The sequence below is a fragment of the Equus asinus genome, chromosome 25 (assembly GCF_041296235.1).
Source record: "Equus asinus isolate D_3611 breed Donkey chromosome 25, EquAss-T2T_v2, whole genome shotgun sequence".
Taxonomy (NCBI): domain Eukaryota; kingdom Metazoa; phylum Chordata; class Mammalia; order Perissodactyla; family Equidae; genus Equus; species Equus asinus.
In genome coordinates this window covers 4,944,358-5,088,536 of record NC_091814.1, presented here as the reverse complement: position 1 = coordinate 5,088,536, position 144,179 = coordinate 4,944,358, and positions in this window count along the sequence as shown.

The window sequence follows — 144,179 nt, the reverse complement described above, 5'->3', positions numbered from 1 at the left end:
CATGATGTTACACCAGGCACACATACCACATTGAAATGGATTAAAGCTTTGAATGGAAGACTTGAAACCGTGAAACTGCTGCCGGAAAATGCAGGCAGCTTGCTCTTTGCCATCTGGCATAGCCGCCTACTTGGAAGAAGCATGTGTGACTGGGTAAGGGCAACAAAAGAAACAAGAAACAAGCGTGACTCCATCCAACGCAGAAGCTTCTACCCGGCCAACGACTCCATCGACTCAATGCAAAGACAGCACAACTGCGACAGGATGTTTGCAGAACAGACATCGGAGAAGGGGTGAACAGCCATAAGATCCAGTGAACTCATACATCTCCACAGGAAAAAAACAATGAGCCCAACAAAACCTGGGCAAAAGATGGAAACACACATTTCTCCCAGGAAGATAGAAAGATGGCCAACAGGCTGTATGAAAACATGTTCCTCATCATTAAGTCTGAGGCCAATGCAAATCCGAAGTGCAATGAGATAGCAGCTCACAGTGGTCAGAATGGCTATAAGGGTGAAGACACGAAACAACAAGTTTCAGAGAGGAGGTGGAGAGAAGGGAAGCCTCCTGCACTGCAGGTGGGAGTTTGAGCCGATGCAGCCACTACACAAAGGAGTGAAAATTCAGAATGTTTCAGAATCCACCTAGCATATGATCCAGCTATTCCTCTGTGACGTATATATCCAAAGATCATGGAAACAGTAATGCACAGAGATCCGTGCACTGCTGTGTTCACCACAGCCTTACTCCCGATATCCAAGACTTGGAAGCCTCCCTGATGCCCATCAAGGGACGAATGGAGAAGGAAGATAGGCTATAGCCACACAGTGGCATAGCATTCAGCTGTCGGAATGGATGCAGTCCAGCCATTTGTGACCACCAGAATGGCTCCTGAGGGTACTAGAGGAACTGAAACAATCGCCGGGGTAAGGTCAAATACCACAGGATCTCACGTACAGGAGAAGAGGAAAAACGGACCAACAAACAGGTAGCATGTGACATGGGATTGGTAGTTCTCAGAGGAAAAGTAGGCGAGGGCCAGAGCGAGAAAGAGTTGATTAGGCACAAGTATCGTGAGAGCCTGTAATTAGCCTTACGGTGGTGAAGATGATGTAACCTACTCAGAAGTCTAAATCTATGAGGATGTAGATCTGAAAGCTATAGCATGTTAGAATGCAGGGTTACGGCAATCAATCCACATAAAATCAAAACTCCAAAAAGGGGTGCAGACTTACGGCCTAAAGCTTTATAGGCTGAAAGAGATCAGAGAGGATGAACTTCCAAGGATTGGTAATCACCTCAAAGTGCTTAATGATGCTACAGAAAGGTAGACCTTTGCAAAGTGATGAAGCGGAATACTAGCAAGAGAACATGTTCCGTGCTAAACTCATGAACCAATGGAAAATAATACCTTCCATGATGCTACTACTGATTCCCTTCACGAATGATTGAAGCAGGCCAACATCTTCCCAAGTTCAGGCCAAAGGTTGGTGCAGAAGTTGAATTCATTGCCGGCCCTGTGGTGCAGCAGGTAAGTGCCCAACTTCCTCTTGCGTGGCCCGGGCTTCAGGGGCTAGCATCATGGGTACAGATCAGATTTCTAGCATTAGGAAATCCCGATTTCAAGGTATGGTTGGCACAGAGATCATAAAGAAGTAGTAATTGTGAGGAGGCCTTATCAATACTCACCAGAAAAAGAACCATGAGAATATTAGAGTCTATGAACGCATCTGGTACGCTTTCCCAAATCATGAAGGAAGGAAAATACGTGACCCACCAAGGTGGAATTGTCAGACTGCCATGAGATCACACGATCATTGTGCATCACAGGATTTCCTGGGCAACGTCAACTTGGGAGGGAGTCCAGGACTTTCTCTGGGGAAAGTCCACCCATTTGGCCATATCCACAAACGATATGCGATAAAACCCAGGATAATCTTAAAGGAAAGAAACCGGTGTCTGTGGGAATGTAGTAGACCTTTGCAAGTTAGAGGACAAAGTTGAAAACCGACAACACATCCAGAACAAGGAAAACTATCCTTCCTGGAAAGGGGGAATAGTCAGGCTGGGAGGAGACGGCTCTGAAACACTGTGTGCATGGAGGTTGTCAGGACAACTTTGAATTCTGAGTGTTTATGACATTACAGTGAACGTGTCACCCCAGATGGCTGCATGTTTACAGTATCAGGATTGGCTTAGGCTGGGATACTCAAGTGAGAGATACCCAGAAACAGCTTTTCCAAACAGAAACCAGGCACAGAAACTTGAAGAGATCAAAGAGATGCTTATTCCAGGGATAAGAAAGGTATCATTGTGATGATACTTCATTCTTCCTTCGTTTTCTTCCATTCCATGCGCACTGATGCCCTTCCGTTTCCTTGTATCTTGTGGAATTTCTTTCCCCAAAGCTTTGCTACTTCTAGGTTTACATAGCTTTCACCTGTTTGGCACAGCTTATTCCTAGATACCTTGTTCTTCCTACTAGCATGCTTTTTTTTTTTTTTTTGAGGTTCAGTTTTTCTATCCTTTGCAACTTTTGATTGGTTTTATTTAGGCAGATGGTTACTGCTGTGCTCACATCGGCTGGCAATGCTGCTGCATTTGCTGAGGACGACTGGCCCAGTCTAACGTCGCTTCCCATCTGCCTGTTTCCTTTGTTGCCCATTCCTGTCACACACGCTTCTTCCAAATAGGCTGCTAAGACAGATGGCAACGAGCATGCTGCCTAGGTTTTCTCCTAGAAGTCTCACGGTTTCAAGTCTTCCATTCAAGTCTTTAATCCGTTTCGAGGTGGTGTGTGTGACTAGTGTAACATCATGCTCTACTCTCATTGTATTACATTTGGCTGTGCAGTCTTCCCAGCACCATTTCTTGTCAAGACTCTCCTTTCTCCGCTGTGTACTCTTGGTTCCCTGGTTGAAAATGTGTTGTGCATGTATGCATGTGCATATATGCGTGAGTTGACCTCTGGGCTCTCGATTCTGTTCCATGTATTTGTGTGCCTGTTTTTGGGCCCAGACTGTGCCGTTTCGGTTCCTAGCGCTTCGTCCTATATGTGGAAATCAGAAAGTGTGATACGTCCTGCTTTGTTCATTTTCTTCAGGATTCCTTTTGGTATACAGGGTCCTTTCCTTCTGGATAGAGACTTTATTATTCTCTCTTCTATTTCTGTGGGAAAGATCACTGCAACTTTGACTGGGACTGCTTGGAATCCACAGATTCCTCTATCCTCTATGGACGTTTCAAGTGTGTTAGTTCTTCCATTCCAACAGCACGGAATAGTCTTCCGTTTCGTTGTGTCTTCTGGAATTTCTTTAGCCAAAGCTTTGCTAGTATCGGGTTACAATGCTTCCACCTGTTTAGTGAAGGTTAGTCCTAGATATCTTATTATTCTAGGTGACATGCTTCTTTTTTTGAGGCTCAGTTTTTCCATTCTTTGCAACTTTTAATTGGTTCTGTTTTGGCAGAAGTTTATGGCAGTGCTCACATCTGCTGGTCGTGCTGCTGTATTTGCTGAGCAAGAGTGGCACTGTCTAACGTCACTTCCCATCTGCCTCTACACTACCTCCCAGGACTCTCCCAGGATGGCTGTACCAGCGGTGAGGAGGCTCAACCCCAAGAGCACAAATGGACGACCACGGGCTGCGGACCCAGAAGGCACGGACTTCACAGCTTCAGCAGTGGCCAGCCCCTTTCATGTTCCATTGGCAACCTGCTGTTTTGGAATGTGACTTCAATATGCTACTGGAGCCCAGCTCTGGCCCTGTGTAGATGAAGCCATGTTGTTTTCCTGGTCCACTGTGATGTCATAGGATTTCTGAGAATTGTGTCTGTGCTGTGCCAGCAAGCTTCATGGACACAAGGTTTCAGAGCCAGCTTGGAGCAGTCTCAGAACTCACCCATTCCATTTAGCCCAGGTTTGACCTTCACTGCAGGTTTTGGGGTTGTGACTTTTCTGACTTTCAAACGTTTAAGCAGAATCTGTCTAAACACGGCCGTCTTTCACTGTGGATTATTCAGTTGTGATTTCTGTTTGCCTTACAGTTTCTGGGACATATTTTCTTTTCCATAGGCTAATCATCATGGTATTGCTAAGCTATCTCCCTTCGATATGCTTATCAGTGTGTTCCCTTTTCATTCCAAGTTATAAATTTTTCATTTCTTTGATCACTATATGTTCTGTTGGCTGTTGTGCGAGTGCTTTTGTGATTGGTGGGTGTTGTCTTTGAATTTCCATCGGTCACTTGAAGGAATCTCTGCTATCCTGGCCGAGGTGACACTGAGCACTGAGAACATGTGGGCATCTTCCTTGGTTAGAGATTCTGAGATCAGAAACTCCAGGTTTGAGGTTGTCCTGGCAACCATCTTCACGGACACAATGGTTCCGCAACAAATTAGACGAATCTGATGAATTTCTCTTTCCAGGTGAGAGATCCTTCTATTTCTGGATTTGGAAAGTTCGAACTTCACCCCTGATCCTTGAATGCTCTGCTAGATTATGTCTAGATATTGGCTTACTTTCTTTCCACAGGGTTTGTTATTTGTTTGATTTACATCCTCAACTGTGGCGTGTTTATTTTTCTTTAAATATAATGATAATGTTCTAATTTTCAGCCAACATCGTTACATGTGGTGTTGAAACACATAATCAATACTCCTTCTACGGCAAGAGAAGGGGGAGAGAATCTCATTGATCCCAACTTAGGACTCTAGCCTTGGAGTGCAGCATTCACCAAGGAATGACCCCCTCTGCAAAAGGGTGCTTTTGAGCCACTTCTAGAGTCCTTCCAAACCAAGAGACATACCCCAAGCATGACAGTTGTCCATTCCTTCCAGGCTTCAAAGAGGTGTCTTGTGACACATTAGCATGTAGCCAGTGGGCACCCATGATGCCAGAGCTATGGAAAGTGAGACTTCTCATTAAAAAATGCTAGTGGCCTAGGACGGCAGCCTTGATTCTTCTCTACAATGACCTCAAGAGATCATTCTTGACTTTGGATTGTGAGTGAGGCAGAAGGACAACTTAGGTCTCATAGTTCCAGCCTCTTGTTTCAAATCAAGTTTCAAGCTTGAATCAGAAGGGCCTCCTCTTCGACGTGAGGAGATGGCAATGTTCTCCTCTCAGTGCTTGTCCCTCTATTATGGCTTCATCCCAATGATTCCTGTCTAATCCCTTGAATTAGCGTATCTTTGATCTCTTCAAGTTACTCTGCCCTGTTTCTGTGGGCAAAAGCTGTTTCTGAGTATCCCTCACTTGAATATCCTAGCCTATGCCAGTCCTCGGGCTGGAAACATGTGGCCATCTTGGGTGACATGTTCACCGTGATGTCATAAACACCCTCAGAATTCAACGTTGTCCTGAAGACCTCCATGCACACAGTTCTTCAGAACCATCTCATCCCAGTCTGATTACTCCACCTTTCCAGGTAGGATAGTTTTCGCCCTTATGTATTTCTTGTCGGTTTCTAACTTTTTCCTCAAACTTGAAAAGGTCTGCTACCTTCCCTCTAGACACTGGTTTCTTTCCTTTTGGATTAATCTGGGTTTTCTCTCTTATCTTTTGTGGATGAGGCCAAATGGGTGGACTTTCCCAAGAGAAAGTCCCGGAGGCTCTCCCAAGATGACTTTTCCCAGGCAATCCTCTGATGCGCAATGATCGTGTCATCTCCTAGCAGTCTGACAATTCCACTTTGGCAGGTCACATGTTTTCCTTCCTTCATTATTTGGGGAAGTGTTCCTGATGCGTTCATAGATTGTAATATTCCCATGGTTCTTTTTCTGGTGTGTACTCATAACATCTCTTCAAAATTTCGATTTCTTTAGGATGTCTGTCTGCACCATACCGTGAAATCTATATTTGCTAATGCTACTAATCTGATCCGCACCCGTGGTGCTAACCAATGAAGCCCTGGCCGCCCAGGCGGAACGTGGGCACATACCCAGTACACCGCAGGGCCGGCACTGAAATGGACCTTTGGATCAAACTTTTGCCTGAACTAGGGATGATGTTGGCCTGCTTTGGTTATTTGTAACGGTAATTAGTAGTAACATTGTGGAGTGTAACCTTTTCTTTTGGCTCCTGAGTTTAGCACGGAACGTGTTCTCTTGGTAATGATCTTCTTCAACTCTTTGTAATGGTCTTCCTTTCTGTAGCATCATCAAGCATTTTGAGGTGTTTACCAATCCTTGAAAGTTCATCTTCTCTAATCTCTTTCAGCCTCCAAGGCCGTAAATCTGGACCCCTACAGAACATATGGTGAATAAGGAAATACAACATTCATAACTTGGAATGGAGGAGAAAAGACTGATAAGAATATCTATGGGAGATAGCTGTGAAAGACCATGATGAATGATGTGGATTAAGGCTGCCCCAGCTCGAAAAGCCCAAGGTTACCTGGCCTACATACCAAACTACATGACCCGGTGAGTTTTTTTGTGTTTTTTTTGGTATGAATTAGAGGTGTCCCAGTGATAGAAGCCCATTTCATGCTCACCTACATGCCTATCTATATGGCCAGATTCGTATTTAATGCTATATGACCACACAATAACCAGACCCCATCTGAACTGAAATCATTTAATGACTTTTAACATCATCTTTTCTTTTTCCAGTAAAAATGTAACGTACCAATGCATTATAAAATTAGCCCTTATGTTCAACTCAGGGCAGCAGCAGGACCACTGACTGCCCATGGAACCTTTCCCCATGCAGCAGCAGCAGCAGCTCTTCACTGCCCATATGTCCTGTCCCCATGCAGCAACTATTTACTGCCCATGGGTCCAGTCGCCATGTTGTCCTGTACCATTTTATAAATAAAAGAGCACCACTTCCAGAATTTGAGAGTCCAAGAAATCTTTCTTTTGACTCTTCAGCTCACCAAGCCCATATCATATCTTGTGGCCCATATCAAAAACTTGCTTCATAGGTTTGTGAGCTCGACTTCTGGTAAGTGCCCTTTTCTTCGTTGTGCATCTCTCTTTTTCAAGGATGGATCTAAATTCACTTCTCCATCAGGAACTTTCTTGGATAGCTGCTTGAATCCAGGTTTGCTGCCCATGGCTACTCTATGGGGCAAATCATGGCATTCAGCTTGAAGAGAATCAGTACCTTAAGCCTAAGGGCGATGTAGAGTGAATTACCCCATTCCTTCCTGACTCTATCTCTAATATACAAATTTTAGGTGGGCACGGGTCGGCTACTTAAGTCCTTAGGATGTCCGGCAATCTGCAAGACTACCCTGGAAGGTTTCTTTTCCTAAGGCTGGATTGGGATACCTCCCATGGCACCTGACCATGCTCTGAACTGTGTGAATGTCTCAATCGGGACTATAGTTCAAGGAAAGTACCAAAGTCTAACCTTTGGTTGCATATGGCAAACCCTTCTTCAGAGAATGGCTCCAACATGCAATTGCGTAGAATGTCCCCCAGGTCGGTGGAAAATACTACACTATTTTTCTCCTTCCTGTTCTCTCTTAAACTTCTCCTTTTCTCTTGGGGACCATTCACCAGGCACCTATTACTGCCAGGCAGAATAGGAAAGATGTTAACCAGGCACCTGTTACTGCCAGACATACCACGGAAGGTACACAAGGGATGCAATGCTGGGGGCCACGCCCATCACCCCTTGGTATAGGAACCCCACAGTAGGAACCACATGTAGGATGCTGCCATAGGGTCAGGGGTGATCTTCAAGGTAATGGACATGTCTCTTTCATCTTTGTTAGAGTTACAATGGCCATTTTCATCTCCTTTTGAACTTTGCAACTGGGGAAACAAACGAATCTTTCAAGAATCAAGGCCTCCACCACTGGAGCCCAAACTTTGGCTTTCTGGGCCTGATCACCCCAGCGACCCTAAGTAGGGTGCCCTCTCTTGGCGGTTGACTCATTGAGTAGTTTATTCACCTACTGAGTTGGCTATGAGGGTAGGAGACTTGTGATTTATTCTGAGAACTGTCGGGCTACGGTAGTGTGCCACAGCACAGGAACTGTTGTGTGACTCTTATCTTGAGAACCCTCTGAGAGCAGCCATGAGGGTGAGGTCTGGTGTCTTCTTTTCCTTTCTCTGTTTTGCTCATCATGTCATCTGTTGTAACCAAGTCGAGGTTAAGTTCTGGCTGGACCTGACCAGAACATGGACATTCTGTAAAATGGAACAACTTGAAAACATTTTGCAAGGACCTTAACTCTCAATCCGGGTACTGGGAGCCCCGGCCTCCAGCCAGTTCCAGGTGTTTGTAGCCACTGCACCCTTCTCCAGTCCACTGCCAGTCGCACACTGGCTTTACTGCCATGGGGAATGGCATAAGCATCCCCAGAGAGTCACCACTCAGGGTCATTCCAACTAATTAGAAACACTTTCAATTGTATGGGTTATGCCCCAGAGACTCCAGCTGGGAGAAAATTTGCGAGGTTTCTCTGTGCCTTTATGGTGCAGTTGGACAGGTAGATCAACCTAGAACGTCCTTCAAGTTACAGTCCAGTTTCTGAGAAATCAAGAGCAACTGTCCTTAGAAAATCCTTGCAAGACTGGAAAGACAGCACTAGAGGCAGTTCAGATTCCACCTAGTTCCTTTATCATGAAAAGGATTATCATCCCCCCTCTCCAGGAACTACTATCTAGCCCATCACTCACTCTTAAGACTGAAAAAAACAAAGGAAGGGAAAGGAGAAATGGCCATAAATGTGCCATTGAAAGAGTCTAGCATCTCGAGGGTCTTCTCCATAAGTATTTGTAAAAAGGCTCAAAACAAAGTTTACCTTCATAACTGGTGAGCTTTATATTATTGTACCTGATTCACGGCAGTAGCTTTTAAAACAGTAGTTGTACAGTCTCTGTGTATGCGTGTCTATGTGTAGGTTATACATGTGATATTTTCAGCCTTGGGTGGTATGACCAAAATTAAGATCTCTGTTTAGTTGGCTTATAGTAAGTGTTTACATAAATGCTAAATGCAGTAGAAATTAACTCAGTGCCTTTCAAAGTTAATGTCATGTGAATTAACCTTTGGTAAATGAAAGAATGTTTAAGTTTGTTGGTCTGATTCAAAATAGTCTTGTTGTCAGGGATGTCGGTATTTGCATAGGGATGCAGGCCTTCAGCCTGGGTTTACTAGTCATATAAGTTCACGTTGTCTGCAAAATTTGTCAGCAAAGTAATAGCTTTAAATGATGACCAGTTTTGTCTAAGGCCTCATGAGGTTTCAGTAGGTAATCTGAACATAATTGATGGAAACAAATGGTTTAAATAGATAATACTCATTAAAGTGAGTACAAAAACTTTTATGGTCTGTATAGTTTGGGAAAGAAAAACAGCTTCAAAATGCTTTTTGGTAACCATCTTGAGTTTTGCCAAGTTAAGTTAAATGATAAAAATCTGAATATCTGGGTCATTTCTGGATAGGACGAAACACTGAAACATTATTAATAAACACATCTAAGTTATCTACTTTTGGCTTCTTCTTGAAGAAGCTAAAAGCGTGTGGGTGTATTAAAAACCATGCCTTGTGTTTTATTGTAAAGTGGCGTGTTTCTAAATTTATGAAGAGTTCAGAATGCTGATATAAAAGACAATTCATAATTGTTTTCCTTTTTAGTGTTTAGTAGGTCTGTTAAGGGTTAAAAGTTCTAATTAACCTACGTAACTAAAGCTACAGGAAATTACTAAGAAAAAGAGCTCTGTATTCAAGGAAGTTAAAATGTACGTTTTCAGTAAAAAAGGTATAAATAATGGAAATATTTTTGTTTGATTGGTTAAGGAAGATAAATTCGTCCTGATGTACTAGAAAGGAAAACACAAAGAATTTGGGAGAAATTCTGAAAACATAAAAGAAAGTTTTAGAAGGTTTGTGAAGAAGAAAATCTGAAAGGAGTTTTATGCCTGGTCAAGAAGACCAAAGTAAGTTCAATTAAGTGAATGAGTTTGAATGTTAATAATAAGTAGGTGCAGAAATTCAAATTTGGTTTTCTCTAAAAGGATACATTTTCTTGAACTTTTGATCTGCTCTTGATAAAGAGGTTATGAAAGCTATTCCTTTGAGTAAGTCTACCTAAGAGACAAACCTGTTTTGTGAATATAATGACTTAGGTCACTCCTAATATTATTGACTCTTTCTGTTATCACTTTGAATAGATACCTGAGCACATTTCACAGTGAGTGTTTCACATTTGAACAATCATTTGAAAAGCTTTTGATATGTTTTGACAAGATTCTCCCTCAAAGATATTCAAATCCTAAATGAAGGCTATCTTTTGACCTGGTAGACAGAAGAAAAAATTTGAGGCTTTTCAGAGGGCTCTTGAGACTTCTCAAAGACATTTGCTCTCTCTTCCTATAAGGAGGAAAACACTAAACTAATTAGACTTATTTGGTCTATTACATTGCACGGGAATCATTGTAAAATAAGTAATGATAGACTTTCTTAGGTGTTATTAGATGGGTAAATGTTATAAATATAGATGTCTTAAAATTATATAGCATTCCTAAAATTCTGATCTGTCCTCGTTATCAGTCATAAGTCCACTTATTATCTGGAAGTTTAATATGTCACAGAAGTAGCCAAGTTTCTTTGTCAATTGCCCTTTTGAGTCCTTTGTCCATTTCCAGGTAGTTGTTGTTTTACTCTGATTCTTTTTCCTCTTGCAAATATGTTTCATCTTCCGAGAAATTCCTGGAAAGGGTTCTGACAAAAAGGTTCTAAACGACAGGCTTCTGATAAACTTTCAGATTGTAAAACTGAACGGAGTAAGAAATTACAGAATTCTAACAGAAACTAAGTTCATCAATCTACTAACAGAAGTTTCAGCCCAAGAACTGATTATGCAGGGCTGTGTGAACTGATAAGGATGATTGTAATTTTTTAGGACTTCTATTTGAAATATTGTTGAGTTTTGATGTGTTGTTTTGTTTTCTCGTAATGAAGGAAAGCTTTTTCTCTTTTCTCTTATGCTAACTATGACTTACAGCCATTTGGTGAAATTATACCTTCATGAGCGAAACTGAAACATTTATCTTTTTCTCCCTACCTTATCCCTAAGGAATTGTCAAACCCTTTGTTACTGAGTATGGTCATTTCGTGGCAATATTTGCATAAGTTCCATAAGAATCTGTTCTCCTTATAACAGGACACATTGGTTATATTACCAAGGCTTTGACTGGAATGTCATATTTGTAACATACAGGCTCAGATATGACAAGACAGCATTTCAGGAACAAAGATTGGACTTTCTGGAATACAGCCACTTGGAAACATGGGCTTGGTACCTTGTTTACAGAGATTCTGGCAATCTTGCCCGGTCACTACGGAATCTTGCTTATCTGGCAGGTGCAGGGAACCTCCGAATATTTTGGGTGACCTCAAAGAGAACGCCACTCAAATGTGTAGGTACTGCAGGCCAAATCTGATGGCAAGTCCTTGGCTTGGCTTTTCTGGCCTCTAGAAGCCTTCACAGTTCAATCTGAGACTCCTCACAAAAAATTCCAGCAAAGCGGATTTTTAAAAACCTGTATAAGCAATTCCGATTCTTTCTGCTCTTATGTAAATAATTGGAGCAAGTTGTATTGAAACTACACTTTATTTGCAAACGTGTTAATCATAATTTGGCTATCTTTTGTAAAAATGAGGATGATTTAAGAGAGCAAAAATTACGCTTCTGTAGAAGCTATAGTAGCCATTCATGGATACTAGATTCTAGCTCTTTTCTTCTGCAAGATTCATCTATTACTAATCGTAATGTCTCCTTGTGGCCATCTATCTCTGACACCTCGGAGTTCCCTGGCCACAATCAAACATTTTCCTTCAATACTACTGTCCAAATACTAACTAGATTTGCCTTGTCACAGGTGTATCAAACAAAACAAGTTCCAACAGTAAAGTCCCCAACTTATCAATACACACAGGATGGACCATATCAAATTTGTGATGAATATATTTGGTTCACTCCTACTAGGGGGCAACTCAGTAAAAGGCCGCTCTCTGTTGGGAAGAAACCAACCACACCTGTGATACATGGCCTAATAGCAGCTGACCTTGGGAAAAAATCCCTTTTATATGTGTTCTTATGTCATAGCCTTAAAAAAAATACAGGTTAGTTTGGGACTGACTGGGATAGACGGCCCAGAATGCCTTGGTTAGCCACTAACGGTGCTCAGTGGATATGTGGCTCCAATTTATTACCTTGGCTGCCACCTGGATGGATTGGATGATGCACCCTAGGCTTTGTCTGCATGCAAGGTAGAACTACATTTACTATATCTCCTCCTGCTAAGCTACCCAACCTGCAACAGCACTGGACCCACTCTGTCTTCCACTGGTATGACCATCTTTCCGCAATTTTCCTTCCTCAATTAGGAATCGAAAATATCGTCTTGCACACGGAAGTCCTAAACAAATATACTATGAATGCATTAAATGATACACAACATAGCATTTCGCTGCTCAATTTAGAAGTATCCCAAGTGTGTAAGGCAGTCCTCCAAATCCAAATGGCACTGGATGTCTTGACAGCAGCACAAGGGGGCACCAGTGTCATTATAAAAACAATGTTGTGTCTATATTCCTGACTACCATCAAAATATTTCTGGCTTCCTCTCCCAGCCACCAAATTAAATCCATGTCTGACCAACCCTAACTGTAAACGACTGGTTGAACTCCTAGTCAGGACCAGGTTTCTGCAGTACTTCAAAATCTTATTCATTGGGTTAAACATACTGCTTGTATTTCTTATTATAATTTGTTGTCTCTTTCGTTGTTTGTCTTTAGCATGTCAAAAATGTTTCACCTCCTGGACCACCTCTCGTCAAAGGATTCTCTCGTCTCCAGAGGCTCTGTACAACTTGCCACCCTTGAACTCCACCGGTGAAGACTTCTGGTCCACTGAACTTCCTACCTGTACCTATGGCCCCATTTTGGGGCAGCTCTACGACCTTGTACAGCCAGAAGTAGTTACAGAAGACTGACCATCATTCATATCCCCAAAGATTTCCGGTCATAATGGGTTCAGGGGTGGTTTATGATGTGGATTAATGCTGCCCAAGCTAGAGAAGCCCAAGGTGACCTGGCCTACATGCCAAACTACATGACCTGGTGGATATATTTCTAATATGAATTGGGGCTGCCCCAGGGAGAGTAATCTCACATTGATCTGTGAAGGCCTCTAGATGCCAGAAAAGCCAAGCCAAGGACTTGCCATCAGATTTGGCCTGCAGTACCTACAGATGTGAGTTCAGTTCTCTTTGAGGTCCACCAAAATATTCGGAGGTTCCTTGCACCTGGCAGATAAGCAAGCTTCCTTACTGACCAGGCAAGATTGCCAGAATCTCTGTAAACAAGGTACCAGGCCCATGTTTCCTAGGGACTGTATTCCAGAAAGTCCAATCTTTGTTCCTGAAATGCTGTCTTGTCATAGCTGAGCCTGTATGTTTCAAATATGACATTCCAGTCAAAGCCTTGGTAGTATAACCAATGTGGCCTGTTATAAGGAGAACAGATTCTTATGGAACTTATGCAAATATTGCCACTAAATAACCATACTCAGTGACAAAGGGTTTCCAAATTCCTTAGGGATAAGGTAGGGAGAAAAAGATAAATGTTTCAGTTTTGCTCATGAAGGTCTAATTTCACCAAATGGCTGTAGGTCATTGTTAGCATAAGGGAAAAGAGAAAAAGCTTTCCTTCATTACGAGAAAACAAAACAACACATCAAAACTCAACAATATTTCAAACAGAAGTTCTAAAAAATTACAACCATCCTCATCAGTTCACACAGTCCTGTATAATCAATTCTTGAGCTGAGTTTTCTGTTAGCAGATCGATGAGCTTAGTTTCTGTTAGAATTCTGTAATTTCTTACTCCGTTCAGTTTTACAATCTGAAAGTTTATCAGAAACCTGTCATTTAGAAACTTTGTGTCAGAACCCTTTCCTGGAATTTCTGGGAAGATGAAGCATATTTACAAAAGAAAAAAGCATCAGAGTAAAACAACAACTACCTGGAAATGGACAAAGGACTCAAAAGGGCAATTGACAAAGAAACTTGGCTACTTCAGTGACATATAACACTTGCTGATAATAATTGGACTTATGACTGTTAACCAGGAAAGATCACACTCTTAGGAATGTTATATAATTTTAAGACACCTATATTAATAACATTTACCCATCTTATACCACCTAAGGAAGTCTATCATCACTTATTTCACAATGTTTCCCATGTAATTTAATAGACCAAGTATGCCTAATTAGTTTAATATCTTCCTTCTTATAGGAAGAGAGAGCAAATGTCTTCGAGAAGTCTCAGGGGCCCTCTAAAAATCCTCAGAGTAATTTTTCTTCTGCCTACCAGGTCAAAAGAAAGCCTTCATTCAGCATTTGAATATTTTTGAGGGAGAAGCTTGTCAAAACATATCAAAAGCTTTTCAAATGCTTGTTCAAGTAGAAAGCAACACTCGCTGTGAAGCAATGCTCGGGTAACTATTCAAAGTTATAACAGTCAAAAATTTTAAGAGTGACCTCAGTCATTATTTTCACAAAACAGATTTGTCTCTTACGTAGACTTACTCAAAGGAACAGCTTTTAAGACCTCTTTACCAAGAGCAGATCAAAAGTTCAAGAAAATGGGGGCTGGCCCCGTGGCCGAGTGGTTAAGTTCGCGCGCTCCGCTGCAGGCGGCCCAGTGTTTCGTTGGTTCGAATCCTGGGCGTGGACATGGCACTGCTCATCGGACCACGCTGAGGCAGCGTCCCACATGCCACAACTAGAAGAACCCACAACGAATAATACACAACTAAGTACCGGGGGGCTTTGGGGAGAAAAAGGAAAAAATAAAATCTTTAAAAAAAAAAAAGTTCAAGAAAATGTATCCTTTTAGAGAAAACCAAACTTGAATTTCTGCACCTACTTATTTTGAACTTTCAAACTCATGCACTTAATTGAACTTACTTTAGTCTACTTGACCAGGCATAAAACTCCTTTCAGAATTTCTCCTTCACAAACCTTCTACAACTTTCTTTTTTGTTTTCAGAATTTGACCCAAAGTCTTTGTTTTTTCCTTTCTAGTACATCACGACAAATTTATCTTTCTTAACCCATCAAACAAAAATATTTCCATTCTTTATACCTTTTTTACTGAAAATATCCATTTTAACCTCCTTGAATACAAAGCTCTTTTCCTTAGTAGTTTCCAGTAGGTTTAATTCCATAAGGTAATTAGAACTTTAACCCTTAACAGACCTAGTAAACACTAAAAAGGTAAACAATTATGGATTGTCTTTTATATCAGCATTCTAACCACTTCCTAAGTTTAGAAACACGCCGCTTTACAACTAAACACAAGGCATGCTTTTTAATACACCCACACGCTTTTAGCCTCTTCCATAAGAAGCCAAAAGTAGATAACTTAGATATGTTTATTAATAATGATTCAGTGTTTCATCCTATCCAAAAATGATCCAGATATTCAGATATTTATTATTTAAGTTTACTTGGCAAAATTCAAGATTGTTACCAAAAGACTTTAAAGCTGTTTTTTTCCCCCAAGTATAGAGACCATAAATGTTATTGTATTCACTTTTATGAGTTTTATGTATTTAAACCATTTGTTTCCATCAATTATGTTCAGATTACCTACGGAAACCTCATGAGGCATTAGACAAAACTGGTCATCATTTAAATATATTATTTCGCTGACAAATTTAACAGACAACGTGAACTTATATCACTAGTAAACCGAGGCTGAATGCCTGCATCCTATGCAAATACTGACAACTCTGACAACAAGACTATTTTCAATCAAACCAACAAACTTAAAGAAACTTTCATTTACCAAAGGTTAATTCACATGATGTTAACTTTGAAAGGCACTGAGTTAATTTCTACTACATTTAGAATTTATGAAAGCACTTACTTTCAGCCAACTAAACATATCTTAATTTTGGCCATACCATCCAGGGGTAAAAATATCACATGTATAACGTACACATAGACACACATACACAGAGACTGTACAACTATTGTTTTAAAAGCTACTGCCGTGAATCAGGTACAATAATATAAAGCTCACCAGTTATGAATCTAAACTTTGTTTTGAGCCTTTTTACTAATGCTTATGGAGAAGACTCTCTAGATGCTATACTTTTTGCAATGACACACTTATGGCCATTTATCCTTTCCCCTCCTTTCTTTTTTTTTTTTTTTTTGAGTCTTAAGACTGAGTGATTGGGTAGATAGTAGTTCCTGGACAGGGGGTATGATAATCCTTTTCATGATAAAGGAACTAGGTCGAAACTGAGCTGCCTCAAGAACTGTCTTTCCAGTCTTGCAAGGACTTTCTAAGGACAGTTGTTCTTGATTTCTCAGAAACTGGACTGTAACTTAAGGACGTTCTAGGTTGATCTACCTGTCCAACTGCACCATAAAGGCACAGAGAAACCTCACAAACTTTCTCCCAGCTGCAGTTTCTGTGCCATAATCCAGACAATTGAAAGTGTTTCTAATTAGTTGGAATGACCCTGAGTGGTGAGTCTCTGGGGATGCTTATGGCATTCCCCATGGCAGTAAAGCCAGTGTGCGACTGACAGTGGAGTGGAGAAGGGTGGAGTGCCTACAAAGGCCTGGAACTGACTGGGGGCCGTGGCTCCAAGTACCCGGGTTGAGAGTTTAGTCCCTTGAAAAATGTTTTCAAGTTTTTCGATTTCACAGAAGGTGCAGGTTCTGATCAGGTCCAGCCTGATCTTAACCTCGACTTGGTGACAACAGAGGAGATGATGACCAAAACAAAGAAAGGAATAGAAGACACCAGACCTCACCCTCATGGCCGCTCAGAGGGTTCTCAAGATAAGAGTCACACAACAGTTCCCGTGCTGTTGCACACTACCATAGCACGACTGTTCACAGAAAAAAATCACAGATTTCCTACCCTCATAGCCAACTCAGTAGGTGACTAAAATACTCAATGAGTCAACCGCAAACAGAGGGTACCCTACTTGGGGTCGCCAGGGTGATCAGGCCCAGAAAGCCAAAGTTGGGGCTCCCAGTGTTGGAGGACTTGACTTTTGAAAGATTTCTTTGTTTCCCGGTTGCAAAGCTCAAAAGGAGATGAAAATGGCCATTGTATCTCTAACAAAGATGAAAGAGACACGTCCATTACCTTGAAAATGCCCCCTGAACATACGGCAGCATCCCACCTGTTGTTCCTACTGTGGGGTTCCTATAGCAACGGCTGGCGGTGGTGTCTGCCAGCATTGCATCCCTTGTATACCTTCCCTCGGATGAATGGCAGTAACAGGTGCCTGGTGAACATCTTTCCTATTCTGCCTGGCAGTAATAGGTGCCTGGTGAATGGTCCCTGAGACAAAAGGAGACGTTTAAGAGAGAACATAATGGAGAAAAAGTGTGAGGAATTTTCCGCCGGTCTGAGGGACATTCTACCCAATTGCATGTTGGAGTCATTCTCTGAAGAAGGGTTTCCCTTACTCAAGGAAAGGTTAGACTTTGGTAGTTTCCTTGAACTCGATTCCCGATTGGGACATTTGCACAGTTCAGAGCCTGGTCAGGTGCCATGGGAGGTATCCCAATCCAGCCTTAGGAGAAGAAACCTTCCACCGGAGTCTTGCAGATTGCCAACCATCCTAATGACTTAAGTGGCCTCTGCATGCCCAGGTAATATTTATATATTAGAGATAGACTCAGGAAGGAATGGATTAATTCATGCTACGTCACCCTGAGGCTTAAGCTACTGATTCTCTTCATGCTGAATGCCATGATTTGCCCCATAGAGTAGCCATGGGCAACAAACATCGATTCATAGAGCTAACCAAGAAAGTTCCTGATGGAGAAGTGAGTTTAGATCCATCCTCGAAAAAGAGAGAGGCACCAGGAAGAAAGGGGCACTTACCAGAAGTCGAGCTCAAAAACTGATGAAGCAAGTTCCCCATACAGGACACAAGATATGATGCAGACTCAGCGAGCTGAAGAGTTGAAAGATTTCTTGGACTCTCAACGTCTGGTAGTGGTGCTCTTTTATTTAGAGAACGTTACAGGATAACATGGGGACAGGACCCACGGGCAGTAAAGAGTTGCTGCATGGGGACAGGATCTATGGGCAGTGTAGAGCTGCATGCATGGGGACAGGACCCATGGGCAGCGAAGAGCTGCTGCTGCTGCTGAAGGCGCAAAGGACCCATGGGCAGTCAGAGCTCCTGCTGCTGCCCTGAGTTGAGGGGAAGGGCTAATTTTATGAGTCATGGGTACATGACTTATTTTTACTGGAAAAAGAAAATATGATGTAAACGTCATTAAATGATTTCAGTGCAGATGGGGTCTGGTTATTGTGTGGTCATATAATATTAGATACTAATCTGGCCATATAGATAGACATGTAGGTGAGCATGACCTGGGCTTCTCTCACTGGGGCACCTCTAATTCATACCAAAAGAAATTCACCGGGTCATATAGTTCTGCATGTCCACCAGATAACCTTGGGCTTTTTGAGCTGGGGCAGCCTTAATCCACATCAATTGTCATAGTCTTTCTCAGCTGTCTCCCATAGATATGCTTATCAGTCCCTTCTCCTTCATTCAAGTTATTAATTTTGTATTTCTTTAGTCACCATATGTTCTCTAGGCCGACGTGTGAGTGCTTTCGTGATTTTTGGGTATTGTCTTTGAATTTCAATTGTTCACTTAAAGGAATCTTTGCTATCCTAGCCTAGGTCCAATGGAGCACTGAGAACACGAGGTCATCTTGGTTGGTTTGACATTCTGAGATCAGAATCTCCAAATTCTAGGTTGTCCTGGCAACCACCATATGGACATAATGTTTCTGAGACAAATTAGACAAATCTGATGAATTCATCCCTACAGGTAAGATATTTTTATGTCTCTTTTCTGAATTTGGGGACGCTCAAAGTGGAACCTGGATCCTTGATCATTTCAGTAGACTACGTCTGGATGCTGGTTTACTTTATTTCTGTAGGATTTGTTAGTTGTTCGACTTACATCTTCATCTCTGTCATGTTTATTTTTCGTTAAATATAAGTGTAATGTTCTCATTTTCAGTCAACTTCCTCACATATGGTGTCAAAGCACATAAGCAATACTCTTCTATGGCGAGGGATGGGGGAGAGAATTTCATTGTTGCCAAACTGAGCATTCTAGCTTTGGATACCAGCCTTCCCTTTGGATTGGTGGTTCCCAGAGGGAAATAAAAAATCCTAAAAGGCGTGCATATTTGCGGCATAAAGCTTTTGATGCTGAAAGAGATTAGAGAGATGAACTTCGAAGGATTGTGAAGCTCCTCAAAATGCTTAATGAGGCTACAGAATGGTCGACCATTGCAAATAGATTAAGATGAATACTACAAAGAGAATGTGTTCCGTGCTAAACTCATGAACCAAGGGAAAATGTTACCCTCTATGAGGTCACTACTAATTACCTTCAGGAATGATCGAAAAAGGCCAGCTTCTTCCCAAGTTCAGCGAAAGATTGCTCCAATACTCCAATTCAGGTCTGGCACTGTGGTGTAGCAAGTAAGTGCCCACGTTCCTCTTGGGCGGCCCAGGCATCACCGCCTAGCATCATGAGTGGGGATCAGATTAATAGCAATGGGAAATCCAGATTTCATGGTCTGGTCGGCACAGAGATCATAAAGAAGTAGAAATTGTGAGGAGAACTTATCAATACGCACCAGAAAAGGAACCATGAGAATATTACAATCTATGAACGTATCAGGTACACGTCCCCAAATGATGAAGGAAGGAAGACATGTGACCCGACAAGGTGGAATTGTCAGACTGCCAAGTGATCACACGAGTCAGAGGATTGCCTGGGCAAATTGAACTTGGGAGGGACTCCAGGACTTTCTCTGTGGAAAATCCACCCATTTCGCCATATCCACAAAAGATAAGAGGTAAAACCCAGGATAATCTTAAAGGAAAGAAACCGGTCTCTGGAGGGAAGGTAGTAGACCTTTCAATGTTCGAGGAGAATCTTAGAAACTGATAAGAAATGCAGAACAAGGAGAACTATCCTACCTGGAAAGATGGAGTCTTCAGACTGGTATGAGATGGCTCTCAAACACTGTGTGCATGGACGTTGTCAGGATAACTTAGAAAAATCCGAGGGTGTTTATGACATCACGGTGAACATGTCACCAAAGATGGCCGCATGTTTCCCGGGCGAGTATTTGCCTAGGCTGTGATAGTGAAGTGAGAGATACCCAGAAACAGCTTTTCCCAACAGGAACCAGGCACAGAAACTTGAAGAGATCAAAGAGACGCTGATTCAAGGGATAAGAAAGGAATCACTGGGAAGAAGCGATAATAGAGGGACAAGCGCTGAGAGGAGAACATTGTCATCTACTCAAGTAGATGGGGAGGCCGTGCTGATTCAACCTTGAAACTTGATTTGAAACAAGAGGCCGGACTTGGCACTTATCAGTCCTACATTGGCCTTCTGCCTTACTCATAATCCAAAGTCAAGAATGATCTCTTGAGGACATTGAAGAGAAGAATCGAAGCCTCCGTCCTACGCCCCTAGCATGCTTTGAAAAGAAGTCTCCCTTTCCACAGCTCTGGAGTCATGGGGGCCCACTGGGTACATGCTAATGTGTCCCAAGACATCTCTTTGAAGACTTGAAGAAATGCACGCCGATCATTCTTTGAGTATGTCTGCTGGTTTGGAAGGGCACTGGAAGTGTGCTGAAAAGCACCCTTTTCCAGAGGGCTTCGTTCCTGTGTCAAGGCTGCACCAACAGGCTAGCGTGCTCAGTTGGACTCCAATGAAATTCTCTCCCATTATCTCTTGCCGTAGAAAGAGTACTGACTCTGTGTTTTGACACCTTATGGAAGGGGGTTGGCTGAAAATTAGAACACTACCATTATATTTAAAGAAAACTACACATGCCAGAGCTGAGGATGTAAGTCAAATCAATAGAAAACCCTGTGGAAATAAAGTAAGCCAGTATCTAGACCTAATCTGGTGGAGTGCCCAAGGATCAGGGGTTAAGTTCGAAATTTCCCAAATCCAGAAAAGAGACAGAAATATCTGTTACCTGGAGAGAGGAGTTCATTAGATTTTGCAAACTTGTCTCAGAAACATACTGTCCGTGAAGGTGGTTGCCAGGACCCCCACGAATCTGGAGTTTCTGATCTCAGAATGTCAAACCAGCCAAGATGACCACGAGTTCTCAGAGCGCAGTGTCAACTCGACCAGGATAGCAAAGATTCCTACAAGTGACCTATAAAAATTCCAAGACAACACCCAACAATCACGAAAGGACTCACACTTCGGCCTACAGAACCTAAGGTGATTAAAGAAATGCAAAATTCATAACTTGGAATGAAGGAGAATGCACTGATAAGCATACCAAAGGGAGATACCTCAGAAAGACCATGACGATTGGAGTATGGAAAAGAAAATAAGGTCCTGTCAAGTGGAACGCCAACAGAAATCACAAGTGAATAATCCACAGTGATAGACGTCAGTCTTTAGACAGGTTCTGCCTGAACACTATGCAGTAGTGTTTCCGGGTTCTTTGGATCAACACGCCGCAGAGGAATAGCTGGATCATATGGGACATGGATTCTTAAACTTCTGAGGCAGTTCCACACCGCTTGGCGTAGTGGCTGCACCGTTTTGCACTCCCACCAATGGTGCAGGAGGTTTCCCTTCTCTCAACCTCCTCTATGACACTTGTTGCTTCCGTTCTGGTTCCTTATAGCCATTCTGACCACAGTGAGCTGCTGTGTCCTTGCAGTTTGCACTTGCATTGGCCTGAGACTTAATGATGGTGAACAAGTTTTCATGCCACCATTGGCCCTCTTTCGATCTTCTTGGGAGAAATCTCTGTTTCCATCTTTTGCCCAGGTTTTCATTGGCTTGCCGTTTTTATTCTTGTGGAGACGTGCGAGTTGATCGCATCTTTGGGCTTTTCACCCCTTGTCCGATGTGTGGTTTGTAAACATGCTCTCCCAGTTGTTGTGCTATCTTTGCATTCAGTCGATGGTTTCCTTCACTGGGCAAGGAGCGTCCGCATTTGACGTGGTCCCGTTGGTTTCTTGTTTACTTGGTTGCCCTTGCCCAGTAGGACTTGCTTCTTCCAAACAGGCGGCTCAGACAGATGGCAAAGAGCACTCTGCCTAGGTCTTCTGCTACAAGGTTCACGGTTTCAAGTCTTCCATTCAAGGCTTTAATGCATTTCAGGTGGTTTATGTGCCAGGTGTAACATCATGGTGTACTCTCGTTGTGTTCCATGTGGCTGTGCAGGCTTTCCAGCACCGTTTATTGTAGAGACTCTCCTTTCTCAGCTGTCTCCTCTTGGCTCCCTGGTCGAAAATGGGCTGTCCATGTACGTTTGAGTTGGGCTCTGGGTTCTTGATTCTGTTGCATGGGTCTGTGTGCCTGTTTTTCGGCCCAGACTGTGCCGTCTCGGTACCTAGTGCTTCGTCCTATATGTTGAAATCGGAAAGTGTGCCACGTCCTGCTTTTTTCATTTTCCTGAGGATTCATTTGCCTAGTCAGGGTCTCTTGTTGCTGGCTAGAAACTTTAGGATTCCCTCTTCTGTCTCTGTGGGAAACATTGCTGCAACTCTGACAGGGATTGCATGGAATCGAGAGATTCCTTTCTCTGGTATGGACGTTTCAAGTGTGTTGATGCTTCCATTCCTAGATCCTGGAATCTCCTTCTTTCTCCTTATGTCTTCTTGAATTTCTTTCCCCACACGTTTGTTATCTTTCCATTGACATGGCCTTCACCTGTTTTGCTAAGTTTCTTCCTAGAGATCTCATCCTGCTCACTGGCATGCAGTTTTTCATTTTGCCTTTTCAGCTTCAGTTTTTCTATTCTTTGCAACTTTGAATCGGTTTTCTTTTGGCAGAAGTGCATCGCTGAGCTCACATCCGCTGGCAATGCTCCTGTATTTGCTGTGGAAGTCTGGCCCTGTCTAACGTCCCTTCCCATCTGCCTCTACACGACCTCGGACGCCTGCCCCAGAATGACTGAAGCAGTGGTGAGCAGGCTCACCCGAGGGTCCACCCGGCCCACCCCAGGCCACCGACCCAGAAGGTGCGGACCACACCGCTGCACCACCGGCTGGCCCCTTTCATGTTCCATTGGCAACCTGCAGTTGAGGGCAATGGGACTTGAATATGCTACTTGAGCCCAACTCTGGCACTGTGTAGATGAGGCCAGGTTGTTTTTCGGGTCCACTGTGATGTCAGAGGATTTGTCATAATCGTGTCTCTGCTGTCCCGGCAAGCTTCATGGACACACGGTTCCATGGCCCACTTGGAGCAGCCTCATAACTCACCCTTCCCAGTTAGCCCAGCCTTGACCTTCGCTGCCGTCTTTTGGCTTGTGAATTTCTCTGACTTTCAAACGTTCAAGCAGAGTCTGTCTAAAGACTGACATCATCTTTCATTGTGGATTATCCAGGGGTGATTTCTGTTCACCTTCCATTTTCTGGGACCTTATTCTCTTTTCCATAGTGTAATCGTCATGGTATTTCTCAGCTATCCCCCTTAGACATGCTTATCAGTCCATTCCCCTTCATTCCAAGTGATTAGTTTTGCATTTCTTGAATCACCGTATGTTCTCCAGGCCGAGGTGTGAGTGCTTTCGTGACTCTTGGTGGTTGTCTTTGAATTTGCACCGGTCACTTGAAGGAGTCTTTGCTGTCCTAGCCCAGGTCAAACTAAGCACTGAGAACACGTGGTCATCTGGGTTGGTTTGACATCCTGAGGTCAGAAACTCCAAATTCGTGGTGGTCCTGGAATCCCCCTTCAAGGACACAATGTTTCCAAGACAAATTAGACAAATCTGATGAATTCCTCTCTCCAGGAAAGATATTTTCCTGTCTCTTTTCCGGATTTGGGAAGTTTCGAACTTCACCCCTGATCCTGGAAGATTCCCCTAGATTCCGTCTAGATACGGGCTTACTTTATTTCTATAGGCTGTGCCATTTGTTTGCCTTACATCCTCAGCCCTGGCCTGTTTATTTTTCTTGAAACAGAATTGTAATGTTCTGATTTTCAGCCCACTTCCTTACATGTGGTGTCAAAACACAGAATCAATAATCCTTCTACGGCAAGAGGTAGGGGGAGAGAATTTCATTGGGGGCAAACTGAGCACACTAGCCTGGGAGGGCAGCCTTCACGAAGGAGCAAAGCCCTGTGGAAAAGGGTGCTTTTCACCACCCTTGTAGAGCACATCCAAACAAAGAGGCGTATCCCAAGCGTGACAGGGCTCCATTCCTTCAAGGCTTCCAAGACATCTCTTGGGACACATTAGCATGAAGCCAGTGGGCCCCCGTGACACCAGAGCTATGGAAAGTGAGACTGATATGCAAAGAATGCCAGGGGCCTAGGAAAGGAGGCATCGATTCTTCTCTTCAACGTCCTCAAGACATCATTCTTGACTTTGGATTATACTTAAGACAGAAGGACACTGTGTCCATGAAGGGGGTATCAAGGTCCACCTCGAATTTGGAGCTTCTGATCTCAGGATGTCAAACCTACCCAGATGATGAACAGGTGGCATGGCACATTTGATTGGGGATTCCCAGAGGCAAAGCAGGTCGGTGGGGGGGTGGTGGAAAGAGATGGTGAGGCACAAGAGTGTGGTGAGTGCCTGTGATTAGGCTTACGCTGGTGACGATGATGTAAGCTATCTGAAAGATATAGGATGTTTTAATGCAGGTTTATGGAAATAAATTCAGCAAAAATCAAAGATCCAAAAAGGGGTCCAGAATGATGGCATAAAGCTTTGGGGGCTGAAAAAGAATCGCTAAGGTGACCTTCCAAGGATGGAAAATCACCTTAAAATTCTTATTGATGCTACAGAAAGGTAAAACATTCCAAACAGATGAAGAGGAATACTCCCCAAAGAACATGATCCATGCTAAACCCATGAACAACAGGAAAAGGTTACTGTCCATGATGTTACTACTAATCACCTTCACGAATAATCCAAACAGGCGCACGTTTTCCCAAGCTCAGGCTAAAGGTTGGTCCAAAAGTCCAATTCAGGGCCGGCCCTGTGGTAGACCGGGTAAGTGCCCACGTCCTGCTTTGGCGGTCCGGGCCTCACTGATTCACATCACGGGTGCAGATCTCATTAACAGTGTTAGGAAATATAGATTTCATGGTACGGTGTGGACAGAGATCATAAATTAGTAGCCATTGTGAGGATAGCTTATCAATACGCAACAGAAAAAGAACCACGAGACTATTACAATCTATGTACGCATTTGGTACACTTCCCCAAAGGAAGAAGGAAGGAAAACTTGTGACCTGTCAAGGTGGAATTGGCAGAGTGCTAGAAGATGACATGATCATTGCGCATCAGAGGATTGCCTGGGCAACTTCAACTTGGGAGGCAGTCCAGGACTTTCTCTGGGGAATGTCCACCCACTTGGCCGCCTACACAAGATATAAGAGATACAACCCAGGATAATCTTACAGGAAAGAAACCAGTGTCTAGGGAGATTGTGCTAGGCCTATCAAAGTTCGAGGAGAAAGTTAGAAACAGACAAGAAATCCAGAAAAAGGAAAACTATCCTTTCTGGAAAGGGTTAGGAGTCTGACTGGTCTGAGATAGCTCTGAAACTCTGTGAATGGAGGTTGTCAGGACAACTTAGAATTAGGACGTTCTTTATGACATCATGGTGAACATGTCCCCCAAGAGGGCCGCATGGTTACAGTCTGAGGATTGGCCTAGGATAGGCTATTAAAGGGAGAGATAACAAGAAACAGCTTTGACAAACAGAAAGCTGGCACAGAAAGTAGAAGAGATCAAACCGACTCTGATTCAAGGGATAAGAAAGGAATCCTTGGCAAGAAGTGAGAATAGAGGGACAAGCACTGAGAGGAGAACATTGTCATCTATTCAAGTCTATGGGGACAGCATGCTGATTCAAGCTTGAAACTTGATTGGAAACAAGATGCCACACTTGGGCCCGATCAGAACTATGTTGTCCTTCTTCCTTAAGCATAATCCAAAGTCAAGAATGATGCCTTGAGGACATTGAAGAGAAGAATATGATGCCTCCTTTCCTAGACACTGGTTTCTTTCCAGTATAAGATTATCCTTGGTTGTATCTCTTATATCTTGTGTCGATGGCCAAGTGGGTGGACCATCCCCAGAGAAAGTCCTGGACTCCCTCCCAAGTTGAAGTTGCCCGGGCAATCCTCTCATGCGCAATGATCATATCATTTCCTAGCACTCTGCCAATTCCACCTTGGCAGGTCACATGTTTTCCTTCCTTCTTACTTTGGGGAAGTGTACCAGATGCGTTCATTGATTGTAATATTCTCATGGAGATTTTCTAGTGCGAATTGATAACGTATCGTAAGAATTGCTACTTATTTATGATCTCTGTCTGCACCGTACCATGAAATCTGTATTTCCTAACACTGCTAAAGTGATCTGCACCCGTAATGTGAAACAGTGAGGCCCCGGCTGCCCAAGTGGAAGGTGGGCACTTACTCACTCCACCACAAAGCCGGCCCTGAATTCTTATTTTGGACCAACCTTTTGTCTGAACTTGGGAAGACGTGGGCTTGTTGGGATTATTCATGAAGGAGATTTCTATTAACATCATGGACGGTAACATTTTCCCTTGGTTCATGGGTTTAGCACGCATCATGTTCTGTGGGTAGTATTCCTCTTCATCTATTTGGAATGGTCTACCTTTCTGTAGAAACAGTAAGAATTTTGAGGTGATTTTCCATCTTTGGAAATTCACCTTCTCTAAATGCTTTCAGCCCCAAAAGCATTATGCCGTCATTCTGGACCCCGTTTTGGATTTTTGATTTTAGGTGAATTTATTGCCATAACCCTGCATTAGAACATCCTATATCTTTCAGATTTGCATCCTCATTGGTTTAGACTTCTGTGTAGGTTACATCATCTTCACCAGCTAAAGCTGAATCACAACCCCTCACCACACACTGGTGCCTCATCATCTCTTTTACCCTCCCCCACCACCCCGCTCTGCATCTGGGAACTCCCAATAAAATGTCCTGTGCCACCTTTTGGTTAGTGCTTGCTTTTTCTTCTTGTAAATGAGATCCTATGGTATTTGACGTTCTCCCTGGGGCTTGTTTCACTTCCCCTAAAACCCTCACAGCCATTCTGGGTGTCACAAATGGCTGGAATGCAACCTTTGTTCCAGCTGAGTGGTATGCCATTGTGTGGGTATAGCCCATCTTCCTTATGCATTCTTCCCTTGCTGGGCACCACGGCGGATTTCAAGTCTTGGATAGCGGGAGTAAGGCTGTTGTGAAATCAGCGGTGCACGTCTTATTATAAGGGAGTGTTTCTGAGCTATTTGGACAAACACGCCTCAGAGGAACAGCTGGATCATATGGGACATGGATTGTTAAATTTCTGAGGCAGTTCCACACCGCTTGCCATATTGGCTGCACCGGTTTCCAATCCCACTTGCAGTGCAGGAGATTTCCCTTCTCTCCACCTCCTCTCTGACACTTGTTTCCTGTCTGCTTCCTTATAGCCATTCTGACCACAGTGAGCTGCTGTGTCCTTGCAGTTTGCATTTGCATTGGCCTGAGACTTAATGATGGGAACAAGTTTTCATGCACCTTTTGGCCCTCTTTCAATCTTCCTGGGAGAAATCTCTGTTTCCATCTTTTGCCCAGGTTTTCATTGGCTTCTTGTTGTTTTTCTCGTGGAGCTGTGCGAGTTGATTGTATCTTTGGGCTTTTCACCCCTTGTCCGATGTGTGGTTTGCAAACATCCTCTCCCAGTTGTTGTGCTGTCTTGGCATTGAGTCGATGGTTTCCTTGACTGGGCAGAAGCGTCCGCATTTGATGTGGTCCCGTTTGTTTCTTGTTTCCTTTGTTGCCCTTGCCCAGTCAGACATGTTTCTTCCAAATAGGCGGCTCAGACAGATGGCAAAGAGCACTCTGCGTAGGTCTTCTCCTACAAGGTTCACGGTTTCAAGTCTGCCATTCAAGGCTTCAATCCATTTCGAGGTGGTGTGTGTGCCACGTGTAACATCATGGTGTACTCTCGTTGTGTTCCATGTGGCTGTGCAGGCTTCCCAGCACCATTTATTATAGAGACTCTCCTTTCTCCACTGTCTCCTATTGCCTCCCTCGTTGGAAAGGTGCTGTCCACGTACGTTTGAGTTGGGCTCTGGGCTCTCGATTCTGTTGCATGGGTCTCTGTGCCAGTTTTTGGGTGCAAACTGTGCCCTTTTGGTACCTAGCGCTTCGTCCTCTATGTTGAAATCAGAAAGTGTAGGACGTCCTGCTTTGTTCATTTTCCTGAGGATTCCTTTGCCTATTCAGGGTCTCTTGGTGAGGCCTAGAAACTTTAGGATTCTCTCTTCTATCTCTTTGGGAAATATTGCTGCAACTTTGACTGGGATTGCATGGAATCCAGAGATTCCTTTCTGCGGTATGGACGTTTCAAGTGTGTTAATTCTTCCATTCCTTGATCCCGGAATATCCTTCTTTTTCCTTGTGTCTTCTTGAATTTCTTTCCCAAAACGTTTGCTAGTTTTCGATTGATATGGCTCTCACCTGTTTTGCTAAGGTTCTTCGTAGAGATCTAATTCTTCTCACTGGCAAGATGTCTCGCCCTGTCTAACGTCCCTTCCCGTCTGCCTCTGCACTACCTTGGACGACGGCCCGACAATGACTGAATGTCTTGAGGACATTGAAGAGAAGAATCGATGCCTCCTTTCCCAGGCCTGTAGCATTATTTGAAGATCTGTCTCACTTTCCATAGCTCAGGCGTCACGGCGGACCACTGGGTACATGCTAATGTGTCCCAAGAGATGTCTTGGAAGCATTGAAGGAATGGACCCCTGTCATGCTTGGGCTATGTCTCTTTGTTTGGAAGGGCTCTACAAGTGTGCTGAGAAGCACCCTTTTCCAGAGGGCTTCGTTCCTTCATGAAGGCTGCCCTCCCAGCCTAGTGTGCTCAGTGTGGCTCCAATCAAATTCTCTCCCCCTACTTCTTGCTGTAGAAGGATTATTGATTATGTGTTTGGACACCATATGTAAGGAAGTTGGCTGAAAATTTGGACATTACAATTCTGTTTCAAGAAAAATAAAGAAGCCAGGGCTGAGGATGTAAGGCAAACAAATGGCACAGCCTATAGAAATAAAGTAAGCCCGTATCTAGAGGAAATCTAGGAGAACATTCAAGGATCAGGTGTCAAGTTCGAAACTTTCCAAATCCGGAAAAAGACAGAAAAATATCTTTCCTGGAGAGATGAATTCATCAGATTTGTCTAATTTGTCTTGGAACCATTGTGTCCGAGAAGGGTGTTGCCAGGACCCCCACGAATTTGGAGTTTCTGATTAGGATGTCAAACCAACCCAGATGACCATGTGTTCTCAGTGCTTAGTTTGACCTATGCTAGGGTAGCAAAGATGGCTACTAGTGACTGGTGAAAATTCAAAGGGAATCACCAAGAATCATGAAAGCAGTCATACCTCGGCCTAGAGAACATACAGTGATTAAGGAAATACAAAACTAATCACTTAGACTGAAGGAGAATGGACTGATAAGCATGTCTAAGGGAGATAGCTGAGAATGACCATGACAAGTATACTATAGAAAAGAAAAAATGCTCCCATAAAATGGAAGGCAAACAGAAATCACACCTGAATAATCCACAATGAATGATGTCACTCTTTAGACAGACTCTGCTTGAACCTTTGAAAGACAGAGAAATTTACTAGCCAAAAAATGGCAGCGAAGGTCAAACCTGGGCCAACTGGGAAGGGTGAGTTATGAGACTGCTATAAGCGGGCTCTGAAACCCTGTGTCCATGAAGCTTGGTGGGACAGAAGACACACAATTATGACAAAACCTCTGACATCACAATGTACGCGAAAAACAAACTGGCCTCATCTACACAGTGCCAGAGTTGGGCTCAAGTAGCATATACAAGTCCCATTGCAGTCAACTGCAGGTGGCCAATGGAACAGGAAAGCGGATGGCCAGAGGTGCAGAAGTGAGGCCCGCACCTACTGCGACGGTTGCCTGGGGTGGGCCGGGTGGAATCCTGGGCGTGAGCCTGCTCACCACTGCTTCAGTCACTGGGGGGCAGGCGTTCGAGGTAGTGTAGAGGCAGATGGGAAGGGACGTTAGACAGGGCCAGACTTCCACAGCAAATACAGGAGCATTGCCAGAAGATGTGAGCACAGCGATGCACTTCTGCCAAAATAAAACCAATTAAAACTTGCACAGAATAGAAAAACTGACTCTGAAAAGAAAAAACCAGCTTGCCAGTTAGAAGAATAAGATCTCTATGAAGAATCGTAGCAAAACAGGTGTTAGCTATGTCAATCGAAAACTAGCAAACGTTTCGGTAAAGAAATTCAAGAAGACACAAGGAGAAAGAAGGATGTTCCAGGATCTAGGAATGGAAGAATTAACACACTTGAAACGTCCATACCGGAAAAAGGAATCTCTGGATTCCATGCAATCCCAGTCAAAGTTGCAGCCATACTTGCCACAGAGATCGAAGAGAGAATCCTAAAATTTCTAGGCAGCAACAAGAGACCCTGACTAGGCAAAGGAATCCTCAGGAAAACGAACAAAGCAGGACGTGTTACACTTTCTGATTTCAACATAGAGGATGAAGCGCTAGTTACCGAAATGGCACAATCTTGGCCCAAAAAGATGGACAAGACCCATGCAACAGAATCGAGAGCCCAGAGTCCAACTCAAAGGTACATGGACAGCCCATTTTCGGCCAGGGAGCCAAGAGGAGACAGCGGAGAAAGGAGAGTCTCTATAATAAATGGTGCTGGGAAGCCTGCACAGCCACATGGAACACAACGAGAGTACACCATGATCTTACACGTGGCACACACACCACCTCAAAATGGATTATAGCCTTGAATGGCAGACTTCAAACTATGAACCTTGTAGGAGAAGACATAGGCACACTGCTCTTTGCCATCTGAGTGAGAAACCTATTTGGAAGAAGCATGTCTGACTGGGAAAGGGCAACAAAGGAAACAAGAAACAAACGGGACCACATCAAATGCGGACGCTTCTGCCCAGTGAAGGAAACCATCGACTGAATGCAAAGATAGCACAACGACTGGGAGAGGATGTTTGCAAACCACAAATCGGACACGGGATGAAAAGCCCAAAGATACAATCAACTCACAGGTCTCCACAAGAAAAAAAACAAGAAGCCAATGAAAGCCTGGGCAAAAGATGGAAACAGAGATTTCTCCCAAGAAGAACTAAAGAGGGCCAACAAGTCCATGAAAACTTGTTCAGCATCATTAAGTCTCAGGCCATGGCAAATCCAAACTGCAAGGACATAGCATCTCACTGTGGTCAGAATGGCTATAAGGAAGCAGACAGGAAACCACAACTGTTAGAGGGGAGGTGGAGAGAAGGGAAGCCTCCTGTACTGCTGGTGGGAGTGTAAACCGGTGCATCCACTAAGCCAAGACGTGTGTAGCTGCATCAGAAGTTTAAGAATCCATGTTCCATACGATCCAGCTATTCCTCTGCAGCACGTTTATCCAAAGAACTGGGAAACACTACAGCATAAAGACATGTGCACAGCTGAGTTCACCACAGCCTTAATCTCGCTATCCAAGACTTGGTAGCCGCCCTGGTGCGCAGCAAGGGATGAATGCAGAAGGAATATGGGCTATAGCCACACCATGGCATACCACTCAGCCGGAACAAAGGATGCAATCCAGCCATTTGTGACCACCTGTATAGCTGTGAGGGTTTTAGGGGAAGTGAAAGAAGCCCCAGGGAGAATGTCAGATACCATAGGATCTCACTAACAAGAAGAAGAAAACGCAAGCGCTAACCAACAGGTGTCAAGGGACATTTGATTCGGCGATCCCAGAGGCAAAGTGCAGGGGTGGGGAAGGGTGAAAGAGATGATGAGGCACAAGTGTGTGATGAGGGCCTGTGATTCGGCTTACGCAGGTGAAGGTGATGTAACCTACACAGATCCATGAGGATGCAAATCTGAAAGATATAGGATGTTCTAATGCAGGGTATGGCAATAAATTCACCTAAAATTAAAAATCCAAAAAGGGGTCCAGAATGACGGCATAAAGCTTTGGGGGTTGAAAGAGATTAGAGAAGGTGAACTTCCAAGGATGGAAAATCACCCCAAAATGCTTAATGATGCTACAGAAAGGTAGACCTTTCAAAATAGATGAAGATGAATACTACACTGAAACCATCATCCATGCTAAACCCATGAACCAAGGGAAAATGTTACCGTCCATGATGTTACTACTAATCACCTCCAACAATAATACAAACAGGCCCACGTGTTCCCAAGCTCAGGCAAAAGGTTGATCCAAAAGTACAATTAAGGGCTGGTCATTGGTGGAGAGGGTAGGTGCCCACGTTCCGCTTGGGCGGCCCGAGTCTCACTGTTACACATCACGGGTGTAGATCACATTAGCAGTGTTAGGAAATATAGATTTCATAGTACGGTGCGGACAGGGATGATAAATAAGTAGCAATTGTGAGGATACGTTAATAATATGCACCAGAAAAAGAACGCTGAGAATATTACAATCGATGAAGGCATCTGGTACAATTCCCCAAAGGAAGTGGGAAGGAAAACATGTGACATGCCAACGTGGAATTGGCAGAGTGCTAGGAGATGACACGATCATTGTGCATCAGATAGCCTGGGCAACTTCAACTGGGGAGGGATTCCAGGACTTTCTCTGGGGAAGGTCCACACACTTGGCCATATACAAAAGATATAAGAGATACAATCCAGGATAATCTTACAGGAAAGAAAACAGTGTCTAGAGAGGATGTAGCAGCCTTTTCGAAGTTCGAGGAGAATGTCAGAAACTGACAAGAAATCCAGAAAAAGGACAACTATCCTACCTGGAAAGGGTGACGAGTCAGACTGGTCTGAGATGGCTCTGAAGATCTGTGTGCATGGAGGTTGTCAGGACAACTTAGAATTTTGAGGTTGTTTATGACATCACGGTGACCCTGTCCCCCAATATGGCCGCATGGTTACAGTCTGAGGATTGGCCTAGGCTAGGCTATTAAAGGGACAGATACCCAGAAACAGCATTGAAAAACAGAAAGTGGGCTCAGAAACTGGAAGAGATAAAACAGAGTCTGAATCAAGGGATAAGAGAGGAATCCTTGGCCAGAAGCGAGAATAGAGGGACAAGCACCGAGAGGAGAACACTGTCATCTATTCAAGTCTATGGGCAGGCCATGCTGACTCAAGCTTGCAACTTGATTGGAAACAAGAGGCCAGACTTGGGGCTCATCAGAACTACAGTGTGCTTCTGCCTTAAGCATAATGCAAAGTCAACAATGACGTCTTGAGGACATTGAAGAGAAGAATCGATGCCTCCTTTCCTAGGCCCCTGGCATTCTTTGCAGATCAGTCTCACTTTCCATAGCTCTGGCTTCACGGGGGCCCACTGTGTACATGCTAATGTGTCCCAAGAGATGTCTTGGAAGCCTTGAAGGAATGGAGCCCTGTCACGCTTGGGGTATGTCTCTTTGAGTGGAAGGGCTCTACAAGGGTGCTGAAAATCACCCTTTTCCAGAGAGCTTCATTCCTTTGTGAAGGTTGCCCTCCCAGGCTAGAGTGGTCAGTTTTGCACCAATGAAATTCTCTCACCCTACTTCGTGCCGTGGAAGAATTATAGAGTGTGTGTTTTGACACCATATGTAAGGGAGTTGGCTGAAAAGTAGAATATTACAATCCTGTTTCAAGTAAAATAAACAGGCCAGGGCTGAGGATGTAAGGCAAACAAATGGCACAGCCTATAGAAATAAAGTAGGCCTGTATCTAGAGGAAATCTAGGGGAATGTTCTAGGATCAGGGGTGAAGTTTGAAACTTCCCAAATCCAGAAAAGAGACAGAAAGCTATCTTTCCTGGAGAGAGGAATTCATCAGATTTGTCTAATTTGTCTCGGGAACATTGTGTCCGTGAAGGGGGTTGCCAGGACCAACTAGAATTTGGAGTTTCTGATTAGGATGTCAAACCAACCCAGATGACCATGTGTTCTCAGTGCTTAGTTTGACCTAGGCTAGGATAGCAAAGATTCCTACAAGTGACCAGTGCAAATTCAAAGACAACAACCAAGAGTCACGAAAGCACTCACACCTTGGTGTAGATAACATACGGTTATTAAAGAAATACAAAATTAATCACTTGGAATGAAGAAGAACGGACTGATAAGCATGTCTAAGGGAGATAGCTGAGAAAGACCATTATGATTATACTATAGAAAAGAAAAAAAGTCCCAGAAAAAGGACGACGAACGGAAATCACACCTGGATAATCCACAATGAAAGATGATGTCCGTCTTTAGACAGACTCTGCTTGAACGTTTGAAAGTCACAGTAATTCACAAGCCAAAAAGCAGCGAAGGTCTAACTTTTGCTAACTGGGAAGGGCGAGTTATAAGACTGCTCCAAGCAGGCTCTGAAACCCTGTGTCCATGAATATTGTTGGGATAGCAGAGACACAATTATGACAAATCCTCTGACATCACAGTGGAAACAAAAAACACCTGGCCTCATCTACACAGTGCCATAGATGGGCTCAAGTACCATATTCAAGTCCCACTGCACTCAACTGCAGGTTGCCACTGGAACATGAAAGGGGCCGGCCGGTGGTGCAGCAGTGAGGTCCGCACCTTTTGGGTCAGTGGCCGGGTTTGGGGCGGGTGGAATCCTGGGGGTGAGCCTGCTCACCACTGCTTCAGTTATTCTGGGGCAGACGTCAGATGTAATGTAGAGGGAGATGGGAGGGCACGTTAGACAGTGCCAGACTTAAACAGCAAATACAGGAACATTGCCAGCAGATGTGAGCTTAGTGATGCACTTCTGCCAAAGCAAAACCAGTCAAAATTTGCAAAGTATAGAAAACCTGAAACTGGAAGAAAAAACAACAGCTTGCCAGTTAGGCGAACAAGATCTCTATGAAGAACCTTAGCAAAACAGGTGAAGCTATGTTAATCGAAAACTAGCCGTCGTTTGGTGAAAGATGTTCAAGAAGACACAAGGAGAAAGAAGGAGATTCCAGGATCTAGGAATGGAAGAATTAGCACATTTGAAACGTCCATACCGGAGAAAGGAATCTCTGGATTCCATGCAATCCCAGCCAATGTTGCAGCAATATTTGCCACAGAGATAGAAGAGAGAATCTTAACGTTTCTAGGCAGCAACAACAGACCCTGAATAGGCAAAGGAATCCTCAGGAAACGAAAAAAGCAGGACGTGGCACACTTTCTGATTTCAATATAGAGGGCGAAACTCTAGGTACCAAAACGGCATAACCTGGGCCCAAAAACAGGCACACATACCCATGCAACAGGAGCGAGAACCCAGAGCCCAACTCAAACGTACATGGACAGCCCATTTTCTACCAGGGAGCCAAGAGAAGACAGTTGAGAAGGGAGAGTCTGTACAATAAACGGTGCTGGGAAGCCTGCACATCCACACGGAACACAACGAGAGAAGACCATGATGTTACACCTGGCACACACACCATGTGAAATAGATTGAAGCCCTTAATGGTAGACTTGAAACTGTGAAACTTGTAGCAGAAGACCTAGGCAGAATGCTCTATTCCATCTGTCTGAGCCACCTATTTGGAAGAAGCATGTCTGACTGGGCAAGGGCAACAACGGAAACAAGAAACAAACGGGACCACATCAAATGCACACACTTCTGCCCACTCAAGGAAACCATCGACTCAATGCAAAGACAGCACAACACCTGGGAGAGGAAGTTTGCAAACCACAAATCGGACAAGGGGTTAAAAGCCCAAAGATACAATGAACTTGCACATCTCCACAAGAAAAAAAACAACAAGCCTATGAAAACCTGGTCAAAAGATGGAAACAGAAATTTCTCCCAAGAAGATGGAAAGAGGGGTAACAGGTTCACCATCATTAAGTCTCAGGAAAATGAAAATCCAAACTGCAAGGACATAGCAGCTCACTGTGGTCAGAATGGCTATAAGGAAGCAGACAGGAAACAACAAGTGTCAGAGAGGAGGTGGAGAGTACGGAAGCCTCCTGCACTCCTGCTGGGAGTGTAAAACAGTGCAGCCAGTATGTCAAGTGGTGTGTAACTGCCTCTGAAATTTAAGAATCCATGTCCCATATGATCCAGCTATTCCTCTGAGGCATGTTTATCCAAAGAATTCGGAAACACTACCACATAAAGACATGTGCATGGCTGATTTCACCACAGCCTTACTCCCACTATCCAAGACTTGTAAGCCGCACTGGTGCCCAGCAAGGGACGAATGCAGAAGGAAGATGGGCTCTAGCCACACAATGGCATACCACTCAACCGGAGCAAAGGATGCAAACCAGCCATTTTGACCACCAGAATGGCTGTGAGGGTTTTAGGGGAAGTGAAGCAAGCTCCAGGGACAATGTCAAATACCGTAACATCTTACTTACAAGTAGAAGAAAAAGAAAGCAATAACCAATATGTGGCACGGGATATTTGTGCCTTCCCAGAGGCAAAGCAGTGCGGTGGAGAAGGGTGAAAGATATGATTAGGCACAAGTATGGGGTGAGGGCCTGTGATTCAGCTTACGATGGTGAAGATGATTTAACCTACACAGAAGTCTAAATCGATGAGGATGTAAATCTGAAAGATATAGGATGTTCTAATGCAGTGTTACGGCAATAAATTCACCTAAAATCACAAATCCAAAAACGTTTCCAGAATGACGGCATAAAGCCCTGGGGACTGAAAGAGATAGGAGAAGGTGAACTTCCACGCATGGAAAATCACCTCCAAATGCTTTCTGATGCTACTGAAGGGTAGACCGTTCCAAATAGATGAAGAGGAATACTACCACGAGAAGATGATCAGTCCTAATCCCATGAACCAAGGGAAAAAGTTACCGTCCAGGATGTTACAACTAATCATCTTCATGACTAATCCAAACAGGCCTACGTCTTCCCCCGTTCAGGCAAAAGGTTGGTCCAACAGGACAATTCATGGCCAGCCCTGTGGTGGAGTGTGTAAGTGCCCACGTTCCGCTTGTGTGGCCTGGGCCTCACTCCTTCACATCACGGGTGCCGATCACATGAGCAGTTTTAGGAAATATAGATTTCATGGTACGGTGCAGACAGGGACCATATATAAGTAACAATTGTGAGGATATGTTATCAATACACACCAGAAAAAGAACCATGAGAATATTACAATCTATCAACGCATCTGGTACACTTCCCCAAAGGAAGAAGGGAGGAAAACATGTGACCTGCTAAGGAGGAATTGCCAGAGTGCTAGGAGATGACATGATCATTGCGCATCAGAGGATTGCCTGGGCAACTTCAACTTGGGAGGGAGTCCAGGACTTTCTCTGGGGAAGGTCCTCCCACTTGGCAATCTACACAAGATATAAGACATACAACCCAGGATAATCTTACAGGAAAGAAACCAGTGTCTAGAGAGAATGTAGCAGGCCTTTCAAAGTTCAAGGAGAAAGTGAGAAACCGACAAAAAGTTCAGAAAAAGGAAAACTATCCTACCTGGAAAGGGTGAGGAGTCACACTGGTCTGAGATGGCTCTGAAACTCTGTGTGCATGCAGGTTGTCAGGACAACTTAGAATTTTGACGTTGTTTATGACATCATGGTACACATGTCCCCCAAGACGGCCGCATGGTTACAGTCTGAGGATTGGCCTAGGCTAGGGCATTAAAGAGAGAGATACCCTGAAACAGCTTTGAAAAACAGAAAGTGGGCACAGAAACTGGAACAGAGAAAACAGACTCTGATTCAAGGGATAAGAAAGGAATCCTTGGCAAGAAGCGATAATAAAGGGACAAGCTCTGAGAGTAAAACATTGTCATCTATTCAAGTCTATGGGGAGGCAATGCTGATTCAAGCTTGCAACATGATTGGAAACAAGAGGCCAGACTGGGCCTTTTGAGACCTACAGTGTCCTTCTGCCTTAAGCATAATCCAAAGTGAAGAATGATGTCTTGAGGACATTGAAGAGAAGAATTGATGCCTCCTTTCCTAGGCCCCTAGCCTGCTTCAAAGATCAGTCTCACTTTCCATAGCTCTGGCGTCATGGGGGCCCACTGGGTACATGCTAATGTGTCCCAAGAGATGTCTTGGAAGCCTTGAAGGAATGGAGCCCTGTCATGCTTAGGGTATGTCTGTTTGTTTGGAAGTGCTCCACAAGGGTGCTAAAAATCAGCATTTTCCAGAGGGCTTTGTTTTTTGTGAAGGCTGCCCTCCCAGGCTGGAATCCTCAGTTTTGCTCCAATGACATTCTCTCCCTTCACCTCTTGCTGTAGAAGGATTATTGATTATGTGTTTTGACACCATATGTAAGCACGTTGGCTGAAAATTAGAACATTACAATTCTGTTTCAAGAAAAATAAAGAAGCCAGGGCTGAGGATGTAAGGCAAAGTTCACTCCCTATAGAAATAAAGTAAGCCCGTATCTAGATGGAATCTAGGGGAACGTTCAAGGATCAGGGGTGAAGTTCGAAACTTCCCAAATCCAGAAAATGAGAGAAAAATATCTTTTCTGGAGAGAGGAATTCATCATATTTGTCTAATTTGTCTGGGAAACATTATGTTCATGAAGGGTGTTGGCAGGACCCCCATGAAATTTGGAGTTTCTGATCTCAGGATGTCAAAAAAACCCAGATGACCACTTGTTTCCGGGCTTAGTTTGACCAAGGCTAGAATAGCAAAGATTCCTACGAGTGACCAGTGCAAATACAAAGAGAACAACCAAGAATCACGAAAGGACTCACACCTCGCCCTAGAGAACATAAGGTGACTACAGAAATGCAAAATTAAAGACTTGGAATGAAGGAGAACCCACTGATAAGCATGTCTAAGGGAGATCGCTGAGAAAGACCATGACGATTATACTATTGAAAAGAAAAAAAGGTCCCAGAAAATGGAAGACGAACAGAAATCACACCTGAATAATCCACAATGAAAGATGTGCATCTTTAGACAGACTGTGCTTGAACGTTTGAAAGTTAGAGAAATTCACAAGCCAAAAAACGGCAGTGAATGTCAAACCTGGGCCAACTGGCAAGCATGAGTCATGAGACTGCTCCAAGCCAGCTTTGAAACCCTGTGTCCATGGAGCTTGCTGGGACAGCAGAGACACAATTATGACAAATCCTCTGATATCACAGTGGACCCGATAAACAACCTGGGCTCATCTATACAGAGCCACAGTTGGGCTCAAGCAGTACATTCAAGTCCCATTGCACTCAACTGCCGCTGGCCAACGGAACATGAAAGGGGCTGGCCGGTGGTGTAGCTGTGAGGTCCGCACCTTCTGGGTCGGGGTCACCTGGTGAGCCGGTTGGAGGCATGTGGGTGAGCACCCTCACCACTGCTTCAGTCATTGTAGGGCAGGAGCCCGAGGTATTGTAGAGGCAGATGGGAAGGGACGTTAGACAGGGCCAGACTTCCACAGCAAATACAGGAGCATTGTCAGCAGATGTGGGCATAGCACTGTACTTCTGCTGAAACAAAACCAATTCAAAGTTGCAAAGAATAGAAAAACTCAAGATTAAAAAAAGAAAAAAATACAGCTTGCCAGTACGAATAATAACATCTCTATGAAGAACCTTAGCAAAACAGGTGAAAGCTATGTTAATTCAAAAACTAGCAAACGTTTGGGGAAAGAAATTCAAGAAGACACAAGGAGAAAGAAGGATATTCCAGGATTTAGGAATGCAAGAATTAACACAGTTGAAACGCCCATACCTGAGTAAAGGAATCTCTGGGTTGCATGCAATCCCAGTCAAAGTTGCAGCAATACTTGCCACAGAGATAGAAGAGAGAATCCTAATGTTTCTAGCCAGCAACAAGAGACCCTGAATAGGCAAAGGAATCCTCAGGAAAACGAAAAGCAGGACGTATCACACTTTCTGATTTCAACATATAGGACGAAGCGCTAGGTAATGAAACGGCACAGTCTGGGCCCAAAAACACGCACACAGACCCATGCAACAGAATCGAGAACCCAGAGCCCAACTCAAACGTGCATGGACAGCCCCTTTTCGAGCAGGGAGCCAAGAAGAGACAGAGGAGAGAGGAGAGTCTCTACAATAAATGGTGCTGGGAAGGCTACACAGCCACATGGAACACATGGAGAGTAGACCATGATGTTACACCTGGCACACACACCACCTCGAAATAGATTAAAGCCCTGAATGGCAGACTTGAAACCGTGAACCTTGTAGGAGAAGACCTAGGAAGAGAGCTCTTTGCCATCAGTCTGAGCCGCCTATATGGAAGAAGCATGTCTGACTGGGCAAGGGCAACAAAGGAATCACGAAACAAACGGGACCACATCAAATGCACATGCTTCTGCCCAGTCAAGGAAACCTTCCACTCAATGCGAAGACAGCACAACAACTGGGAGAGGATGTTTGCAAACCACACATCAGACACGGGGTGGAAACCCCAAAGATGCAATCAACTCGCACGTCTCCACTAGAAAAAAACAAGAAGCCAATGAAAACCTGGGTAAAAGATGGAAACAGAGATTTCTCCCAAGAAGATCGAAAGAGTGCCAGGAGGTGCATGAAAACTTGTTCACCATCATTAAATCTCAGGCCATGCAAATCCAAACTGGAATGACAAAGCAGCTCACAGTGCTGAGAATGGTTATAAGGAACCAGACGGAAAACAGCAAGTGTCAGAGGGGAGATGGCAAAAGGGAAACCTCCTGTACTGCTGGTGGGAGTGTAATCCGCTGCAACCACTACACCAAGAGGTGTGGTGCTGCCTCAGAAGTTTAAGAATAGATGTGACATATGATCCAGTTATTCCTCTGCGGCCTGTTTATCCTAAGAACTCGGAAACACTACAACATAAAGACATGTGCACCGCTGGGTTCAGCCTAGCCTGACTCCCGCTATCCAAGACTAGGTAGCCGCCCTGGTGCCCAGCAAGGGACGAAGGCAGAAGGAAGACGGGCTATAGCCACACAATGGCATACCACTCAACCACAACAAAAGATGCAATCCAGCCATTTGTGATCACCTGTATAGCTGTGAGGGTTTTCGGGGAAGCGAAAGAAGCCCCAGGGAGAATGTCAGATACCATAGGATCTCATTTACAAGGAGAAGAAAAAGCAAGCAGTAACCAACAGGTGACAAGGGACATTTGATTGGACATTCCCAGAGACAAAGCGCGGTGGTGTGGGAGGGTGAAAGAGATGATTAGGGACAAGAGTGCAGTTAGGGCCTGTCATTAGGCTTATGCCACTGAAGATGATGTAACCTACACAGAAGTCTAAATAGATGAGGATGCAAATCTGAAAGATATAGGATGTTCTAATGCAGGGTTATGGCAATAAACTCACCTAAAATCAAAAATCCAAAAAGAGGTCCAGAATGACGGCATAAAGCTTTGGAGGCTGAAGAGATTACAGAAGGAGAACTTCCAAGGATGGAAAATCACCTCAAAATGCTTACTGATGCTACAGAAAGGTAGATCATTCAAAACAGTTGAAGAGGAATACTACCAAGAGAACATGATCAGTCCTAAAACCATGAACCAAGGGAAAATGTTACCGTCCATGATGTTACTAGCAATCACCTTCATGAATAATCCAAACAGGCCAACGACTTCCGAAGTTCAGGCAAAAGGTTGGTCCAAAAGAACAATTCAGGGCCGGCCCTGTGGTGGATCGGGTAAGTGCCCACGTTCCCCTTGGGCCCCGGGCCTCACTGTTTCACATCACGGGTGCAGAACACAGCAGTGTTAGGAAATATAGATTTCATGGTACACTGCAGACAGGGATCATAAAATAAGTAGCAATGGTGAGGTCACCTTATCAATACACACAAGAAAAAGAACCGTGAGGCTTTTACAATCCATGAACGCATCTGGTACACTTCCCCAAAGGAAGAAAGAAGAAAAACATGGGACCTGCCAAGGTGGAATTGGCAGAGGGCTAGGAGATGACACGATCATTGCCCATCAGAGGATTGCCCGGGCAACTTCAACTTGGGAGGGAGTCCAGGACTTTCTCTGGGGAACGTCCACCCACTTGGCCATCTACATAAAATGTAAGAGGTAAAACCCAGGATAATCTTACAGGAGAGAAACCAGTGTCTAGAGAGAATGTAGCAGGCCTTTCAAAGTTCGAGGAGAAAGTCAGAAACCGACAAGAAATCGAGAAAAAGGAAAACTATCCTACCTGGAAAGGGTGAGGAGTCACACTGGCCTGTGATGGCTCTGAAATTCTGTGTGCAAGCAGGTTGTCAGGACAACTTCGAATTTTGAGGTTGTTTATGACGTCACGATGAACATGTCCGCCAAGATGGCCGCACGGTTACAGACTGAGGATTGGCCTAGGCTAGGCTATTAAAGGGAGGGATACCCAGAAACAGCTTTGAGAAACAGAAAGCGGACACAGAAACTGGAAGACATAAAACAGACGCTGATTCAAGGGGTAAGAAAGGAATCCTTGGCAAGAAGCGAGAATAGAGGGACAAGCACCGAGAGGAGAACGTTGTCATCTATTCAAGTCTATGGGGAGGCCATGCTGATTCAAGCTTGCAACTTGATTGGAAGCAAGAGGCCGGACTTGGGCCTTATCAGACCTACGTGGTCCTTCTGCCTTAAGAATAAGCCAAAGTCAAGAATGATGTCTTGAGGACGTTGAAGAGAAGAATCGATTCCTCGTTTCCTAAGCCCCTGGCATTCTTTGCAGATCAGTCTCACTTTCCATAGCTCTGGCGTCACGGGACCCCACTGGCTTCATGCTAATGTGTCCCCAGAGATTTCTTGGAAGCCTTGAAGGAATGGACCCCTGTCATGCTTGCGGTATGTCTCTTTGTTTGGAGTGCTCTACAAGGGTGCTGAAAAGCACCCTTTTCCACAGGGCTTCGTTCCTTCGTGAAGGCTGCCCTCCCAGGCTAGAGTGCTCAGTTTGCCTCCAATGAAATTCTCTCCCCCACCTCTTGCCGTAGACGGATCATTGATTATGTGTTTTGACACCATATGTAAGGAAGTGGGCTGAAAATCAGATCATTACAATTCTGTTTCAAGAAAAATAAACAGGCAATGGCTGAGGATGTAAGGCAAACAAATGGCACAGCCTATAGAAATAAAGTAAGCCCGTATCTAGACGGAATCTAGGGGAACGTTCCAGGATCAGGGGTGAAGTTCGAAACTTCCCAAATCCGGAAAAGAGACAGGAAAATATCTTTCCTGGAGAGAGGAATTCTTCAGATTTGTCTAATTTGTCTTGGAAACATTGTGTCCATGATGAGGGATGCTAGGACTACCTGGAATTTGGAGTTTCTGAGCTCAGGATGTCAAACCAAAACAGATGACCACGTGTTCTCAGTGCTTAGTTTGACCTAGGCTAGGACAGCAAAGACTCCTTCAAGTGACCGGTGCAAGTTCAAAGACAACAACCAAGAGACACGAAAGCACTCACACCTCGGCCTAGAGAACATACGGTGATTCAAGAAATGCAAAATTAATCACTTGAAATGAAGGAGAACGGACTGATAAGCATGTCTAAGAGAGATAGCTGAGAAGTACCATGACGATTATACTATGGAAAAGAGAAAAAGGTCCCAGAAAATGGAAGGCAAACGGAAATCACACCTGGATAATCCACAATGGAAGATGATGTCCGTCTTTAGACAGACTCTGCTGGAACGTTTGAAAGTCAGAGAAATTCACAAGCCAAAAGACGGCAGCAAACGTCAAGCCTGGGCTAAGTGGGAAGGGTGAGTTATAAGAATGCTCCAAGCGGGCCAGGAAACCGTGTGTCCATGAAGCTTGCCTGGACAGCAGAGACACGATTATTACAATTCCTCTGACATCACAGTGGACCCGAAAAACAACCTGGCCTCATCTACACAGTGCCAGAGTTGGGCTCAAGTAGCATATTCAAGTCCCATTGCCCTCAACTGCAGGTTGCCGATGGAACATGAAAGGGGCCGGCCGGTGGTGCAGCGGTGAGGTCCACACCTTCTTGGTCTGTGGCCAGGGGTGAGCCGTGTGGACCCTCAGGGTGAGCCTGCTCACCACTGCTTCAGTCATTCTGGGGCAGGCGTCCGAGGTCGTGTAGAGGCAGATGGGAAGGGACGTTAGACAGGGCCAGACTTCCACAGCAATTACAGGAGCATTGCCAGCGGATGTGAGCTCAGCGATGCACTTCTGCCAAATCAAAACCGATTCAGAGTTGCAAAGAATAGAAAAACTGAAGCTGAAAATAAAAAATGAAAAACTGCATGCCAGTGAGAAGAATAAGATCTCTATGAAGAAACTTAGCAAAACAGGTGAAAGCCATGTCAATCGAAAAGTAACAAACGTTGGGGGAAAGAAATTCAAGAAGACACAAGGAGAAAGAAGGAAATTCCAAGATCTAGGAATGGAAGCATCAACACACTTGAAACGTCCATACCAGAGAAAGGAATCTCTGGATTCCATGCAATCCCAGTGAAAGTTGCAGCAATGTTTCCCACAGAGACAGAAGGGAGAATCTGAAAGTTTCTAGCCAGCAGACAGAGACTCTGAATAGGCAAACGAATCCTCAGGAAAACGAACAAAGCTGCACATATCACACTTTTCGAATAAAACCTATAGGACAAGTCACTATGTACCGAAATGGCACAGTCTGGGACCAAACACAGGCACACAGACCCATGCAACAGAATCGAGAGCCCAGAGCCCAACTCAAATGTACATGGACAGCCCATTTTCTTCCAGGAAGCCAAGAGGAGACAGTGGAGAAAGCAGAGTGTCTAAAGTAAATGGTGCTGAGAAGCCTGCACAGCCACATGGAATACAATGAGAGTAGACCATGATGTTACACTTGGCACACACACCACCTAGAAATGGATTAAAGCCCTGAATGGCAGATTTGAAGCCATGAAACTTGCAGGAGAAGACCTAGGCAGAGTGCTCTTTGCCATCTGTCTGAGCCACCTATTTGGATGAAGCATGTCTGACTGGGCAAGGGCAACAAAGGAAAAAAGAAACAAACGGGACCACATCAAATGCACACGCTTCTGCCCAGTCAAGGAAACCAGTGACTCAATGCCAAGACAGCACAACAACTGGGAGAGGATGTTTGCAAACCACACATTGGACAAGGGGTGAAAAGCCCAAAGATACATTCAACTCCCACGTCTCCACAAGAAAAACAAGCCAATGAAAACCTGGGCAAAAGATGGAAACAGAGATTTCTCCCAAGAAGATCAAACGAGGGCCAACAGGTGCATGAAAACTTGTTCACCATCATTAAGTCTCAGGCCAATGCAAATGCAAACTGCGAGGACACAGCAGCTCACTCTGGTCAGAATGGCTATAAGGAAGCAGAAAGGAAACAAGTGTCAGAGAGGATGTGGAGAGAAGGGAAGCCTCCTGTACTGCTGGTGGCAGTGTAAACCGGTGCAGTCAGTACTCCAAGCACTGTGGAACTGCCTCAGAAATTGAAGAATCCATGTACCATATGATCCAGCTATTCCTGTGTGGCATGTTTATCCAAAGAGCTCGGAAACACTACTGCATAAAGACATGTGCACCACTGAGTTCACCACAGCCTTCCTCCCTCTATCCAAGACTTGGAATCCTCCCTGGTGACCCAGAAAAGGAGGAATTCAGAAGGAAGATGGGCTATACCCACACAATGGCATACCTCTTAGCCGGAACAAATGATGTAATCCAGCCATTAGTGACCACCAGAATGGCTGTGAAGGTTTTAGGGGAAGTGAAACAAGCCCCAGGGAGAAAGTCAAATACTGTAGGATCTCACTCACAAGGAGAAGAAAAGACAAGCAGTAACCAACTATTGGCACGGACATTTGATTAAGGGTTACCAGAGGCAAAGCGGGGAGGTGGGGTAGGGTGAAACAGATGATTAGGCACAAGTGTGTGGTAAGGGCCTGTGATTCAGCTTACTCTGGTGAAGATGATGTAACCTACACAGAAGTCTAAACAGATGAGGATGCAAATCTGAAAGATATAGGAAGTTCTATCGCAGCGTTATGGCAATAAATTCACCTAAAATCAAAAATCCAAAAAGGGGTTCAGAATGAAGGCATAGAGCTTTGGGGGCTGAAAGAGATTAGAGAAGGTGAACTTCCAAGGATGGAAAATCACCTCAAAATGCTTACTGATGTTACAGAAAAGTAGACCATTCCAAAAAGAGGAAGAGGAATACTTCCAAGAGAACATGATCCGTCCTAAACCCATGAACCAACGGAAAATGCTACCATCCATGATGTTACTACTAATCACCTTCGCGCATAATCCAAACAGGCCCACGTCTTCCCAAGTTCAGGCAAAGGGTTCGTCCAAAAGTAAAATTCAGGGCTGTCACTGTGGTGGAGCGGGTAAGTGCCGACGTTCCGCTTGGGCGGCCAGGCCCTCACTGTTTCACATCACGGGTGCACATCACATTAGCAGTGGTAGGAAATATAGATTTCATGGTACCGTGCGGACAGAGGTCATAAATAAGTAGCAATTGTGAGGATACCTTATCAATACGCGCCAGAAAAAGAACCATGAGAATATTACAATCTATGAAGGCGTCTGGTACACTTCCCCAAAGGCAGAAGGAAGGAAAACTTGTGACCTGCCAAGGTAGAATTGGCAGAGTGCTAGGAGATGACACGATCATTGCCCATCAGAGGATTGCCTGGGCAACTTCAACTTGGGAGGGAGTCCAGGACTTTCTCTGGGGAACGTCCACCCACTTGGCCATCTACCCAAGATATAAGAGAAACAACCCAGGATAATCTTTCAGGAAAGAAACCAGTGTCTAGAGAGAATGTAGCAGGCCTTTCAAAGGTCGAGGAGAAAGTGAGAAACCGACAAGAAATCCAGAGAAAGGAAAACTATCCTACCTGGAAAGGGCGAGGAGTCGGACTGGCCTGAGATGGCTCTGAAACTCTGTGTGCATGGAGGTTGTCAGGACAACTTAGAATTTTGAGGTTGTTTATGACAACACGGTGAATATGTCCCCCATGATAGCCGCATGGTTACAGTCTAAGGATTGGCCTACGCTAGGCTATTAAAGGGAGAGATACCCAGAAACAGCTTTGACAAACAGAAAGCAGGCACAGAAACTGGAACAGAGAAAACAGACTCTGATTCAAGGGATAAGAAAGGAATCCTTGGCAAGAAGCGAGAATAGAGGGACAAGCCCCGAGAGGAGAACGTTGTCATCTATTCAAGTCTATGGGGAGGCCATGCTGATGCAAGCTTGCAACTTGATTGGAAGCAAGAGGCCAGACTTGGGCCTTATCAGACCTACGTGGTCCTTCTGCCTTAAGCATGATCCAAAGTCAAGAATGATGTCTTGAGGACGTTGAAGAGAAGAATCGATGCCTCCTTTCCTAGGCCCCTGGCATTCTTTGAAGATCAGTCTCACTTTCCATAGCTCTGGCGTCACGTGGGCCCACTGGGTACATGCTAATGTGTCCCAAGAGATGTCTTGGACGCCTTGAAGGAATGGACCCCTGTCACGCTTGGGGCATGTCTCTTTGTTTGGAAGGGCTCTACAAGTGTGCTGAAAAGCACCCTTTTCCAGGGGGTTCGTTCCTTTGTGAAGGCTGCCACCCAGACTGGAGTGCTAAGTTTGGCTCCAATGAAATTCTCTCCCTGTACCTCTTGCCCTAGAAGGATTATTGAATATGTATTTTGACACCATATGTAAGGAAGTGGGCTGAAAATTAGAACATTACAATTCTGTTTCAAGAAAAATAAACAGGCCAGGGCTGAGGATGTAAGACAAAGAAATGGCACAGCCTATAGAAATGAGGCAAGCCCGTATCTAGATGGAATCTAGGGGAACGTTCCAGGATCAGGGGTGAAGTTCGAAACTTCCCTAATCCAGAGAAGTGACAGAAAAATATCTTTCCTGGAGAGAGGAATTCATCAGATTTGTCTAATTGGTCTCAGACACATTGTGTCCCTGAAGGGAGATGCCAGGACCACCTCGAATTTGGAGTTTCTGATCTCAGGATGTCAAACAAACCCAGATGACCACGTGTTCTCAGTGCTTAGTTTGACCTAGGCTAGGATAGCAAAGATTCCTACAAGTGACCGGTGTAAATTCAAAGACAACATCCAAGAGTCACGAAAGCATTCACTCCTTGGCCTAGAGAACATACGGTGATTCAAGAAATGCAGAATTAATCACTTCGAATGAAGGAGAACAGACTGATAAGCATGTCTAAGGGAGACAGCTGAGAAAGACCATGACGATTATACTCTGGAAAAATAAAAAAAAGGTCCCAGAAAATGGAAGGCGAACAGAAATCACACCTGAATAATCCACAATGAACGATGATGTCAGTCTTTAGACAGACTCTGGTTGATCATTTGAAAGTCAGAGAAATTCACTACCCAAAACACGGCAGTGAATGTCAAACCTGGGCTAACTGGGAAGGGTGAGTTATGAGACTGCTCCAAGCGGGCTCTGAAACCCTGTGTCTATGAAGCTTGCCGGGACAGCAGAGACACAATTATGACGAATCCTCTGACAGCACTGTGGACCCGAGAAACAACCTGGCCTCATCTACACAGTGTCAGAGTTGGGCTCAAGTAGCATATTCAAGTCCCATTGAACTCAACTGCAGGTTGCCAATGGAACAGGAGAGGGGCTGACCGGTGGTGCAGCGGTGAGGTCTGCAGCTTTTGTGTCAGTGGCCCGAAGTGGGCCGGGTGGAATAATGGGGCTGAGCCTCCTCACCACTGCTTCAGTCATTGTGCGGCAGCCGTCTGAGGTAGTGTAGAGGCAAATAGGAAGGGATGTTAGACAGGGCCAGACTTCCACAGCAAACACAGGAGCATTGTCAGCAGATGTGAGGACAGCAATGCAATTCTGCCAAAACAAAACCAATTGAATGTTGCAAAGAATAGAAAAACTGAAGCAATACAAAAAAAAAAAAAAAACAGCTTGCCAGTGAGAAGAATAAGATCTTTATGAAGAACCTTAGCAAAACAGGTGAAAGCTATGTCAATCGAAAACTAGCAAATGTGTGAGGAAAGAAATTCAAGAAGACACAAGGAGAAAGAAGGATATTCCAGGTTCTAGGAATGGAAGAATTAACACACTTGAAACGTCCATACCAGAGAAAGGAATCTCTGGATTCCATGCAATCCCAGTCAAAGTTGCAGCAATATTGGCCACAGAGACAGAAGAGGGAATCTGAACGTTTCCAGCCAGCAACAAGAGACCCTGAATAGGCAAAGGAATCTTCAGGAAACAGAACAAAGCAGGACGTGTCACACTTTCTGATTTCAACATATAGAATGAAGCGATAGGTACCGAAACGTCAGAGTCTGGGCCCAAAAACAGGCATGCAGACCCATGCAACAGAGTTGACAGCCCAGAGCCCAAGTGAAATGTACATGGACAGCCCATTTTCGACCAGGGAGCCAAGAGGAGACAGCGGAGAAAGGAGAGTCTCTACAATAAACGGTGCTGGGAAGCCTGCACAGCCACATGGAACACAACGAGAGTACACCATGATGTTACACCTGGCACACACACCACCTCGAAATGGATTAAAGCCTTGAATGGCAGACTTGAAACCGTGAACCTTGTAGGAGAAGACCTAGGCAGAGTGCTCTTTGCCATCTGTCTGAGCCGCCTGTTTGGAAGAAGCAAGTCTGACTGGGCAAGGGCAACAAAGGAAACAAGAAACAAACGGGACCACATCAAATGCACACACTTCTGCCCAGTCAAGGAAACCATCGACTCAATGCCAAGACAGCACAACAACTGGGAGAGGATGTTTGCAATGCACACATCGGACCAGGGGTGAAAAGCCCAAAGATACAATCAACTCACACGTCTCCACAAGAAACACAACAAGCCAATGAAAACCTGGGCAAAAGATGGAGACAGAGATTTCTCCCCAGAAGATTGAAAGAGGGCCAACAGGTTCATGAAAACTTGTTCACCATCATTAAGTCTCAGGCCAACGCAAATCCAAACTGCAAGGACATGGCAGCTCACTGTGGTCAGAATGGCTATAAGGAAGCAGACAGGAAACAAGTGTCAGAGAGGAGGTGGAGAGAAGGGAACCCTCCTGCACTGCTGGTGGGAGTGTAAACCGGTGCAGCCAGTACTCCAAGCGGTGTGGAACTGCCTCAGAAATTGAAGAATCCATGTCCCATATGATCCAGCTATTCCTCTGTGGCGTGTTTATCCAAAGAACTTGGAAACACTAATGCATAAAGACATTTGCACCGCTGAGTTCAGCACAGCCTTACTGCCGCTGTCCAAGACTTGGAATCCACCCTGGTGCCCAGCAAGGGACTAATGGAGAAGGATGATGGGCTATAGCCACACAATGGCATACCACTCAGCCAGAACAAGGTATGCAATCCAGCCATTTGTGACCACCAGAATGGCTGTGAGGGTTTTAGGGGAAGTGAAACAAGCCCTAGGGAGAAAGTCAAAGGGGTAGGATCTCACTGACAAGGAGAAGGAAAAGCAAGCACTACCCAACAAGTGGCACAGGACATTTGATCGGGGGTTCCCTGAGGCAAAGCGGGGCGGTGGGGGAGGGTGAAAGAGATGATGAGGCACAAGTGTGTGCTGAGGACCTGTGATTCGGCTTAGGTTGTTGAAGATGATGTAAGCTCCACAGAAGTCTAAATCGATGAGGATGCAAAGCGGAAAGATATAGGATGTTCTAATGCAGGGTTATGGCAATAAATTCACCTAAAATCAAAAATCCAAAAAGGGGTCCAGCATGACGGCATAAAGCTTTGGGGCTGAAAGAGATTAGAGAAGGTGAACTTCCAAGGATGGAAAATCACCTCAAAATGCCTACTCATGCTACAGGAATGTAGACCATTCCAAACAGATGAAGAGGAATACTACCAAGAGAACATGATCCGTCCTAAACCCATGAACCAGCGGAAAATGTTACCGTCCATGATGTTACTAGTAATCACCTTCATGAATAATCCAAACAGGCCCACGTCTTCCCAAGTTCAGGCAAAAGGTTGGTCCAAAAGTCCAATTCAGGGCCGGCCTTGTGGTGAAGAAGATAAGTTTCCACCTTCCGCTTCAGCACCCCGGCCTCACTCTTTCACATCACGGGTGCAGATCACATTAGCGGTGTTAGGAAATATAGATTTTATGGTACTATGCGGACAAGGATCATAAATAAGTTGCAATTGTGAGGATAAGTTATCAAAACTCACCAGAAAAAGAGCCATTAGAATATTACAATCTATGAACGCATCTGGTACACTTCCCCAATGGAAGAAGAAAGGAATACATGTGACCTGCCAAGGTGGAATTGGCAGAGTGCTAGGAGATGACACAATCATTGCACATCGGAGGATTGCCTGGGCAACTTCAACTTGGGAGGGAGTCCAGGGTTTTCTCAGGGGAAGGTCCACCCACTTGGCCATCTACACAAGGTATAAGAGATACAACGCAGGATAATCTTACAGGAAAGAAACCAGTGTCTAGAGAGAATGTAGCAGGCCTTTCAAAGTTCGAGGAGAAAGTTAGAAACCGACAAGAAATCTGGAAAAAGGAAAACTATCCTACCTGGAAAGGCTGAGGAGTCAGACTGTTCTGAGATGGCTCTGAAACTCTGTGTGCATAGAGGTTGTCAGGACAACTTAGAATTTTGAAGTTGTTTATGACATCACAGTGAACATGTCCACCAAGATGTCCGCATGGTTACAGTCTGAGGCTTGGCCTTGGCTAGACTATTAAAGGGAGAGACACCCAAAAACAGCTTTGATAAACAGAAAGTGGACACCAAAACTGGAGGAGATAGAACAGACTCTGATTCAAGGGGTAAGAAAGGAATCCTTGGCAAGAAGCGAGAATAGGGGACAAGAACTGACAGGAGATCATTTTCATGTATTCAAGTCTATGGGGAGGCCATGTTGATTCAAGCTTGAAACTTGATTGGAAACAAGAGGCCAGACTTGGGGCTCATCTGATCTACTTTGTCCTTTTGCCTTAAGCACAATCCAAAGTCAAGAATGATGTCTTGAGGACATTGAAGTGAATAACCGATGCCTGCTTTCCTAGGCCCAGGGCTTTCTTTGATGATCAGTCTGACTTTCCCTACCTCTGGTGGCACGGGGGCCGACTGGGTACACGCTAAAGTGTTCCAAGAGATTTCTTGGAAACCTTGAAGGAATGGACCCCTGTCATTCTTGGGGTATGTCTCTTTGTTTGGAAGGACTCTACAAGGGTGCTGAAAAGCACCCTTTAGCAGAGAACTTAGTTCCTTTGTGAAGGCTGCCCTCCCAGTCTTGAGTGCTCACTTTGGCTCCAATGAAATTCCCTCCCTGTACATCTTGCCCTAGAAGGATTATTGAATATGTGTTTTGACACCATATGTAAGGAAGTGTGCTGAAAATTAGAACATTACAATTGTGTTTCAAGAAAAATAAACAGGCAAGGTCTGAGGATATAAGTCAAACAGATGGCACAGCCTATAGAAATAAGGTGAGCCCGTATCTAGACGGAATCTAGGCGAACGTTCAAGGATTGGGGGTCAAGTTCGAAACTTCCCAAATCCAGAAAATAGACAGAAAAATATCTTTCCTGGAGAGAAGAATTCATCAGATTTCTCTAATTTGTCTCGGAAACATTGTGTTCCTGAAAGGGGTTGCCAGGACCACCTCGAAGTTGGAGTTTCTGATCTCAGGATGTCAAACAAACCCAGATGACCACGTGTTCTCAGTGCTTATTTTGACCTCGGCTAGGATAGCAAAGATTCCTACGAGTTACCAGTGCAAATTCAAAGAAAACAAGCAAGAGTCACGAGAGCACTCACACCTCAGCCTAGAACACATGAGGTCATTAAAGAAATACAAAATTAATCACTTGGAATGAAGGAGAACGAACTGATTAGCATGTCTAAGGGAGACAGCTGAGAAAGACCATGACTAGTATACTATGGAAAAGAAAAAAAGGTCCCAGAAAATGGAAGGCCAACAGAAATCACATCTGAATAATCCACAATGAAAGATCATGTCCGTCTTTAGACAGACTCTGCTTGAACGTTTCAAAGTCAGAAAAATTCACAAGCCACAAAACAGCAGCGAAGGTCAAACCTGGGCTAACTGGGAAGGGTGAGTTATGAGACTGCTACAAGCAGGCTCTGAAACCCTGTGTCCATGAAGCTTGCCTGGACAGCAGAGACACAATTATGACAAATCCTCTGAAATCACAGTGTAGACGAAAATCAACCTGGCCTTATCTACAGTGCCAGAGTTGGGCTCAAGTAGCATATTCAAGTCCCATTGCACTCAACTGCATCTTGCCAGTGGAACAAGAAAGGTGCCGGCCGGTGGTGCAGTGGTGAGGTCTGCACCTTCTGGTTTAGTGGCCCGGGTTCGGCCGATTGGAATACTGGGGTTGAGCCTGCTCACCACTGCTTCAGTCATTATGGGGCATACGTCCGAGGTAGTTCAGAGGCAGATGGGAAGGGACGTTAGACAGGGCCAGACTTCCACAGCAAATACAGGAGCATTGTCAGCAGGTGTGAGCTCAGTGATGCACTTCTGCCAAAACAAAACCAGTTAAAAGTTGCAAAGAATAGACAAACTGAAGCTAAAAAAAAAAACCAGCTTGCTAGTGAGAAGAATAAGATCTTTATGAAGAACCTTAGCAAAACAGGTGAAAGCTATGTCAATCGCAAACTAGCATACGTTTGGGGAAAGAAATTCAAGGAGACACACGGAGAAAGAAGGATATTCCTGGATCTGGGAATGGAAGAATTAACACACTTGAAACGTCCATACTGGAGAAAGGAATCTCTGGATTCCATGAAATCCCAGTCAAAGTTGCAGCAATATTGGCCACAGAGATAGAAGAGAGAATCCAAAAGTTTCTAGCCAGCAACAAGAGACCCTGAGTAGGCAAAGGAATCCTCAGGAAAACGAAAAAGGCAGGACGTGTCACACTTTCTGATTTCAACATATAGGACGAAGCGCTAGGTACCGAAACGGCACGGTCTGGGCCCAAAAACAGGCACGCAGATCCATGCAACAGAATCGACAGCCCACAGCCCAACTCAAACGCATATGTACATCCCATTTTGGTCCAGAGAGTCAAGAGGAAACAGTGGAGAAAGGAGAGTCTCTACAATAAACGGTGCTGGGAAGCCTGCACAGCCACATGGACACAACGAGAGTAGACCATGATCTTACACCTGGCACACACACCACCTCGAAATGGATTAAAGCCTTTAATGGCAAACTTGAAACCGTGAACCTTGTAGAAGAAGACCTAGGCAGAGTCTACTTTGCCATCTGTCTGAGCCCCCTATTTGGAAGAAGCATGTCGGACCGGGCAAGGGCAACAAAGCAAACAAGAAACAAATGGGACCACATCAAATGCACATGCTTCTGCCCATTCAAGGAAACCATCGACTCAATGCAAAGAGAGCACAACAACCATGGGAGGCTGTTTGCAAAGCACACATAGGACAACGGTTGAAAAGCCCAAAGATATAATAGACTCGCATGTCTCCACAAGAAAAAAAACAACAAGCCAATGAAAACCTGGGCAAAAGATGGAAACAGAGATTGCTCCCAAGAAGATTGAAAGAGGGCCAACAGCTGCATGAAAACTTGTTCACGATCATTCAGTCTCAGGCCAACGCAAATCCAAACTGCAAGGACATGGCAGCTCACTGTGCTCAGAATGGCTATAAGGAGGCAGACAGGAAACAAGTGTCAGAGAGGAGGTGGAGAGAGTGGAAGCCTTCTGCACTGCTGGTGGGAGTGTAAACCGGTGCAGCCACTACTCCAAGCGGTGTGGAACTGCCTCAGAAATTTAAGAATCCGTGTCTCATATGATCCAGCTATTCCTCTGTGGTGTGTTTATCCAAAGAACCCGGAAACACTACTGCATAAAGACATGTGCACCGCTGAGTTCACCACTGCACTACTGCCACTATTGAAGACTTGGAAGCCGCCCTGGTGCCCAGCAAGGGACAAATGCAGAAGGACAATATGCTATAGCCACACAATGGCATACCACTCAGCCGGAACAAAGGAGGCAATCCAGCCATTTGTGACCACCAGAATGGCTGTGAGGGTTTTAGGAGAGGTGAATCAAGCCCCAGGGAGAAAGTCAAATACCATAGGATCTCACTTACAAGGAGAAGAATAAGCAAGCACTAAACAACAGGTGGCACGGGACATTTAATTGGGGGTTCCACTGGCAAAGAGGGGCGGTGGGGGAGGGTGAAAGAGATGATGAGGCACAAGTGTGTGGTGAGGGCCTGTCATTAGGCTTACACTTTTGCAGATGATGTAAGCTACGCAGAAGTCTAAATCGATGAGGATGCAAATCTGAAAGATAAAGGATGTTCTAATTCAGGGTTATGGCAATAAATTCACCAAAACTCAAAAATCCAAAAAGGGGTCCAGAATGACGGCATAAATCTTTGGGGGCTGAAAGAGAGTAGAGAAGGTGAACTTCCAAGGATGGAAAATCACCTCAAAATGAGTACTGATGCTACAGAAAGGTAGACCATTCCAAACAGATGAAGAGCAATACTACCAAGAGAACATGATCCGTCCTAAACCCATGAACCAATGGAAAATGTTACCGTCCATGATTTTACTACTAATCACCTTCATGAATAATGCAAACAGGCCCACGTCTTCCCAATTCAGGCAAAAGGTTGGTCCAAAATTACAATTCAGGGCCATCTCTGTGGTGGAGCGCATAAGTGCCCACGTTCCTCTTGGGCGGGCCAGGCCTCACTGTTTGACATCACGGGTGCAGATCACATTAGCAGTGTTAGGAAATATAGATTTCATGGTAATATGCGGACAGGGATGATAAATAAGTTGCAATTGTGAGGATACGTTATCAATACGCACCACAAAATGAACCATGAGAATATTACAATCTATGAACGAATCTGGTACACTTCCCCAAAGGAGAAAGGAAGGAAACCATGTGACCTGCCAAGGTGGAATATGCAGAGTGCTAGGAGATGACACGATCATTGCACACCACAGGATTGCCTGGGCAACTTCAACTTGGGAGGGAGTGCAGGGTTTTCTCAGGGGAAGGTCCACCCACTTGGCCATCTACCCAAGATATAAGAGAAACAACCCAGGATAATCTTACAGGAAAGAAACCAGTGTCTAGAGAGAATGTAGCAGGCCTTTCAAAGGTCGAGGAGAAAGTGAGAAACCGACAAGAAATCCAGAGAAAGGAAAACTATCCTACCTGGAAAGGGCGAGGAGTCAGACTGGTCTGAGATGGCTCCGAAACTCTGTGTGCATGGAGGTTGTCAGGACAAGTTAGAATTTTGAGGTTTTTTATGGCATCACAGTGACCATGTCCCCGTCGTTTTCTAACTTTCTCTTCTAACTTTGAAAGGTCTACTACATTCTCTCTACACACAGGTATCTTTCCTTTAAGATTATTCTTGGTTTTATCTCTTATCTTTTGTGGATATGGTTAAACTGGTGGACTTTCCCCGGAGACAGTCCTGGAGGCCATCCCAAGCTGAAGTTGCCCATTCAATTGCCTGATGCACAATGATCATGTGATCTCCCAGCAGTCTGACAATTCCACCTTGGCAAGTCACATGCTTTCATTCCTTCATCATTTGGGGAAGTGTACCTGATGCGTTCACAGATTGTAATATTCTCAAGGTTCTCTTTCTGGTGTGTATTGATAAGGTCTCCTCACCATTTCTACTTGTTTATGTTCTCTGTGCCCATCAGACCGTGTAATCTGGATTTCCTAATGCTTGTAATATGGTCTACACCCGTGATGCTAACCTTTGAAACCCGGTCAACTCAAGCGGAAAATGTGCACTTACCCGCTACACCACAGGGCTGGCCCTGAATTGGACTTTTGGACCAAACTTTGGCCTGAACTTCGGAATATGTTGGCCTGCTTCGATCATTTGTGAAGGGAATCAGTAGTAACATCATGGATGGTAACATTTTCCATCGGGTCATGTGTTTGGCTCGGACAATGTTCTCTTGCTAGTATTCCTCTTCATCTCTTTGCAAAGGTCTACCTTTCTGTAGCATCATTAAGCATTTGGAGGTGATTGCCAATCCTTGGAAGCTCATCTTCTCTAATCTCTTTCAGCCTCCAAAGCTTTAGGCCATAAATCTGCACCCCTCTTTGGAGTTTTGATTTTATGTGAATTGATTGTCATAACCCTACATTGTAAGATCCTATAGCTTTCAGATGTACATCCTCATAGATTTAGACTTCTGTGTAAGTTACATCATCTTCACCACCGTAAGCCTAATTACAGGCCCTCACCACACACTCGTGCCTAATCAGCTCTTTCTCCCTCCGGTGGCCACCCCCATTTCCCTCTGGGAACTACCAATCCTATGTCACGTGCTACATGTTTGTTGGTCCATTTTTCCTCTTCTCCTTGTGCATGAGATCCTGTGGTATTTGACCTTTCCCCAGGGCTTTTTTCAGTTCCCCTAATACCCTCAGGAGCCTTTCTGGTGTTCACAAATGGCGGCACTGCCTCCGTTCCTACAACTGAGTGTTATGCCATTGTGTGGCTATAGCCCATCTTCCTTCTTCTTTCGTCACATGATGGGGACCAGGGCGGCCTCGGAGTCTTGGATATCGGGAGTAAGGCTGTGGTGAGCACAGTGGTGCACGGATCTCTATGCGTTAGTGTTTCCAAGTTCTTTGGATAAATATTCTGCCAAGGACTACCTGGATCTTATGGTAGATGGATTCTGACATTTCTGAGGCTGTTCCACACAGCTTTGCATAGTGGCTGCACCGGTTTACACTCCCACCATCAGTGCAATAAGCTTCTCTTCTCTCCACCTCCTCTCCGAAACCTGTGGTTTCCTGTCTTCCTCCTTATACCCCTCTGACCACTGTGAGCTGCTGTCTCATTGCCGTTCGGATTCACATTGACCAGAGACTTAATGATGATGAGCATGTTTTCATATAGCCTGTTGGCCATCTTTCTATCTTCCTGGGAGAAATGTCTGTTTCCATCTTTTTAACAGGTTGTATTGTGCTCGTTGTTTTTTTTTCCTCTGGAGACATATGAGTTCATTGGATCTTTTGGCTATTCACCTCTTCTCCGATGTGTGGTTTGCAAACATCCTGTCACAGTTCTTGTGCTGTCTTTGCATTGAGCCGATGGTGTTGTTGGCTGGGCAGAAGGTTCTGCGTTGGATGGAGTCCTGCTTGATTCTTGTTTCCTTTGTTGCCATTGCTCAGTCACACATGCTTCTTCCAAACAGGCAGCCAAGCCAGATGGCAAAGAGCAAGCTGCCTGCGTTTTCTCCTCGTAGTGTCACGGTTTCAAGTCTTCCATTCAAGGCCTGAATCCATTTTGAGGTGGTGTGTGTGCCTGGTGTAACATCATGGTCTACTCTCATTGTGTTAGATGCTGCTGTGCAGTCTACCCAGCACCGTTTCTTGTCGAGACTCTACTTTCTCTGCTGTCTCCTCTTGGCTCCATGGTCGTAAATGGGCTGTCCATGGATGTGTGAGTTGACCTCTGGGGTCTCGATTCTGTTGCATGGGTCTGTGTGCCTATTTTGGAGTCCAGGCTGTGCTGTTTCGGGACCCAGCTCTTTGTTCTATATGTGGCAATCAGAAAGGGTGATAATTGCTGCTTTGTTCTTTTTCCTCAGGATTCCTGTGTCTATTCAGGGTCCTTTGTTGCTGGATAGAAAGTTTAGGATTCTCTCTCCTATTTGTGTGGGACAGATTGCTGCAACTTTGACTGGGACTGCATGGAATCCAGACATTGCTTTGTCGTCAAAAATAATCCATAACCAATCTATAAATGAAACATTGGGTGAGCTTACTCTGAGCTTAAATCTGAGGATTATAACCCGGGCATCAAACAAGTGGGGTGCACAGACTGGTTATATGCTCCCAGAGAGGATGTTTCACATAGGATTGAAATGTCCCATTTACAATAGTCACGAGACTACTCTTTTGGCACAGCGATTGATGGAAATGGCAGGTAGGTCTTCTGTCTCAGTGAACACAGCAGGGTGGCGGTCTGTTGCCTCCAGCTGACTGGTCACAGGTGGGCTGGGTGGTCAAAGGTGAGTGCAGCAATCTGTTCATAGCCTAGGACAAAATGCTTATCCCTAAGGAAATGTTAATGTTGGGGAAGTTGCACCTTTATCTTAAGGGCCATTGGAAATGTCTAAGCAGATATGCAATGCGTGCTAAATAGCTATAGTCAGGCCCTTTTGGAAAAAACAAAATCAGGCCGAATTAGGTCTATACCAAATGGCTTCCTCATATACTCCAATATATCCTATTGCTTCCCATTTTTATTTGTCAGCTTTCTGCCGTATGGACGTTTCAAGTGTGTCCATTGTTCCATTCGAAGGGCATGGAATAGCCTTGCATTGCCTTGTGACTTGTGCAATTTCTTTCCCCAAAACTTTGCTAGTTTTTGGTTTCCATCGCTTTCTCCTGTTTGGCAAAGGTTATTCGTAGATATAATTTTCTTCTCACTGGCATGGGTCTTTTTTATTTTGAGGTTCAGCTTTTCTGTTCTTTGCAACTTTTAATTGGTTTTGTTTTGGCAGATGTTTATGGCTGTGCTCAAATCTGCTGGCCATGCCGCTGTATTCTCTGAGGAAGAGTGGTGCTCTCTAAAGTCGCTTCCCATCTGCCTCTACACTAGGTCACACGCCTGGCACAGAATGGCTGGACGATCATTGAGGAGGCTGACCCCCAGGATTCCACGTGGCTGACCATGGGCTATCGACCCAAATGAAGTGGACTCCACACTGTCCCACTGGCCAGCCCCTTTCATGTTCCATTGGCAACCTGCAGTTGAGTGGAATGGGACTTGAATATGCTACTTCAGCCCAAATCTGACCCTGTGTAGATGCGGCCAGCCTGTTTATCTGGCACACTGTGATGTCGGAGGATTTGTCAGAATCGTGTCTCCTCTGTCCAGTCTAGCTTCGTGGACACAGGCTTCAGAGCCTGCGGGGAGCAGTCTCATAACTCACCCTTCCCAGTTAGACAAGGTTTGACCTTCGCTGTAATTTTTGGGGTTGTGACTTTCTCAGACTTTCAAGCGTTCAAGCAGAATCTGTCTAAAGACTGACGTCTATCACTGTGGATTATTCACTTGTGATTTCTGTTGGCCTTCCATTTGACAGGACCTTATTTTCTTTTCCATCGTCCAATCGTCATGGTCTTTCTGAGGTATCTCCCTTTGGTATGCTTATCAGTGCGTTCTCCTTCATTCCAGGTTATGAATTTTGCATTTCTTTAATCACCTTAGGTTCTGTAGGCCGAGGTGTGAGTCCTTTCGTGATTGTTGGGTGTTGTCTTGGAATTTTTATAGGTCACTTGTAGGAATCTTTGCTATCCTGGTCGAGTTGACACTGCACTCTGAGAACTCGTGGTCATCTTGGCTGGTTTGACATTCTGAGATCAGAAACTCCAGATTCGTGGGGGTCCTGGCAACCGCCTTCACAGACAGTATGTTTCTGAGACAAGTTCGCAAAATCTGATGAACTCCTCTCTCCAGGTAACAGATTTTTCTGTCTCTTTTCTGGATTTGGGAAATTTCGAACTTAACCCCTGATCCTTGGGCGCTCCACCAGATTAGGTCTAGATACTGGCTTACTTTATTTCCACAGGGTTTTCTATTGATTTGACTTACATCCTCAGCTCTGGCATGTGTAGTTTTCTTTAAATATAATGGTAGTGTTCTAATTTTCAGCCAAACCCCTTCCATATGGTGTCAAAACACAGAGTCAGTACTCCTTCTACGGCAAGAGGTAATGGGAGAGAATTTCATTGGAGTCCAACTGAGCACGCTAGCCTGTGGGGGCAGCCTTGACACAGGAACGAAGCCCTCTGGAAAAGGGTGCTTTTCAGCACACTTCCAGTGCCCTTCCAAACCAGCAGACATACTCAAAGAATGATCGGCGTGCATTTCTTCAAGTCTTCAAAGAGATGTCTTGGGAAACATTAGCATGTACCCAGTGGGCCCCCATGACTCCAGAGCTGTGGAAAGGGAGACTTCTCTTCAAAGCATGCTAGGGGCGTAGGACGGAGGCTTCGATTCTTCTCTTCAATGTCCTCAAGAGATCATTCTTGACTTTGGATTATGAGTAAGGCAGAAGGCCAACGTAGGACTGATAAGCGCCAAGTCCGGCCTCTTGTTTCAAATCAAGTTTCAAGGTTGAATCAGCACGGCCTCCCCATCTACTTGAGTAGATGACAATGTTCTCCTCTCAGCGCTTGTCCCTCTATTATCGCTTCTTCCCAGTGATTCCTTTCTTATCCCTTGAATCAGCGTCTCTTTGATCTCTTCAAGTTTCTGTGCCTGATTCCTGTTGGGAAAAGCTGTTTCTGGGTATCTCTCACTTCACTATCACAGCCTAGGCAAATACTCGCCCGGGAAACATGTGGCCATCTTTGGTGACATGTTCACCGTGATGTCATAAACACCCTCGGATTTTTCTAAGTTATCCTGACAACGTCCATGCACACAGTGTTTGAGTGCCATCTCATACCAGTCTGAAGACTCCATCTTTCCAGGTAGGATAGTTCTCCTTGTTCTGCATTTCTTATCAGTTTCTAAGATTCTCCTCGAACATTGAAAGGTCTACTACCTTCCCTCCAGAGACCGGTTTCTTTCCTTTAAGATTATCCTGGGTTTTACCTCTTACCTTTTGTGGATATGGCCAAATGGGTGGATTTTCCACAGAGAAAGTCCTGGAGTCCCTCCCAAGTTCAATTTGCCCAGGCAATCCTCTGACTCGTGTGATCGCCTGGCAGTCTGACAATTCCACCTTGTCGGGTCACATGTCTTCCTTCCTTCATCATTTGGGGACGTGTACCTGATACGTTCATAGATTGTAATATTCTCATGGTTACTTTTCTGGGGCGTATTGATAAGTTCTCCTCACAATTTCTACTTCTTTATGATCTCTGTGCCGACCAGACCATGAAATCTGGATTTCCCATTGCTATTAATCTGATCTCCACCCGTGATGCTAGGCGGTGATGCCCGGGCCGCCCAAGAGGAATGTGGGCACTTACTTGCTACACCACAGCGCCGGCCCTGAATTGGACTTTTGGAGCAATCCTTAGCTGAACTTGGGAAGAAGCTGGCCTTTTTTGATCATTCCTGAAGGTAATTAGTAGTGACCTCATAGAGGGTAACATTTTCCCTTGGTTCATGAGTTTAGCACGGAACACATTCTCTTTGTAGTATTCATGTTAATCTATTTGCAATGGTCGACCATTCTGTAGCATCATTAAGCATTTTGAGGAGCTTCACAATCCTTAGAAGTTCATCTCTCCAATCTCTTTCAGCATCAAAAGCTTTATGCCGCAAATATGCACGCCTTTTAGGATTTTTTATTTCCCTCTGGGAACCACCAATCCAAAGGGAAGGCTGGTATCCAAAGCTAGAATGCACAGTTTGGCAACAATGAAATTCTCTCCCCCATCCCTCGCCATAGAAGAGTATTGCTTATGGGCTTTGACACCATATGTGAGGAAGTTGACTGAAAATTAGAACATTACACTTATATTTAACGAAAAATAAACATGACAGAGATGACGATGTAAGTCGAACAACTAATGAATCCTACAGAAATAAAGTAAACCAGCATCCAGACGTAGTCTACTGAAATGATCAAGGATCCAGGTTCCACTTCGAGCGTCCCCATATTCAGAAAAGAGACATAAAAATATCTTACCTGGAGACAGGAATTCATCAGATTTCTCTAATTTGTCTCGGAAACATTATGTCCATATGGTGGTTGCCAGGACAACCTAGAATTTGGAGATTCTGATCTCAGAATGTCAAACCAACCAAGATGACCTCGTGTTCTCAGTGCTTAGTTGGACCTAGGCTAGGATAGCAAAGATTCCTTTAAGTGAACGATTGAAATTCAAAGACAATATCCAAAAATCACGAAAGCGCTCACACGTCGGCCTAGAGAACATATGGTGACTAAAGAAATACAAAATTAATAACTTGAATGAAGGAGAACGGACTGATAAGCATATCTATGGGAGACAGCTGAGAAAGACCATGACAATTGATGTGGATTAAGGCCGCCCCAGCTCGAAAAGCCGAAGGTTATCTGGTGTACATGCAGAACTATATGACCCGGTGAATTTCTTTTGGTATGAATTAGAGGTGCCCCAGTGAGAGAAGCCCAGGTCATGCTCACCTACATGTCTATCTATATGGCCAGATTAGTATCTAATATTATATGACCACACAATAACCAGACCCCATCTGAACTGAAATCATTTAATGACGTTTACATCATATTTTCTTTTTCCAGTCAAAATAAGTCATGTACCCATGACTCATAAAATTAGCCCTTCCCCTCAACTCAGGGCAGCAGCAGGAGCTCTGACTGCCCATGGGTCCTTTGCGCCTTCAGCAGCAGCAGCAGCTCTTCGCTGCCCATGGGTCCTGTCCCCATGCATGCAGCTCTACACTGCCCATAGATCCTGTCCCCATGCAGCAACTCTTTACTGCCCGTGGGTCCTGTCCCCATGTTATCCTGTAACGTTCTCTAAATAAAAGAGCACCACTACCAGACGTTGAGAGTCCAAGAAATCTTTCAACTCTTCAGCTCGCTGAGCCTGCATCATATCTTGTGTCCTGTATGGGGAACTTGCTTCATCAGTTTTTGAGCTCGACTTCTGGTAAGTGCCCCTTTCTTCCTGGTGCCTCTCTCTTTTTCGAGGATGGATCTAAACTCACTTCTCCATCAGGAACTTTCTTGGTTAGCTCTATGAATCGATGTTTGTTGCCCATGGCTACTCTATGGGGCAAATCATGGCATTCAGCTTGAAGAGAATCAGTAGCTTAAGCCTCAGGGTGATGTAGCATGAATTAATCCATTCCTTCCTGAGTCTATCTCTAATATATAAATATTACCTGGGCATGCATAGGCCACTCAAGTCATTAGGATGGTTGGCAATCTGCAAGACTCCAGTGGAAGGTTTCTTCTCCCAAGGCTGGATTGGGATACCTCCCATGGCACCTGACCAGGCTCTGAACTGTGCAAATGTCCCAATCGGGAATCGAGTTCAAGGAAACTACCAAAGTCTAACCTTTGCTTGAGTATGGGAAACCCTTCTTCAGAGAATGACTCCAACACGCAATTGGGTAGAATGTCCCTCAGAGCGGCGGAAAATTCCTCACACTTTTTCTCCATTATGTTCTCTCTTAAACTTCTCCTTTTGTCTCAGGGACCATTCACCAGGCACCTATTACTGCCAGGCAGAATAGGAAAGATGTTCACCAGGCACCTGTTACTGCCAGGCATCCAAGGGAAGGTATACAAGGGATGCAATGCTGGCAGACACCCCCGTCACCCCTTGCTATAGGAACCCCACAGTAGGAACAACAGGTGGGATGCTGCCGTAGGTTCAGGGGGCATTTTCAAGGTAATGGACGTGTCTCTTTCATCTTTGTTAGAGTTACAATGGCCATTTTCATCTCCTTTTGAGCTTTGCAACCGGGAAACAAAGAAATCTTTCAAAAGTCAAGTCCTCCAACACTGGGAGCCTCAACTTTGGCTTTCTGGGCCTGATCACCCTGGCGACACCAAGTAGGGTGCCCTCTGTTGGCGGTTGACTCATTGAGTATTTTAGTCACCTACTGAGTTGGCTATGAGGGTAGGAAATCTGTGATTTTTTCTGTGAACAGTAGTGCTACAGTAGTGTGCCACAGCACGGGAACTGTTGTGTGACTCTTATCTTGAGAACCCTCTGAGCAGCCATGAGGGTGAGGTCTGGTGTCTTCTATTCCTTTCTTTGTTTTGGTCATCACCTCCTCTGTTGTCACCAAGTCGAGGTTAAGATCAGGCTGGACCTGATCAGAACCTGCACCTTCTGTGAAATCGAAAAACTTGAAAACATTTTCAAGGGACTTAACTCTCAACCCGGGTACTTGGAACCACGGCCCCCAGTCAGTTCCAGGCATTTGTAGGCACTCCACCCTTCTCCACTCCACTGTCAGTCGCACACTGGCTTTACTGCCATGGGGAATGCCATAAGCATCCCCAGAAACTCACCACTCAGGGTCATTCCAACTAATTAGAAACACTTTCAATTGTCTGGATTATGGCACAGAAACTGCAGCTGGGAGAAAGTTTGTGAGGTTTCTCTGTGCCTTTATGGTGCAGTTGGACAGGTAGATCAACCTAGAACGTCCTTCAAGTTACAGTCCAGTTTCTGAGAAATCAAGAGCAACTGTCCTTAGAAAATCCTTGCAAGACTGGAAAGACAGCCCTAGAGGCAGTTCAGATTCCACCTAGTTCCTTTATCATGAAAAGAATTATCATACCCCCTTCTCCAGGAACTACTATCTAGCCCATCACTCACTCTTAAGACTGACAAAAAGAAAGGAGGGGAAAGGAGAAATGGCCATAAGTGTGCCATTGAAAGAGTCTAGCATCTCGAGGGTCTTCTCCATAAGTATTAGTGAAAAGGCTAAAAACAAAGTTTACCTTCATAACTGGTGAGCTTTATATTATTGTACCTGATTCACGGGAGTAGCTTTTAAAACGATAGTTGTACAGTCTCTGTGTATGTGTGTCTATGTGTACGTTATACATGTGATATTTTTACCCCTGGATGGTATGGCCAAAATAAAGATCTCTGTTTAGTTGGCTTAAAGTAAGTGCTTTCATAAATTCTACATGTAGTAGAAATTAACTCAGTGCCTTTCAAAGTTAACATCATGTGAATTAACCTTTGGTAAATGAAAGCTTCTTTAAGTTTGTTGCTTTGATTGAAAATAGTCTTGTTGTCAGAGTTGTCAGTATTTGCATAGGATGCAGGCATTCAGCCTAGGTTTACTAGTGATATAAGTTCACGTTGTCTGTTAAATTTGTCAGCGAAATAATATATTTAAATGATGACCAGTTTTGTCTAATGCCTCATGAGGTTTCCGTAGGTAATCTGAACATAATTGTAGGAAACAAATGGTTTAAATACATAAAACTCATAAAAGTGAATACAATAACATTTATGGTCTCTATACTTGGGGGAAAAAACCAGCTTCAAATTCTTTTGGTAACAATCTTGAATTTTGCCAAGTAAAGTTAAATAATAAATATCTGAATATCTGGATCATTTTTGGATAGGATGAAACACTGAATCATTAATAAACACATCTAAGTTATCTACTTTTGGCTTCTTACGGAAGAGGCTAAAAGCGTGTGGGTGTATTAAAAAGCATGCCTTGTGTTTTGTTGGAAATCGGCGTGTTTCTAAACTTAGGAAGTGTTTAGAATGCTGATAGAAAAGACAATCCATAATTGTTTACCTTTTTAGTGTTTACTAGGTCTGTTAAGGGTTAAAGTTCTAATTACCTTATGGAATTAAACCTACTGCAAATTACTAAGGAAAAGAGCTTTGTATTCAAGGAGGCTAAAATGGAGGCTTTCAGTAAAAAAGGTAGAAAGAATGGAAATATTTTTGTTTGATGGGTTAAGAAAGATAAATTTGTCGTGATGTACTAGAAAGGAAAAAACAAAGACTTTGGGTCAAATTCTGAAAACAAAAAAGAAAGTTGTAGAAGGTTTGTGAAGGAGAAATTCTGAAAGGAGTTTTATGCCTGGTCAAGTAGACTAACGTAAGTTCAATTAAGTGCATGAGTTTGAATGTTCAAACTAAGTAGGTGCAGAAATTCAAGTTTGGTTTTCTCTAAAAGGATACATTTTCTTGAACTTTTGATCTGCTCTTGGTAAAGAGGTCATAAAAGCTATTCCTTTGAGTAAGTCTACCTAAGAGACAAATCTGTTTTGTGAAAATAATGACTGAGGTCACTCTTAAGATTTTTGACTCTGTTATAACTTTGAATAGATACCCGAGCATTGCTTCACAGGGAGTGTTGCTTTCTATTTGAACAAGCATTTGAAAAGCTTTTGATATGTTTTGACAAGATTCTCCCTCAAAAATATTCAAATGCTGAATGAAGGCTTTCTTTTGACCTGGTAGGCAGAAGAAAAATTACTCTGAGGATTTTTAGAGGGCCCCTGAGACTTCTCGAAGACATTTGCTCTCTCTTCCTATAAGAAGGATGATATTAAACTAATTGGGCTTACTTGGTCTATTAAATTACATGGGAAACATTGCGAAATAAGTGATGATAGACTTCCTTAGGTGGTATAAGATGGGTAAATGTTATTAATATAAGTGTATTAAAATTATATAGCATTCCTAAGAGTCAGATCTTTCCTGGTTAACAGTCATAAGTCCAATTATTATCAGCAAGTGTTATATGTCACTGAAGTAGCCAAGTTTCTTGGTCAATTGCCCTTTTGAGTCCTTTGTCCATTTCCAGGTAGTTGTTGTTTTACTCTGATGCTTTTTTCTTTTGCAAATATGCTTCATCTTCTGAGAAATTCCAGGAAAGGGTTCTGACACAAAGGTTCTAAACGACAGGCTTCTGATAAACTTTCAGATTGTAAAACTGAACAGAGTAAGAAATTACAGAATTCTAACAGAAACTAAGCTCATCAATCTGCTAACAGAAAACTCAGCTCAAGAATTGATTATACAGGACTGTGTGAACTGATGAGGATGGTTGTAATTTTTTAGAACTTCTGTTTGAAATATTGTTGAGTTTTGATGTGTTGTTTTGTTTTCTCGTAATGAAGGAAAGCTTTTTCTCTTTTCCCTTATGCTAACAATGACTCACAGTCATTTGGTGAAATTATACCTTCATGAGCAAAACTGAAACATTTATCTTTTTCTCCCTACCTTATCCCTAAGGAATTTGGAAACCCTTTGTCACTGAGAATGGTTATTTAGTGGCAATATTTGCATAAGTTCCATAAGAATCTGTTCACCTTATAACAGGCCACATTGGTTATACTACCAAGGCTTTGACTGGAATGTCATATTTGAAACATACAGGCTCAGATATGACAAGACAGCATTTCAGGAACAAAGATTGGACTTTCTGGAATACAGTCCCTAGGAAACATGGGCCTGGTACCTTGTTTACAGAGATTCTGGCAATCTTGCCAGGTCACTAAGGAATCTTGCTTATCTGACAGGTGCAGGGAACCTCCGAATATTTTGGGTGACCTCAAAGAGAACTGAACTCACATCTGTAGGTACTGCAGGCCAAATCTGATGGCAAGTCCTTGGCTTGGCTTTTCTGGCATCTAGAGGCCTTCACAGATCAATGTGAGATTACTCTCCCTGGGGCAGCCCCAATTCATACTAGAAAAATATCCACCAGGTCATGTAGTTTGGCATGTAGGCCAGGTCACCTTGGGCTTCTCTAGCTTGGGCAGCATTAATCCACCTCATAAACCACCCCTGAACCCATTATGACCGGAAATCTTTGGGGATATGAATGATGGTCAGTCTTCTGTAACTACTTCTGGCTGTACAAGGTCGTAGAGCTGCCCCAAAATGGGGCCATAGGTACAGGTAGGAAGTTCAGTGGACCAGAAGTCTTCACCGGTGGAGTTCAAGGGTGACAAGTTGTACAGAGCCTCTGGAGACGAGAGAATCCTTTGACGAGAGGTGGTCCAGGAGGTGAAACATTTTTGACATGCTAAAGACAAACAACGAAAGAGACAACAAATTATAATAAGAAATACAGGCAGTATGTTTAACCCAATGAATAAGATTTTGAAGTACTGCAGAAACCTGGTCCTGACTAGGAGTTCAACCAGTCGTTTACAGTTAGGGTTGGTCAGACATGGATTTAATTTGGTGGCTGGGATAGGAAGCCAGAAATATTTTGATGGTAGTCAGGAATATAGACACAACATTGTTTTTATAATGACACTGGTGCCCCCTTGTGCTGCTGTCAAGACATCCAGATCAATATGGATTTGGAGGACTGCCTTACACACTTGGGATACTTCTAAATTGAGCAGCAAAATGCTATGTTGTGTATCATTTAATGCCTTCATACTAAATTTGTTTAGGATTTCCATGTGCAAGATGATATTTTCGATTCCTAATTGGGGAAGGAAAATTGCGGAAAGATGGTCATACCAGTGGAAGACAGAGCGGGTCCAGTGCTGTTGCAGGTTGGGTAGCTTAGCAGGAGGAGATATAGTAAATGTAGTTCTACCTTGCATCCAGACAAAGCCTAGGGTGCATCATCCAATCCATCCAGGTGGCAGCCAAGGTAATAAATTGGAGCCACATATCCACTGAGCACCGTTAGGGGCTAACCAAGGCATACTGGGCAGTCTATCCAAGTCAGTCCCAAGCTAACCTGTATTTCTTTTAAGGCTATGACATAAGAACACATATAAAAGGGATTTTTTCCCAAGGTCAGCTGCTATTAGGCCATGTATCACAGGTGTGGTTGGTTTGTTCCCAACAGAGAGTGTCCTTTTACTGAGTTGCCCACTAGTAGGAGTGAACCAAATATACTCATCCCAAATTAGATATGGTCCATCCTGTGTGTATCAATAAGTTGGGGACTTTACTCTTGGAACTTGTTTTGTTTGATACACCTGTGACAAGGCAAATCTAGTTAGTATTTGGACAGTAGTATTGAAGGAAAATGTTTGATTGTGGCCAGGGAACTCCGAGGTGTCAGAGATAGATGGCCACAAGGAGACATTACGATTAGTAATAGATGAATCTTGCGGAAGAAAAGAGCTAGAATCTAGTATCCATGAATGGTTACTGTAGCTTCTACAGAAGCGTAATTTTCTGCTCTCTTAAATCATCCTCATTTTTACAAAAGGTAGCCAAATTATGATTAACACGTTTGCAAAAAAAGTGTAGTTTCAATACAGCTTGCTCCAATTATTTACATAAGAGCAGAAAGAATCGGAATTTCTCATACAGGTTTTTTAAAATCTGCTTTGCTGGAATTTTTTCTGAGGAGTCTCAGATTGAACTGTGAAGGCCTCTAGAGGCCAGAAAAGCCAAGCCAAGGACTTGCCATCAGATTTGGCCTGGAGTACCTACAGATTTGAGTGGCGTTCTCTTTGAGGTCACCCAAAATATTCGGAGGTTCCTTGCACCTGCCTGATAAGCAAGATTCCTTAGTGACCGGGCAAGATTGCCAGAATCTCTGTAAACAAGGTACCAGGCCCATGTTTCCTAGGGACTGTATTCCAGAAAGTCCAATCTTTGTTCCTGAAATGCTGTCTTGTCATATCTGAGCCTGTATGTTTCAAATATGACATTCCAGTCAAATCCTTGGTAATATAACCAATGTGTCCTGTTATAAGGAGAACAGATTCTTATGGAACTTATGCAAATATTGCCACGAAATGACCATACTCAGTAACAAAGGGCTTGACAATTCCTTAGGGATAATGTAGGGAGACAAAGGTAAATGTTTCAGTTTTTCTCATGAAGGTATAATTTCACTAAATGGATGTAAGTCATAGTTAGCATAAGAGAAAAGAGAAAAAGCTTTCCTTCATTACAAGAAAACAAAACAACACATCAAAACTCAACAATATTTCAAATAGAAGTCCTAAAAAATTACAATCATCCTTATCAGTTCACACAGCCCTGCATAATCAGTTCTGGGGCTGAATCTTCTGTTAGTAGGTTGATGAACTTAGTTTCTGTTAGAATTCTGTAATTTCTTACTCCGTTCAGTTTTACAATCTGAAAGTTTATCAGAAGCCTGTCGTTTAGAACCTTTTTGTCAGAACCCTTTCCTGGAATTTCTCAGAAGACGAAACATATTTGCAAAAGGAAAAAGAATCAGAGTAAAACAACAGCTACCTGGAAATGGACAAAGGACTCAAAAGGGCAATTGCCAAAGAAACTTGGCTACTTCTGTGACATATTAAACTTCCAGATAATAAGTGGACTTATGACTGATAACGATGACAGATCAGAATTTTAGGAATGCTATATAATTTTAAGACATCTATATTAATAACATTTACCCATCTAATAACACCTAAGAAAGTCTATCATTACTTATTTTACAATGATTCCCGTGCAATGTAATAGACCAAATAAGTCTAATTAGTTTAGTATTTTCCTCCTTATAGGAAGAGAGAGCAAATGTCTTTGAGAAGTCTCAGGGGCCCTCTGAAAAGCCTCAGATTAATTTTTCTTCTGTCTACCAGGTCAAAAGACAGCCTTCATTTAGGATTTGAATATTTTTGAGGGAGTATCTTGTCAAAACATATCAAAAGCTTTTCAAATGCTTGTTCAAATGTGAAACAACACTCACTGTGAAATATGCTCAGGTATCTATTCAAAGTGATAACAGAAAGAGTCAATAATCTTAAGAGTGACCTAAGTCATTATATTCACAAAACAGGTTTGTCTCTTAGGTAGAGTTACTGAAAGGAATAGCTTTTATAACCTCTTTATCAAGAGCAGATCAAAAGTTCAAGAAAATGTACCCTTTTAGAGAAAACCAAATTTGAATTTCTGCAACTACTTATTATTAACATTCAAACTCATTCACTTAATTGAACTTACTTTGGTCTTCTTGACCAGGCATAAAACTCCTTTCAGATTTTCTTCTTCACAAACCTTCTAAAACATTCTTTTATGTTTTCAGAATTTGTCCCAAAGTCTTTGTTTTTTCCTTTCTAGTACTTCAGGACGAATTTATCTTCCTTAACCAATCAAACAAAAATATTTCCATTATTTATACCTTTTTTACTGAAAACGTACATTTTAACTTTCTTGAATACAGATCTCTTTTTCTTAGTAATTTCCTGTAGCTTTAATTACGTAGGTTAATTAGAACTTTTAACCCTTAACAGACCTACTAAACACTAAAAAGGAAAACAATTATGAATTGTCTCTTATATCAGCTTTCTGAACACTTCATAAATTTAGAAACACGCCACTTTACAATAAAACACAAGGCATGGTTTTTAATACACCCACAGGCTTTTAGCCTCTTTAAGAAGAAGCCAAAAGTAGATAACTTAGATGTGTTTATTAATAATGTTTCAGTGTTTCGTCCTATTAAGAAACGACCCAGATATTCAGATTTTTATCATTTAACTTAAATTGGCAAAACTCAAGATGGTTACCAAAAAGCATTTCGAAGCTGTTTTTCTTTCCCAAACTATACAGACCATAAAAGTTTTTGTACTCACTTTAATGAGTATTATCTATTTAAACCATTTGTTTCCATCAATTATGTTCAGATTACCTACTGAAACCTCATGAGGCCTTAGACAAAACTGGTCATCATTTAAAGCTATTACTTTGCTGACAAATTTAGCAGACAACGTGAACTTATATGACTAGTAAACCCAGGCTGAATGCCTGCATCCCTATGCAAATACCGACATCCCTGACAGCAAGACTATTTTCAATCAGACCAACAAACTTAAACAGTCTTTCATTTACCAAAGGTTAATTCACATGACATTAACTTTGAAAGGCACTGAGTTAATTTCTACTGCATTTAGCATTTATGTAAACACTTACTATAAGCCAACTAAACAGAGATCTTAATTTTGGTCATACCACCCAAGGCTGAAAATATCACATGTATAACCTACACATAGACATGCATACACAGAGACTGTACAACTACTGTTTTAAAAGCTACTGCCATGAATCAGGTACAATAATATAAAGCTCACCAGTTATGAAGGTAAACTTTGTTTTTAGCCTTTTCACTAATACTTATGGAGAAGACCCTCGAGATGCTAGACTCTTTCAATGGCACATTTATGGCCATGTCTCCTTTCCCCTCCTTTCTTTTTGTCAGTCTTAAGAGTGAGTGATGGGCTAGATAGTAGTTCCTGGAGAGGGGGGATGATAATTCTTTTCATGATAAAGGAACTAGGTGGAATCTGAACTGCCTCTAGAGCTGTCTTTCCAGTCTTGCAAGGATTTTCTAAGGACAGTTGCTCTTGATTTCTCAGAAACTGGACTGTAACTTGAAGGACGTTCTAGGTTGATCTACCTGTCCAACTGCACCATAAAGGCACAGAGAAACCTCGCAAATTTTCTCCCAGCTGGAGTCTCTGGGGCATAACCCATACAATTGAAAGTGTTTCTAATTAGTTAGAATGACCCTGAGTGGTGAGTTTCTGGGGATGCTTATGCCATTCCCCATGGCAGTAAAGCCAGTGTGCGACTGGCAGTGGCCTGGAGAAGGGTGCAGTGGCTAAAAACACCTGGAACTGGCTGGAGGCCGGGGCTCCCAGTACCGGGGTTGAGAATTAAGTCCCTTGCAAAATATTTTCCAGTTGTTCAATTTTACAGAATGTCCATGTTCTGGTCAGGTCCAGCCAGAACTTAAGCTCGACTTGGTGACAACAGATGACATGATGAGCAAATCAGAGAAAGGAAAAGAAGACACCAGTCCTCACCCTCATGGTTGCTCTCAGAGGGTTCTCAAGTTAAGAGTCACACAACAGTTCCTGTGCTGTGGCACACTACCGTAGCACGACAGTTCACAAAATAAATCACAGGTCTCCTACCCTCATGTCCAACTCAGTAGGTGACTAAACTACTCAATGAGTCAACCGCCAAGAGAGGGCACCCTACTTAGGGTCGCTGGGGTGATCAGGATCAGAAAGCCAAAGTTGGGGCTCCAGTGGTGGAGGCCTTGATCCTTGAAAGATTCCTCTGTTTCCCCAGTTGCAAAGTTCAAAAGGAGATGAAAATGGCCATTGTAACTCTAACAAAGATGAATGAGACATGTCCATTACCTTGAAGATCACCCCTGACCCTATGGCAGCATCCTACATGTGGTTCCTACTGTGGGGTTCTTATACCAAGGGGTGATGGGTGTGGCCCCCAGCATTGCATCCCTTGTGTACCTTCCGTGGTATGTCTGGCAGTAACAGGTGCCTGGTGAACATCTTTCCTATTCTGCCTGGAAGTAATAGGTGCCTGTTGAATGGTCCCCAAGAGAAAAGGAGAATTTTAAGAGAGAACAGGATGGAGAAAAAGAGTGTAGAATTTTCCACCGACCTGGGGGACATTCTACCCAATTGCGTGTTGGAGCCATTCTCTGAAGAAGGGTTTCCCATATGCAAACAAACGTTAGACTTTGGTACTTTCCTTGAACTATAGTCCCGATTGAGACATTCACACAGTTCAGAGCATGGTCAGGTGCCATGGGAGGTATCCCAATCCAGCCTTAGGAAAAGAAACCTTCCAGGGTAGTCTTGCAGATTGCCGGCCATCCTAAGGACTTAATTGGCCAACCCGTGCCCACCTAAAATTTGTATATTAGAGATAGAGTCAGGAAGGAATGGGGTAATTCACTCTACATCGCCCTTAGGCTTAAGGTAGTGATTCTCTTCAAGCTGAATGCCATGATTTGCCCCATAGAGTAGCCATGGGCAGCCAACCTGGATTCAAGCAGCTATCCAAGAAAGTTCCTGATGGAGAAGTGAATTTAGATCCATCCTTGAAAAAGAGAGATGCACAACGAAGAAAAGGGCACTTACCAGAAGTCGAGCTCACAAACCTATGAAGCAAGTTTTTGATATGGGCCACAAGATATGATATGGGCTTGGTGAGCTGAAGAGTCAAAAGAAAGATTTCTTGGACTCTCAAATTCTGGAAGTGGTGCTCTTTTATTTATAAAATGGTACAGGACAACATGGCGACTGGACCCATGGGCAGTAAATAGTTGCTGCATGGGGACAGGACATATGGGCAGTGAAGAGCTGCTGCTGCTGCTGCATGGGGAAAGTTTCCATGGGCAGTCAGTGGTCCTGCTGCTGCCCTGAGTTGAACATAAGGGCTAATTTTATAATGCATTGGTACGTTACATTTTTACTGGAAAAAGAAAAGATGATGTTAAAAGTCATTAAATGATTTCAGTTCAGATGGGGTCTGGTTATTGTGTGGTCATATAGCATTAAATACGAATCTGGCCATATAGATAGGCATGTAGGTGAGCATGAAATGGGCTTCTATCACTGGGACACCTCTAATTCATACCAAAAAAAACACAAAAAAACTCACCGGGTCATGTAGTTTGGTATGTAGGCCAGGTAACCTTGGGCTTTTCGAGCTGGGGCAGCCTTAATCCACATCATTCATCATGGTCTTTCACAGCTATCTCCCATAGATATTCTTATCAGTCTTTTCTCCTCCATTCCAAGTTATGAATGTTGTATTTCCTTATTCACCATATGTTCTGTAGGGGTCCAGATTTACGGCCTTGGAGGCTGAAAGAGATTAGAGAAGATGAACTTTCAAGGATTGGTAAACACCTCAAAATGCTTGATGATGCTACAGAAAGGAAGACCATTACAAAGAGTTGAAGAAGATCATTACCAAGAGAACACGTTCCGTGCTAAACTCAGGAGCCAAAAGAAAAGGTTACACTCCACAATGTTACTACTAATTACCGTTACAAATAACCAAAGCAGGCCAACATCATCCCTAGTTCAGGCAAAAGTTTGATCCAAAAGTCCATTTCAGTGCCGGCCCTGCGGTGTACTGGGTATGTGCCCACGTTCCGCCTGGGCGGCCAGGGCTTCATTGGTTAGCACCACGGGTGCGGATCAGATTAGTAGCATTAGCAAATATAGATTTCACGGTATGGTGCAGACAGACATCCTAAAGAAATCGAAATTTTGAAGAGATGTTATGAGTACACACCAGAAAAAGAACCATGGGAATATTACAATCTATGAACGCATCAGGAACACTTCCCCAAATAATGAAGGAAGGAAAACATGTGACCTGCCAAAGTGGAATTGTCAGACTGCTAGGAGATGACACGATCATTGCGCATCAGAGGATTGCCTGGGAAAAGTCATCTTGGGAGAGCCTCCGGGACTTTCTCTTGGGAAAGTCCACCCATTTGGCCTCATCCACAAAAGATAAGAGAGAAAACCCAGATTAATCCAAAAGGAAAGAAACCAGTGTCTAGAGGGAAGGTAGCAGACCTATTCAAGTTCGAGGAAAAAGTTAGAAACCGACAAGAAATACATAAGGGCGAAAACTATCCTACCTGGAAAGGTGGAGTAATCAGACTGGGATGAGATGGTTCTGAAGAACTGTGTGCATGGAGGTCTTCAGGACTACTTTGAATTCTGAGGGTGTTTATGACATCACGGTGAATATGTCACCCAAGATGGCCACAGGTTTCCAGCCCGAGGATTGGCATAGGCTAGGATATTCAAGTGAGGGATACTCAGAAACAGCTTTTGCCCACAGAAACAGGGCACAGTAACTTGAAGAGATCAAAGATACGCTAATTCAAGGGATAAGACAGGAATCATTGGGAAGAAGCCATAATAGAGGGACAAGCACTCAGAGGAGAACATTGCCATCTCCTCACGTCGAAGAGGAGGCCCTTCTGATTCAAGCTTGAAGCTTGATTTGAAACAAGAGGCTGGAACTATGAGACCTATGTTGTCCTGCCTCACTCACAATCCAAAGTCAAGAATGATCTCTTGAGGTCATTGTAGAGAAGAATCAAGGCCACCGTCCTAGGCCACTAGCATTTTTTAAAGAGAAGTCTCACTTTCCATAGCTCTGGCATCATGGGTGCCCACTGGCTACATGCTAATGTGTCACAAGACACCTCTTTGAAGCCTGGAAGGAATGGACAACTGTCATGCTTGGGGTATGTCTCTTGGTTTGGAAGGACTCTAGAAGTGGCTCAAAAGCACCCTTTTGCAGAGGGGGTCATTCCTTGGTGAATGCTGCACTCCAAGGCTAGAGTCCTAAGTTGGGATCAATGAGATTCTCTCCCCCTTCTCTTGCCGTAGAAGGAGTATTGATTATGTGTTTCAACACCACATGTAACGATGTTGGCTGAAAATTAGAACATTATCATTATATTTAAAGAAAAATAAACACGCCACAGTTGAGGATGTAAATCCAACAAATAACAAACCCTGTGGAAACAAAGTAAGCCAGTATCTAGACATAATCTAGCAGAGCATTCAAGGATCAGGGGTGATGTTCGAACTTTCCAAATCCAGAAATAGAAGGATCTCTCACCTGGAAAGAGAAATTCATCAGATTCGTCTAATTTGTTGCGGAACCATTGTGTCCGTGAAGATGGTTGCCAGGACAACCTCAAATCTGGAGTTTCTGATCTCAGAATCTCTAACCAAGGAAGATGCCCACATGTTCTCAGTGCTCAGTGTCACCTCGGCCAGGATAGCAGAGATTCCTTCAAGTGACCGATGGAAATTCAAAGACAACACCCAACAATCACGAAAGCACTCACACAATGGCCAACAGAACATATCGTGATCAAAGAAATGCAAAATTTATAACTTGGAATGAAAAGGGAACACACTGATAAGCATATCGAAGGGAGATAGCTTAGCAATACCATGATGATTAGCCTATGGAAAAGAAAAAAAGTTCCCAGAAAATGTAAGGCAAACAGAAATCACAACTGAATAATCCACAGTGAAAGACGGCCGTGTTTAGACAGATTCTGCTTAAACGTTTGAAAGTCAGAAAAGTCACAACCCCAAAACCTGAAGTGAAGGTCAAACCTGGGCTAAATGGAATGGGTGAGTTCTGAGACTGCTCCAAGCGGGCTCTGAAACCTTGTGTCCATGAAGCTTGCTGGCACAGCACAGACACAATTCTCAGAAATCCTATGACATCACAGTGGACCAGGAAAACAACATGGCTTCATCTACACAGGGCCAGAGCTGGGCTCCAGTAGCATATTGAAGTCACATTCCAAAACAGCAGGTTGCCAATGGAACATGAAAGGGCCTGGCCACTGCTGAAGCTGTGAAGTCCGTGCCTTCTGGGTCCGCAGCCCATGGTCATCCACTTGTGCTCTTGGGGTTGAGCCTCCTCACCGCTGGTACAGCCATCCTGGGAGAGTCCTGGGAGGTAGTGTAGAGGCAGATGGGAAGTGACGTTAGACAGTGCCACTCTTGCTCAGCAAATACAGCAGCACGACCAGCAGATGTGAGCACTGCCATAAACTTCTGCCAAAACAGAACCAATTAAAAGTTGCAAAGAATGGAAAAACTGAGCCTCAAAAAAAGAAGCATGTCACTAAGAATAATAAGATATCTAGGACTAACCTTCACTAAACAGGTGGAAGCATTGTAAACCGATACTAGCAAAGCTTTGGCTAAAGAAATTCCAGAAGACACAACGAAACGGAAGACTATTCCGTGCTGTTGGAATGGAAGAACTAACACACTTGAAACGTCCATAGCGGATAGAGGAATCTGTGGATTCCAAGCAGTCCCAGTCAAAGTTGCAGTGATCTTTCCCACAGAAATAGAAGAGAGAATAATAAAGTCTCTATCCAGAAGGAAAGGACCCTGAATACCCAAATGAATCCTGAAGAAAATGAACAAAGCAGGACGTATCACACTTTCTGATTTCCACATATAGGACGAAGCGCTAGGAACCGAAACGGCACAGTCTGGGCCCAAAAACAGGCACACAAATACATTGAACAGAATCGAGAGCCCAGAGGTCAACTCACGCATATATGCACATGCATACATGCGCAACACATTTTCAACCAGGGAACCAGGAGTACACAGCGGAGAAAGGAGAGTCTCGACAAGAAACGGTGCTGGGAAGACTGCACAGCCAAACAAAACACAATGAGAGTAGAGCATACTGTTACACTAGTCACACAAACCACCTCGAAATGGATTAAAGACTTGAATGGAAGACTTGAAACCGTGAGACTTCTAGGAGAAAACCTAGGCAGCATGCTCGTTGCCATCTGTCTTAGCAGCCTATTTGGAAGAAGCGTGTGTGACAGGAATGGGCAACAAAGGAAACAGGCAGATGGGAAGCGACATTAGACTGGGCCAGTCTTCCTCAGCAAATACAGCAGCATTGCCAGCCGATGTGAGCACAGCAGTAACCATCTGCCTAAATAAAACCAATCAAAAGTTGCAAAGGATAGAAAAACTGAACCTCAAAAAAAAAAAAAAGCATGCTAGTAGGAAGAACAAGGTATCTAGGAATAAGCTGTGCCAAACAGGTGAAAGCTATGTAAACCCAGAAGTAGCAAAGCTTTGGGGAAAGAAATTCCACAAGATACAAGGAAACGGAAGGGCATCAGTGCGCATGGAATGGAAGAAAATGAAGGAAGAATGAAGTATCATCACAATGATACCTTTCTTATCCCTGGAATCAGCATCTCTTTGATCTCTTCAAGTTTCTGTGCCAGGTTTCTGTTTGGAAAAGCTGTTTCTGGGTATCTCTCACTTGAGTATCCCAGCCTAAGCCAATCCTGGTACTGTAAACATGCAGCCATCTTGGGTGACACGTTCACTGTAATGTCATAAACACTCTCAGAATTCAAAGTTGTCATGACAACCTCCATGCACACAGTGTTTCAGAGCCGTCTCCTCCCAGCCTGACTACTCCCCCTGTCCAGGAAGCATAGATTTCCTTGTTCTGGATGGGTCGTCAGTTTTCAACTTTGTCCTTTAACTTGGAAAGGTCTACTACATTCCCTCTAGACACCGGTTTCTTTCCTCTAAGATTATCCTGGGTTTTATCGCATATCTTTTGTGGATATGACCAAAAGGGTGGACTTTCCCCATAGAAAGTACTGGACTCCCTCCCAAGTTGACGTTGCCCAGGAAATCCTGTGATGCACAATGATCGTGTGATCTCATGGCAGTCTGACAATTCCATCTTGGTGGGTCACATATTTTCCTTCCTTCATGATTTGGGAAAGCGTGCCAGATGCGTTCATAGACTCTAATATTCTCATGGTTCTTTTTCTGGTGAGTATTGATAAGGTCTCCTCACAATTACTACTTCTTTATGATCTCTGTGCCAACCCTACCTTGAAATCGGGATTTCCTAATGCTAGAAATCTGATCTGTACCCAGGATGCTAGCCCCTGAAGCCCGGGCCACGCAAGAGGAAGTTGGGCACTTACCTGCTGCACCACAGGGCCGGAAATGAATTAGACTTCTGCACCAACCTTTGGCCTGAACTTGGGAAGATGTTGGCCTGCTTCAATCATTCGTGAAGGGAATCAGTAGTAACATCATGGAAGGTATTATTTTCCATTGGTTCATGAGTTTAGCACGGAACATGTTCTCTTGCTAGTATTCCGCTTCATCACTTTGCAAGGGTCTACCTTTCTGTAGCATCATTAAGCACTTTGAGGTGATTACCAATCCTTGGAAGTTCATCCTCTCTGATCTCTTTCAGCCTATAAAGCTTTAGGCCGTAAGTCTGCACCCCTTTTTGGAGTTTTGATTTTATGTGGATTGATTGCCGTAACCCTGCATTCTAACATGCTATAGCTTTCAGATCTACATCCTCATAGATTTAGACTTCTGAGTAGGTTACATCATCTTCACCACCGTAAGGCTAATTACAGGCTCTCACGATACTTGTGCCTAATCAACTCTTTCTCCCTCTGGCCCTCGCCTACTTTTCCTCTGAGAACTACCAATCCCATGTCACATGCTACCTGTTTGTTGGTCCGTTTTTCCTCTTCTCCTGTACGTGAGATCCTGTGGTATTTGACCTTACGCCTGGCGCTTGTTTCAGTTCCTCTAGTACCCTCAGGAGCCATTCTGGTGGTCACAAATGGCTGGACTGCATCCATTCCGACAGCTGAATGCTATGCCACTGTGTGGCTATAGCCTATCTTCCTTCTCCATTCGTCCCTTGATGGGCATCAGGGAGGCTTCCAAGTCTTGGATATCGGGAGTAAGGCTGTGGTGCACACAGCAGTGCACGGATCTCTGTGCATTACTGTTTCCATGATCTTTGGATATATACGTCACAGAGGAATAGCTGGATCATATGCTAGGTGGATTCTGAAACATTCTGAATTTTCACTCCTTTGTGTAGTGGCTGCATCGGCTCAAACTCCCACCTGCAGTACAGGAGGCTTCCCTTCTCTCCACCTCCTCTCTGACACTTATTGTTTCGTGTCTTCACCCTTATAGCCATTCTGACCACTGTGAGCTGCTATCTCATTGCACTTCGGATTTGCATTGGCCTCAGACTTAATGATGAGGAACATGTTTTCATACAGCCTGTTGGCCATCTTTCTATCTTCCTGGGAGAAATGTGTGTTTCCATCTTTTGCCCAGGTTTTGTTGGGCTCATTGTTTTTTTTCCTGTGGAGATGTATGAGTTCACTGGATCTTATGGCTGTTCACCCCTTCTCCGATGTCTGTTCTGCAAACATCCTGTCGCAGTTGTGCTGTCTTTGCATTGAGTCGATGGAGTCGTTGGCCGGGTAGAAGCTTCTGCGTTGGATGGAGTCACGCTTGTTTCTCGTTTCTTTTGTTGCCCTTACCCAGTCACACATGCTTCTTCCAAGTAGGCGGCTATGCCAGATGGCAAAGAGCAATCTGCCTGCATTTTCCGGCAGCAGTTTCATGGTTTCAAGTCTTCCATTCAAAGCTTTAATCCATTTCAATGTGGTATGTGTGCCTGGTGTAACATCATGGTCTAGTCTCATTGTGCCACTTGTGGCTCTGAAGTCTTCCCAGCACTGTTTCTTTTCGAGACTCTCCTTTCTCTGCTGTCTCCTCTTGGCTCCCGTGTCGAAAATGGGCTGCCCATATATGTGGCAGTTGACTGCTGGGCTCAATTCTGTTCCATGGGTCTGTGTGCCTATTTTGGGGGAAAGGCTGTGCTGTACCGGTACCTAGTGCTTTGTCCTATATTTGGCAATCAGAAAGTGTGATACATGCTGCTTTGTTCGTTTTCCTCAGGATTCCTCTTCCTATTCAGGGTCCTTTGTTGCCACATAGAAACTTTAGTATTCTCTCTTCTATTTCTGTGGGAAAGATTGCTGCAACTTTGACTGGGATGACATGGAATGCAGACATTGCTTTTTGCGGTATGGATGCTTAAAGTGTGTTCGTTCTTCCATTCAAAGAACATGGAATAGACTTCCGTTTCCTTGTGTCTTGTGGAATTTCTTTTCCCAAAGCTTTGCTAGATTTCGGTAGACATAGCTTTCTCCTGTTTGGCCAATTTTATTCCTAGATGTCTTTTTCTTTTTACTGGCATGCTTTCTTTTTCGCTGTTCCTTTTTTCTATTCTTAGCAACATTTAATTGGTTTGTTTTGGCAGAAGTTTATGGCTGTGCTCACATCTGCTGGCCATGCTGCTGTATTTGCTGAACAAGAGTAGCGTGGTATAACGTTGCTTCCCATATGCCTCTACACTGGGTTGCACGCCTGGCCCAGAACGGCTGAATGAGCGGTGAGGAGGCTCCCCCCCAGGATCCCACGTGGCCGACCCTGGGTTGCCGACTCAGAACGCAGGGACTTCACGGCTGCCCCACTGGCTGGCCCCTTTCATGTTCCATTGGCAACCTGCAGTTGAGTGGAATGTACTTTAACATGTTACTTGAGCCCAACACTGGCCCTGTGTAGATGAGGCCAGCTTCTTTTTCTGGACCACTGTGATGTTGGAGTATTTGTCAGAATCGTGTCTCTTTTCCAACCAGGCTTCGGGGACACAGGGTTTCAGAGCCCGCGTGGAGCAGTCTCAGAACTCACCCTTCCCAGTTAGCCCAGGTTTGACCTTCAATGCAAGCTTTGGGGTTGTGACTTTCTCGGACTTTCAAACGTTCACGCATACCCTAACTAAACACTGAAGTCAATCACTGTGGATTATTGAGGTGTGATTTCTGTTTGCCTTCCATTTTCTGGGAGCTTGCTTTCTTTTCCATAGTCTAATCGTCATGGTGCTGAGCTATCTCCCTTCGATATGCTTATCAGTGTGTTCTCCTTCATTTCAAGTTAGGAGTTTGGTATTTCTTTAATCACCATAGGTTCTGTAGGCTGATGTGTGAGTGCTTTCATTACTGTTGGGTGTTGTCTTTGAATTTCCATCGGTCAGTTGAAGGAATCTTTGCCATCCTAGCCTAGATCCAACTGAGCACTGAGTAAACGTGGTCATCTTGGTTGGTTCGATATTGTGAGATCAGAAACGCCATGTTTGAGGTTGTCCTGGAAACCACCTTCCCAGACACAATGGTTCCGAGACAAATTAGATGAATCTGATAGATTCCACTCTCCAGCTGAGAGATTCTTCTGTCTCTTTTCTAGATTTGGAAAGTTCAGAACTTCACACCTGATCCTTGAACGCTCCACTAGATTACGTCTAGATACTGGCTTACTTTATTTCCACAGGTTTTGTTATTTGTTTAATTTACCTCCTCAGCTGTGGCATGTTTATATTCCTTTAAATAGAATGGTAATGTTCTAAGTTTCAGCAAACATCGTTATGTGTGGTGTCAAACACCTAATCACTACTCCTTCTACGGCAAGAGATGGGGGAGGGAATCTCATTGATCTCAACTGAGCACTCTAGCCTGGGAGGACAGCCTTCACACAGTAACGAAGCTTTCTGCAAAAGGGTGCTTTTGCACACTCTTCCTGAGTCCTTCCAAACCAAGAGACATACCCAAAGCATGACAGGGGCCCATTCCTTCCAGGCTTCAAAGAGATGCCTAGTGACACATTACCATGTACCCAGTGGGTGCCTATGACGCCAGAGCTATGGAAAGTGAGACTTCTCTTCACAGAATACTAGGGACCTAGGACCGAGGCCTCTATTCTTCTCTTCAATGTCTTCAAGAGATCATTCTTGACTTTGCATTATGAGTAAGGCAGAAGGCCAACATAGGTCTGATAAGCTCAAGGTCCGGCCTCTTGTTTCAAGTCAAGTTTCAAGCTTGAATCAGCATGGCCTCCCCATCGACTTGAGGAGATGGCAATGTTCTCCTCTCAGTGCTTGTCCCTCTGTTATCACTTCTTCCCTATGATTCCTTTCTTATCCATTGAATTAGTGTCTCTTGCATCTCTTCACGTTTCTGTGCCCAGATTCTGTTTGCAAAAGCTGTATCTGGGTATCTGTCACTTGAGTATCCAAGCCTAGACCAATCCTCGGGCTGGAGACCTGCGGCCATCTTGGGTGACATGCTTACCGTGATGTCATAAACATCCTCAGAATTCTAAGCTGTCCTGAAAACCTCCATGCACACAGTTCTTCACGACCATCTCATACCAGTCTGACTACTTCCCCTTTCCAGGTAGGATAGTTTTCCTTGTTCTGGATTCCGTGTCTGTTTATAACTTTATCCTCGAACTTTGAAAGGTCTATTACAATCCCGCTGGACACCAGTTTCTTTCCTTTCAGATTATCCTGGGTTTTATCTCTTATCTTTTGTGGATGAGTGCAAATGGGTGGACTTTCCCCAGAGAAAGCCCTGGAGTCCCTCCCGAGATTGACTTTCCTGGTCAATCCTCAAATGCGTAATGATCGTGTCATCTCCATTTCCACCTGGCAGGTCACATGTTTTCCTTCCTTCATCACTTGGCGAGGTGTTCCTGATGCGTTCATAGATTGTAATATTCTCATGGTTCTTACTCTGATGTGTATTCATAACGTCTCTTCACAATTTCGACTTCTTTAGGATGTCTGTCTGCACCATACCGTGAAATCTATATTTGCTAATGCTACTAATCTGATCTGCACCTGTGATGCTCGCCAATGAAGCCTGTACCACCCAAGTGGAATGTGGGAACTTACCCAGTACACCACAGGGCCGGCACTGAATTGGATTCTTGGACCAACATTTTGCCTGAACTGGGGAAGATGTTGGCCTGCTTTGATTATTTGTAAAGGTAATTAGTAGTAACATCATGGACGGTAACCTTTTCCTTTGGATCCTGAGTTTAGCACGGAACATGTTCTCTTGGTAGAGTTGTTCTTCATCTCTTTGCCACTGTCTACCTTTCTGTAGCATTATTAAGCACTTGGAGGTGATTATCAATGCTTGGAAGTTCATCTTCTCTAATCTCTTTCAGCCTCCAAAGCTTTAGACCATAAACCTGCTTGCCTTTTTGTAGTTTTGATTTTACATGAATTGATTGCCATAACCCTGCATTATAACACCCTATTGTTTTCAGATTTACAACCTTCTAGATTTAGACTTCTTTGTATGGTACATCATCTTCACCACCGTAAGCCTAATGACATGCCCATACCATACACTGGTGCCTAATCAACTCTTTCTTCCACTGTCTTCTGCCACCGATTCCCTCTGGGAACCCCCAATCCCTTGTCATGTGCTACCTGTTTGTTTCTCCTTATTTTACTCTTCTCCTTGTAAGTGAGATCCTACGGTATTTGACTTTCTCCCTGGGGCTTCTTTCAGTTCCCCTCATACCCTAAGGAGTCATTCTGGTGTCACAAATGGCTGGACTGCACCCTTTCTTGCAGCTGAGTGCTATCCCATTGTGCGGCTATAGCCAATCTTCCTTCTGCATTCGTCCCTTGATGGGCCACAGGGCGATATCCAAGTCCTGGACATCAGGATTATGGCTGTGGTGAACACAGCGGTGGAGGGATTCCTATGCGTTGGTGTTTCCAAGTTCTTCGGATAAATACGACGCAGAGGAATAGCTAGATCATATGGTAGATGGATTCTGAAATTTCTGCGGAAGTTCCACACCGCTTTGCATAGTTCCTGCACCGGCTTACACTCCCACCAACGGTGCAGGAGGCTTCCCTTCTCTCCACCTCCTCTCCAACACTTGTTTCCTATCTTGTTCCTTATGGGCATTCTGACCACAATGTGCTGTTATCTGATTGCCATTTGGATTTGCATTGGCCTTAGACGTAATGATTATGAACATGTGTTCAGACAGCTGTTGGCCATCTTTCTATCTTATTTGGTAAAACTCTGTTTCCATCTTTTGCCCAGGTTTTAATTTGCTTGTTGTTTTTTCTCTTGTGTTGGCATGTGCGGTCGTTGGCTCTTTTGGCTATTCAGTCCTTCTCCGATGTGTGGTTTGAAACATCCACTCGCAGTTGTTGTGCTGTCTTTGCATTGAGTGGATGGTTTCCTCGGCTGGGCAGAAGCTTCTGCGTTGGATGCAATCCCATTTGTTTCTTGTTTCGTGTGTTGCCCTTGCCCAGTCACACATGCTTCTTCCAAATAGGTGGCTATGCCACATGGCCATGAGCAAGGTGCCTGGTTTTCTACTAGAAGTTTCACGGTTTCAAGTCTTCCATTCAATGCTTTAATCCATTTCGAGGTAGTGTGTGAGCCTGATGTAACATCATGGTCTACTCTCATTGCGTCACATATGGCTGTGCAGTTTTCCAGCACCTTTTCTTCTTGAGACTCTCCTTTCTCCACTGATCCTCTTGCCTTCCTCGTTGAAAATGGGCTGTCCATATATGTGTGAGTTGACCTCTGGGCTCTCGATTCTTTTCCATTGATCTCTGTGTCTGTTTTTGAGACCAGACTGTGCCATTTCGGTATGTAGCACTTCGTCCTACATGTTGAAATCAGTACATGTGATATGTCCTACTTTGTTCGTTTTCCTCAGGATTCCTTTGGGTATTCAGGGTCCCTTGTTGCTGGATAGAGACTTAAGGATTCTCTCTTATATTTCTGTGGCAAAGATTCTGCAACTTTGACTGGGATTGCATGGAATCCAGAGATTGCTTTATCCGTTATGGAGGTTTCAAGTATTTTAGATCCTACATTCCTATAGCACGGAATACCCTTCCATTTTCTTGTGTCTTCTGGAATTTCTTTCCCCAAAGTTTTGCTAGTTTTCGATTTCCATAGCTTGCACCTGTTTAGCTAAGCTTATTTCTAGAGATCTTATTCTTTTTTTCCTGAGGTTCGGTTTTTCTGTTCTTTTCAAGTTTTCATTAGTTTTGTTTCGGCTGATGTTTATGGCTGTGCTCAGATCTGCTGTCGATGTTGCTGTATTTGCTGAGTAATACTGACGCTGTCTGACGTTGCTTCCCAGCTGCCTCTACACTACCTCCCATGCCTCCCCGAGAATGGCTGGACCAGCGGTGAGGAGGTTCACCCCCAGAATTCCGCATGGCCAGCCCCGGGCTGCCGACCCAGAACGTGCAGACTTCACCACTGCACCACGGGCCGGCACCTTTCATGTTCCATTGGCAACCTGCAGTTGAGTGGAATGGGACTTGAATATGCTACTTCAGCCCAACTCGGGCACTGTGTAGATGAGGCCAGTTTGTTTTTCTTCTCCACTATGATGTCAGAGGATTTGTCAGAATTGTGTCTCTGCTGTCCCTGCAAACTTCATAGACACAGGCTTTCAGATCCTGATTTTAGCAGTCTCATAACTCACCCTTACCAGTTAGCCTAGGTTTGACCTTCGCTTGGGTTTTTGGGATTGTGACTTACTCCGACTTTCAAACGTTCAGAGTATGTCTAAAACTGACATCTTTCTTTTTCTATTATTCATGTGTGATTTCTGTGCCTTCCATTTTCTGGGACTGTTTTTTATTTTCCATGGTAGAATCGTTGATATGGGCTCAGCGAGCTGAAGCCTCGAATGAAAGATTGCTTGGACTCTCAAGATCCTGCATTGGTGTTCTTTTATTGAGAGAACAGTACACGATAGCATGGGGACAGGACACATTAGCAGTGAAGAGCTACTGCTGCTGCTGCCTGGGGACAGGACCCATGGGTCAGAGCTATTGCTGCTACCCTGACTAGAGGGTTAGGGCTAATTTCATAAGGCATGGGTATATGACTTATTTTTACTCAAAAAAGAAATAATGATGTAAAATGTCTTTAAATGATTTCAGTACAGATGGGGTCTGGACATTGTGTTGTCATATTTTTAGATACGAATCTGGCCATATAGATCAGCATGTAGGTGAGAATGCCCTGGGCTTCTCGCCCTGGGGCAGCCCTAATTCATACCATAAAAAAACCCACTGGGTCATATAGTTTGGCATGTAGTCCAGGTCACCTTCAGCTTCCCTAGCTGGGGCAGCCCTGATCCACATCATAAAACCTCCCTGAACCTATTTGGACTGGAAATCTTTGGGGATATGGATGATGGCCAGTCTTCTGTGACTACTTCTGGCTGTACAGGGTCATAGAGCTGTCCCTAAATGGGGCCATAGGTACACTTAGGCAGTCTATTGGACCAGAAGGCTTGCCCCATTGAGTTCAAGCCTGACAAGTTATACAGATCCTCTGGAGATGAGAGAGTCATTGACAAGAGGTGGTCCAGGAAGTGAAACATTTTTGACATGCATAAGACAAACAATGAAAGAGACAACAAATTATAATAAGAAATACAAGCAGTATGTTTAACCCAATGAATAAGGTTTTGAAGTAGTGCAGAAACTTTGTCCTGACTAGGAGTTCAACCAATCATTTAGATTTAGGGTTGGTCAGACATGAATTTAATTTGATGGCTGGGATACCAAGTCAGAAATATTTTGATGGTAGTCAGGAATATAGACACAACATTCAGTTTTTATAATGGCACAGGTGCCCCCTTGTGCTGCTGTCAAGACATCCAGAGCCATTTGGATTTGGAGGACAGCCTTACACACTTGGGATACTTCTAAATTGAGCAGTGAAATGCTATGTTGTGTATCATTTAATGCCTTCATAGTAAATTTGTCTAGGACTTCCATGTGCAAGACTTGAATATGCTACAAAAGTCGATTCCTAATTGGTGGAAGAAAATTGTGGAAAGATGGTCATACTAGTGGAAGACAGGGCTGGTCAAGTGCTGTTGCAAGTTGGGTAGGTTAGCAGGAGGAGATATAGTAAATGTAGTTCCACCTTGCATCCAGACAAAGCCTAGAGTGCATCGTCCAATCCATGCAGGTGGTAGCCAAGGTCATAAATTGGAGCCACATATCCACTGAGCACCGTTAGGGGCTAACCAACGCATGTTGAGCCATGTATCCCTGTCAGTCTATAACCAATCAGAATTTTTTTTAAGGCTATGATATGAGAACACATATAACAGGGATTTTTTCCCATAGGTCGAGTGCTATAAGGCCATGTATCACAGGGACGATATTTTTTCCCCAAAAGAAAGTGGCCTTTTACTGAGTTGCCCACTAGTAGGAGTGAACCAAATATATTCATCCCAAATTTTGTATTGTCCATCCTGTGTGTATTAATAAGTTGGGGACATTACCTTTGGAACTTGTTCTGTATGATCCAAGTGTGACAAGGCAAATCTAGTTAGTATTTGGACAGTAGTATTGAAGGAAAATGTTTGATTGTGGCCAGGGAACTTCCAGGTGTCAGAGGTAGATGGCCACAAGGAGACATTACTATTAATAATACATGAATATTGAGGAAGAAAAGAGCTAGAATCTAATATCCATGAATGCCTACTATAGATTCTGCAGAAACATAATTTTTTCTCTCTTAAATCACTCTCATTTTTACAAAAGATAGCCAAATCAGGATTAACGGGTTTACAAATCAAGTGTAGTTTCAATACAACTTGCTCCAATTATTTACATAAGAGCAGAAAGAATAGCAATTGTTCATACAGGCTTTTTTAAATGTGCTTCACTGGATCTTTTCATGCGGAACCTCAGATTGAACTGTGAAGGCCTCTAGAGGCCAAAAAAGCCAAGCCAAGGACTTGCCATCAGATTTGGCCTGCAGTACCTACAGATTTGAGTGGTGTTCTCTTTGAGGTCTCCCCAAATATTCGGAGGTTCCTTGCACCTGCCAGATAAGCAAGCTTCCTTACTTACCGGGTAAGATTGCCAAAATCTCAGTAAACAAGGTACCAGGCCTGTGTTTCCGAGTGGCTGTATTCCAGAAAGTCCAATCTTTGTTCCTGAAACGCTGTCTTGTCATATCTGAGACTGTGTGTTTCAAATATGACATTCCAGTCCAAGCCTTGGTAATATAACCAATGTGTCCTGTTATAAGGAGAACAGATTCTTATGGAACTTATGCAAATATTGCCACGAAATGACCATACTCAGTCACAAAGGGTTTCCAAATTCAGGAGGGATAAGGTAGGCAGAAAAAGATAAATGTTTCAGTTTTGCTCATAAAGGTATAATTTCACCAAACGGCTGTAAGTCAAAGTTAGCATAAGAGAAAAGAGAAAAAGATTTCCTTCATTATGAGAAAACAAAACAACACATCAAAACTCAACAATATTTCAAACGGAAGTCCTAAAAATTTGTAATCGTCCTAATCAGTGCACACAGTCCTGTATAATCAATTCTTGATCTGAATCTTCTGTTAGCAGATCGATGAGCATAGTTTCTGTTAGAATTCTGTCATTTCTTACTCCGTTCCGTTTTACAATCTGAAGGTTTATCAGAAACCTGTCGTTTAGACTCTTTGTGTCAGAATCCTTTCCAGGAATTTCTCGGAAGCTGAAACATATTTGCAAAAGGAAAAAGCATCAGAGTAAAACAACAACTATCTGGAAATGGACAAAGAACTCAAAAGGGCAATTGGCAAAGAAACTTGACTACTTCTGTGACATATAATAGTGCCAGATAATAAGTGAACTTATCACTGATAACCAGGGCAGACCAGAATTTTAGGAATGCTATCTAATTTTGAGACGTCTATATTAATAACATTTACCCATCAAATACCAGCTAAGAAAGTCTATTGTCACTTATTTCACAATGTTTCCCCTTTAATTTAACAGACCAAATAAGCCAAATTACTTTAGCATTTTTCTCCTTGTAGGAAGAGAGAGCAAATTTTTTGAGAAGTCTCAGGGACCCTCTGAAAATCCTCAGAGTAATCATTCTTCTGTCTACCAGGTCTAAAGAACGCCTTCATTCAGGATTTGAATATTTTTGAGGGAGAAGCTTGTCACAAAATATCAAAAGTTTTTAAAATGTTGTTCAAATAGCAAACAACACTCACTGTGAAACAATGCTCAGGTATCCATTCAAAGTGATAACAGAAAGAGTCAAAAATATTAAGAGTAACCTCAGCCATTATTTTCACAAAACAGATTTGTCACTTAGGTAGACGTACTCAAAGGAACAGCTCTTACATCCTCTTTACCAAGAGCAGATCAAAAGTTCAAGAAAATATATCCTTTTAGAGAAAACCAAATTTGAATTTCTGCACCTACTTATGGTTCACATTCAAACTCATTCACTTAATTGAACTTACTTTAGTCTACTTGAGAAGGCATAAAACTCATTTCAGAATTCCTCCTTCACAAACCTTCTACATCTTTCTTTTTCATTTTCAGTACTTGTCCCAAAGTCTTTCTTTTTTCCTTTCTAGTACATCAGGAGCAATTTATCTGTCTTAACCCCTCAAACAAAAATATTTCCATTCTTTATACCTTTTTTACTGAAAACATACATTTTAACTTCCTTGAATACAGAGCTCTTTTGCTTAGTAATTTCCAGTAGCTTTAATTCCATAGGTTAGTTAGAACCTTTAACGCTTAATGGACCTAGTAAACACTAAAAAGGTAAACGATTATGAAATGTCTTTTATATCAGCATTCTAAACACTTCACAACTTAAGAAACATGCCACTTCGCAATAAAACACAAGGCATGCTTTTTGATACACCCAAACGCTTTTAGCCTCTTCAATAAGAAGCCAAAAGTAGATAACATAGATATGTTTAACAATAATGTGTGAGCGTTCCATTCTATCCAAAAGTGACCCGCATATTCATCTTTTTATCATTTAACTTAACTTGGCAAAACTCAAGATTGTTACCAAAAAGGATTTCGAAGCTGTTTTTTTTCCCCAAGTATACAGACCATAAAACTTATTGTACTCACTTTTATGAGTTTTATGTATTTAAACCATTTGTTTCCAACAATTATATTCAGATTACTACGGAAACCTCATGAGGCATTAGACAAAACTGGTCATCACTTAAAGCTATTATTTTGCTGACAAATTTAACAGACAACGTGAACTTATATGACTAGTAAACCGAATCTGAATGCCTGCATCCTATGCAAATACTGACAACTCTGACAAGAAGACAATTTTCAATGAAACCAACAAACTTAAACAAGCTTTCATTTACCAAAGGTTAATTTACGTCACGTTAACTTTGAAAGTCACTCTGTTAATTTTGACTACATTTAGAATTTAAGACAGCACTACTTTAAGCCAACTAAACAGAGATCTTAATTTTTGCCAGACCATCCAGGGTTAAAATATCACACGTATAATGTACACATAGACACATATACACGGAGACTGTACAACTATTGTTTTAAAAACTACTGCCATGAATCAGGTACAATAATATAAAGCTCACCAGTTACAAATCAAAACTTTGTTTTGAGCCTTTTTACTAATACTTATGGAGAAGACCCTCAAGATGCTAGACTTTTTGCAAGGGCACACTTATGGCCATTTATCCTTTCCCCTCCTTTTTTTTTTTTTTTCAGTCTTAAGAAAGAGTGATATACTAGATAGTAGTTCCTGGAGAGGGGGGAAGATAATACTTTTCATGGTAAAGGAACAAGGTGGAATCTGAACTGCCTCTAGAACTGTATTTCCAGTCTTGCAAGGATTTTCTAAGGACAGTTGCTCTTGATTTCTCAGAAACTGGACTGTAACTTGAAGGACGTTCTAGGTTGATCTACCTGTCCAACTGCACCATAAAGGCAGAGAGAAACATCACACATTTTCTACCAGCTGGAGTTTCTGGGGCATAACCCAAACAATTGAAAGTGTTCCTAATTAGTTAGAATGACCCTGAGTGATGAGTCTTAAGGGATGCTTATCTCATTCCCCACGGCAGTAAAGCCAGTGTCCGACAGTGAAGTGGAGAAGGGTCGAATGCATACAAAGGGCTTGAACTGGCTGGAGGCCGGGGCTCCCAGTTCAACCCGGGTTGAGAATGAAGTTCCTTGCAAAAGCTTTTCAAGTTTTCCGATTTTACAGAAGTTCCAGGTTCTGGTCAAGTCCAGCCTGAACTTAACCAAGACTTGGTGACAACAGAGGACATGATGAGCAAAACAAAGAAAGGAAATGAAGACATCAGACCTCACCCTCATGGCCGCTCAAAGAGGGTTATCAAGAGAAGACTCACTCAACAGTTCCCGTGCTGGGGCGCACTACTGTAGCATGACAGTTCACAGAATAAATCCCAGGTCTGCTACCCTCATAGCCAACTCAGTAGGTGACTAAAACACTCAATGAGTCAACCCCCAAGAGAGGGCACCCTACTGGGGCTTTCCGGGGTGATCAGGCCCAGAAATGCCAAGTTTGGGCTCCCAGGGGTGAAGGCCATGACTGTTGACAGATTTCTTTGCTTCCCTGTTGCAAAGCTCAAAAGGAGACGAAAATGGCCATTGCAACTCTAAGAAAGATGAAAGAGACAGGTCCATTACCTTGAAAATCCCCCCTGAACCTGGGGCAGCATCCTACCTGTCATTCCTACTGTGGGGTTCCTATAACAAGGGGTGATTGGGGTGTCCCCCAGCATTGCATCCATTGCATATCTTCCCTGGTATGCCTGGAAGTTACAGGTGCCTGGTGAACATCCTTCCTATTCTACCTGGCAGTAATAGGTGCCTGATGAATGGTCCCCAAGACAAAGAGAGAAGTTCAAGAGAGAACAGGATGGAGAAAATTAGTGAGGCATTTTCCGCCGTTCTGGGGGACATTCTACCCAATTGCGTGTTGGAGGCATTCTCCGAGAAGGGCTTCCCATACGCAACCAAAGGTTAGACTTTAGTACTTTCTTTGAACTGGAGTCCCAATTGGGACATTCACACAGTTCAGAGCATGGTCAGGTGCCATGGGAGGTATCCTAATCCAACCTTAGGAAAAGGAACCTTACAGGGGAGTCTTGCAGATTGCTGACCATCCTAATGACTTAAGTGGCCGACCCGTGCCCACCTAAAATTTGCTTATTAGAGATAGGGTCAGGAAGGAATGGAGTAATTCACTCTACATCGCCCTTAGGCTTAAGGTACTGATTCTCTTCAAGCTGAATGCCATGATTTGCCCCATAGAGTAGCCATGGGCAGCAAACGTGGATTCTTACAGCTATCCAACACAGTTCCTGATGGAGAAGTGAATTTAGATCCATCCTCGAAACAGAGAGAGGCACAAGGAAGAAAAGGGCACTTACCAGAAGTTGAGCTCAGAAACCGATGAAGCAAGTTCCCGGTAGGGGGGCCACAATATATGATGGTGGGTCAGCGAGCTGATGAGTCGGAAGAAAGATTTCTTGGTCTCTCAAGGCCTGGCAGAGGTGCTCTTTTATTTAGAGAATGGTACAGGATAACATAGGGACAGGACCCATGGGGAGTAAAGAGTTGCTTCATGGGGACAGGAACTATGGGTAGTGAAGAGCTGCAGGCATGGGAACTGGACGCATGGGCAGTGAATACCTGCTGCTGCTGCATTGGGAAAGGAGCCATGGGCAGTCAGATGTCCTGCCGCTGCCCTGAGTTGAAGGTAAGGGCAAATTTTATAAGGCATGGGTACGTGACATTTTTACTGGAAAAAGAAAAGATGATGTAAAAAGCCATTAAATGACTTCAGTACAGATGGAGTCTGGTTATTGTGTGGTCGTATAACATTAGATAGGAATTTGGCCTTATAGATAGGCATGTAGGTGAGCATCGCCTGGGCTTCTCTCACTGGGGCACCTCTAATTCATACCAAAAAAAATTCACCGGGTCATATGCTTTGACATGTAGGCCAGGTAACCTTGGGCTTTTCGAGCTGGGGCAGCCTTAATCCACATCAATCGTCATTGTCTTTCTTAGCTATCTCCCATAGATCCACTTGTCAGTCCATTCTCCTTCATTCCAAGTTATGAATTTTGTGATTCTTTAATCACCATATGTTCTCTAGGCTGATGTGTGAGTGTTTTCATGATTGTTGTGCATTGCCTTCGAATTTCCATCGTTCACTTGAAGGAATCTTTGCTATCCTAGCCTAGGTCCAACTGAGCACTGAGAACACAAGGTCATCTTGGTTGGTTTGACATTCTGAGATCAGAAACTCCAAATTCTAGGTTGTCCAGGCAACCACCTTATGGACATAATGTTTCTGAGACAAATTAGAGAAATCTGATGAATTCCTGTCTCCAGGTAAGATATTTTCATGTCTCTTTTCTAAATTTGGGAAGGCTGGAACTTGACCCTGGATCCATGGTCCTCCTAGTAGATTACATCTAGATACTGCTTTACTTTATTTCTGTAGGGTTTGTAAGTTGTTTGATTTACACCCTAAGCTCTGGCATGTTTATTTTTCATTAAATATAAGTGTAATGTTCTAATTTTCAGCCAACTTCCTCACATATGCTGTCAAAACACATAGTCAATAATATTCTACGGCCAGAGATGGGAGAGAATTTCACTGGTGAAAAACTGAGCATTCTAGCTTTGGATGTCAGTCTTCAATTTGGATTGGTGATTCCCAGAGGGAATGAAAAAATCCAAAAAGTCATGCTGATTTGGGGCATAAAGGATTTGAGGCTGAAAGAGATTAGAGAAGATGAACTTCCAAGGACTGTGAATCTCCTCCAAATGCTTAATGATGCTACAGAAAGTAGACCATTGCAAATAGATTATGGGGAATACTATGAAGAGAATGTGTTCCATGCTAAACAGATGAACCAAGGGAAAATGTTACCATCTATGATGTTACGAGTAATTACATTCACGAATAATCACAGCAGGCCATCTTCTTCCCAGTTCAGGAAAAATATTGGTCCACAAGTAAAATTCAGAGCCAGCCATGTGTTCAGGAGTGTAAGTGCCCACATTCCTATTGGGTGGCCTGGGATTCATGGATTCGCATCACTGGTGCTGATCAGATTAGTAACGTTGGGAAAGATAGATTTCATGGTATGGTGTGTACAGAGATCACAAAGAAGTCGAAATTGTGAGCATACGTTAGAGATAGGCAATAGGAAAAAAACATGAAAATATTGCAATCTACGACACATCTGGTACACTTCCCTAAATATAGACTGAAGGAAGTGATGTGACCTGCATAGGTAGAATTGGCGCACTGCATGAGATGACACGATCATTGCACATCAGAGGCTTGAGTGGGCAAGTTCAACTTTGGATGGACTCCAGGACTTTCACTGGGGAAAGTCTACACATTCGGCCATATTCACAAAATGTAACAGATTAAACCCAGGATAAACTTAAAGTAAAGAAACCATGTCTAGAGAGAATGTAGTAGACATTTAAAAGTTCAAGGGTAAAGTTAGAAACCCACAAGAAATCCAGGAAATGGAAAACTATTCAAGCTGGAAAGGGAGAGTAGTCATGTGCATAGAAGATGCTGGGACAACTTAGAAGTTTGAGGGAGTTTATCACATCACAGTGAACATGTCACCCAAGATGGCCTCATGGTTATAGTCTGAGGATTGTCCTAGGCTACGATACTCAAGTTAGAGATACCCAGAAGAGAATTTAAAAACAGAAACCAGGCACTGAAACTTGAAGAGAGAGAATACACGCTGATTAAAGGGGTAAGAAAGAATTCATTGTGAGGAAGCAATAATAGGGGGACAAGCGCTGAGTGGAGAACATTGTAATCTACTCAAGTGTATGGGGAGGCCATGCTGATGCAAGCTTGAACCTCAATTTGAAACCAGAGGCTGGACTTGGGGCTTATCAGACCTACATTGTCCTTCTGCCTTAATCATAATCCAAAATTAAGAATGATCTCCTGAAGACACTGTAGACAATGATTGATGCTTCCTTTCCTATGCCCCTAGCATTCATTGAAGAGAAGTCTCACTTTCCATGGTTCTGGCATTACAGAGGCCCATTGGGTACATGCTAATGTGTCACAAGTTATCTCTTTGAACCCTTGAAGGAATGGACCCCCGTCATGCTTTGTGTATGCCCCATTGTTTGACAGGGCTCCAGAATTGTGCTAGGAAGCACCCTATTCCAGACTGCTTCATTGCTTTGTGAGAGCTGCCCTACCAGGCTAGTATGCTTGGTTTGGCTTCAATGAAATTCTCTCCCCATATCTCTTGAAGTAGAATGATTATCAATATCGTGTATTGACAGCATATGTAAGGAGGTTGGCTCAAAATTAGAACATTACAGTTATGTTTATAGAAAAATAAACATGCCAGAGCTGAGGATGTAAATCGAACAAGTAAAACACTCTATAGAAATATAGTAAGCCAGTTTCTAGACGTAATCTAGTGGAACACTCAAGGATCGGGAGTAAAGTTCGAAACTTCCCAAATCCAGAAATGAGACAGAAAAGTATCTTACCTGGAGAGGAGTTCATCAGATTTCTCTAATATGTCTCGGAAACATAATGTCCGTGAAGGCGGTTGCCAGCACAACCTCGAATCTGGAGTTTCTGATCTCAGAATGTCAAAGCAACCAAGACGACCACGTGTTCTCAGGGCTCAGTGTCACCTCGGCCAGGATAGCAGTTTCCTACAGGTGACCAATGGAAATTCCAAGACAACACGCAAAAATCACGAAAAGACTCAGACCTCGGCATACAGAACATATGGTGATTACAGAAATACAAAAGTCATAGCTTGCAATGAAGGAGAACGGACTGATAAGCATAGTGAAGAGAGATAGGTCAGAAAGACCATAACGATTAGATTTTGGAAAATAGAAAAAATCCCTGAAAATGGAAGGCCAATAGAAATCACATCTGAATAATCCACAGTGAAAGACTTCAGTCATTAGACAGACTCTGACTGGACGTTTGAAAGTCCGAGAAAGTCACAAAGCCAAAAACTGCAGCGAAGGTCAAACCTGGACTAACTGGAAGGGTGAGTTACGGGACTGCTCCATGCGGGCTCTGAAAGCCTGCATCCACGAAGCTAGACAGGACAGCAGACACACGATTCTGACAAATCCTCCGACATCACAGAGGGCCAGAAAAAGATACTGGCCTCATCTACACAGGGCCAGAGGTGGGCTCAAGTAGCATATTCAAGTCACATCCAACTCAACTGCAGGTTGCCAATGGAACACAAAAGGGGCTGGCCAGTGGGGAAGTGGTGAACTCCGCGCATTCTTGTTTGGGAGCCCTGCTTCGGCCACATGGAATCCTGCGGGTGAGCATCCTCACGGCTCGTCCAGCCATTCTGGGGCAGATGTGTGAGGTAGTCTAGAGGTAGATGGGAAGCGACATTAGACAGCTCCATTCTTCCACAACAAATACAGCAGCATGGCCCGCAGATGTGAGTGCAGCCGTAAACTTCTGCCAAAACAAAGCCAATTGAAAGTTGCAAAGAATTGAAAAATTGAACCTCAAAAAAGAAAGCATGCCAGTAAGAAGTAAAAGATATCTAGCAATAACCTTGGCCAAACAGGAGAAAACTATGGAAACCGAAATCCAGCAAAGATTCTGGGGAAGAAACTCCAGAAGACACAAGGAGAAGGAAGGCTATTCCGTGTTCTTCGAATGGAAGAACTAACACACTTGAAGCGTCCATACCACATAAAGCCATCTCTGGATTCCATGCAGTCCCAGTCAAAGTCACAGCACTATTTCCCACAGAAACGGAAGAGAGAATCCTAGAGTTTCTATCCAGCAACAAAGGACACTGAATAGCCAAAGGAATACTGAGGGAAACGGACAAAGCAGCAGGCATCGCACTTATTGATTTCCAGATATAGGACGAAGTGCTAGGTACAGAAACAGCACAGCCTGGTGCCCAAAAGAGGCACACAGACCCATGGAACAGAATCGACAGCCCAGAGGTCAACTGACACACATATGGACAGCCCATTTTCGACCAGGGAGCCAAGAGGAGACAGCAGAGAAAGGAGAGTCTCGACAAGAAATGGTGCTGGGAAGACAGCACAGCCACATGGAACACAGTGAGAGTAGACCGTGATGTTACACCAGGGACACACACCACCTCGAAATGGATTAAAGCCTTGAACAGAAGACTTGAAAACGTGCAGCTTCTAGGAGAAAACGCAGGCAGCTTGCTCTTTGCCATCTGGCTTAGCCACCTGTTTGGAAGAAGCATGTGTGACCGGGCAAGGGAAACAAAGGAAACAAGAAACAAGCGGGACTCCATCCAATGCAGAAGCTTCTGCCCAGCCAACGACACCATTGACTGACTGCGAAGACTGTGCAACAACTGACAGCAGATGTTTGCAAACCGCACATTGGAGAAGGGGTGAACAGCCATAAGATCCAATGAACTCATACGTCTTCACAGGAAAAGAAACAGCGAGCCCCATAAAACCAGGGCAAAAGATGGAAACAGACAGCTCTCCCAGGAATATAGAAAGATGGCCAACAGGCTGTATGAAAACATGCTCATCAACATTAAGTCTCTGCTCAATGCAAATACGAACGGCAATGAGATAGCAGCTCACAGTGGTCAGAATGGCTATAAGGATGAAGACAGGAACCAACAAGTTTCAGAGAGGAGGTGGAGAGAAGGGAAGCCTCCTGCACTGCTGGTGGGAGTGTAAACCTGTGCAGCCACTACACACTAGTGTGGAATTGCCTCAGAATTTTCAGAATCCATCTACAGTATGATCCAGGTATTCCTTTGTGGCGTATATATCCAAAGATCTTGGAAACACTAATGCACAGAGATCCGTGCATCGCTGTATTCCCCACAGCCTTACTCCCAATATGCAACATTTGGAAGCCTCCCTGATGCCCATCAAGGCACGAATGGAGAAGGAAGATGGGCTATATCCACACAATGGCATAGCATTCAGCTGTAGGAACAGATGCAGTGCAGCCATTTGTGACCACCTGAATGGCTCCTGAGGGTATCAGGGGAACTGAAACAAGCCCTGGGTTAAGGTCAAATACCACAGGATCTCACGTGCAAGGAGAAGAGGAAAAATGGACCAAGAAACAGGTAGCACGTGACATAGGATTGGCAGTTCCCAGAGGGAAAGGGGTGCGGGGGACGGAGGGACAAAGAGTTGATTAGGCACAAGTGTGTGGTGAGGGCCTGTAATTAGGCTTACGCTGGTGAAGATGATGTGGCCTACACAGAAGTCTAAATCTATGAGGATGTAGATTTGAAAGCTATAGGATGTTAGAATGCAGGGTTACGGAAATCAATGCACATAAAATCAAAACTCCAAAAAGTGGTGCAGATTTACGGCCTAAAGCTTTGGAGGCTGAAAGAGATTAGAGAAGATGAACATCCAAGAGTTAGCAATCGCCTCCAAATGCTTAATGATGATACAGAAAGGTAGACTTTGCAAAGAGATGAAGAGGAATACTACCAAGAGAACATGGTCTGAGCCAAATCATGAATCAACGGCAAATGTTACCGACCCTAATGTTACTACCGCTTCCCTTCACGAATGATCGAAGCAGGCCAACATCTTCCCAAATTCAGGCCAAAGGTTGGTCCAAAAGCCCAATTTGGGACCGGGCTGTGGTGTAGCAGGTAAGTGCCCACATCCGCTTGGGCGGCCTGGGCTTCACCGGCTAGCATCAAGCATGCGGATCAGATTACTAGCATAGGAAATACAGATTTCAAGGTCTGGTGGTCACAGAGATCATAAAGAAGTAGAAATGGTGAGGAGACCTTATGAGTACACACCAGAAAAGGATCCACGAGAATATTACAATCTATGAACACATAAGGAACACTTCCCCAAATGATGAAGGAAGGAAAACATGGGACCTGCCAAGGTGGAATTGTCAGACTGCTAGGAGATCACATGATCAGTGTGCATCAGGGGAATGCCTGGGCAACTTCAACATGAGAGGGCCTCCCGGACGTTCTCTGGGGAAAGTCCACCCCTTTGGCCATATCCACAAAAGATAAGAGATAAAACCCGGGATAAGCTTAAAGGAAAGAAACCGGTGTCTACAGGGAATGTAGTAGACCCTTCAAGTCCTTGGAGGAAGTTAGAAACCGACAAGAAATCCAGAACAAGGAAAACTATCCTACCTGGAAAGGGGCACTAGTCAGATTGGGATGAGACGACTCTGAAACATTGTGTGCATTGAGGTTGTCAGGACAACTTAGAATCTGAGGGTGTTTATGACATCATGGTGAACATGTCACCCAAGATGGCCGCATGTTTACAGTCCGAGGATTGGCCTAGTCTAGGACACTCAAGTGAGAGATACCCAGAAACAGCTTTTCCAAACAAAAACTTGAAAGGATCAAACAGACTCTGATTCAAGGGAGAAGAAAGGAATCATTGGGAACAAGCGATAATAGATGGACAAGCCCAGAGAGGAGAACACTGTCATCTACTCAAATAGATGGTGAGGTCGTGCAGATTCAATCTTGGAAATTGATTTGAAACAAGAGGCCAGACTTAGGGCTTATCAGACCTACATTGTCCTTCTGCCTTACTCATAATCCAAAGTACAGAATGATCTCTTGGGGACGTTGAAGAGAAGAATCGAGGACTCCTTTCGTAGGCCCCTAACATCCTTTGAAGAGAACTCTACCTTTGCATAGCTCTGACCTCACGGGGGCCCACTGGCTACATGCTAAGGTTTCCCAAGAGATCTCTTGGAAGCCTTGAAGGAATGGACGCCTGTCATGCTTGGGGTATGTAGCTTGGTTTGGAAGGGCTCTAGAAGTGTGCTGAAAAGCACCCTTTTCCAGAGGGCTTCATTCCTGTGTGAAGGCTGCCCTCCCAGGCTACAGTGCTCAGTTGGGCTCCAATGAAATTAACTCCCCCATCTCTTGCCGTAGAAGGAGTACTGATTCTGTGTTTTGACACCATATGGAAGGAGGTTGACTGAAAACTAGAACATTACCATGATATTTAAAGAAAACTACACATGCCAGAGCTCAGGATGTAAATCAAACTGTAACAGACTCTGTAGAAATAAAGTAAGCCTGTATGTAGATGTAATCTAGGGGAGCATTCAAGGTTCAGGGCTGAGCGTTGAAACTTCCCAAATCCAGGGAAAGAGACGGAAGGATTTCTCACCTGGAGAGATGAATTCATCAGACTCATCGAATTTGTCTCGGAACCATTGTGTCCGTGAAGGTGGTTGCCAGGACAACGTCTAACCTGCAGTTTCTCATCTCACAATGTCAAACAAACCAAGATGGACACGTGTCCTCAGTTCTCAGTTTCACGCAAGCTAGGATAGCAAAGATTCCTTCAACTGACAGATGGAAATTCAAAGACAACATCCAACAATCACCAAAGCACCCACACGTCGGCCTACAGAACATATGGTGATTAAAAAAATACAGAATTCCTAACCTAGAATGAAGGAGAACCCACTGATAAGCATATCGAAGGGAGAGAGATCAGAAAGACCACTACGATTAGACTAAGGAAAGAAAACAAGCTCCCAGAAAATGGAAGGCAAACAGAAATCACACCTGAATACTCCACAGTGAATGAAGTCAGTGTTTACAAAGAGTCTGCTTGAACGTCTTTTGGGAGTTTTGATTTTACGTGAATTGTTTGCCATAACCCAGCATTATAACATCCTATACCTTTCAGATCTACATCCTCATAGATTTAGACTTCTGTGTACGTTACATCATCTTCACCACCGTAAGCCTAATTACAGGCCCTCACCACACACTTGTGTCTAATCAACTATTTCTCCGTCTGGGCCCCGCCACCTTTCGCTCTGGGAACAAGAAATCCCATGTCACGTGCTACCTGCTTCTTGGTCCTTTTTTTCCTCTTATCCTTGTAAGTGAGACCCTTTGGTATTTGACCTTCCCCCTGGGGCTTGTTTCCATTCCCATAAAACCCTCAGGAGCCATTCTGTTGGTCACAAATGGCTGGAATGCATCTGTTCCTGCAGCTGAGTGCTATGCCGTTGTGTGGCTATAGCCCATCTTTCTTGTCCATTCGTCCCTTGATGGGCACCAGGGAGGCTTCCCTGTCTTCGATATCAGGAGTAGGCTGTGATGAGCCCAGTGGTGCACGGATCTCTGTGCATTAGCGTTTCCAAGTTCTTTGGATATATATGCCACAGAGGAGTACCTGGATCCTGTGGTAGATGGATTCTGAAAATTCTGAGGCAATTCCACACCACTTTGCGTCGTGGCTGCACCGGTTTACACTCCCACCAGCAGTGCAGGAGGCTTCCCTTCTCTCCACCTCCTCTCTGAAACTTGTTGGTTCCTGTCTTCATCCTTATAGCCATTCTGACCACTGTGAGCTTCTATCTCAGTGCCGTTTGTATTTGCATTGAGCAGAGACTTAATGATGATGAGCATGTTTTCATACAGCCTGTTGGCCATCCTTCTATCTTCCTGGGAGAAATGCCTGTTTCCCTGTTTTGCCCAGGATTTATTTGGCTCATTGTTTTTTCTCCTGTGGAGACGTATGACTTCATTGGATCTTTTGGCTATTCACCCCTTCTCCGATGTGTGGTTTGCAAACCTGCTGTCGCAGTTGTTGTGACGTCTTTGCGCTGAGTCGATGGTGTCGTTGGCTGTTCAGAGGCTTCTGTGTTGGATGGAGTCCTGCTTGTTTCTTGTTTCCTTTGTTGCCCTTGCCCAGTCACACATGCTTCTTCCAAATAGGCGGCCAAGCCAGATGGCAAAGAGCAAGCTGCCTGCGTTTTCTCCTCGAAGTGTCACGGTTTCAAGTCTTCCATTCAAGGCCTTAATCCATTTCGAGGTGGCGTGTGTGCCTGGTGTAACATCACGGTCTACTCTCATTGTGTTACATCTGGCTGTGCAGTCTTTCCAGCACCGCTTCCCGTCGAGAGTCTCTTTTCTCCGCTTTCTCCTCTTGGCTCCCTGGTCGAAAATTGGCTGTCCATAGATGTGAGAGTTGATTTCTGGGCTCTCGATTCTGTTCCATGCATCTGTGTGCCTCCTTTGCAGGCCAGGCTGTGCTGTTTTGGTACCTAGCTCTTCGTCCTATATGTGACAGTAAGCAAGTGTGATAATTGCTGCTTTGTTCGTTTTCCCCAGGATTCTTTTTGCTATTCAGGGTCCTTTGTTGCTGGATAGAAACTTTAGGATTCTCTCTTCTATTTCTGTGGGAAAGATTGCTGCAACTTTGACTGGGACTGCATGGAATCCAGACATTGCTTTGTTGACAAAAGTAATCTGTAACCAATCTGTAAATGAAAATTTGGGGGAGTTTATTCTGAGCTTCATTCTGAGGATTATAACCCAGGGCCTTTCTACCCAAAGGAAGAAAGAGCATCAGAGAAGTGGGGTGCACAGACTGGTTGTATTCCCCTCATAGAGGATGTTTCACATAGGATTGAAATGTCCCATTTACAATAGTTGCGAGACTGCTCTGTTGGCACAGTGATTGATGGAAATAGCAGGTAGGTCTTCTGTCTCAGTGAACACAGTAGGGTGGCAGTCTGTTGTCTACAGCTGACTGGTCACAGGTGAGCTGGGTGGTCAAAGGTGAGTGCAGCAATCAGTTCCTAGCCTAGGGAGAAATGCTTATCCCTAAAGAAATGCTAATGTGGGGGAAAGTTGCACCTTTATCTCAAGGGCCATAGGAAATGTCTAAGGAGATATGCAATGCGTGCTAAATAGCCATAGTCAGGCCCTTTTGGAAAAAACAAAATCAGGCCGAATTAGGTTTACACCAAATGGCTTCCTCATATAGTCCAATATATCCAATTGCTTCCCATTTTTATTTGTCAGCTTTATGCCGTATGGACGTTTCAAGTGTGTCCGTTGTTGCATTCGAAGGGCACGGAATAGCCTTGTGTTTCCTTGTGTCTTGTGGAATTTCTTTCCCCAAAACTTTGCTAGTTTTTGGTTTCGATCGCTTTCTCCTGTTTGTCCAAGGTTATTCGCAGATATCATTTTCTTCTCACTGGCATGGGTTTTTTTTGAGGTTCAGCTTTTCTATTCTTTGCAACTTTTAATTGGTTTTGTTTGGCAGAAGTTTATGGCTGTGCTCAAATCTGCTGGCTGTGCTGCTCTCTTTGCTGAGGAAGAGTGGCACTGTCTAACATCGCTTCCCATCTGCCTCTACACTAGCTCGCATGCCTGGCCCAGAATGGCTGGACGAGCGTTGAGGAGGCTCACCCCCAGGATTCCACGTGGCCGACCCTGGCCTGCCGACCCAGAACACGTGGACTTCACCGCTGGCCCACTGGCTGGACCCTTTCGTGCTCCATTGGCAACCTGCGGTTGAGTGGAATGTGACTTGAATATGCTACTTGAACCCAACTCTGGCCCTGTGTAAATGAGGCCAGGTTGTTTCTGTGGCCCACTGTGATGTCGGAGGATTTTTCAGAATCGTGTCTCGTCTGTCCAGTCTAGCTTGGTGGACACAGGGTTTCAGAGCATGCGTGGAGCAGTCTCATAACTCACCCTTCCCAGTTAGGCCAGGTTAGACCTTCCCTGCAGTTTTTGGGGTTGTGACTTTCCCGGACTTTCAATCGTTCAAGCAGAGTCTGTCTAAAGACAGACATCTTTCACTGTGGATTATTGAGGTGTGATTTCTGTTGGCCTTCCATTTTATGGGACCCTGTTTGCTTTTCCATGTTCTAATCATCATGTTCTTTATGAGCTTGTGCTTTAACATGCTTATCAGTGTGTTCTCCTTCACTCCATTTTAGGAATTTTGTATTTCTTTAATCACCATATGTTCTGTAGGCCAAGGTGTGAGTCCTTTCGTGATTGTTGGGTGTTGTCCTGGAATTTTCATCATTCACTTGAGGGTATCTTTGCTATCCCAGCCTAGATCCAACTGAGCACTGACTACACGTGGTCATCTTGGTTCGTTTGACATTGTGAGATGATAAACTCCAGGTTCAAGGTTATCCTGGCAACCACCTTCCCGGGCCCAATGGTTTCGACACAAATTAGATGAATCTGATGAATTTCTCTCTGCAGGTGAGAGACCTTCTGTCCCTTTTCTGGATTTGGGAAGTTTCGAGCTTGACCACTGATCCTTGAACTTTCCACTAGATTACGTCTAGATACTGGCTTACTTTATTTCTACAGGGTTTGTTATTTGTTTGATTTACATCCTCAGCTGTGGCATGTTTATTTTTCTTTAAGTATAATGGTAATGTTCTAATTTTCTGCCATCCTCTCTACGTGTGGTTTCGAAACACATTATCAATACTCCTTCTACGGTAAGAGATATGGGGAGAGAACCTCACTGATCCCACTGAGCCCTGTAACCTGGGAGGCCAGCCTTCACAAAGGATGGAAGCCCTCTGCAAAAGGGTACTTTTCAGCACACTTCTAGAGCCCTTCCAAACCAAGAGACATACCCAAGCATGGCAGGGGTCCATTCCTTCAAGGCATCAATGAGCTCTCTTGTGACATATTGGCATATACCCAGTGGGCCCCCAAGACTTGAGAGCTGTGGAAAGTGAGAATTCTCTTCAAGAATGCTAGGGGCCTAGGAAAGGAGGCCTCGATTCTTCTCTTCAATGTCCTCAACTGATCAGTCTTGACTTTGTATTATGGGTAAGGCAGAAGGACAACGTAGGTCTGATAAGCCCCGGGTCCGGCCTGGTTTTTCAGAACACATTTCCAGCTTGAATCAGCATGGCCTCCCCAGACTTCCGTAGATGACAATGTTGCCCTCTGAGTACTTGACCCTCTATTGTCTCTTCTTCCCAATGATTCCTTTCTCATCCCTTGAATTAGCGTCTCTTTGATGTCTTCAAGTTTCTGTGCCCGGTTTGTGTTTGGAAAAGCTGTTTCTGTGTACCTCTCACTTGAATATCTTAGCCCAGGCCAATCCTAGAGCTGGAAACCTATGGCCAACTTTGGTGACATGGTCACCGTGATGTCATAAACACACTCAGAATTCTAAGTTGTCCTGACAACCTCCATGCACACAGTGTTACAGAGCCATCTCATACCAGTCTGACGACTCCCCCTTTCCAGGTGTGATAGTTTTCCTTTTTCTGGACTTCTTGTCGGTTTCCAACTTTCTCCTCAAACCTTGAAAGATCTACTACATTCCTTCTAGACAGTGGTTTCTTTCCTTTAAGATTTATCTCTTATCTTTTGTGGATGTGGCCAAATGTGTGGACTTTCCCCACAGAAAGTCCTGGAGTCCCTGCGAAGCTGAAGTTACCCAAGCAATCCTCTGATGAGCAATGATCATGTCAACTCATAGCAGTCTGGTGTTTCCACCTTGGCAGGTCAGATGTTTTCCTTCCTTCATCATTTGGGGAAGTGTACCTGATGTCTTCATAGATTGTAATATTCTCATGGTTCATTTCCTGGTGTCTATTCATAAGGTATCCTCACAATTTCTACTTCTTCATGATCTCTGTCGGAACCATACCTTGAAATCTATATTTCCTAATGCTCCTAATCGGATCTGCACGTGCGATGCCAGCCTGCCAGTCCCAGTCCGCCCAAGTGGAATACGGACACTTACCCACTACACCAGAGGGCTGGCCCTGAATTGGACTTTTGGACCAACCTTTGGCTTGAACTTGAGAAGATGTTGGTCTGCATTAATTATTCGTAAAGGTAATTAGCAGTAACACCGTGGACAGCAGCATTTTCAGTTGGCTCAGGAGTTTAGCAGGGGTCATGTTCTGTTGGTAGTGTTCCTCTTCATCTCTTTGCAATGGTCTACCTTTATGTTGCATCATTAAGCATTTCGAGGTGATTATCAATCCTTTGAAGTTCCTAATCTCTAAACTCTTTCAGCCTGCAAACTTTATCCCTTAAACCTACTTGCCTTTATGGAGTTTTGATTTTAGGTGAATTGATTTCCATAACCTAGCATTAGAAAATCCTACAGCTTTCAGATTTACATCCTCATAGATTTAGACTTCTGTGTATGCTACATCTTCTTCCCCACAGTAAGCCTAATTACAGGCCCACACCCCACACTTGTGCCTACTCAACTCTTTCTCCCACCGTCCACTGCCACCCGTTCCCTCTGGGAACCACCAATCCCATAGCACGTTCTACCTGTTTGTTGGTCCTTATTTTAATCTTCTGCTTGTAAGTGAGATGCGATGGTATTTGATTTCTCCCTTGGGCTTGTTTCAGGTCCCCTCCCACCCTCAGGAGTGATTCTGCTGTCACAAATCGCTGGACTGCACTCTTTCTTACAGCTGAGTGTTTTGCCTTTGTGTGGATATAGCCCAACTTCCTTCTCCATTGGTCCTTTGATGGGCACCAGGGCGGCTTCCAAGTCTTGGATATCGGGAGTAAGGCTGTGGTGAACACAGTGGGGCACGGATCTGTGTGCATTAGTGTTTCGCAGTTCTTTGGATAAACACGCCGGAGAGAAATAGCTGGATCATATGGTAGATGGATTTGGAAATTTCTGAGGCAATTTCACATGGCTATGCCTAGTGCCCTCACCAGTTTGCACTCCCAGCAGAGGTGCAGGACTCTTCCCTTCTCTCCACCTTCTCTCTGACACTTGTTTCCTGTTTTGTTCCTTATAGCCATTCTGAACACAGGGAGCTGTCATCTCATTGCCGTGAGGATTTGCGTTGGCCTTATACTTAATGGTGTTGAACATGTGTTCATACAGCTGTTTGCCACCTTTCTGTCTTCTTGGGGTAAATCTCTGTTTCCATCTTCTGCCCAGGTTTTAATGGGCTTGTTGTTTTTTCTCTTATGGAGACGTGTGTGGTTATTGGGTCTTTTGGCTATTCAGCCCTTCTCAGATGTGTGGTTTGAAACATCCTCTCCCTGTTGTTGTGCTGTCTTTGCATTGAGTGGACGGTTTCCCCGGCTGGACAGAAGCTTCTACGTTGGATGGAATCCTGCTTCTTTCTTCTTTTCTTTGTTGCCCTTGCCCAGTCACACATGCTTCTTCCAAATAGGCGGCTACCCCAGATGGCAAAGAGCAAGCTGCCTGTGTTTTCTCCTAGAAGTTTCACTGTTTCAAGACTTCCGTTGAAGGCTTTAATCCATTTCGAGGTGGTGTGTGTGCCTGGTGTAACATCATGATCTACTCATATTGTGTTACATGTGGCGGTGCAGTCTTCCCAGCACCATTTATTTTAGAGACTCTCCTTTCTCCACTGTCTCCTCTTGCCTTCCTCATTGCAAATGCACTGTCCATATATGTGTGAGTTGAACCTTGTGTTCTCCATTCTGTTCCACTGGGGTTTGTGCCTGTTTTTGGGACCAGGCTGTGCTGGTTCGGTAATAAGCGCTTCGTCCTACATGTTGAAATCAAAGTGTGATAGTCCTGCTTTGTTCGTTCTCCTCAGAATTCCTTTGGGTATTCAGGGTCCCTTGTTGCTGGATAGAGACTTTAGGATTTTCTCTTCTATTTCTGTCGAAAAGATTGCTGCAAATTTGACTGGGATTGCATGCAACCCAGAGACTGCTTTATCCATTGCGGACGTTTCAGGTGTTTCAGATCTTACATTCCTAGAGCACGGAATACCCTTCCGTTTCCTTGTGTTTTCTGGAATTTCTTTCCCTAAAGCTTTGCTAGTTTTTGGTTTCCATAGCTTGCACCTGTTTGTTTAAGCTTATTCCTAGAAATCTTATTCTTCTTACTTGCATGTTTTTTTCCAGAGGTTCAGTTTTTCTATTCTTTGAAACTTTTCATTGTTTTTGTTTTGGCAGATGTTTATGGCTGTACGCACATCTGGTGGCGATGCTGCTGTATTAGCTGGGCAAGAATGACGCTGTCTGACGTTGCTTCCCATCTGCCTCTACACTACCTTGGACGCCTGCCCCAGAATATCTGGACCATCGGTGAGGAGGTTCACCTCCAGCATTCTGCATGGTCTGCCCTGGGTGCCGACCCAGAATTTGCAGACTTCACCACTGCACCACTGACCAGCACAATTCATGTTCCATTGGAAACCTGCATTTGATGTAGAATTTGAGTTGAATATGCTATTTGGGACAAATCTTGCACTGTGTAGACGAGGCCAGTTTGTTTTTCTTCTCCACTCTGATGTCAGAGGATTTCTCAGAATTGTGTCTCTGCTATCATGGCAAACTTCATCGACACAGGTTTTCAGAGCCAGATTTTAACAGTCTCATAACTCACACTTACCAGTTAGCCTAGGTTTGACATTTGCTACAGTTTTTGGGTTTGTGACTTTCTCTGTCTTTCGAACTTTCAGGGAATGTCCAAAACGGACATCTTTCATTGTGGATTATTCAGGTGTGATTTCTGTGTGCCTTCCATTTTCTGGAACGGTTTTTTGTTTTCCATGTTATAATTGTTGACATGGGCTCGGCAAGCTGAAGACTCGAATGAAAGATTTCTCGGACATTGAAGGTCTGGCACTGGTGCTCTTTTATTTCGAGAATAGTATGGGATAGCATGGAGACAGGACCCATGGGTAGTGAAGAGTTGCTGCTGCTCCCTTGGGATGGGACCCATGAGCAGTCAAAGCTCCTGCTGCTGCCCTGAGTTGAGGGTTAGGGCTAGTTTTATAAGTCATGGGTACATGATTTATTTTTACTGGAAAAAGAAATGATGTGGTAAAATGTCTTTAAATGATTTCAGTGCAGATGGGGTCTGGTTAATGTGCAGTCATATAACTTTAGATACGGATCTGGCCCTGTAGATCAGCATGTAGGTGAGGATGCGCTGAGCTTCTCTCCCTGAGTCAGCCCTAATTCCACCTGCTCATATAGTTTGGCATGTATGCCAGATCACCTTGGGCTTCCCTAGCTGGGGAAGCCTTAATCCACATCATAAACACCCCCTGAACCCATTTGGACTGGAGAGGTTTGGGGATATGGACGATGGTCAGTCTTCTGTAACTACTTATGGATGTACAAGTTTGCAGAGCTGTCCCTAAATGGGGTCATAGGTACAGGTAGGATGTTCAGTGGACTGGAAGCCTTCACCTGTGGAGTTCAAGGCTGACAAGGTATACAGAGCCTCTGGAGACGGGAGAATCATTTGACGAGAGGTGGTCCAGGAGGTGAAACTTTTTTCACATGCGGATGACAGACAATGAAACAGACAACAAACTATAATAAGAAATACAAGCAGTATGTTTAACTCAATGTATAACGTATTGAAGTAGTGCAGAAACCTGGTCCTGACTTGGAGTTCAACCAATCGTTTAGAGTTAGGGTTGATAAGACACGGATTTAATTTGGTGGTTGGGATAGGAAGCCAGAAATATTTTGACAGTAGTCAGGAATACAGACACAACATTCAGTTTTTATAATGGCATAGGTGCCCCCTTGTGCTGCTGTCAAGACATCCAGGGTCATTTGGATTTGGAGGACTGCCTTACACATTTGGGATACTTCTAAATTGAGCAGCGAAATGCTATGTTGTGCATCATTTAATGCCTTCATAATAAATTTGTTTAGGACTTCCATGTGCAAGACGACACTTTCGATTCCTAATTGGCGAAGGAAAATTGCGGAAAGATGGTCATACCAGTGGAAGACAGACCTGGTTCAGCGCTGCTGCAGTTGGGTAGGTTAGCAGGAGGAGATGTAGTAAATGTAGTTCTACCTTGCATCCAGCTAAAGCCTAGTGTGCATCGTGCAATCCACTTAGGTGGCAGCAAAGGCCATAAATTGGAGCCGCATAGCCACTGAGCACCATTAGAGACTAACCAAAGCGTGCTGGGCTGTCTATCCCAGTCAGTCCCAAGCCAATCAGTACTTTTATAAGACTATGATATAAGAAAACACATATAACAGCGAATTTTTCCCATAGGTCGGCTGTTATTAGGCCATGTATCACAAGTGTGATTGGTTTGTTCCCAACAGAGAGTGACCTTTTACTGAGTTGACCACTAGTAGGAGTGAACCAAATACATTCATCCCAAATTTCATATTGTCCATCCTGTGTGTATCGATAAGTTGGGGACTTTCCCTTTGGAACTTGTTGTTTCTGATCCACCTGTGACAAGGCAAATCTAGTTAGCATTTGGGAGTAGTTTTAAAGGAAAATGTTTGATTGTGGCCAGGGAACTCGCAGGTCTCAGACATAGATGAGCACAAGGAGACATTACGATTAGTAATAGATGAATCTTGTGGATGAAAAGAGCTAGAATCTAATATCCATGAATGCCTACTATAGCTTCTACAGAAACATAATTTTTTCTCTCTTAAATCACCCTCATTTTTACAAAAGTTAGCCAAATCAGGATTAACAGGTTTGCAAGTAAAGTGTAGTTTCAATACAACTTGCTCCAATTATTTACATAACAGCTACAAGAATAGCAATTGTTTATACAGGCTTTTTAAAGTATGCTTTGCTGGAAATTTTTATGAGGAATCTCGGATTGAACTGTCAAGGCCTCTAGAGGCCAGAAAAGCCAAGCCAAGTATTTGCCATCAGATTTTGCCTGCAGTACTTACAGATTTGAGTGGAGTTCTCTTTCAGGTCCCCCAAAGTATTTGGAGGTTACTTGCACCTGCCAGATAAGCACGCTTCCTTACTTAACGGGTAAGATTGCCAAAATCTCTGTAAACAAGGTACCAGGCCCGTGTTTCCGAGTGGCTGTATTCCAGAAAGTCCAATCTTTGTTCCTGAAATGCTGTCTTGTCATATCTGAGCCTGCATGTTTCAAATATGACATTCCAGTCAAAGCCTTGGTAATATAACCAATGTTCCCTGTTATAAGGAGAACAGATTCTTATGGAACTTATGCAACTATTGCCACAAAATGACCATACTCAGTAACAAAGGGTTTGACAATTCCTTAGGGATAAGGTAGGGAGAAAAAGATAAATGTTTCAGTTTTGCTCATAAAGGTATAATTTCACCAAATGGCTGTAAGTCAAAGTTAGCATAAGAGAAAAGAGAAAAAGACTTCCTTCATTACGAGAAAACAAAACAACACATCAAAACTCAACAATATTTCAAACAGAAGTCCTAAAAAATTATCATCCTCCTCATCAGTTCACACAGTCCTGTATAATCAATTCTTGAGCTAAATCTGTCCTTAGCAGATCGAGGAGCTTAGTTTCTGTTACAATTCTGTAGTTTCTTACTCAGCTCAGTTTTACAATCTGAAAGTTTATCAGAAACCTGTAGTTTAGATCCTCTGTGTCAGAATCCTTTCCCAGAATATCTCGGAAGATGAAACATATTTGCAAAAGAAAAAAGCATCAGAGAAAAACAACAATTATCTGCAAATGGACAGAGGTCTCAAAAGGGCAATTGACAAAGAAACTTGGATACTTCTGTGACATATGACCCTTACAGATAATAAGTGGACTTATGACTGATAACCAGGACAGATCAGAATCTTAGGAATGCTATATAATTTGAAGACATCTATATTAATAACATTTACCCATCTAATACCACCTAAGAATATCTATCACTTGTTTCACAATGTTTCCCATGTAATTTAATAGAAAAAATAAGCCTAATTAGTTTAATGTTTTCCTCCTTACAGGAACAGAGAGCAAATTTCTTTGAGAAGACTCAGGGGCCCTCTGAAAATCCTCAGAGTAATTTCTCTTCTGTCCACCAGGTCAAAAGAAAGACTTCATTCAGCATTTGAATATTTTTGAGGGAGAAGCTTGTCAAAACATATCCAAAGTTTTTTAAATGCTTCTTCAAATAGGAAACAACACTCACTGTGAAACAATGCTCAGGTATCTATTCAAAGTGATGACAGAAAGAGTCAAAAATCTTAAGAGTGATCTCAGTCATTATTTTCACAAAACAAGTTTCTCTCTTAGGTAGACTTACTCAAAGGAAGAGCTTTTATAACCTCTTTATCAAGAGCAGATCCAAAGTTCAAGAAAAAGTATCCTTTTAGAGAAAACCAAATTTCAATTTCTGCACCTACTTATTTTGAACATTCAAACTCATTCACCTAATTGAACTTACTTTAGTCTACTTGAGTAGGCATAAAACTCTTTTCAGAATTTCTACTTCACAAACCTTCTACAACTTTCTTTTTCGATTTCAGAATGTGTCAACAACTCTTTCTTTTCTCCTTTCTAGTACATTAGGATAAATTTATGTTTCTTAACCCATCAAACAAAAATATTTCCATTCTTTATACCTTTTTTACTGAAAGCATACATTTTAACTTCCCTGAATACAGAGCTCTTTTCCTTATTAATTTCCTGTAGCTTTAATTCCATAAGTTAATTAGAACTTTTAAGCCTTAACAGATCTACTAAACACTAAAAAGTAAGCAATTATGAATTGTCTTTTATATCAGCATTCTAAACACTTCATAACTTTAGAAACATGCAGCTTTACAATAAAACACAGGCATGCTTTTTGATACACCCACACGCTTTTAGCCTCTTCAAGAAGAAGCCCAAAGTAGATAACTTAGATATGTTTATTAATAATGATTCAGTGTTTCATCCTATCCAAAAATGACCCTCATATTCATCTTTTTATCATTTAACTGAACTTTGCCAAAGTCAAGATTGTTACACAGAAAAATTTTGAAGCTGCTTTGTTTCAACAAGTATACTGACCATAAAAGTTATTGTACTCACCTTTATGAGTTTTATGTATTTAAACCATTTGTTTCCAACAACTATGTTCAGATTACCTATGGAAACCTCATGAGGAATTAGACAAAACTGGTCATCATTTAAAGCTATTATTTTACTGACAAATTGAAGAAAGTGAGCTTATATGACTAGATAACCCAGGCTGAAATGCCTGCATCCTATGCAAATACAGACAACTCTGACAACAAGATAATTTTCAATCAAACCAACAAACTTTAACAGGCTTTCATTTACCAAAGGTTAATTCACATCACATTAACTTTGAAAGTCACTGAGTTAATTTCTACTACATTTAGAATTTATGTAAGCACTTTCTTTAAGCGAACTAAACAGAGATCTTAATTTTGGCCAGACCATCCAGGGGTAAAAATATCACACGTATAATGTACACATAGACACACATAGACAGAGACTGTACAACCATTGTTTTAAAAACTACTCCAGTGAATCAGGTACAATAATATAAAGCTCACCAGTTATGAATCCACACTTTGTTTTGTGCCTTTTTATTAATACTTATGGAGAAGACCCTCAAGATGGTAGACTTTTTGCAAGGGTGCACTTATGACCATTTATCCTTCCCCCTCCTTTTTTTTTTTTCAGTCTTAAGAATGAGTGATGGGCTAAATAGTAGTTTCTGGAGAGGAGGGATGAGAATCCTTTTCATGATAAAGGAAGTAGGTGGAATCTGAACTGCCTCTAGAGCTGTCTTTCCAGTCTTGCAAGGATTTTGTAAGGACAGTTGCTCTTGATTTCTCAGAAACTGGACTGAAACTTGAAGGACATTCTAGGTTGATCTTCCTGTCCAACTGCACCAGAAAGGCACAGAGATACATCACAAATTTTCTCCCAGATGAATTTTCTGGGGCATACCCATACAATTGAAAGTGTTTCTAATTAGTTAGAATGACCCTAAGTGCTGAGTCTCTTGGGATGCTTACGTCATTCCCCATGGCAGTAAAGCCAGTGTCGGACTGACAGTGAACTGGACAAGGGTGCAGTGCCTACAAAGGTCTGGAACATGCTGGAGGCCGGGGCTCCCAGTAGCCGGGTTGAGAGTTAAGTCCCTTGCAAAATATATTCAAGTTTTTCAATTTTACAGAATGTCCAGGTTCTGGTCAAGTCCAGCCTGAACTTAACCAAGACTTGGTGACAACAGAGGACATGATGAGCAAAACAAAGAAATTAAAACAAGACACCAGACCTCACCCTCATGGCCGTTCCCAGAGGGTTATCATGATAAAAGTCACACAACAGTTCCCATGCTGGGGCACACTACCCTAGCATGACAGTTCACAGAATAAATCACAGGTCTGCTACCCTCATAGCCAACTCAGTAGGTGACTAAAATACTCAATGAGTCAACCGCCAACAGAGAGCACCCTACTTGGGGTCGTCGGGGTGATCAGGCCCAGAAAGCCAAAGTTGGGGCTCCCAGTGTTGGAGGACTTGACTCTTGAAAGATTTCTTTGTTTCCCAGTTGCAAAGCTCAAAAGGAGACGAAAATGGCCATTGTAACTCTAAGAAAGATGAAAGAAACACGTCCATTACCTTGAAAATCCCCCCTGAACCTAGGGAAGCATCCTACCTGTTGTTCCTACTGTGGGTTTCCTATAGCAAGGGGTGATGGGGGTGTCCCCCAGAATTGCATCCCTTGGATACCTTCCCTGCTATGCCTGGCAGTAACAGGTGCCTGGTGAACATCTTTCCTATTCTGCCTGGAAGTAATAGGTGCCTGGTTAGTGGTCCCCAAGAGAAAAGGAGAAGTTTAAGAGAGAACATGATGGAGAGAAATAGTGAAGACGTTTCCACCATGCTGGGGTCATTCTACCCAATGCGTGTTGGAGCCATTCTCCAAAGAAGGGTTTCCAATACTCAGCCAAAGGTTAGACGTTGGTACTTTCCCTGAACTGAAGCCCCGATTGGGACATTCACACAGTTCAGATGGTCAAGTGCATGGGAGGTACCCCAATCCAGCTTTAGGGATAGAAACCTTCCACGAGAGTCTTGGAGATTGCCAACCATCCTAATGACTTAAATGGCTGACCCGTTCCCACGTAAAATTTATGTATTAGATATAGGGTCAGGAAGGAATGGATTAATTCATTCTACATCACTCTTAGGCTTAAGGTACTGATTCTCTTCAAGCTGAATGCCAGATTTGCACCATAGAGTAGCCATGGGCAGCAAACATGAATTCATACAGCTATTCAAGACAGTTCCTGATGGAGAAGTGAATTTAGATCCATCCTCGAAAAAGAGAGAGGCACAAGGAAGGAAAGGGCACTTACCAGAATTCGAGCTCAGAAACCAATGAAGCACGATCCCCATATGGGCCACGAGATATGATGTGGGGTCGGCAAGCTCAAGAGTTGAAAATAAGATTTCTTGGACCCTCAAGGTCTGGCAGTGGTGCTCTTTTATTTAGAGAATGGTACAGGATAGCATGGGGACAGGACCTATGGGCAGTGAAGAGCTGCAGGCATGGGGACAGGACCCATGGGCAGTGAAGAGCTGCTGCTGCCGCTGCATTGGGAAAGGACCCATGGGCAGTCACAGCTCCTGCTGCTGCCCGGAGTTGAGGTTAAGGACTAATTTTCTCAGGCATGTGTACGTGACTTATTTTTCCCGGAAAAAGAAAAGATGATGTAAAAAGTCATTAAATGATTTCAGTTTAGAAAGGTTCTGGATATTGTGTGGTCATATAACACTAGATACGAAACTGGCCCCATAGATAGGCATGTAGGTGAGCATGACCTTGGCTTCTCTCACTGGGGCACCTCTAATTCATACCAAAAGAAATTCAACGGGTCATATAGTTCTGCATGTTCACCAGCTAACCTTGGGCTTTCGAGTGGGGGCAGCCTTAATCCACATCAATCCTCATGGTCTTTCACAGCTGTCTCCCATAGATATGCTCATCAGTGTGTTCTCCTTCATTCCAAGTTAGGAATTTTGTATTTCTTTAATCACCATGTGTTCTCTAGGCCGATGTGAGTGCTTTCGTGATTGTTGGGTTTTGTCTTTGAATTTCCATCGTTCACTTGAAGCAATCTTGGCTATCCTAACCTAGGTCCAACTGAGCACTGAGAACACGAGGTCATCTTGGTTGGTTTGACATTTTGAGATCAGAAACCCCAAATTCTAGTTTGTCCTGGCAACCACCTTATGGACATAATGTTTCTGAGACAAATTAGACAAATCTGATGAATTCCTCTCTCCAGGTAAGATATTTTTATGTCTTTTTTTCTGTATTTGGGTAGGCTAGACCTTGACTTCAGATCCTTCATTGTGCCAGTAGATTACATCTAGATACTGGTTTACTTTATTTCTGTAGGGTTTGCTAGTTGTTTGGTTTACATCCTCAGCTCTGGCATGTTTATTTTTCGTTAAATATAAGTGTAATGTTCTAATTTTCAGCAAACTTCCTCACATACGGTGGCAAACCACATAATCAATACTCTTCTATGACAAGAGATAGGGGGATAGAATTTCATTGGGGCCAAATGGAGAATTTTTGCTTTGATGGCAGCCTTCACTTTGGATTGGTGGTTCCAAGAGGGAAAGAAAAAATCCAAAAAGCTGTGCAGATTCATGGCAGAAAGCTTTTGAGGCTGAAAGAGATTAGAGAAGATAAACTTTCAAGGATTGTGAATCTCCTCCAAATGCTTAATGATGCTACAGAAAGGTAGACCATTGGAAATATATTAAGAAGAATACTACAAAGACAACGTGTTCCATGCTAAACTCATGAACCAAGGGAAAATGTTACCTTCTGTGAGGTTACTACTCATTACCTTCACGAATAATCACAGCAGGCCAGCTTTTTCCCAAGTTCAGGCAAAAGATTGGTGCAAAAGTAAAATTCAGGGCCAGTCATGTGTTCTGGTGTGTAAGAGCCCACGTTCCTAGTCTGTGGCCTGGGACTCATGGATTCGCATCACGGGTGCTGATCAGATTACTAACATCAGGAGAGATAGATTTCATGGTATGGTGCGGGCAGAGATCATACATAAGTGGAAATTGTGAGCATACCTTATACATACGCACCAGGAAAACAACATGAAAATATTGCAATCTATGACGCATCTGGTAGACTTCTCAAATACAGAATGGAGGAAGTGATGTGACTTGCATAGGTGGAATTGTCGGACTGCACAAGATGACACGATCATTGAACATCAGAGGATTGGCTGGGCAACTTCAACTTGGGTTGGACTCGTGGACTTTTTCTGGGGAAAGTCTACATATTTGGCCATATCCACAAAATGTGACAGAGAAAACCAAGGATAAACTTAAAGTAAAGAATTCAGTGTCTAGAGAGAATTTAGTAGACATTTAAAAGTCCCAAGATAGTTATAAACAGACAAGAAATCCAGAAATGGAAAACTATCAGACTGGTATCAGATGGCTCTGAAATACTGTGTGCATGGACGATGCCGGGACAACTGAGAAGTTTGAGGGTGTTTATGACATCACAGTGAACATGTCACCCAAAAGGGCCTCATCTATATAGTCCGAGGATTGTCCTAGACTACGATACTCAAGTGAGAGATACCCAGAAAAGAATTTAAAAACAGAAACCAGCACTGAAACTTGAAGAGTTAGAATTGCCGCTGATTAAAGGGATAAGAAAGAAGTCATTGTGGAGAAGCAATAAATAACAGAGAGACAAGCACTGAGTGGAGAACATTGTGATCTACTAAAGTAGATGTGGAGGCCGTGCTGATTGAAGCTTGCAACTTGATTTGAAACCAGAGGCTGGACTTGGGTCTTATCAGACCTACGTTGTCCTTCTGCCTTAATCATAATCCCAAATCAAGAATGGTGTCCTGAGGACATTGTAGAGAAGGATCGATGCTTCCCTTCCTATGCCCCTAGCACTCATTGAAGAGAAGTCTCACTTTCCATAGCTCTGGCATTACGGAGGCCCACTGGGTACATGCTAATGTGTCACAATACATCTCTTTGAACCCTTGAAGGACTAGAACCCCGTCATGCTCCAGGTATGTCGCATTGTTTGGCAGGGCTCCAGAAGTGTGCTGAGAATCACCCTTTTCCAGAGGGCTTCATTGCTTTGTGAGGGATGCCCTACCAGGCTAGTGTGCTCAGCTTGGCTCCAATGAAATACTCCTCCCCCATCTCTTGGAGTAGAATGATTACTGATGACGTGTATTGACACCATGTGAAAGGAAGTTGTCTGAAAATTAGAACATTACAATTATCTTTATAGAAAAATAAACATGAGGTTGTAAATCAAACAAATAACACACCTTATAGAAATACAGTAAGCCAGTATCTAGACGTAATCTACTGGAACGTTCAAGGATCGGGGGTCAAGATCGAAACTTCCCAAATCCAGAAATGAGACAGAAAAGTATCTTACCTGGAACAGAATTCATCACATCTGTCTAATTTGTCTCGGGTACATTATGTTCATGAAGAAGGTTAACATGGCAAACTAGAATTTGGAGTTTAAGATGTCAGAACGTCAGACCAACCAAGATGAACACGTGTTCACAGTGCTCATTTTGACCAAGGCTAGCATGGTAAAGATTGCTACAAGTGACCAATGTAAATTCAAAGACAACACCCAACAATGAAAAGCACTCACACGTAGGCCTATAGAACATAGGGTGGTTAAAGAAATAGAAAATTGATACCTTGGGATGAAGGAGAACTGGCATACAAGCACACCAAAGGGGAAAATCTGAGAAAGACCATGATGATTATACTATGGAAAAACAAAATGGGCTCAGAATAGGGAAGGCAAACACAAATAACACCTGAATAATCCACAACGAAAGGTGTCAGACTTTAGACACACTCTGCTTGAACATTTGAAAGTCAGAAAGTGTCACAAACCAAAAAACTGCAGCGAGGTAAAACCTGGGCTACCTGGAAAGGGTGGGTATGAGACTCCTCCAAACGTCCTATGAAACTCTGTGTCCATGAAGCTTGCCGGGAGAGCAGAGACACAATTATGACAAATTCTCTGACATCGCAGTTGACCGAAAATACAAACTGGCTACATCTACTCAGTGCCAGAGTTGGGCTGAAGTAGCCTACTTAAGTCACATTCCACTCAAATGCAGGTTGCTGAGGGAACATGAATGGGGCTGGTCAGTAAAGAATTGGGGAAGTCCACACACTCTGAGTTGGCAGCCAGGAGTTGGCAGGGTAGAATCCTGGGGGTAAACCTCCTCACCGCTGGTACAGCCATTCTTGGGCGGGAGTGGGAGGTAATGTAGAGGCAGATGAGAAGCGACATTAGACAGAGCCACTCTTCCTCAGCAAATACAGGAGCATTTCCAGCAGATGTGAGCACAGTGATAAATCTCTTTCAAAAGGAAACAAATTAAAAGTTGCAAAGAATAGGAAAATTGAACCTCAATAAAAAAGAAAAAGGATGCCAGTAAGAAGAATAAGATACCTAGGAATAACCTCACCCCAACAGGTGAAAGCTCTGTAAACTGAAAACTAGCAAACCTTTGCAGAAAGAAATGGGAGAAGACACAAGGAAGCGGAAGGATATTCCATGCTCTTGAAATGGAAGAATTAACACACTTGAAATGTCCACACCACATAGAGACATCTCTTGATTCCATGCAGTGCCAGTCAAAGTTGCAGCAATATTTCTCACAGAGATAGAAGCGAGCATCCTAAAGTTTACATCCAGCAACAAAAGACACCGAATAGCCAAAGGAATCCTGAGGAAAAAGAACAAAGCTCAAGGTATCACACTTTCTGATTTCAACATATAGGACGAAGAAATTGAAATGGAAACAGCGCAGGCTGGGATGCAAAACAGAGAAACAGAACCATGGAACAGAATCAAGAGCCCAGAGGTATAGGGACACATATATGGACAGCCCATTTTCGATCACGGCGCCAAGAGGAGACAGTGGAGAAAGGAAATTCTCTACAATGAACGGTGTTGGGAAGAGTGCAGAGTCTCATGTAAGACAAGGAGAGTAGACTATGGTGTTACACCAGGCACAAACACCAACTCGAAATGGATTGAAGTCTAGAATGTAATACTGGAAACCATGAGACTTCTGGAAGCAAACGTAGGTAGGGTGCTCTTTGTCATTTTTCTTAGCCTCATATTTGGAAGAAGCATATCTGTCTGGGAAAGGGCAATAAAGGAAACAAGAAACAAATGGGACTACATCAGACACAAAAGCTTCTGCATAGCGAAGGAAATCATTGATTCAATGGAAAGACAGCACAAGAACTGGGAGAGGATGTTTGCAAACCACACATTGGTGAAGGGGTGAATAGCCAAAAGATCCAATAAACTCATACGGCTCCACAAGGAAAAAAAAAAAAACAAGCCCCATTAAAATCTGGGCAAATGCTGGAAACAGACATTTCTCCCAGGAAGATAGAAAGATGGCCAACAGGCTGTATGAAAACATGTTAATCATCATTAAGTCTCTGGTCAGTGCAAATCTGAAAGGCAATGAAATAGCAGCTCACGGCAGTCAGAATGGCTATAACGATGAAGACAGGAAATAAGTTTCGGAGAGGAGGTGGAGAGAAGAGACGCCTCCTGCACTGCTGGAGGGAGTGTAAACAGGTGCAGCCATGACATAAAACGGTGTGGAGTTGCCTTAGACATTTCAGAATACATCGACCATATGATCCAGCTATTCCTCTGTGGTGTGTTTATCCAAAGAACTTGGAAACACTCATACACAGAGATCGGTGCACACCTCTATTTACCCTGGCCTTATTCCTGATATCCAAGACTTGGAAGCCTGCCTGGTGCCCATCAAGGGATGAATGGAGAAGGAAGATGGGCTATAGCCACACAAAGGCATAGCACTCAGCTATAGGAACGGATTCAGGCCAGCCATTTGTGATCACCAGAATGGCTCCTGACGGTTTTAGGGGAACTGAAACAAGCCCCAGGGGTATGGTCAAATACCACAGGATCTCACGTACAAGGAGAAGAGCAAGGACGGACCAACAAACAGGTATCACATGACAATGGATTGGCATTTCCCAGAGGGAAAGTGGGGCAGTGGCCAGAGAGAGAAAGTGTTGATTAGGCACAGGTGTGTGGTTAGGGACAGTAATTAGGCTTACGTTGGTGAAGATGATGTAACCTACTCTGAAGTCTAAATCTATGTGGATGTAGATCTGAAAGCTATAGGTCATTATAATGTTGGGTTACGGCAATCAATTCACATAAAACCAAAACTCTCAAAAGAGATGCAGATTTACAACCGGAAGCTTTGGAGAGAGAAAGAGGTTAGAGAAGATGAACTTCCAAGTATTGGTAATCACCTCAACATGCTCAATGTTGCTACAGAAAGGTAGACCTTTGCAAAGAGATGAAGAGGAATACTACCAAGAGAACATGTTCCGTGCTAAACTCATGAACCAACAGAAAACGTTACCGTTCATGATGTTACTACTGATTGCTTCACGAATGATCGAAGCAGGCCAACATCTTCACAGGTCAGGTCAAAGGTTGGTCCAAAAGTGCAATTCAGGGCCGGCCCTGTGATGTAGCAGGTAGGTTCCTACGTTCCACTTGGGCGGCCCGGGCTTCACCAGCTAGCATCAGGGGTGCGGATCAGATTACTAACATTAGGAAATATAGATTTCAAGGTATGGTGGGCACAGAGATCATAAAGAAGGAGAATTTGTCACAAGACCTTAACAATATGCACCAGAAAAAGAACCATGAGTATATGACAATCTATGAACGCATCAGGAACACTTCCCCAAATGATGAAGGAAGGAAAACATGTGACCTGCCAAGTGGAATTTTTAGACAGCTAGGAGATCACACGATCATTGTGCATCAGGGGATTGCCTGGGCACCTTCCAATTGGGAGGGCCTCCAGGACTTTCTCTGAGAAGGGTCCACCCAATTGGGCATATACACAATGGATAAGATATAAAACAAGGGATAATCTTAAAGGAAAGGAACCGGTGGGTAGAGGGAATGTAGCATACCTTTCAAGTTCCACGAGAAAGTTAGAAACTGACAAGAAACCCAGAACAAGGAAAACTATCCTACCTGGAAAGATGGAGTCATCAGACTGATATGAGATGGCTCTGAAACACTGTGTGCCTGGAGGTTTTCAGGACAACTTAGAATTCTGAGGGTGTTTATGACGTCACGGTGAACGTGTCACCCAAGATGGCAGAAAGTTTAGAGTCCGAGGATTGCCGTGGGTAGGATACCCACGTGAGAGATATCCAGAAACAGCTTTTCCAAACACAAACCGCACACAGAAACTTGAAGAGATCAAAGAGGCACTTTTCAAGGGATTAGATTCAAGGGATAAGAAAGGAATCATTGGGAAGAAGGGACACTAGAGGGGCAAGCACTGAGAGGAGAACTTTGTTATCTACTCTAGTAGATGTGGAGGCCGTGCTGATTGAAGCTTGCAACTTGATTTGAAACAAGAGGCTGGACTTGGGGCATATCAGACCTACGTTTTCCTTCTGCCTTACTCATAATCCCAAGTCAAGAATGATCTCTTGAGGACATTGAAGAGAACAATTGAGGCCTTCTTTCCTAGGCCCCTAGCATTCTTTGAAGAGAGGTCTCCCTTTGCATAGCTCTGGCGTCACGGGGTCCCACTGGGTACATGCTAATGTGTCCCAAGACATCTCTGTGAAGACTTAAAGGAATGGATGATTGTCATGCTTGGGGTGTGTCCTTTGGTTTGGAGGGCTGTAGAAGTGTGCTTAAAAGCACCCTTTTCGAGAGGGCTTCGTTCCTGTGTGAAGGATGCCCTTCCTGGCTACAGTGCTCAGTTGGGCTCCAATGAAATTCTCTCCCCCACCTCTTGCCATGGAAACAGTATTGATTTCTTGTTCTGACATCATATGGAATGAGGTTTGCTGAAAATTAGAAAATTAGAAAATTGCCATTATGTTTAAATAAAAATACACCTGCCAAAGTTCAGAATGAAAATCACACCAATAGGAAACCATGTAGAAATAAAAAGCCCACTATCCAGACGTACTCTGTTGGAGCATTCAATGATCAGGGGTCAAGTTTGAAACTTCCCAAATCCAGAAAAGAGACAGACAAATCACTTACCTGGAGGGAGGAATTCATCAGATTTCTCTAATTTCTCTCAAAAACATAATGTCCGTGAAGGTGGTTGTCGGGACAACATCGAATCTGGAGTTTCTGATCTGAGAATCTCAAACCTACCAAGACGACCATGTGTTCTCAGGGCTAAGTGTCACCTGGGCTGGGATAGCAAAGATTCCAAGTGACCGATGGAAATTCCAAGACCACACCCAACAATCACGAAATGACTCATACGTCTGGCTACAGAACCTATGGTAATTAAAGACATACAAAACCCCTAACTTGGAAAGAAGGAGAACGCACTGATAAGCAAATCGAATGGAGATATCTCAGCAAGACCATAACAATTAGACTATAGAAAAGAAAAAAGGATCCCGGAATATGGAGGCCAACAGAAATCAAAGCTGACTAATCCACAGTGAAAGACGTCAGTCATTAGACACACTCTGTTTGAACGTTTGAAAGTCAGAGAAAGTCACAACGCCAAAAACAGCAGCAAAGGTCAAACCTGGCCTAATTGAGAAGGGTGAGTTATGAGACTGCTCCCAGCGGGCTCTGAAAGCAGGTGTCCACGAAGCTAGACTGGACAGCAGAGACACGATTCTGACAAATCACCCAACATCACAGTGGGCCAGAAAATCAAGCTGGCCTCATCTACACAGGGCCAGAGTTGGGCTCAAGTAGCATATTCAAGTCACAATCCACTCAACTGCAGGTTGCCAATGGAACATGAAAAGGGCCAGCCAGTGGGGCCGTCTGCACATTCTGGTTCAGCAGACCAGGGTTGGCGATGTGGAATCCTGGGGGTGAGCCACCTCACCGCTCGTCCAGCCATTCTGGGGAAGGCGTCTGAGGTAGTGTAGAGGGAGATGGGAAGCAACGATAGACATCGCCATTCTTCCTCAGGAAATGCAGCAGCATGGCCACCAGATGTGAGCACAGCCATAAACTTCTGTCAAAACAAAACCAATTGAAAGTTGCAAAGAATAGAAAAACTGAACCTCAAAAAAGAAAGCATGCCAGTAGGAAGAAAAAGATATCTAGGAATAAACGTGGCCAAACAGCAGAAAGCTATGGAAACAGAAAACTTGCAAAGGTTTGGGCGAAGATATTACAGAAGACACAAGGGAACGGAAGCCTATTCCATGATCTTCCAATGGAAGAACGAACATACTTCCAACGTCCATACCGCATAAAGCAGTGTCTGGATTGCATGCAGTCCCAGTCAAAGTTGCAACAATCATTCCCACAGAAATAGAAGACAGAATCCTAAAGTTTCTATTCAGCAACAAAGGACCTGGAATAGCCAGAGGAATCCTCAGGAAAACGAACAAAGCAGCAAGTCTCACACTTTCTGATTTCAACATATAGGATGAAGCCCTAGGTACGGAAACAGCACAGCCTGGCCCCCAAAATAGGCACACAGACTCATGCAACAGAACGAGAGCCTGGAGGCCAACTCACACATCTACTGACAGCGCATTTTCGAACAGTGAGCCTAGAGGAGAAAGTGGAGAAAGGAGAGTCTCCACAAGAAATGGTGCTGAGAAGACTGCACACCAACAGGTAACACAATGAGAGTAGACCATGATGTTACACCAGACATACGCACGACCTCGAAATGGATTAAAGCCTTGAATGGAATACTTGAAACCGTGCAACTTCTAGGAGACAACCCAGGCAGCTTGCTCTTTGCCATCTGGCTTGGCTGCCTATTTGGAAGAAGCACGTGTCAGTGGGCAAAGGCAACAAAGGAAACAAAAAACAAGCGGGACTCCATCCAATGCAGAAGCTTCTGCCCAGCCAACGACTCCATCGACTCATTGCAAAGACAGCACAACTGTGACAGGCTGTTTGCAAACCACACATCAAAGAAGGGGTGAGTACCTAAAAGATCCAATGAATTCATACGTCTTCACAGGAATAAAAACAACGAGCCCAATAGAACCTTGGCAAAAGATGGAAACAGACATTTCTCCCAGGAAGATAGGAAGATAGCCAACAGGCTGTATGAAAACATGTTCATCATCATTAAGTCTCTGGTCAATGCAAATGCTGAACGGCAATGAGATAGCAACACACAGTGGTCAGAATGGCTATAAGGATGAAGACGGGAAACAATAAGTTTCACAGAGGAGGTGGAGAGAAAGGAACCCTCCTGCACTGCTGGTAGGAATGTGAACCTCTGCGGCCACTACACAAAGTGGTGTGGAATTGCCTCAAAAATTTCAGAATCCACCTACCACATGATCCATCTATTCCTCTGTGGCGTATATATCCAAACATCATGGAAACACTAATGCACAGAGATCGATGCACTGCTGTGTTCACCACAGCCTTACTCCCGATATCCAAGACTTGGAAGCGTCAGTGGTGACCATCAAGAGATGAATGGAGAAGGAAGATCGGCTATAGCCACACGATGGTATAGCTCTCAGCTGTAGGAATGGATGCAGTCCAGCCATTTGTGACCACCAGAATGGCTCCTGATGGTATTAGGGGAACTGAAGCAAGGCCCAGGGATAAGGTTGAATACCACAGGATCTCATGTACAAGGAGAAGAGGAAAAACGGAGCAACAAAATGGTAGGACGTGACATGGGATTGGTAGTTCCCAAAGGGAAATGGATGCGGGGGTCTGAGGGAGAAAGAGTTGATTAGGCACAAGTGTGTGGTGAGGGCCTGTAATTAGGCTTACAGTGGTGAAGATGATGTAACCTACACAGAAGTCTAAATCTATGAGATTGTAGATGTGAAAAGCTATAGGATGTTATAATGCTGGGTTACGGCAATCAATTCACATAAAATCAAATCTCCAAAAAACGGTGCAGATTTACGGCCTAAGCTTTGGAGGCTGAAAGAGATTAGAGAAGATGAACTTCCAAGGATTAGTAATCACCTCCAAATGCTTAATGATGCTACAGAAAGGTAGACCTTAGCAAAGAGATGAAGCGGAATACTAGCAAGAGAATATGTTCCGTGCTAAACTCATCAACCAAAGGTAAATGTTACCGTCATTCATGTTACTACTGATTCCCTTCACGAATAATCGAAGCAGCCTAACATCCTCCCACGATCAGGCCAAAAGTTGGTCCAGAAGTCCAATTCATTGGCGGACCTGTGATGTAGCAGGTAAGTGCCCGCTTTCCGCTTGGGCGGCCTGAGCTTCACAGGATAGCACCACGGTTGTGGATCAGATTACTAGCATTAGGAAATCCAGATTTCACGGTCTGGTGGGCACAGAGATCATAAAGAAGTAGAAATGGTGAGGGAAACTGAGCAATATGCACCAGAAAAAAACCATGTGAATATTACAATCTATGAACGCATCAGCTACACTTCCCCAAATGATGAAGGAAGGAAACATGTGACTTGCCTGGTGGAATTGTCAGACTGCTAGGAGATGACATGATAAGTGTGCATCAGGGGATTGCCTGGACAACTTCAACTTGGGAGGGAGTCCATGACTTTCTCTGGGGAAAGTCCACCAATTTCACCATATCCACAAAACATAAGAGATAAAATCTTTGATAATCGTAACGGAAAAAGACTGGTGTGTAGAGGGAATGTAGTAGACCTTTCAAAGTTCGAGGAGAAAGTTAGAAACCGACAAGAAATCCAGAGAAAGGAAAACTATCCTACCTGGAAATGGGGAGTGGTCAGACTGGTATGCGATGGCTCTGAAACACTGTGTGCATGGAGGTTGTCAGGACAACTTAGAATTCTGAGGGTGTTTATGAACATGTCACCCAAGATGGCCACATCTATACAGTCCGAAGTTTGGCCATTGTGTGGCTATAGATCGTCTTCCTTCTACATTCGTCTCTTGATGGACACCACGTAGGCTTCCAAGTCTTGGATATTGGGAGTAAGGCTGTGGTGAACACAGTGGTGCATGGATCTCTGAGCATTAGTGTTTCCAAGTTCTTTGGATATATATGCCACAGAGGAATAGATGGATCATATGGTAGATGGATTCTGAAAATTCTAAGGCAATTGCACAGCACTTTGGGTAGTGGCTGCACCTGATTACACTCCCCCCAGCTGTGCAGGAGTCTTCCCTTCTCTCCACCTCCTCTCCGAGACTTGTTGTTCCCTGTCTTCATCCCTATAGCCATTCTGACCACTATGAGCTGCTATCTCATTGCCGTTCGTATTTGCATTGCCAAAGACTTAATGATGATGAACATGTTTTCATACAGACTGTTGGCCATCTTTTATCTTCCTGGGAGAAATATCTCTTTCCATCTTTTGCCCACGTTTTATGGGGCTCGTTGTTTTTTTATTGTGGAGACATATGAGTTCATTGGATATTTTGACTAATCACCCCTTCTCCGATGTGTGGTTTGCAAACATCCACTCGCAGTTGTTGTGCTGTCTTTGCATTGAGTCGATGGAGTCGTTGGCTGTTCAGAAGCTTCTGCATTGGATGGAGTCCTGCTTGTTTCTTGTTTCCTTTGTTGCCCTTGCCCAGTTACACATGCTTCTTCCAAATAATCGGCTAAGCCAGATGGAAAAGAGCAAGCTGCCTGCGTTTTCTCCTAGAAGTTGCATGGTTTCAAGCCTTCCATTCAAGGCCTTAATCCATTTCCAGGTGGTGTGTGTGGCTGGTGTAACATCATGGTCTACTCTCATTTTGTTACATGTGGCTGTGCAGTCTTCCCAGCACCGTTTCTTGTCGAGACTCTCCTTTCTCCGCTGTCTCCTCTTGGCTCCTTGGTCTAAAATGGGCTGTCCATATATGTGGGAGTTGACCTCTGGGCTCTCGATTCTGTTCCTTGTGTCTGTGTGCCTCTTTTTGTGGCCAGCCTTTGCCGTTTCGGTACCTAGCAGTTCGTCCTATATGTGGAAATTCGAAAATGTGGTACTTGCTGAGTTGTTCGTTTTCCTCAGGATTCCTTTGGCCTTCCCTGCTCCTTTGTTGCTGGATAGAAACTTTAGGATTCTCTCTTCTATTCCTGTGGGAAAGATTGCTGAAACTTTGATGGGGCTTGCGTGGAATCCAGAGATTGCTTTATCCAATATGGACGTTTCAATTGTGTTTGTTCTTCCATTTGAAGAGCGGTGAATAGACTTCCGTTTCCTTATGTGTTCTTTAATTTCTTTCCGCAAAGCTTTCCAGTTTGTTGGTCCTTGTTTGTCTCTTCTCCTTGTAAGGGAGCTCCTACGGTACTTGAGTTTCTCCCTGCGAGCTGTTTCACTTCCAATGAAACCCTCAAGAGCCATCCTTCTGGTCACTAATGGCTGGATTCTCTCTTTTGTTATGGCTCAGAGATATGCCATTGTGTTCATAAAGCCCAGCTTCCTTCTCCAATCTTCTTTCTCTATTCGTCCTTCTGCCTTGATGGGCATCAGGGCGGCTTCCCAGTCTTGGATAACGGGAGTAAGGCCAGGGTGAACACAGAGGTGCACATATATCAGTGCACGACTTCTTCCAAGGTCTGTGGATAAACCCGCCACTGAATAATAGCTGGATCATATGGTAGAATCCATCTACCATGGATGGATTCTGACATGTCTGAGGCAATTCCACACTGATTTGCGTCGTGGCTGCACCAGCTTACACTCACAGCAGCACTGTACGAGTCTTCCCATCTCTGCAGCTCCTCTCTGACACTTGTTTCCTGACTTTTTACCTATAGTCATTCAGACCACAGTGAGCTGCTATCTCACTGCCATTTGGATTTCAATTGCCCTGAGTCTTGATGATGATTAACGTGTTTTCATACACCTGTTGGCCATCTCTATCTCTTCTTGGGTGAAATCTCTGTTTCCACCTACTGCCCTGGTTTTAATGGGCTTATTTTTTTTTCTCTTGTGGACGCATATGAGTTCACTGCATCTTTTGGCTATTCACCCGTTCACCGATGTGTGGTTTTCAAACATCCTCTCCCAGTGATTGTATTGTCTTTTCATTGAGTCGATGGTTTCCTTGGCTGGGCAGAAGCTTTTGCATTTGATGTAGTCCCATTTGTTTCTTGTTTCCGTTGTTGCCCCTGCGCAAGCAGACATGCATCTTACTTATAGGAGGCTAAGACAGATGTCAAATAGCATGCTGCCTAGGTTTCCTTACAGAAGTCTCGTGGTTTGCAGTCTTACATTCAAAACTTTAATGCATTTTGTGTTGGTGTTTGTGCCTGGTGTAACATCGTGGTCTACTCTCCTTGTCTTACATGAGGCGCTGCAGTCGTCCCAGCACCGTTTATTGTAGAGACTTTCCTTTCTCCACTGTCTCCTCTTGCTTCCGTGGTCGAAAATGGGCTGTCCATGTATGTGTGCGTATACCTCTGGGCTCTCGATTGTGTTCCATGGTTCTGCGTGTCTGTTTTCATCCCAGCCTGCGCCATTTCCAATCCTATTTCTTCATCCTATATGTTGAAATCAGAAAGTGTGATACATTGAGCTTTGTTCATTTTCCTCAGGATTCCTTTGGCAATCCGTGGTCTTTTGTTGCTGGATGTGAACATTAGGATGCTCGCTTCTATCTCTGTGAGAAATATTGCTGCAACTTTGCCTGGGACTTCATGTAATATAGAGATTGCTTTATCCGGAGTGGAGGTTTCCAGTGTGTTAATTCTTCCATTTCAAGAGCATGGAATATCCTTCTGCTTCCTTGTGTCTTCTCCCATTTCTTTCCACAAGGTTTGCTAGTTTTAGATTTACCGAGCTTTCACCTGTCGGGGCGAGGTTATTCCTAGGTATCTAAAGCTTCTCACTGACATTTTTTTTTTGAGGTTCAATTTTCCTATTCTTTGCAACTTTTAATTTGCTTCCTTTTGACAGAAGTTTATCGCTGTTCTCACATCTGATGACAGTGCTCCTGTATTTGCTAAGGAAGAGTGGCCCTGTCTATCGTCACTTCTCATCTGCCTCTACACTCCTTCCCACGCCTGCCACAGAATGGTTTGGCCAGCGGTGAAGAGGTTTACCCCCAGTATTCCACCCTGTCAACTCTAGGCTTCCGACCCAGAATGCACAGACTTCCCCAATTCTCCACTGGCCGGCCCCTTTCATATTCCTTTGGCAGCCTGCAGTTTAGTATAATGTGACTTAAATATGCTACTTCAGCCCAAGTCTGGCACTGAGTAGACGTAGCCAGTTTGCATTTTTGGTCAACTGCGAAGTCAAAAAATTTGTCAAAATTGTGTCTCTGCTGTTCCGGCAAGCTTCATGGACACAGTGTTTCTGAGCACGTTTGGAGCAGTCTCATTCTCACCCTTTCCAGGTAGCCCAGGTTTTACCTCACTGCGGTTTTTTGGTTTGTGACACTCTCTGACTTTCAAAAGTTCAAGCATAGTCTGCCTAAAGTCTGACATCTTTCATTGTGGATTATTCAAGTGTGATTTGTGTTTGCTTTCCCTTTTCTGAGCCCATTTTGCTTTCCATAGTATAATCATCATGGTCTTTCTCAGATTTCTCCCTATGGTATGCTTGTCAGTCAGTTCTCCTTCATCCCAAGGTATCAATTTTCTATTTCTACAATCACCCTATGTTCTATAGGCCTACATGTGAGTGCTTTTCATTTTGGGTGTTGTCTTTGAATTTACATTGGTCACTTGTTGCAATCTTTGCCATGCTAGCCTAAGTCAAAGTGAGCTTGAGAACACGTGGTCATCTTGCTTGGTCTTACCTCCTGAGATCTTAAACTCCAAACTATAGGTAGTCATGGCAACCTCCTTCATGAACATAATGTATCTGAGACAAATTAGACGATTCTGATGAATCTGCTTCAGGGAAGGTACTTTTCTGTTTCATTCCTGGATTTGGGAAGTTTCGAACTTGACCACCGATCGTTGAACGTTCCCTTAGACTACGTGTAGATATTGGTTTACTTTATTTCTATAGGGTGTGTTGTTTGTTTGATGTACATCCTCAGATCTGGCATGTTTATTTTTCTATAAAGATAATGGTAATGTTCTAATTTTGAGCCAACCTCCTTACATATGGTGTCAATACACGTTATCAATAATTGTTCTACTCCAAGAGATGGGGGAGAGTATTTCATTGGAGCCAAAGTGAACACACTAGCCTGGCAGTGCAGCCCTCACAAAACAACGAAGCCATCTGGAAAAGGGTGTGTCTCAGTGCACTTCTGGCGCCCTGCCAAAAAATGAGGCATACTAGAAGCATGACGGGGTTCCATTCCTTCATGGGTTCCAAGAGATGTATTGTGACACATTAGCATGTACCCAGTTGGCCTCCGTAATGCCAGAGCTATGGAAAGTGAGACTTCTCCTCAATTAATGCTAGAGGCAAAGGAAAGGAGGCATCAATCCTTCTCTACAATGTCCTCAGGACACCATTCTTGATTTTGGATTATGATTAAGGCAGGAGAATTTGTACGTCTGATAAGCCCCAAGTCCAGCCTCTGGTTTCAAATCAAGTTTCAGGCTTGAATCAGCATGGCCTCGCCATATACTTGAGTAGATGACAATGGTCTCCACTCAGTGCTTGTCCCTGTATTATTGCTTCATCACGATGACTTCTTTCTTACCCATTTAATCAACGTCTATTCTATCTCTTCAAGTTTCAGTGCTTGGTTTCTGTTTTTAAATTCTTTTCTGGGTATCTCTCACTTGAGTATCGTATCCCAGGATAATCCTCAGACTATAAAGATGAGGGCATCTTGGGTGACAGGTTCACTGTGGTGTCATAAACACCCTCAAACTTCTAAGTTGTCCCGGCGTCTTCCTTGCACACAGTGTTTCAGAGCCATCTCATACCAGTCTGGCACTCACCCTTTCCATTTCCTGGATTTCTTGTCGGTTTCTAACTTTATCCTTGAACTTTTAAATGTCTAGTACATTCTCTCTAGACACTGGTTACTTTATTTTAAGTTTATCCTGGGTTTTATCTGTTACATTTTGTGGATATGGCCGAGTGTTTAGACTTTCCCCAGTGAAAGTCTTGGAGTCCCTCCCAAGTGGAAGCTGCCCAGGCAATCCTCTGACGTGCAATGATCGTGGCATCTCGTGCAGGCTGACAATTCCACCTATGCAGGTCACATCACTTTCTTCCCTCTGTATTTAGGGAAGTGTACCAGATGTGTCATAGATTCCAGTATTTTCTTGTTTTTTTCCTGGTGCATATCTATAAGGTATGCTCACAATTTCCACTTATTTATAATCTCTGTCTGCACCATACCATGAAACCTATCTTTCCTAATGTTACTAATGTGATCCGTACGTGTCATACGAATCCATGAATCCCAGGCCGCCCACTAGTAACATGGACTCTTACACACCAGAACACATGGCTGGCCCTGAATTTTACTTTGGGACCAATTTTTTGCCTGAACTTGGGAAGAAGCTGGCCTGCTGTGATTATTCATGAATGTAATTAGTAGTAACCTCATAGACGTTAACATTTTCCCTTGGTTCATGAGTTGAGCACGGAACACGTTCTCTTCATAGTAGTCCTCTTAATCTATTTGAAATGGTCTACCTTTCTGTATCATCATTAAGCATTTGGAGGAGATTCGCAATCCTTGGAAGTTTATTTTCTCTAATGTCTTTCAGCCTCAAAAGCTTTTTGCCACAAATCTGCATGCCTTTTTGGATTTTTTCTTTCCCTCTGGGAAACTCACATCCAAAGTGAAGGCTGCTATCCAAAGCTAGAATGCTCAGTGGCCCCAGTGCAATTCTCTCCCCCAATGTATTGCCATAGAAGAGTATTGATTATGTGTTTTGACACCATAATGAGGAAGTTGGCTGAAAATTGCAACATTACACTTATATTTAATGACAAATAAACATGCCAGAGCAGAGGATGTAAATCAAACAACTAACAAATCCTACAGAAATAAAGTAAACCAGTATCTAGACATAATCTACCCAAACGATCAGGGATCTGGACTCAAGTTCGAGCCTTCCAAAATTCAGAAAAGAGACATAAAAATATCTTACCTGGAGACAGGAATTCATCAGATTTGTCTAATTTGTCTCAGAAAAATTATGTCCATAAGGTGGTTGCCAGGACAACCTACAATTTGGAGTTTCTGATCTCAGAATGTCAAACCAACAAACATGACCACGTGTTCTCAGTGCTCGGTTGGACGTAGGCTAGCTTAGCAAAGATTCCTTCAAGTGAACGATTGAAATTCAAAGACAATACCCAGCAATCAGGAAATCACTCATACATCAGGCTGGAGAACATATGGTGATGAAAGAAATACAAAATTAATAACTTGAATGAAGGAGAACGGACAGATAAGCATATCTATCAGAGATAGCTGAGAAAGCCCATGACGATTGATGTGGATTAAGGTTGCCCCAGCTCGAAAAGCCCAAGGTTACCTGGCCTACATGCCAAACTACATGACGCGGTGAATCATTTTTTGGTATGAATTAGAGGTGCCCCAGTGAGAGAAGCCCAGGTCATGCTCACCTACATGCCTATCTATATGGCCAGATTCGTATCTAACTTTATCCGATCACACAATAACCAGACCCCAATTGAACTGGAATCATTTCATGACATTTTACATCATCTTTTCTTTTTCCAGCAAAAGTAAGTCACGTAACTATGCTTATAAAATTAGCACTTACCCTGTACTCAGGGCAGCAGCAGGAGCTGTGACTGCCCATGGGTCCTGTCCCCATGCAGCAACTCTTTAGTGCCCATGGGTCCTGTCCCCATGTCTGAAGCTCTTCACTGCCCATAGCTCCTGTCCCCATGCTATCCTGTACCGTTGTCTAAATAAAAGAGCATCACTGCCAGACCTTGAGAGTCCAACAAATCTTTCTTTTGACTTTTCAGTTCGCCAACCTCGCATCATATCTTGTGGCCCTTACGGGGATTTTGCTTCATCAGTTTGTGAGCTTGACTTCTGGTAAATGCCCTTTTCTTCCTTGTGCCTCTCTCCTTTTCGAGGATGGATCTAAATTCACTTCTCCATCAGGAACTTTCTTGGATAGCTGTATGAATCCATGTTTGCTGCCCATGGCTACGCTGTGGGGCAAATCATGGCATTCGGCTTGAAGAGAATCAGTACCTTAAGCCTAAGGGCGATGTAGAATGAATTAATCCGTTCCTTCCTGACTCTATCTCTAATATATAAATTTTACGTGGGCACGGGTTGGCCACTTAAGTCATTAGGATGGTTGGGAATCTGCAAGACTCCTGTGGAAGTTTTCTTTTCCTCAGGCTGTATTCAGATACCTCCCATGGCACCTGACCATGCTCTGAACTGTGTGAATGTCCCAATTGGGACTCCAGTTCAAGGCAAGTAAGAAAGTCTAACCTTTGGTTGAGTATGGAAAACCCTTCTCGGAGAATGGCTCCAACACGCAATTGGGTAGAATGTCCCCCAAAGCGGCGGAAAATTCCTCACTATTTTTCTCTATCCTGTTCTCTCTTAAACTTCTCCTTTTCTCTCAGGGACCATTCACCAGGCATCTATTGCTGCCAGGCAGAATAGGAAAGATGTTCACCAGGCACCTGTTACTGCCAGGCATCTGAGGGAAGGTACACAAGGGATGCAATGCTGGTGGACTTCCCCATCACCCATTGCTATAGGAACCCCACATTAGGAACGACAGGTGGGATGCTGCCCTAGGTTCACAGGGGATTTTCAAGGAAATGGACGTGTCTCTTTCATCTTTGTTAGAGTTACACGGGCCATTTTCATCTCCTTTTTAGCTTTGCAACCGGAAAACAGAAGAATCTTTGAAGAGTCAAGGCCTCGACGCCTGGGAGCTCCAACTTTGGCTTTCTACCCTGATCACCACGGCAACACCAAGTAGGGTGCCCTTTTTTCCAGATGACTGATTGAGGATTTTAGTCACCTACTGAGTTGGCTATGAGGGTAGCAGACCTGTGATTTATTCTGTGAACTGTCGTGCTAGGGTAGTGTGCCCCAGCATGGGAACTGTTGTGTGACTCTTATCTTGATAACCCTCTGGGAGTGGTCATGAAGGTGAGGTCTGGTGTCTTCTTTTCCTTTCTTTGTTTTGCTCATCATGTAGTCTGTTGTTACCAAGTCGAGCTTAAGTTCAGGCTGAACCTGACCAGAACCTGGACCTTCTGTAAAATCGAAAAACTTGAAAACATTTTGCAAGGGACTTAACTCTCAACCCGGCTGCTGGGAGCCCTGACCTCCAGCCAGTTCCCGGCTTCTGTGGGCACTGCACCCTTTTCCAGTCCACTGTCAGTCAGACACTGGCTTTACTGCCATGGGGAATGCCGTAAGCATCCCAAGAGACTCACCACTCAGAATCCTTCTAACTAATTAGAAACACTTTCAATTGTATGGTGATGCCCCAGAAACTCCAACTAGGAGAAAATTTGCGAGGTATCTCTGTGCCTTTCTGGTGCAGTTGGACAGGTGGATCAACCTAAAAGGACCTTCAAGTTACAGTCCAGTTTCTGGGAAATAAAGAGCAACTGTCCTTACAAAATCCTTGCAAGACTGTAAAGACAGCTCTAGAGGCAGTTCAGATTCCACCTAGTTCCTTTATCATGAAAAAGATTATCATGCTCCCTCTCCAGGAACTACTGTCCAGTCAATCACTCATTCTTAAGACTGAAAAACAAAAAAGGAAGGGAAAGGAAAATGAACATAAGTGTGCCTTTGCCAAAAGTCTAGCATGTGAAAGGTCTTCTCCATAAGTATTAGTAAAAAGGCTCAAAACAAAGTTTGGATTCATAACTTGTGAGCTTAATATTATTGTTCCTGACTCACAGCAGTAGTTTTTAAAACGATGGTTGTACAGTCTCTCTGTATGTGTGGCTATGTGTATGTTATAGGTGTGATACTTTTATCCTGGATGCTATGGCCAAAATTAAGATCTCTGTTTAGTTGGCTTAAAGTAAGTGCTTACTTAAATTCTAAATGTAGTAGAAATTAACTCAGTGCCTTTCAAAGTAAACGTGATGTGAATTAACCTGTGGTAAATGAAAACTTGTTTAAGTTTGTTGGTTTGATTGAAAATAGTCTTCTTGTCAGAGTTGTCGGTATTTGCATAGTATGCAGGCATTCATCCTGGGTTTACTAGTCACATAATCTCACGTTGTCTGTTAAATTTGTCAGCAAAATAATAGCTGTAAACGATGACCAGTTTTTTCAAATGCCTCATGAGGTTTCTGTAGGTAATCTGAACATAATTGTCGGAAAAAATGGTTTAAATACATAAAACTCACAATAACTTTTACAGTCTGTATACTTGGGGAAAAAAACAGCTTCGAAATTCTTTTTGGTAACAATCTTGAGTTTTGCCAAGTTAAGTTAAATGATAAAAAGATGAATATCTGGGTCATTTATGGATAGGATGAAACACTGAAACATTATTAATAAACATAGCTAAGTTATCTGATTTTGGCTTCTGAGTGAAGAGGCTAAAAGCGTTTGGGCGTATTAAGAAGCATGCCTTGTGTTTTGTTGTAAAGTACCACGTTTCTAAATTTATGAAGTGTTTAGAATGCTGATATAAAAGACAATTCATAATTGTTTACATTTTTAGTGTTTACTAGGTCTGTTAAGGTTTAAATGTTCTAATTAACCTATGGAATTAAAGCTACTGGAAATTAATAAGTAAAAGAGCTGTGTATTCAAGGAAGTTAAAATGGATGTTTTCAGTAAAAAAGGTATAAAGAATGGAAATATTTTTGTTTGATAGGTTAAGAAAGATAAATTTGTCCTGATGTACTAGAAAGGAAAAAGAAAGACTTTGGGACAAAGTTGTAGAATGCTTATGAAGGAGAAATTCTGAAAGGAGTTTTATGCCTGGTCAAGTAGACTAAAGTAAGTTCAATTAAGTGCATGAGTTTGAATGTTAAAAATAAGTAGGTGCAGAAATTCAAATTTGGTTTTCTCTGAAAGGATACTTTTTCTTGAACTTTTGATCTGCTCTTGATAAAGAGGTTATAAAAGCTATTCCTTTCAGTAATTCTACCTAAGAGACAAATCTGTTTTGTGAAAATAATGACTGAGATCACTCTTAAGATTTTTCACTCTTTCTGTTATCACTTTGAATAGATAGCTGAGCATTGTTTCACAGTGATTGTTGTTTCCTATTTGAAGAAGCACTTTAAAAACTTTTGATATGTTTTGACAAGTTTCTCCCTGAAAAATATTCAAATCCTGAACGAAGGCTTTCTTTTGACCTGGTAGACAGAAGAAAAATTACTCTGAGGATTTTCAGAGGCCCCCTGAGTCTTCTCAAAGAAATTTTCTCTCTCTTCCTATAAGGAGGAAAATACCAAACTAATTAGGCTTATTTGGTCTATTAAATTACATGGAAAACATTGGGAAATAAGTGAAGATAGACTTTCTTAGGTGGTATTAGATGGGTAAATGTTATTAATATAGATGTCTTAAAATTATATGGCATTCTTAAGATTCCGATCTGTCCTGGTTATCAGTCATAAGTCCAATTATTATCTGGAAGTGTTATATGTCACAGAAGTAGCCAAGTTTCTTTGGCAATTGCCCTTTGGAGTCCTTTGTCCATTTGCAGATAGCTGTTGTTTTACTCTGATGCTTTTTTCTTTTGCAAATATCTTTCATCTTCCAAGAAATTCCTGGAAAGGATTCTGACACAGAGGTTCTAAACTACACGTTTCTGACAAACTTTCAGATTGTAAAACTGAACTCAGTAAGAAATGCCAGAATTCTAACAGAAACTAAGCTCATCAATCTGCTGACAGAAGATTCAGCTCAAGAGTTGATTATACAGGACTGTGTGAACTGATGAGGATGATTATAATTTTTTAGGACATCTGTTTGAAATATTGTTGAGTTTTGATGTGTTGTTTTGTTTTCTCACAATGAAGGAAATATTTTTTCTTTTCTCTTATGCTAACTTTGACTTACAGCTGTTTGGTGAAATTATGCCTTTATAAGAAAAACTGAAACATTTATCTTTTTCTCCCTACCTTATCCCTCTGGAATTGGGAAACCCTTTGTGACCGAGTATGGTTATGTAGTGGCAATATTTGCATAAGTTCCATAAGAATCTGTTCTCCTTATAACAGGACACATTTGTTATACTACCAAGGCTTTGACTGGAATGTCATATTTGAAACACACAGGCTCAGATATGACAAGACAGCATTTCAGGAACAAAGATTGGACTTTCTGGAATACAGCCACTTGGAAACACTGGCCTGGTACCTTGTTTACAGAGATTCTGGCAATCTTACCCAGTAAGTAAGGAAGCTTGCTTATCTGACAGGTGTAAGGAACTCCGAATATTTTGGGGGACCTCAAAGAGAACACCACTCAAATCTGTAAGTACTGCAGGCCAAATCTGATGGCAAGTCCTTGGCTTGGCTTTTCTGGCCTTGAAAGACCTTCACAGTTGAATCTGAGATTCCTCATAAAAAAGTCCAGCAAAGCAGATTTTAAAAAGCCTGTATAAGCAATTACTATTCTTGTTCCTCTTATGTAAATAATTGGAGCAAGTTGTATTGAAGCTACACTTTATTTGCAAACCAGTTCATCCTAATTTGGCTATCTTTTGTAAAAATGAGGGTGATTTAAGAGAGAAAAAATACGTTTATGTAGAAGCTATAGTAGGTATTCCTGGATATTAGATTCTAGCTGTTTTCTTTTACAAGATTCATCTATTGCTAATCATAATGTCTCCTTGTGGCCATCTATCTCTGACACCTGGGAGTTCCCTGGCCACCATCAAACATTTTCCTTCAATACTACTGCCCGAATACTAAATACATTTGCTTTGTCACAGGTGGATCCTAAACAACATGTTCCAAATTTAAAGTCCCCAGCTTATCAAGACACAGGATGGACCATATCAAATTTGGAATGAATATATTTGGTTCACTCCTACTAGTGGTCAACCCAGTAAAAGATCACTCTCTGTTGGGAACAAACCAATCACACCTGTGATACATGGCCTAATAGCACTCGACTTATGGGGAAAATTCCCTGTTATTTGTGTTCTCGTATCATAGCCTTAAAAAAATACTGACTGGTCTGGGACTGACTGGGATAGACGGCCCAGCACGTTTTGGTTAGCCCCTAATGGTGCTCAGTGTTGATGTGGGTCCAATTTATGGCCTTGGCTGCCACCTGGATGGATTGGATGATGCACCCTAGGCTTTGTCTGCATGCAAGGTAGAACTACATTTACTATATCTCCTCCTGCTAACCTACCCAACTGCAACAGCGCTGGACCAGCTGTGTCTTCCACTGGTATTTCCATCTTTACTCAATTATCCTTCACCAATTAGGAATTGAAAATGCTGTCTTCCACATGGAAGTCCTAATCAAATTCAGTAGGAAGGCATTAAATGACGCACAATATAGCATTTCGCTGCTCAATTTAGAAGTATCCCAAATGTGTAAGGCAGTCCTCCAAATCCAAATGGCACTGGATGTCTTGACAGCAGCACAAGGGGGCACCTGTGCCATTATAAAAACTGAATGTTTTGCCTATATTCTTGACTACCGTCAAAATATTTATGGCTTCCTATCCCAGCCACCAAATTAAATCCATGTCTGACCAACCCTAACTCTAAACGATTGGTTGAACTCCCAGTCAGTACCAGGTTTCTGCACTACTTCAAAACCTTATTCATTGGGTTAAACATACTGCTTGTATTTCTACTTGTAGTTTGTTGTCTATTTCGTTGTTTGACTTCTGCATGCCAAAATATTTCACCTCTTGGAGCACATCTCGTCAAATGATTCTCTCCTCTCCAGGGGCTCTGTATAACTTAGCCTTGGACTCCACAGGTGAAGACTTCTGGTCCACTGAACTTCTACCTGTGCCTATGGCCCCATTAAGGGACACCTCTACAACATTGTACAGCCAGAAGCATTTACAGAAGAGTGAACATCGTCCATATCCCCAAATATTTCTGGTCCAAATGGGTTCGAGGAGGTTTATGTCGTGGATTGAGTCTGCTCCAGCTAGAAAAGCCCAAGGTGACCTGGCCTACATGCCAATCTATATGACCCGGTGGAGTTTTTGTTGATATGAATTAGGGCTGTCCCATGCAGAGCATCTCAGGGCATACTAACCTACATGGTAATATATATGGGCAGATTCGTATCTAAAGTTATATGACCGCACAATAACCAGACCCCATCTGCACTGAAATCATTTAAAGACATTGAACATCATCATTTCTTTTTCCAGTAAAAACAAGTCATGTACCCATGCCTTATAAAATTATCACAAACCCTCAAATGAGAGATGCAGCAGGAGCTCTGACTGCTCATGGGTCCCTTCCCCAGGGAGCAGCAGCAGCTCTTCACTGCCCATGGGTCCTGTCCCCATGCCATTCCGTACTATTCTCTAAATAAAAGAGCACCAATGCCAGACCTTGAGAGTCCAAGAAATCTTATATTTGAGTCTTCAGCTCGCCGAGCCCATATCAACAATTATACCATGGAAAAGAGAAAACGGTCACAGAAAATGGAAGGCACACAGAAATCACATCTGAATAATCCACAATGAAACAATTAAGTTTTAGTCATACTCTGAACGTTCGAAAGTCAGAGAAAGTCACATCCACAAAAACTGGAGCAAATGTCAAACTTAGGCTAATTGGTAAAGGTGAGTTATCACACTGCTAACATCGGGCTCTGAACACCTGTGTCAATGAAGTGTGCCAGGACAGCAGAGACAGAATTCTGACAAATCTTCTGACATCACAGTGGAGAAGAAAAATAAACTGGCCTCATCTACACAGTGCCACATTTGGCCCAAGTAGCCCATTCAAGTCACATTCCACTCAACTGCAGGTTGCCAATGGAACATGAAAGGTGCCGGCCAGTGGTGTAGTGGTGAACACTGCATGTTGTGGTCAGCAGCCCCGGGCAGGCCATGCGGAATCCTGGGGGTGAACCTCATCACAGCTGGTCCAGCCATTCTGGGGCAGGCGTCTGAGGTAGTGTAGAAGCAGATGGGAAGCAACGTCAGACAGTGTCAATCTTCCTCAGAAAGTACAGCATCATCGCCAGCAGATGTGAGCACAGCCATGAACATCTGCCAAAACAAAACCAATGAAAAGTTGCATAGGATAGAAAAACTGAACCTCAGAAAGAAAAAACATGCACGTAAGAACAATAGGATTTCTAGGAATTAGCTTAGACAAACAGGTGCAAGCAATGGAAACCGAAAACTAGCAAAGCTTTGGCGAAAGCAATTCCAGAAGACACAAGCAAACGGAAGGGTATTCCATGCTCTAGGAATGTAAGAACTAAAACAACTGAAATGGCCGTAAAGGATAAATCAATCTCTAGATTCCATGCAATCCCAGTCAAAGTTGCAGCAAACTTTCCCACGGAAATAGAAGAGAGAATCCTAAAGTCTCTATACAGCAACAAGAACCCTGAAAACCCAAAGGAATCCTGAGGAAAAAAGCAGGACGAACAAAGCAGGATGTAAAACACTTTCTGATTCCAACATGTAGGACGAAGAGCTAGGTACCGAAACATAGCCTGCTCCCAAAAACAGGCACACAGACCAATGGAACAGAATCCAGAGCCCAGAGGTCAACTCACCCATATATGAACAACTCATTTGCAACGAGGAAGGCAAGAGGAGACAGTGGAGAAAGGTGAGTCTCTAAAAGAAACGGTGCTGGGAAGCCTGCACAGCCACTTGTAACACAATGAGAGTAGACCATGATGTTACACCAGGCACACACCCCACCTCGAAATGGATTACCCCCTTCAACTTAAGACTTGAAACCGTGAAACTTCTAGAATAAAACCCAGGGAGCTTGCTCTTTGCCCTCTGGCGTTGCCGTCTATTTGGAAGAAGCATGTGTGACTAGTCAAGGTCAACAATGGAAACAAGAAACAAACGGGACTCCATCCAATGCAGTAGGTTCTGTCCAGCCAAGGAAACCGTGGACTCAATGCAAGGACAGCACAACAGCAGGAAGAGAATATTTCAAACCGCACATCGGAGAAAGGATGAATAGCCAAAAGATCCAATGACCTCACACGTCTCGACAAGAGAAAAAACAACAAGCCCATTAAAACCTGGGCAAAAGATGGAAACAGAGATTTACACCAAGAAGACAAAAAGGTTGCCAACAGCTTTATGAACTCATGTTCATCATCATTGAGTCTAAGGCCAATGCAAATCCAAATGGCAATGAGATAGCAGCTCACTGTGGTCAGAATGGCTATAAAGAACAAGACAGGAAACAACAAGTGTCGGAGGGGAGGCGGAGAGATGGGAAGAGTTCTGCACCGCTGGTGGGAGTGAAAACCAGTGAAGGCACTAGGCATAGCCTTGTGGAATTGCCTCAGAAATTTCAAAATACATCTACCATATGGTCCAGCTATTCCTCTGCAGCATGTTTATCCAAAGAAATTGGGAACACTACTGCACAGAGATCCGTGCAGCGCTGTGTTCACCACAGCCTTCCTCCCGATATGCAAGACATGGAAGTTCCTCTGGTGCCCATCAAGGGACCCATGGAGAAGGAAGGTGGGCTATATCCACACAATGGCATAGCACTCAGCTGTAAGAAAGGGTGCAGTCCAACCATTTGTGACACCAGAATGGCTACTGAGTGTACGAAGGTAACTGAAACAATCCCCAGGGAGAAAGTCAAATACCATAGGATCTCACTTACAAGGAGAAGGTTAAAACAAGGAGCAACAAACAGGTAGCATGTGACAGGGGATTGGTGGTTCCCAGAGGTAACAGGTGGCAGGGGACGGAGGGAGAAACAGTTGATTAGGCACAAGTGTCTGGTGTGGGCCTGTAATTAATGTTAGAGTGGTCAAGATGACGTAGCATACACAGAAGTCTAAATATATGAGGATGTAAATCTGAAAGTTATAGGATGTTATAATGCAGGGTTCCGGAAACCAGTTCACATAAAATCAAAACTCCATAAAGGCAAGCAGGTTTATGGCATAAAGATTGCAGGCTGAAAGAGTTTAAAGAAGATGGGCTTCCATGGATTGATAATCATCTTCAAATGCTTAATGATGCTACAGAAAGGTAGACCATTGGAAAGAGATGAAGAGGAACACTACCAAGAGAACACGTTACATGCTAAGCTCATGAGAGAACGGAAAATGTAGCTGTCTATGATGTTACAACTAATAACCTTTATGAATAATCAAAGCAGGCCAACATCTTCCAAAGTTCAGTACAAATGTTGGTTCAAAAGTCCTATTCAGGGTCGGCCCAGTGGTGTAGCGGGTAAGTGCCCATGTTCTGCTTGGGTGGCCTGGGCTTTGCTGGCCGGCATCA